Source organism: Patella vulgata, chromosome 1 (genome assembly GCF_932274485.2).
Source record: "Patella vulgata chromosome 1, xgPatVulg1.2, whole genome shotgun sequence".
NCBI lineage: Eukaryota > Metazoa > Mollusca > Gastropoda > Patellidae > Patella > Patella vulgata.
Window position 1 is genome coordinate 78,222,258 of NC_065879.2, and position 144,179 is coordinate 78,366,436.

The 144,179-nt window shown below is 37.8% G+C and overlaps 6 protein-coding genes and 1 long non-coding RNA gene across 9 annotated transcripts; 6 read left to right on the top strand and 1 right to left on the bottom strand.

Moving 5' to 3' along the window:
* Nucleotides 1-6,370: 6,370 nt before the first annotated feature.
* Nucleotides 6,371-14,008, top strand: LOC126810914 (sialin). 2 transcript variants are annotated; one of them, XM_050536323.1, is made up of 11 exons: nucleotides 6,371-6,661; nucleotides 7,490-7,686; nucleotides 8,146-8,376; nucleotides 9,002-9,089; nucleotides 9,214-9,309; nucleotides 10,268-10,389; nucleotides 10,619-10,768; nucleotides 11,099-11,231; nucleotides 12,797-12,952; nucleotides 13,129-13,214; nucleotides 13,524-14,008. In XM_050536323.1, exons 1-11 carry the CDS (start codon nucleotides 6,568-6,570, stop codon nucleotides 13,728-13,730), a joined length of 1,560 nt encoding a protein of 519 aa, XP_050392280.1. In that variant the 5' UTR covers nucleotides 6,371-6,567; the 3' UTR covers nucleotides 13,731-14,008. The 2 variants fall into 2 exon arrangements, with proteins under 2 accessions (XP_050392280.1, XP_050392296.1); XM_050536339.2 differs by lacking the exons at nucleotides 11,099-11,231; nucleotides 13,129-13,214; nucleotides 13,524-14,008 and having other exon boundaries at nucleotides 12,797-12,918.
* Nucleotides 14,009-22,162: 8,154 nt separating this feature from the next.
* On the top strand, nucleotides 22,163-24,794 carry LOC130010827 (sialin-like). Its single transcript, XM_056098909.1, has 7 exons — nucleotides 22,163-22,252; nucleotides 22,649-22,879; nucleotides 23,161-23,248; nucleotides 23,373-23,468; nucleotides 23,842-23,963; nucleotides 24,201-24,350; nucleotides 24,657-24,794. Exons 1-7 carry the CDS (start codon nucleotides 22,163-22,165, stop codon nucleotides 24,792-24,794), a joined length of 915 nt encoding a protein of 304 aa, XP_055954884.1.
* A 252-nt stretch (nucleotides 24,795-25,046) lies between these two features.
* On the top strand, nucleotides 25,047-26,299 carry LOC130012544 (uncharacterized). Its single transcript, XR_008788004.1, has 3 exons — nucleotides 25,047-25,196; nucleotides 25,381-25,466; nucleotides 25,717-26,299. It is a non-coding gene; the product is annotated as an uncharacterized LOC130012544 (long non-coding RNA).
* Nucleotides 26,300-29,649: 3,350 nt separating this feature from the next.
* LOC126811256 (sialin-like) lies at nucleotides 29,650-40,105 on the top strand. Its single transcript, XM_056100712.1, has 11 exons — nucleotides 29,650-29,847; nucleotides 33,137-33,333; nucleotides 33,872-34,102; nucleotides 34,679-34,766; nucleotides 35,216-35,311; nucleotides 36,182-36,303; nucleotides 36,506-36,655; nucleotides 37,106-37,238; nucleotides 38,755-38,910; nucleotides 39,113-39,198; nucleotides 39,868-40,105. Exons 1-11 carry the CDS (start codon nucleotides 29,754-29,756, stop codon nucleotides 40,078-40,080), a joined length of 1,566 nt encoding a protein of 521 aa, XP_055956687.1. The 5' UTR covers nucleotides 29,650-29,753; the 3' UTR covers nucleotides 40,081-40,105.
* A 2,769-nt stretch (nucleotides 40,106-42,874) lies between these two features.
* On the bottom strand, nucleotides 42,875-62,395 carry LOC126810780 (uncharacterized). Its single transcript, XM_050536050.2, has 10 exons — nucleotides 61,528-62,395; nucleotides 54,566-54,770; nucleotides 54,153-54,306; nucleotides 52,885-53,104; nucleotides 51,770-51,832; nucleotides 50,436-50,527; nucleotides 49,119-50,218; nucleotides 47,923-48,140; nucleotides 44,391-44,608; nucleotides 42,875-43,912 (listed from the first exon to the last, which is right to left on the bottom strand). Exons 1-10 carry the CDS (start codon nucleotides 61,729-61,731, stop codon nucleotides 43,900-43,902), a joined length of 2,487 nt encoding a protein of 828 aa, XP_050392007.1. The 5' UTR covers nucleotides 61,732-62,395; the 3' UTR covers nucleotides 42,875-43,899.
* Nucleotides 62,396-96,790: 34,395 nt separating this feature from the next.
* On the top strand, nucleotides 96,791-101,640 carry LOC126811154 (protein RD3). Of its 2 annotated transcripts, none has more exons than XM_050536660.2 (2): nucleotides 96,791-96,880; nucleotides 100,656-101,640. In XM_050536660.2, exon 2 carries the CDS (start codon nucleotides 100,732-100,734, stop codon nucleotides 101,296-101,298), a length of 567 nt encoding a protein of 188 aa, XP_050392617.1. In that variant the 5' UTR covers nucleotides 96,791-96,880; nucleotides 100,656-100,731; the 3' UTR covers nucleotides 101,299-101,640. The 2 variants fall into 2 exon arrangements, with proteins under 2 accessions (XP_050392617.1, XP_050392628.1); XM_050536671.2 differs by having other exon boundaries at nucleotides 96,797-96,952.
* Nucleotides 101,641-135,794: 34,154 nt separating this feature from the next.
* Nucleotides 135,795-139,333, top strand: LOC126811059 (zinc finger protein 226). The gene is made up of 2 exons (XM_050536528.1): nucleotides 135,795-135,963; nucleotides 137,216-139,333. The coding sequence occupies exons 1-2, from the start codon at nucleotides 135,961-135,963 to the stop codon at nucleotides 138,332-138,334; spliced, it is 1,122 nt and encodes a 373-aa protein (XP_050392485.1). The 5' UTR covers nucleotides 135,795-135,960; the 3' UTR covers nucleotides 138,335-139,333.
* Nucleotides 139,334-144,179: the final 4,846 nt, after the last annotated feature.

Below are 144,179 nucleotides of genomic sequence, written 5' to 3' on the forward strand. Positions count from 1 at the left end.
GACAATCCCTTTTCAGAAGATAACCTTGACAGGTAACATCAGCTTAAATGCGAAGTCGCCTGTAGTATCGCCACAGAATTCTCACGGTGAGTTGTACTGCATAATTGTGCTGTTCACAAAATAACTTACATTATTATTATGGTATTATGAACCCTCACGCGACCTCCGACTACAACCGGTCAGATCTTCATGTAGTGGAGGCCATTGAAAGTATGAAAAAAAACCGAAACGAAATACAAATCTGTATTTTAATCCGATTGTATAGTAGGCGATTGTCATTGTGAGTCATTATGGTAGGTGATTGTCATTGTGATTTTAATTCGGGGGTTATTACATTCAGTAATTATGACTGTGAATTAATAGTGCAGATGATTTTACTAGCAAAGCACTAGAGATGTTTTGGGTTCTTTGCTTGCACGAGCCCGTGACAATTCTCTTCCGCAATATGTAGCGATGACTCGGCGAATCTCTCTGGGAAGGTGTATATGATGTGAAAACAAAAGTGTATGACATAGTTGGCATTGACTCGAGGTAAAAAGAGAGAGAGAGAGGGTTTAAGGTCCACACGACACAAAGTAGGTCATTTCAGGACTAACACATGATTCAATTTTATTTTAATAATTCGCTTGCGCGTAGGGGTCTTTAGCAGTCGGGGGAATCCGGAGGACCCGGAGAAAATCCACAATGTTGGGGTTTTACGTTCTACTTGTCTGCCGATGCACCAAAACCGGCATTGTCCCTTTAATCTTGTTACCATACAGTCTGTCATTGAGTAAACTGGCGTGGTTTCGATTCCCCGTTTGTACGTGACAAGGATTAGGGTCGCCTGTCCAACCTCGTGGGTTTTCTCCGGGTCCTCCGGTTTCCTCCCACTGCTAAAGACCCTACGCGCAAGCGAATTATTGAAATAAAAAATTAAACCATATGTTAGTGCCAAAATGACCTAGTTGGTGTCGAGTGGACGTTAAACCCCATCTCTCTCTCTCTCTCTCTCTCTCTCTCTCTCTCTCTTTAAATCTTGAATGGCATTATACAAAAGGACGTGGAGCCTCGGTAGAAGGGGCATCTAGTCCTGTAAATACGAATTGTTTTAACTAACTTTTATATTTTTCAGCTGTTCAGGTGTCTAGTGCAGGCAGCCCTGGTTCAGGAGCCAACGTAAGTCAACTCCATTCCAGCCAGCCCCATTATCCACTGGATGCTATACCCCAATCGACAGTTGGACAAGTCATGGGTAATCCTATGGGTTCTCCAGTAGATTTCCGGCATCGTGATCCGATGAGTGTGGGTCAAATTGAACAGCTACCGCAATCTTACAGTCTTTCTGGAAAGGCAGTATATAGCCAGGCTCCTTTAGGACATGCACCTGGCCCAATTGGCCCACTATTTCCACACCCTAATCCGTATGGTCATTATTCACCAGTAAGCCCAGCTTTGAATCATGGTCAAATAAATCAAATGCCATATAATCATGGTGGTTCATTTGGTCAACCCCTCCACCCCGTTCAACCTATGCAACATAATCCTGGTAGCGTAAATCGAAAAGGGGGTTCATTTGGTCAACCCCATCATCCCGGTCAACCAATGCAGCGTAATTTTGATCTACCCTTTCAATCAATGCAACATAATCCTGATACCGTAGGGCAAACTGGTGGTTCATTTGGTCAACCCCGCCACCCCGTTCAACCAATACAACATAATCCTGGTACCGTGAGACGAAATGGTGGTTCATTTGGTATTCCGCTTCATCCTGTTCAACCAATGCAACATAATCCCGCCAGGACTTCCGTAAGACCCGTGGTTCCTTCATTTGCTCCACAGCTGAAATATGTTTATCCACAGTTGCAAGCTCCCCTCTCAGGGCTCGGACACAACCCTGTATTAGCACCGATTGGTATTGGCGCTCTTCAACCAAATATACCGTTAACGTCTTTTGCACCCATCGATACTATTTGGAGTACTACTGTGGCACCTTATCCAACAACGTCTGCACTGCCAACGTTCAACCCTGATCTACAGTGTTCCATGCAATCAGAATGTGAAGTAGGTTGTTGTTACGATGCAGCTGGTGACATCCTGTGGGACTGGAAAACTATGATCAATCCTATGATAACACAGGGTAAGTCGTGTTTATTTTCTCTAGTGGGGAGTTGGATAACTGAGTGGTCTGGGACCAGCAGGATAAGCTGTGGCTGTTCTTTGTAGATCCTACTACATGGAGAGAATTGGGTGTTGGTTATGGATGGCCAACGAGTCTAACACTTTGAAACATAAAATCTTTTTATCAAGCTATAAACTAGGGCAGTTGGGAGAGACTGGAGATGACGTAGTGGTCTAATGCGTGTGTTTGAGATCATAAGAACTCGAATATGTTGATCATAATGCATGTTATCTATGTAGGTCATGAGTTGGATTCTCTTCAAGGATTAGAATCACGTTTAACTGCTTGAAAGAAAATGACTGTTATCTGTCTGCATTCCGCCGAATTATTTAAGTCCACCTAAACATTGTAGTGGGCCAACTTTGCGGTTACTGATTGAGCATTCCATATCAGAACACTCGGTGCGAATTTGATGAAAAGTAGATCTTGGGCCACTAGGCAGCCGGCTGCATAAGAAAGTATCTCTACCCAATCTCAGTATCCCCATCCTGTTGCGTTGAATTGCGTCATAATTTTACCGTTATCAACAATTATAGAACTATGACAGAACTGAATCCCGTGTCAATTCAGGCATTTCCGTGATCATCGGCAGTGTACGGTCGTCAGTCCGCCCGGAACGTTCATATTGGATATATGGGCTGTGTTTGAGTGCGTCAAGATGCTATTCACACTATATTAATTGTCGGGACTGTCAGAACTGTCAGAATTCATGTCACTGAATTTCAGTTCCGGCAATTCAAACCTAATCAATTATCGGAAGTGACAGAACTGTGACAGGACTGACCAGTGACCCCAGTATCATTGTATTGCAATTCGGACAATTTTGGAGCGTTCCTTAATCAAGGGCCGTGTTCAGTTTCGACACAGATCTCCAATTTCGCTGGGTTTCAGTGTTACGATTCTACTCATAATACTAAGCTTTCGGGAGTTTTGTCGAATTTGTTATATTATCATGATTTTAACACCTCTATTTACAGCGATCCACGGTGGCTAAGTGAGTAAGAAACTGGCTTGCTAGTAAGGGGATCGCGGATTCGTCCCCGGTGTTGACCAAGAAAGTCCACCCGATTTTCTGGCGTGGTTTCCCCATGTCAAAGTTTCTGGATGGAGGGCCTGAAAAGAACAGCTGTCTAGTCGTTCGGGTGAGACGAAATACCGAGAGTCCGTGTACAACTTGGCGTGCACGTAAAAGATCCCTCGACAGTTGGAATTCGGTATTAAAGTAAGCCGAAGCGCCACTGTCGGTAAAATTTCCCTCATTAGCCGAGTCGAAGTAGAACAGTACAGTAGGACGTTGAAACCATTTCTTTTCCTTTCTATTTACAGTAGGCTTCTGTCATGTGAAGGAGGAAACGCCACTGGGTGTTTCGTGTCACAATATAAACTGTCCTTGCACGGGAGGTAAGATCTTTTTTTATTCGGAACTGACACCGATTGCTTGATTGATAAGCCGATATGCCTCTTTTTCAATTAATAGGAGTCACTATGGTCAAGTGAATAATGGCCGATCCAGTAAGAAAAAGGCTGCCTCAATCACAATGGGGTATTCAGGGTTGAATTCTGATATTGGCGGAGAAAACTCTTATGGATTTTTCATGAGGGTTCAAGTTGTCAGTGGTGCAGGAAGTAAGGCCTTGTTCAACTTTTATTTCTGTTGCTTCGTTCTCTTGTATTGTCACCATTTTAAAGGATCGAGGGCCACCCAGGAAATAACGTCTGTTTTAATTAGATGGAACGAAAACCCTTGGCCTCGCGTGTACAGTCTAAACGTTGCACGTACAAGAACCCATGACAGTTAGAATTCGATGGGAAGGCCGCTGTCCAGTCCAAATGTCCTTCATGGCGTATGATCGTCGTCATTATCCTGGTTAGTGCAGAAATGCAGGACGTTAAACCCTATGTAATTTCATTTGCATTTCTACTTTCATTGTAGGAGACCAGGTGTGTGTGAGTATTCCACCACGGAATTTCACAATGCCGTCTGGTTACGACCCAGCAGAACATGGAGTAATGTCATTCGGTAAGTGTCGTACAGCCGGTCAGCCAGTAGTGGGCATCGGACATTTAGAGAAAGCCAAGGCCATGATGGACATGTGTATGCTGGACCCAGCATGTCCACTTCACCAACCCATGAAGAAAAAATAAAAACTTGTTAAAATTCGGTTGTTATGGAAACCTAGTACCATGGGAACACCAATTATTTCGATGCTGAAGTCCTCGTGTTATTTTTCTAATAAATTTGTCGCGATGAATCATTAAAGTAACTGATGGTCATTTGAGGTGGTTTGCTTTTATATTCTTTTAAGTTCAATCTGTCTATTGCAAGAGTCTGCGGGGGGGGGGGGGGGTTATATAATTTATCTTTTTATAATTAAGCATTTATACAACCCTCTAGATAATCGCATGACCGTGATATTAAGACACCCATGCCATTTTATAATTGAATGCTTATATAAAATTTATTATTGTAACAATGTTTCTTTTCAATCGACACTATCTTGTCGAAACTTCAAATACTCATAACTTCGCTGAAAATGAATCTGTTTTCTGAAATGCTCAATATATTCTTTTTCATTTATCTATTGTTGAACAATTATAGAAAGAATTGTCGGCTCTTTATCTACATAATGCATCTTTAAGAATTACAAAATTAAGCTCGAGTATTTTCACGGCAAGATACCAATATCAATATAGATTGAAATGGACCAATATTAAATTCTAATTCGTGTATTGAATTTCGAATATTAGTGAAAATATTGAGTTGTTAACCCAGCGTCACAAGGGGAGAGTCCTGAACCAGAAGACACAGTGCAACGCCACCAGGCCTATTCCAGTTCCTAGCTCGAGCTAGGTTCCTTATGCGCCACATTTCAGCCCCAGGCCAGCTCTAGTATAGCCACCAACCCCAAACGGAGGGCTGTCGATGATAGCACATCGCAGTACACCTAACTCTAACCCTAAGCTCTGTATTCGGAACACGGATGATGTAACTTATTGTGAGTAGAGGGATTAGGTTTAGGTTTATCGAAAGATGTATAGACAGATAAATGTTAATTAATGTGTAATTTTTTATCAACAATAATGAGATTCTTTTATTCTAGCTTCAGTATTTATTAATAACAAAATGTAAATGTGTAATTTTGTAAATATTTGTAGATAATAATATTTATATAAAACATATAAAATATATTCCTGTGTTCTTTACTTTTTGAATATAGGCCGGGGGAGGGGGGGGGGGTAACGCATGTACGTTTCATCATAAGGTTTGACATTGAGTACGTAACAAGGAGTAGGATCGCCTGTCTAACCCCTGGTAAGTGCCGCTGCCCGGGCGAAAGTCCCTTCATATGGCGAATGCCCGTCTTCATTAGTCCAGTCGGTGACAATCCGTGTACTTTATTCTCCCCGGAACAATATTCTATCATTATCACGTGATTTAATTATTCAACGTTATTAATGAATGTACAGGTTATCTAGGTTATTAAGCCTACCGTATGTGTGAGTACAATTGGAAGTTTCGGCAATATATAATATTGGAGCAATTGGATATATTTTAAAGGAGCCAAGTCTTTACCTCAATATCATCAACAGTCTTCGACATTGCAAACTCGACTTATTGGTCAATGTAAATCAACATCGATGTTGTTATCTTATTAAAGAAGATTTTAAAATTGGCACACGAATCGTATGCCAGGATGCTTTCGAGCGCCAGTTGTGCGAAGCGAGTCTATGAACAAGGCTAAACATATCCCATGTAGGAGAATACTACGGGTGCAGAGAGGAATAACCAGACACCAAAGACTGCCATTCACTTCAGACTCTCCACATATTTAACTGAAAATAACTGATTAGAAATTACATTAAAAACAGAAACGATTGAATGTAAATCATTTTACACACATTCATATTACATTATTATATGCGTATTATGTGTCAATTTCTAAGTGTCAAATTAGCGATTTAGCTACTTTAACAAGAAATCTCCGAAAACAATAACTCGATCGCTGAATTATGCCGTGTATCTAAAACATAGTATGTCATTACGTCAACAGCAACATAAAATAGCCATTCATGGTCCAGATAACAATAGAGCAATGAAAAAAAATGTGTACACGATTGCCGCAGTGAGCCGAATGTTTATGTTAATGTGGCCGTTTGACAATTATAATCGTTGATTATCTCCCTTGAATCATCACATGACATCTAAAAATAGTTAAGGGATGTAAACATTGGTGTGTTTTAGTTGCGATAAAAAGCAATTTTAACAATGACTTGATGGTCCAGGGAACAATAAGGCGATAGTTGAGATTTACCAAAGGGTACATGAACGTCACTGGATACTATTAGAGAACGGGAGACATTGTTCCCGACTGTTGGGTCGACTAGAAACGAACTGTGAATAGAAAATGGCGAACCGGGTTCAGCTAGCAGACGATAATCGGTTGGCAAGTTTTCCCGACCCGTCAGAACGCTCACTTCTACTACAGGAGGAAAGTAAAGGTACGTTTAAATGAACATTTTAGCCTGACTATCGGTCGCATTCGGGTACAGATCAACTGGGTAATCTTTCACGATGGACAAAACGTACACGGTATATTTGTTACACTGCTGAGTATACTATATCTACTAATCTAGCCTACTTGTAGTTTGTAAAGCTTAACTCTGTAACATTTTTCGTTCCATCCGAACGACTAGGCACACTTCCCCCATGAGAGCCCAATGGGTGTCAGCTCTGACAAGTGAGACGTGGTCTTCAAAAACCTTTGTTCTTCTCGTACCCCAGACATGTTCCAATCGAGATGTCACTACCTAAACCTTACCTCCGAAGCAGCGTGTCTGCCAACCCACGATCACCACGCCCCCTACAGTGACGAGCATCCCCAGACACAAATGCTATCTGGGTGGTAGTGGCTGTAAATGGGGTGAGGGTGGATACTGGGGGTGGGACACATCTAGCAACAATCGATCATACCCCCCCCCCCCCAGGAAATAAGTATCTGCTTTGCCCATTTGCCCAACAGATATATTTGGCACCCTAGAACATGTTTACTACATGATATAACGACAAGTTTGTTATATTTATCTTGGGTTTAATGGGGTTTTTTTATTATTATTTTATGATGTATTTATTTGAAAATCAAATCAAAACAAGTTGGCAAAAAGAGTGTTGCGCTCAGGAACCGAGACTGGGAGAATGTTTGGTAGAATTGGGTAAATTCATTTCTAAGCAATAGAGGTGTACACATGAATTTTAGATTTGTAATATTATCTTCTTTTTTTAAATGTATGAAATCAATTAAGGTTTTGTGTATATTATTATTATTTTAGAATTCTTCCCATGTTTGTCTACCCGTTTTTTCCTGGCCTTTATGGCGTTTCTTGGTTTTGTAAATGTTTATTGTTTACGAGTCAATCTGAGCGTTGCTATAGTTAAAATGGTAAACACTACTGATTCAGCAGATAATGACACAGTTACTAACGAATGTCCTGGTGATGTCGATAACAGTACAACGCCATCCAGCCAGGTAAAATATAACACAAACTGTACAATTTGCTTATTCATTATGAAGTACATATAGGTTGACTAGGCATGGCACTGGAACACTAGGAGGTCAAGTGTACGATCCCAGTGTTGTTGGCGAAAGTTTTCCGGCCCGGTATCTTCTTGTGACTAGTCGAGGTCGCAGACCCTCCCAAGAAGAGGCATCTAGTCATTCAGATCATACAAAAAACGAGGTCACGTGCACGAAAACCGCGAATTGGAGGCACCAAACTATATATTTTCAAAAGAATTCACATAAATTTTGACAGAAACTACCGTAATGTCTCATAACTCCATTACTACATGGATTGTTACTCTTGATCAGTGTTTATTGTCTTGTAACTGATCCGATTTTACACATAAAAAATAAATTTGCTACTCTGTATGTTTCGTTGCCTTGCAACCTATCCGACAATTAAAATAGTTCATTTATCAATTTCAGGGAGAATTTTACTGGGACGAAACAACTCAAGGGGTTATCTTGGGGTCATTCTTTTACGGCTACATCACAACCCAAATACCAGGTGGCTGGTTGGCCGGGAAAATCGGTGGTCGCCGGCTGTTTGGTTATGGTGTATTGTGTACATCTGCTCTGACACTGTTAACGCCCGTTGTGGCCAGATGGAGTTTACCAGGACTGATTGTGTTGAGAATTGTAGAAGGGATAGGAGAGGTATGAATAAAAATATTAATGTACTTTCTTTTTTGTGCACTGTCATTCATAGGGTCCGATCCGACACTTTACTTCATAGGGTTCGATTCCACGTTTTAGTCCACAAAGCTCAATGCCAAGCACTGTAAATCGCAAAGTTTGTTTTCGTGCTGCAGGGGTTCATTTTATTTTTTGTAGATCCCAGGATATCAAATATTGAAACATATACGTATTAGTCCAGACACAAAAAGCAACAGTGAGCCCCCCCCCCTCCCCGTTAATCCTTGGATAAATTACGTGTTCGATGAGGAGATTACTTTGCTTTTTCTTAGGGTGTGATGTTTCCATCGATGCACGCCATGTTTGGGGCGTGGTTACCAATATTAGAGAGAAGTAAACTCTCAGGGTTCGATTCCACGTTTTTTCCCACAAAGCTCGATGCCCAGCACTGCAAATCGTAAAGTTTGTTTTCACGCTGCAGGGGTTCAGCTTTTTGTTGTAGATCACATGGTACCAAATACTGAAATATATACATATACGTATTAGTCCAGAAAAATAAACAGTGAGTCCCCCCCCCCCCCCCCCGCTTCGTTAATCCTTAGATAAATTATGTGTTCGATGAGGAGATTACTTTGCTTTTTTTCAGGGTGTGACGTTTCCATCGATGCACGCCATGTTTGGGGTGTGGTCACCAATATTAGAGAGAAGTAAACTCACTTCATTAGCTTATTCTGGTAAGTATATATAGTAATAGAAAGCATTTGATTGTTCGGATGGTATTTTTAAATACCTACTAAACATGTACGTGAGCTTGGTTCGTGTTGGACGTGTATCAGATAATCTTTATTGTATTTACAGGAGCCCAGATGGGAACCGTTATCTCCCTTCCTATATCCGGATATCTCTGTGATTCTGATCTAGCTGGTGGATGGCCGTCTGTATTCTATATCTTTGGTAAGTCACTTTATCAAGGGCTGGTTGAGTCTGTCTTCCGTGTCTTTGGTAAGTCACTTTATCAAGCGCGGGGTATGGCGCATGCCTAGACCTTTGCCATTGACCCTACTCATTAACCCCGTCTATTCTTTTCTTTTAAAAAAAATGATACTCTTATTTCATTAAAACTTGTATAATAAAAACATATACTGGATTACATGTTATTAGCATTGTTGTTATTTACAGGTGCTTTTGGAAGTGCGTGTGGTGGGATTTTATCAATTTGTTATTACAGGTGCTCTAGGATGTGTGTAGCTGGATGTTATTCTCAATTTGTTATTTAAAGGTGTTCTAGGGTGGGATGTTATTATCAATTTGTTATTTACCAGTGCTCTAAGGTGTGGTGGGATATTATTTTCGATTTACAGATGCTCTAGAGTGTGGTGGGGTGTTATTATCAATCAGTTATTTACGGGCGATCTGGTATGGCGGGAGTTCATCGCGTGCATTTTGCATACCGATAGTTCATTGGCCAATCACGCTATTTTACCGACATTGCGCCTAATAGTTTGGATGCAGGTATGGCGGGTGTGGCTCCAGGCAGGGTAAGCTTACTCTTTCGGACACCTGTTACCACTGTTTGTCGTGTATTTTGTACACGAGGAGCAGTCCATTTGCTGATTACACTATTTTGCTTGAATACACTATTTTGCCTATAACGTTTTTTAGGACTTCGAATTCTGTCTTAGGGTTTGGATTGTTCGTACTTGGTTTTATTTTATTTATCTTATTATCGGTTGTTATTTACAGGTGCGCTAGTGTGTGGTTAGATTTTATCAGTTTGTTTACAGGTGATCTATGCGTGGTGGAATGTTATTCTCAATCAGTTATATACAGGTGCACTAGGATGTGTGGTGTGATCTTATTATCAATTTAAATTTACAAGTGTTCTAGGGGGTGTGTATGTTATTATTTGCAGGTGCTCTAGGGATTGTATGGGTGATAGCATGGTTGTTATTAATACATGATACACCAGGTCAACATCCACGTATCTCTAAAGCAGAAAGAACCCACATAGAAGAGTCTATTGGTAAAAAAGAGGTAAATATATTTTTTTTTAATTTGTAGAAAAATATCACATTATCATTCTATTTCAGTCTTAAACGCTAGTAAAACAATGAACATATTATATATGAAATATGACCTGTTAGCAACGACATTACTAAAATAACATTGGGCCTTTTTGCGCACGTGTATCGTATCTAATGAGAAATGCCCCATATAACTAATATTTTTTCAACTGTAACTGAGTCCCTGATATTATTTTCAGGATCTGAAGACACCGTGGAAGAGTATATTAACATGTGGTCCCCTATGGGGGATAGCTGCTGCCCATTTCGCCGCTAACTGGGGGATGTATTCTATGTTGACATGTTTACCAACGTACATGAAACAAATTCTAAAATTTAACATAAAAAAGGTCAGTTAAAGTGAGAATTGTTATGTGTTCATTTATGTAATGCATTCCTTTCATGATAAAAATTCCTAGGAACATTCTTAACAGCCAGATGGAACCCGGGGACTTTCTGATTAGTAAACCAAAGTTTCTAGGAATTTTGTAGCTTGGTATCACAGTGCCATTGGCGCAAGATGGAATCCTGCGAAGGAAACTCGTCTAGTCTCTTGGATGGGACGAAAATTCGAGGTCCCATTTAAATTTTCCCTTATTTGTCCTGTTGTGCAGAAAAGTATGACTTTATATACTTTTTCATTTTATTTCATTTCTTTCCATTTCATTTCTCTATTTCAGAACAGTTTATTATCAGCTGTGCCGTATTTAGCTTTATGGATTTTACAAGTTGTTTCGGGATATTTAGCTGATTTAATACGTAAAAATAATTATATGAATACTTTAAATACACGTAGAGTTCTCAATACATCAGGTTAGTTATCTCCCTTGTTTTCAATACACGTAAGAGTTCTCAATACATCAGGTTAGTTAGCTCCCTTGTTTTCAATACACGTAAGAGTTTTCAATACACCAGGTTAGTTAGCTCCCTTGTTTTCAATACACGAACGAGTTATCAATACCCTGGGTTAGTTATCTCTTGTATTTTTAAGTACAGTACCGTTCTCAATAATAATAATACCGCCATTTATAAAGCGCGTCAATCCCAAAGGCGCTGTTGGTTTTTATAACTACTGATTATTTACAGATCAGGGTTTTGAAATAAGAATGTTTTGAGTTGAGATTTAAAATGGCCCACAGAAGGTAATTGTTTCATTGATTGTGGTAGTCTATTCCATAGAAAAGAACCAGCATAAGAAAACGCACGTTTTCCAAGTTAATGGCTGGAGATTTTAGAAGATTTTAGAGATTTCTGCTGGTAGTATAGGGTTCTACAAGACATTTTGTATAAGATGGGGCTTGGCCGTTTAACGCTTTGAAGGTGAAGAGGAGTAAATTGAACTTAGTTTGTTAATCTGATAGTCTGGTAAGTCTAGTAAACCATTGTGGTAATCTAGTTTAGTTGAGATGAATGCGTGAATGAGTTTTACTTTATTTTCATAATTGATATAGCGTTGGAGCTTTCCAATTCGATGTATATAATGATAGAAGGCAGTGGAGCAAATACTTTGTTTGTGATCTTTAAACGATATGTTCGAGTCTAATATAGCACCAATATTTCGAGCTTTATGGGTTCCTGAAATTGTTTCTTTATCAAAATTAACTAGCGTTTAATCAATTTTTGGGAGTTGTTGCTTGGTTCCAATTACTAGAAGTTCTGTTTTATTTGGATTTAATTTCAAGAAGTTCTATTTTTTGTATCGTAGAATGTTGAGAGTCTGTGGCAAATTCAATATTTAGTCCATAGCCTTCAACAATCTTAGTGATAGGCTTTGTGAAGATAATAAAAAGTACAGGTCCGAGTACAGAAACCTTGCGGTACCCCACAAAGTATTGTATTATCGTCGGATGTTGAATCTCTAATTGTGACAGCCTGGGTGCGATTGGTTAGATATGACTTAAAACAGTTAACGCAAGCCAATTTCACACCATTATGCATCAAGGAGATCTTCGGTATCGAGCGTATCAAATTCGGCTTAGAGATCTAAGAGTAGGGCCTACCAAGACAACACATTGACCCGTCTTTATTAGCCCAGTATAGGAGCAAACCAGTAGGACGTTAAACCCCATTTCATTTATCATTTCTGTTGATCTACAGCTCGGTGGATATCGTTGGTGATTTTGAGTAAAGCAGTTTCTGTGCTGTGGTATTGTTTGTAGGCAGATTGTAATGGATTTTCAAGGTTATTGGAATAAATATGATCATTTAATTGATGAAGAACACACTTTTCTACTAGTTTTGAAATATAAGATAGTTTACTGACTGGACGGTAGATCGACAGAATATCTGGGAAAGTGACCAGATGAAAGAAATTGGTTAATAATTTCGGATATGATGGGTACAAATAGATACCAGCAGTATTTATGTTCTATTTATAGGTTTATTAATACCCGCAGTATTTATGGTAGCAGTAGCTTACAGTGGATGTAATCATACCCTGGCTGTTGTATTACTAACATTTGCTGTAGGGACTGGTGGCTTGTCCATGGGTGGCTACCAAGTTAACCATCTAGATATAGCACCCAGATTTGCAGGTAAGGTTGGGATAACGATTTCTCAATATTTGTTTATATACATCTACTTTGTCAGAGTATCATAAGTTTGTCTTGTATTGTCGACGAGGCGTTAAACGACGTCATTCCTTTATTTTCTTTTTATTCTAGAGTAATGCCCTTTTATTCACACAAAATGGCGTCTTATTTATTTTCAGGAACATTGTTTGGTATAACTAACGCCATTGCTACGATTCCTGGTTTTCTAGCACCGTTAGTTGTTGGTATTTTAACAAACCATCAGGTATGGCTCTATAATTATTGACATATTTCCATGCATTATGTAAGATCTAGATCAAGAGCTGGTCGTTCTTGCTACAATAATTCAATATAGGTATTGGAAATTTCAGTCAAATGTCTTTATTCTGAGCAAAGTTATGAATGTTTGAAGTTTTGTTTTTGACAAGAAATAGCGTAAATAGACTAGATTATCAAATATAATGGCTACCATAATAACAAAGTCTCAATTTTCAAATGGACTTTGATGCAGTCTTTAACTGTGGTTGTCTTGAATTTGAGGGCCTTTAGCTTTGGAATATTTGATTTTTTACAGGAAACAAGTGAACAATGGAGGAAGTTTTTCTACACAACATCAGCTATATATGTAGTAGGTGCTGTCATATATCTGGTATTAGCTAAAGGGGAGGAGTTGGATTGGGCAAAGTCACCAGATAAGACAATAATTGTTGAACCAGCTACAGATGCAAACAATATACAGTCCCAAGATTCACCACATGATTCAGACAAAATTCTAATATAAACGTAACATGTAGAGGGATGTATGGCTGGTGTGTGGGTGTGCGTGTGTTTGGGGGTGGGTTGCCTCTGCGTGGCTGGTGTTTGTGTGTCCTTTTGAGGCTCCTGTCCAACCAGTAACGATTATTTGTATCATTTGTATCTAATTTTTTTTGTTAAAAATTGTTTTATAATGTGTACATCTGTATATATTTGTATCTCTGGTATCTCAGGAATAGATGCATAAATAAACGTCAAATATAAAATTGAATTAAGATTAATAAAAATGTTTTTATATCTGGATTGTTGTCACCTTTAAATCAAAACATGTTTCGAACCAAATGAAATTTGTCTGCGATATCACCTTCGTTGGAAGTGGGTATTAAACCCAATGCACAGCAATACAACAGCACGCAAATAAAAATAACTACCTGCAAAACTACCTGAAACAGTTTCGTATTGTGCCTTTAAATGTCAAGTTAACAAGCAAATAAGAAATGAATACCTGATAGATAAAATATTAATCTATAAACAATCCATCTCCAATCCAATTCGTCTCTTATGATAAACAACATGTCTAAAATAGAACTTGCAAACTTATATTTAGTTGGATATTTTAAAAATTAGTGATGTAGTAGTATAACTTCGTATGTATCAAAAGGGAATACAAATACTACGTATACGAGTAATTCGTTACATTTTCGGGAGTCCCCATTAATTAAAGCGGCATTAGGTAAGATTATATAAAGAGCTGACAGTTCTCGCTTAAATATTTAAAAAATAGATAATGAAAAGAGAATATACTAAATTCTTCTGTAAAATTACTTCACTCTCAGCCCAGATATTAGCGATACAATTCAAGTCTAGCCTCGATTGTCATTACCATCGTTGTTGCGATAATAAAGTATCGATTATTCATTTTTACAGTAACCGCATGGACCACAAAACGTATTTAAATCTACTTATATCGCAACCAGAGTTGATTATGGTCTTGGTAAGTTAATTAATGTCTAATTAATAATTTATATAGCATTTCAGGCCTAAAGAAAAACCTACAATAGGCAGATTTAGTTTTAAAAGAAGCAAGTTAAAAATAGATAAATACCAAAGCCGTAAGTATCAGATTTCGAAGCAAAAAATCAAAGCTGAAGCAAAATAAATTCATTATAATATTTAAAATATCATCTGTAAATATCAAGATTTTAATGGAAAAATAAAACCATTTTATCTGAAATATCGAAGCAGTAAATATCAAGCAGTAAAATATATTCATTGTATATAAAATATCAAAGCGGCAAATATTGGGAATAACGTGCTGGATCGTTATTCGGGATTCGCGAATAATGACTAACGAGCCAGCACGCTATACGGGATTCGGGATTCGCCACTAAAACAGACCGATCTACGTACGTTGCATCCGACCATTTCCTCGCTACCCCCGACCGTAGGGGTAAGTGAACGTTGGGTGACCAACTAGCAAGGAGACGACCGTTTTTTGAGCGAATAAGGTGTTGACTGGTTTGTTGGTTATTAAAACAAACACGGGGGCACCTCAGGGATGTGTTCTATCACTGGTTCTTTTCATTATTTACACCAATGATTGCAGAAGTATAAATCCTAACTGTCTCACTGTCAAATTTGCAGACGATGCCGCGATTGTTAGCTCACTAAACGACGCCGAATCTGACACTCATTACAGAGGTGATGTTGCCAATTTTGCAGAATGGTGCCACAGGAACTATCTCCATTTGAATGTCAATAAAACCAAAGAACGTATCATTGACTTTAGGGTTAATAAATCACATATAGTTCCCTTAACAATTGATGATGAAACTGTTGAGATAATTTCAGAATACAAATATCTAGGTACTATTATTGATGACAAACTATCATGGAACCAAAACACAAACGCAGTGTACAAAAAGTGTCAACAACGCCTCTATTACACGCGCAAATTGAGTTCTTTTCACGTTAACCAAGCCATACTTTCAGTGTTTTACACTTCATTTATACAAAACATTCCCTGTTTTTCTATCCAATGCTGGTATCCTTCCCTCACCGTCCAAAACAAAGCTAAGCTAAACAAAATCGTCAACACGGCTAGCAAAATTTCAGGGGTTCAGCACACCCCACTCAATAGACTGCACAATAAATTTGTACTTAATGTGAGCAAAAAAATAGCCTTTGATGAAACACATTTTTATTACAGTGAATACGAATTACTACCCTCGGGACATCGCTATAGAGTACCAAAATTTAAAACAAAAAGATGTCAGTCATCGTTTATCCCGCAAAGCATATGTATACTAAACCAAGCAATATCAGACGAAATGCAATAGGCTGTCATTTGTTAACATATATCCATGTATTATGTATTATTTATATCTATTTATTATTTTGTATCAAATTCTCATCTCTTGTCTATGTCTAAGAATTCCTGTAAGGTAATAAAGAATTATTATTATTATTATTAAACGGAGGGCTGTCGATGATGAAACAAATCGCAGTACACCTAGCCCTTAACCAGGGGCGGATGTAGGAATTTTGAAAGGGGGGGGGGGGCGCCGCAAAATGAGGGCACTGACCGCGGAGACGGGGCACGCCGCTGAGAGGGGTTTTTTGGGGGGCGAGGGTAGCCATTCCAAGAGCTATTTGGCTGATATTTTCGTCTAAGTAAACGTTCGGAAATCGTTGAAAAAACGCCTTAAAATCAAGCAAAAAACCCAGTTGAACATGCGACTTAAAAATTGTCAAGGCGAGCGAGGCATTATGATGGGAAAAAAGACGAATCTATTCCCTAGCCAATTCACTATTTAAGCCTTGTAACTTAAAGGGGAAGACCAACGATTTTCAACAAGGTTTCCATAAACCTTATATATATATATATTGATAAATAATCCCCTCTGTAGCACAAGCAAAAAAGTTTTTGTAAGTGAGAAATTAATTTTTATTAAAACAGGAAGTGACATAGTTGGTTCAACACGCTCAGCGGTCTCTATAGTAAGCATACAGATCTGGCATAAGTTTACAGCTGTATTGTGTTCACGCGTCGTCCTTTGGCCAAAAATCTGATGAAATGGGCTGTTTATTTGGATATTATAAACACGAATTTATGGTTTTTTTAACGTTTAGTACACTAAGCCGCCGCGTAAATTCACTCATACTGAACAGTACGCTGTGCCTAAATTCACGCCACATGGCTTATTGTTTACACCACGTGGTTTGATTGACAACTTGCTAGTGGCATGTATTTTGTCTGTTTCGATGTTTCTGTGCTTGCTGACAGCTTTTTCCAACATAAACAGATCAAAATTATGGGCATGTAAGACATATGATATAGTGCATTTTGGCACATAATGTCGACGTGAACGGCTTTTCCTTTTTTCTTCCATTTCCTCTTGAGAATGGCTGGGGTCGAATGTTTATACGGCATTACTGTAGACCCATAGAACAGATATTTTATATTCCAATACGTTGGTGTTTGACGTTGACATACTTTGGAAATTTATATATTTATTTGAATATATATGTGCCACAAGTTCGTTGAAATAAATAAAAACAATGTCAGCAGACTCAGCACGCGCAAAACCATTCAGGCAGACGAAACATCTCTCACTTGCAAGCTGTCAATCAAACCACGCGATGTAAACAATTAGCCATGTGGCGTGAATTGAGGCACAGCGTACTGTTCAGTATGAGTGAATTTCCGCGACGACTTTGTGTACTAAACGTTAAGAAAACACAATTTCGTGTTTATAATATCCTAATAAACAACCCATTTGATCAGATTTTTGGCCAAAGGACGACGCGTGAACACAATACAGCAGTAAACTTGTGCCAAATCTGTATGCTTACTATAGAGACCAGTGAACGTGTTGAACCAACTATGTCACTTCCGGTTTAATAAAAATTAATTTCTCGCTTACAAAAAACTTTTTTGCTTGTGTTACAGAGGGGATTATTTATCAATATATATTTAAGATTTATGGAAACCTTGTTGAAAATCGTTGGTCTTCCCCTTTAAGTACTGTGTACTGTCCACACATGAAACAATGCTACGTCAAGTTGCACTCATGCGCGTCGGTGATGGCCATGAGTGTATACGCCGCCGATTTCACAAGATGCTATCATTGATGTCTGTCTATAGTCACTCTATAGGATTAGGGCACCGTCAGCTAAATAACAAGAATTCGTTTGAAAGTCGAAGCATTAATTAGACCAGACTGGTGTGTTTGAGTCGATGGTTTGAGTCATTTGGGATCCCTGCAACGGGATGGGAATGGACATATTTGGGTCTGAGAAAAAGGCACTTTCAGCAGTAAAAAAGGGCATTGTCGAAAATTAGGCCCCCCCCCCTTAGATCCGCCTCTGTTAACCCTACGCTTTGTATTCTCAACACGGATGATGTAACTTATTGTGAGTAGAGGGATTAGGTTTAGGTTTATCGAAAGATATATAGACAGATAAATGTTAATTAATGTGTAATTTTTTATCAACAATAAAGAGACTCTTTTATTCTAGCTTCAGTATTTATCAATAACAAAATGTAAATGTGTAATTTTGTAAATAATTGTAGATAATAATATTTATATAAAACATATTCCTGTCTTCTGTATTTTTTGAATATTGGTCCGGGGGGGGGGGGGTAGCTGCAATTTTTAACCGAGATAATTCTTATCTACGGCTGCAATTGATACACTATTCGACTTTTTACGCAAGTAAAATTAGGTTCAGTTGCAGAATTTTCAACACATAAATATATCATCATAGTTTGCAAATAGTGAAGAGTGGAACACAGAAATCTTAATTTTATCATACCGAACAGTTTTTCTGTATTTTCGAGTGATATAATATCACGTGATTTTGGTACGGCGGACATTTTAACTGAACAAAAATTTCGCATAGCAGTTGGGTTAAATCAAATCATATAATGACTACAAAACTTGCGCAAAGGAAGGCCTTAGGACGGTCCACTACTGTGGCTGGAGTTAGACGGAAGACATCAGTAGTTGAACCATTTCTAGGAGGGGGGGGGCGAATGGTTAACGCATGCACGTTGTATCGATTCGTCGCTAGTACGTGACAAGAAGTAAGTCCGCCTGTCCAACCCCTGAATTCGAAAAACAAAAGTACGGTTTAGTGCCGCTGTCCAGTCCAATCGGTGACAGTATGTGCACGTTATCCTCCCCGGTAGGGGAGGATTGGGGCCGGAGCCCGGAAGGAGGGGGTAGGGAAAATTTTGAAAAATGAACCCCAAATATGCGATTTGGTGGCATATCTGATTATAATCTCTGTCAAGTAATATATCTCATAAATCGATTAATTTAGGCCAAAACCCCGACTTGCAAGTAATTTACAACCATCAAGCTGTGAAATTATCATATCGTCAGATTATTAATTAACGTATTATGATTGTATCGTCAAGAGTCAAAAGTCAAGAGAATTTAACTGGTTAAAAAATGGGATTAGTTGAGAAAATTTTGACCATTTGATTAACCAATTCAAGGCCGTATAACAGGTGGCCTTGACGGAGTGGGAGCGGACATGCATAGGCGTACGGGACACAATTCATTTTTGAACTTTTGGAAATGGGAGGCCATTTCCCGCAATTTGAGACCATTCCCGACATCCCAATTCTGTAATTTCATCTCAGAAAATAACGAGTTAATAAAAATGTCAAGGAATGTTTAACACCAGCCTCAGGAAATCGTCTCGCGCTCATATTCAGCCAGCAGACCAGTTATCATCAAATTTTGCAGAGGCCTTAAAACTGAATTTTTTTTGGAGCTACGAACCATCGGCAGACAAGTTGCAGGTGACTTAATAATTAGTAAATTTGCGGGCGACAGTGTCGGGTGAATCCGATGAAATTTTCGGATGAAATTCGGAATCCCCATTGCAGGATTCCGAATTCCGTCCCACACCCAGCACACCCGGCCCAGAAAGTCTATTATATCAGCCCATTCCAGACTCCAGTGATGGCCCAATCCGCCCCTGCTCCCCGCATATTCTGTCATTATATTATCACGTGATTTAATTATTCAGTGTTATTAATGAATGTACAGGTGTCTCAGTTATCTAGGTTAATAACCGTACCATATGTGTCAGTACAGTTGGAAGTTTCAGCAATATAATATTGGAGCAATTGGGACATATTTTAATGGAGTTTTTAACTCAATATCATAGCAATTTAGCTATTTTAACAAGAGAGTTCCGAAAACAATAACTCGATGTTATTACGTCAACAGCAACATAAAATGGCCATTTTTGGTCCAGATAACAATAGGGCAACAACAAAAAAATGTGTATTGCAGTGAGCGGAATTTTAAGTCAATGTGGCCGTTTCAAAATTATATTCGTTGATTATCTCCCTTGAATCATCACACGACATCTAAAAATAGTTAAGAGATGTAAACATTGGTGAGTTTTAGTTGTGATAAAAAGCAATTTTAACAATGACTTAATGGTCCAGGGAACAATAAGGCGATAGTTGAGATTTACCAAAGGGTACATGAACGTCACTGGATACTATTAGAGAACGGGGGACATTGTTCCCGACTGTTTGGTCGACCTGAAACGAACTGAGACTAGAAAATGGCGAACCGGGTTCAGCTAGCAGCCGATAATCCTTTGGCAAGTTTTCCCGACCCGTCAGATCGATCACCTCTACTACAGGAGGAAAATAAAGGTACGTTTAAATGAACATATTAACCACACTATCGGTCGCATTCGGGCACGGATCAACCCGGGTAATCTTTCACGATGGACAAAACGTGTGCATGGTATATTTGTTATACCGTACCGTACTTGTAGATGCACTTGTAGTGCGTAAAAATGAAATGAAATGAAATGGGGTTTAACGTCCTACTGTTTTGCTCCTAAACTGGGCTAATGAAGACGGGCATACGCCATGCAGTGTGCTAGGCGGGAAATTTTGCCCGGGCAGCGGCGCTACGGCCTACTCTTATATCGAATTCCAACTGCCAAGGGATCTTTTACGTGCACGCCAATTTGTACACGGGACCTCGGTTTTTCGTCCCATCCGAACGACTAGATCACTGTCCTTGTCAGGCCCTCCGTCCTGCATCACTGACAAGGGGAACCACGCCGGAAAATCTGGATGAACTTTCTCGGCCAATGCAGGGATCGAACACCCGACCTCCAGGCTAGCGAGCCAGCGTCTTACCCACTTAATCCCCTAGTGCGTAAAGCTTAGCTGTGTAATCTTTTACGTTCAAACCGAACAACTAGGCAAACTTCCCCCATCAGAGCCCCATGGGTATCAACCCGGGCAAGTGGTACGCGGTTTTCCAAAATCCTGGTTCTTATCATACCCTGGACATGTTCCAGTCGCGATGTCACTCCCTTACTGCCAACTCACGGTCACCATGCATGCCCCCTACAGTGACAGCATCCCCTGACACACATGCTACCTGGACGGTAGTGGCTGTAGCTGGGGTATGATTGGGTGAGGGACGGTGCTAGAAACAAACAGGACCTGCACTTAGCAATATTCACGCGAAACGACCAATAAACAGAATAAGGTACGCAATGCAGTTTGTTATGAGCGCTTAATTTGCCCTGGCAGCTGCTCCACGACCTACTCTGTCAAGTGATTTTTAAAAAAGAGCTTGGCCTTCTTTTTTTGTCTACTGAATATCATGTGGTTTTCTGAAGACCTGCCATGGTTATTATGGTTTGAAGACCTGCCATGGTTATTATGGTCAACTGGTTATTATGGTTTGTACCCGACAACTGCAAAATCTTTGTGACCACGCCTCTCCTGATGCTCTCCTGTGTATTCGCCACTGCCAACAACTAAAAGAATGTTTGATACCACGCCAAACTGCCACAACCGGGCTAATGAGGATGGGCATACGCTATGGACATTTAAAGATTTGTACGAACCGGCTGATATTGCAATCCAATGTCTGGAGAAGAGAGAAACCTTATTTTTTGGAGGGGTGGGGATGGGGCACATTTAGCAACAATCGATCACTCCCCTGGAAATAAGTAGCTGCCTTGCCCAAAAGGTACGGTAGTATATATGGCACCTAGAACATGTTTACTGCATGATATAACGATACATGTTGTATTTTTCTTGGGTTTCATGGTTTATCGGGAGGGGGGGGGGGGTGTGATGTATTTTTAGAAAATCAAACCAACCATTGGTAAAAAGAGTGTTGCGCTCTCTGTAGCTTTCAGGAACTGAGACAGGGAGAACGTTTTGTATCAGGTAAATCCATTTCGAAGCTATAGAGGCGTACATTGTATTTTAGATTTGTAATATTCTCTTCTTTTTTTTTAAATTTATAAATCCAATTACGGTTTGTGTATATTATTATTTTAGAATTTTTCCCCTGTGTGTCTACCCGGTTCTTTCTGGCCTTTATGGCGTTTCTGGGTTTTGTAAATGTTTATTGTTTACGGTTGAATCTGAGCGTTGCTATAGTTAAAATGGTAAACACTACTGGTTTAGCAGAGAATGATACTGTTACTAACGAATATCCTGGTGATGTCGATAACAGTACAACGTCATCCAGCCAGGTAAAATATAATACACTGAAACTGTACAATTTGCTTATTTAATATGAAGTACATATAGGTTGACTAGGCATGGCGTTTGTCACAAAAGTTTTCTGGCCCGGTATTTTCTTGTGACTAGTCGAGGTCGCAGGCCCTCCTTGAGAAGAGGCATCTAGTCATTCGGATGATACAAAAAACGAGGTTTGGTGCATGACTGAAACTACCGTATTGTCTCATAAATCATAAAAGTAAAAGATTCACCCATTACTCCATGGATTGTTGTTACTCTTGATCAGTGTTTATTGTCTGGTAACTGATCTGATATTACACATAAAGAATGAATTTGCTACTATGGGGGTATATTTCGTTGCCTGGCAACCTATCTGTCAATTAAACTAGTTCATTTATCAATTTCAGGGAGAATTTCACAGGGAGGAAACAACTCGAGGGGTTATCTTGGGGTCATTCTTTTACGGCTACATCACAACCCAAATACCAGGTGGCTGGTTGGCCGGGAAAATCGGGGGGCGCCGGCTGTTTGGTTATGGTGTATTGTGTACATCTGCTCTGGCACTGTTAACGCCCGTTGTGGCCAGATGGAGCTTACCAGGACTGATTGTGTTGAGAATTGTAGAAGGGATAGGAGAGGTATGAATAAAAATATTAATGGGCTTTCTTGTGCACTGTAGTTTATAGGATCCGATCCGACACTTTAGTTCATAGGTTTCGATTCCATGTTTTAGTCCACAAAGCTCAATGCCAAGCAAGCAGGGGTTCATTTTTGTCTTGTAGATCACAGGATATCAAATATTGAAACATATATGTATTCGTCCAGACAAAAAAAAAACCAGTGACCCTCCCCCCCCCCCCCCCGTTAATCCTTGGATAAATTACGTGTTCGATGAGGAGATTACTTTGCTTTTTCTTAGGGTGTGATGTTTCCATCGATGCACGCCATGTTTGGGGCGTGGTTACCAATATTAGAGAGAAGTAAACTCACTTCATTAGCTTATTCTGGTAAGTATATATAGTTATAGAAAGCGTTTGATTGTTCGGATGGTATGTTTAAATACCTATTAAACATGTACGTGAGATTGGTTCGCTTTGGATATGTATCAGATATTCTTTATTTTATTTACAGGATCTCAGATAGGAACCGTTATCTCCCTTCCTATATCCCGATATCTTTGTGATTCTGATCTAGCTGGTGGATGGCCGCCTGTCTTCTATGTCCTTGGTAAGTCACTTTATCAAAGGCGGGTTGAGTCTGTCTTCTGACAGGACCCTTGCCATTGACACTACTCATTAACCCCGCCTATTCTTTTTGTAAAAAAAATTGATACTCTTATTTCATTAACACCTGTATAACAAAAAAACATATACTGGTTTACATGTTATTACAGGTGCTTTTGGAAGTGTGTGTGGTGGGACTTTATCAATTTGTTATTTACAGATGCTCTAGGATGTGTGTAGCAGAATGCTATTCTCAATTTGTTATTTACAGGTGTTCTAGGATGGGATGTTATTATCAATTTACCAGTGCTCTAAAGTGTGTCTGGTGGGGTGATATTCTCAATGTTTTATTTACAAGTGTATGTTATTATTTGCAGGTACTCTAGGGATTGTATGGGTGATAGCATGGTTGTTATTAATACATGATACACCAGATCAACATCCACGTATTTCTAAAGCAGAAAGAACTCACATAGAAGAGTCTATTGGTAAAAAAGAGGTAAATATATTTTTTTTAATTTGTAGAAAATATTCACATTATCATTCTATATCAGTCTTACACGCCAGTAAAACAATGAACATATTAGATATGAAATATAACGTATTAACTACAACATTACTAAAATTAAAATAACATTGGGCCTTTTTTGCGCACGTTTATCGTATCTAATGAGAAATGCCCCATATAACTAATATTTTTTTTCAATTATAACTGAGTTCCTGATTTTATTTTCAGGATCTGAAGACACCGTGGAAAAGTATATTAACATGTGGTCCCCTATGGGGAATAGCTGCTGCCCATTTCGCCTGTAACTGGGGGATGTATTCTATGTTGACATGTTTACCAACGTACATGATACAAATTCTAAAATTTAATATAAAAAAGGTCCGTTAAAGTGAGAATTGTTATGTGTTCATTTATGTAATGCATTCCTTTCATGAGTAAGACTTACGTTTACTAATCAGAAAGTCCCCAGGGCTGATCCGTGTGTTAAGAAATATCCTAGTCATTTTGTAGCTTTGTATTCTCGTGTCATTGGCGTAAGATGGAAGCCTGTAAAGGAAACTTGTCTCTCGGATAGGACGAAAATTCGAGGTCCCATTTAAACTTTCCCTTATGCAGAAAAGTATGGCGCTATATACTTTTTTTTAATTTTATTTCATTTCTTTCCATTTCATTTCTCTATTTCAGAACATTTTATTATCAGTAGTACCGTATTTAGCTTTATGGATTTTACAAGTTGTATCGGGTTATTTAGCTGATTTTATACGTAGAAATAATCATATGAATACTTTAAATACACGTAGAGTTCTCAATACATCAGGTTAGTTATCTCCCTTGTTTTCAATACACGTAAAGTTCACAATACATCAGGTCAGTTATCTCCCTTGTTTTCAATACACGTAAGAGTTCTCAATACCTCAGGTTAGTTATCTCTCATATCTTTAAATACACATACCGTTCTCAATACCAATAGTATCTATGTTCTTTTTAAAGGTTTATTAATACCATACCAGCAATATTTATGTATTTATGGGTTTATTAATGCCAGCAGTGTTTATGTTTTATTTATAGGTTTATTAATACCCGCAGTATTTATGATATCAGTAGCTTACAGTGGATGTAATCATACCCTTGCTGTTATATTACTAACATTTGCTGTAGGGACTGGTGGCTTGTCCATGGGTGGCTACCAAGTTAACCATCTAGATATAGCACCCAGATTTGCAGGTAAGTTTGGGATAACGATTTCTCAGTATTTGTTTACAACACCAATACAACACCAACTTTGTCTAAGTATCGTATGTTTGTCGTGTACTGTCGACAAGACGCTAAACTTCATTCCCCTGATTTTCCTTTTATGCTAGGGAAATGCCCTTTTATTCACACAAAATGGCATCTTATATATTTTCAGGAACATTGTTTGGTATAACCAACGCCATTGCTACGATTCCTGGTTTTCTAGCACCGTTAATTGTTGGTATTTTAACAAACCACCAGGTATGGCTCCATGCATTATGTAAGATTTACATCAAGAGCTGGCCATTCTTGCTACAATAATCTGTCAAATTTCTTTATTCTGAGCAAAGTTATGAATGTTTAAAGTTTTGGAGTTTTGACAAGAAATAGCGTAGCGTAGAAAAATGGATTATCAAATTTTCAAATGAAATGAGATGCAGTCTAACTGTGGTTGTGTTGTGTTAAATACAATTTGAGGGCCATTAACTGTGGAATATTTGATTCTTTACAGGAAACCAGTGAACAATGGAGGAAGTTTTTCTTCATAACATCAGCTATATATGTAGTAGGTGCTGTCATATATCTGGTATTAGCTAAAGGAGAGGAGTTGGATTGGGCTAAGTCACCAGATAAGACAATAATCGTTGAACCAGCTACAGATGCAAAGAATATACAATTTCCAACAATTGGTTCAGATAAAATTCTAAGTGAAACGTAACATGTAGAGGGATGTATGGCTGGTGTGTAGGTGTGCGTGTGTTTGGGGGTGGGGTGCTACTAGGTGGCTGGTGTTTGCGTGTCCTTGGGGGCTCCTGTCCAACCAGTAACGATTATTTATACCATTTACTGAATCTATTCCTAGACGTATACTGCTCGATAATGTCTAGATTAATATCGCTTCGTTTCGGGCTCATTTTCTGTTCCGAACATTCACTCAACCCATCTTTTCAAAACGATAGTATTCTCAATACAATTTTTTGATGATTTTTTTTTATCAATATGCAGAAGACTGAAAAACAATATATGCAGTCTTATGTTGTACCTTCAACATCACTGCAGGGTACAGGTTGCATTTGATTTGTCTTTTTCTAATAAAATTTTTAGATCGGAAGACCAAAATGGTCAACGTTCTTTTCTTGTTCATATACTACACCACGTTTATTGAATGACATTCTACAGTTATTAAGGATGATTATATTACTACTGCTTTTAAAAGATAATTTTTTAAAATTTTTATACGCCCAGATTTTCATGGTGACTATATTGTCGTCGCCCCAGTCTGTCCATCCACAATTTGTTTGTGGACAATCTACAGGTTCCAATTCTTATTCGATTTTGACATAACTAGAAATATGGGTTTCTCTCAAAACAGATCTCGGTTCCTTTAGAGATTGGCATGTATCGGATCAGATCTTGGCCCCAGATTGTACGAAAAATCACGTTTTTAGCTTGTGGACACCCCAGATGTCACAATTTTCATCTGATTTTAATGAAATGCATGTTTATAACCAAAAGATCTTGGTTCCCTTCAATATTGGCGCGTATCGGATCGTAACTTCCTGAATTATGGCCCATTATTGTACGAAAATAAATCTCGTTTTTAGCTTCTGGTCCTTCTACGGGTCACAATTATTATCCGATTTAAAAAAAAACAACGTTCGAATATATCACCGCTACACCGTAATAGCGGTTGAGTTCGAATGTCGTGAAAGTCGGATCAAAACTGCCCAACAAAATGGCCGCCCCTCGTATCCAAATTGTGTAAAAAAAATAAGGTATGTCAAGGTTGTGGACCATCTAGAGGTCACAATTTTGATCCGAGTTTGATAAAACTTGAAATACATGTTTATAAACCAAAGGTTTCGGTTCTTTACAATATTCGCGCATATCGGATGTAACTTCCTGAATTATGGCCATTGATTCTACGAAAAATCACGTTTTTAGCTTGTGGTCCCTCTAGAGGTCACAATTTTTATTCGATTTAAAAAACCGTTTGAATATATCACCGTTACACCCTAATGATGGTTGAGTTCGAATTACTTAAAAATCGGACAAAACTACCTTACAAAATGGTCACCCCTCGTACGTAAATAGTGTAAAAGTATGCAATACCAAGGTTGTGGACTCTCTAGAAGTCACAATTTGTATCCAATTTTGATGAAACTCAACATATATATAATTTAATATCCCAAATATCTTAGCCCATTTTGATATTCGCGCATTTCAGACGATTAACTTCCTTGATTTTGGCCCCTGATTGGACGAAAAATCGCCTTTTTTTAGCTTGTTCTCTATCCATCACATGCAAAATGTGGGCGTATCTTGCCTGGCATCCGCTGGTTTTATAATATATGTAGATCTGTGTTTTATAATAAATGTAGATCTGTGTTTTATAATATGTAGATCTCCGTTTTACAATGTGTAGATCTGTGTTTTATAATGTGTAGATCTATATTTTTTAAAATTGTTTTATAATGTATAGATCTGTGTTTCATGAATTGTTTATAATGTGTAGATCTGTATATATTCCTATCTCTGGTACCCCAGGAATAGATGTATAATAAGCATCAAATATGAAGTCAAATTAAATTTAATTACAATATTTTTATATCTGGATTGCTGTCGCCTTTAAAACAACGCAACTCCAATCCAATTCGTCTCTTATGATAAACAACATGTCTAAAATAGAACTTGCAAACTTATATTCAGTTGGATATTTTAAAAATTAGAGATGTAGTGTTATATCTTCGTATGTATCGACAGTAAATACAAATACTACGAATACAAACATTTTAGGGAGTCTCCATAAATTAAAGCGGCATAAGGTAAGATTAGATACAGAGTTGACAATTCTCGCTATAATAGTTAAAGATAGGTTCCCAGAAAAGTATTTATCGGGTGGTTATTTCCAATAAAAGTATGGTAATTTTGGTATATATGGAAAGTAGAAATATCCAATCTTACTAGAAAAATACTGGATTCCCTGAAAAACACTCATGGAGCGCATACAGGACAAAAATGTAAGGCTTTCCCTAATCGACAGCCCGATGATTAGGAGTGTCTGCATGCGTGATATCAAAGGTTGCACGCGGAGATTGAGCGCTTGATGTACATGTTGATAAACTTTATCAAGCGTTAGACGTACAACACTTTCTGAGATAAAAATCACGGAAAAAGACGCGGGCAGTGGATAATTCGAGAATTTAATTAGGCTTCGATATTTGTAATAATTAGTCGGTGATAAAAGACAACATCGCCTTGTTTATGCAATGAATTCTCCTCCGAGAGAGAGAGTTAAGTCACGTGACACAAACATGACCTCTTTTGGTCGATTTTTTTATAGCCAGGTTATTCCCTGGCAATTGCAGTGTTTTGAGAAGGATTTGAAGCAAAATTATGATAAATTATGAATATGTTTTAGTCCAAATCACCCAGTTAGTACCTGGGAATGTATCTTTAAAAAAATAAATAATGAAAAGAGGGTATGCTGAAAATTTCTGTCAAATTACTTCACTCTCAGTCTAGATCAGTGATTCTCAACCAGTGTGCCACAAGATTTTGAACGGTACACTACGAAAATGTGAAAAACCATGTGATCCCAACTGAGTATACACTGGTGTCTACTGGTAACTGTATAGCTGTGTTTTTCTTTATTTAGTTTGAGTGACTCTATGTGTATATGACTAGTCCGTGTCTACGGTTGTATGCCGTCTATGACTTGTCATGTTTTTATTTTGCAAAATTCAAATATTTTTCATATATATTTAGCCAGGTGTACCGCTATTTTTCATGTGTTCCGTGTTCCTCTATTAGCATTACTACCGTTGCTACGATAATAAACAAAGTCTCGATTATCCATTTTACAGTAACCGCATCGACAATAAAACGTATTCAAATCTACTTATATCGCAGCCATTCGATGGCATCGAGAGTTGATTATGGTCTTGGTAAATTAATTACTAATTAATAATTTATATAACATTTCAGTCCTAAAGAAAGACCTGCAATAGGCAGATTTAGTTAAAGAAGCAAATTGAAAATATATACCTTATAGATTTATACCAATGACTAAGTATCAGATTTTGGCGCAAAATATCAAAGCCGTAAATAGCAAATTTGGAAGCAAAATAAATTCATAATATGTACAATATTTTAAAGCAAAAATATAACCAATTTATATGAAATATCAAGTATTTAAAAGTAAAATAAATTCATTGTATATAAAATATCAAAGCGGCAAATATCAAGTTTAAAAGTAACATCAATTCATATCGATAAAAGATCAATATTCACAAACTAATAAGTGTGGTCTGCCGCCGAATGGAAATTAAACCTGTTATTATCTCCCTTGAATTATCTGAAAATAGATAAGAGTCGTCAACATCGGTGTGTTTTAGTCGTGATAAAAAGCAATTTTAACAATGACTTGATGGTCCAGAGAACAATAGGGTGATAACCGAGATTTATCAAAGGATACACGAACATCATTGGATACTACTTGCAAACGAGGGACATTATTCCCGATCGGAGACGAGGTGTTAACAGAAAATGGCAAACCGGGATCGGCCAGCAGACAATAGTCTGTTGACAAGTTTTCCCGACCCGTCAGAACGATCACCTCTAATAAAGGAGGAACATAAAGGTGGGTACGAATGAATATATTAACCTGATTATCGCTTATCTACAACTTTATCGGTCGAAGAGTTCCGGTTGTTCTTACCAGTGTTGAGCAAGTTCCTTGTTATATTCCAGCTTGGTTTCCCCTTGTTAGTGGTGGGGTAGGGGGTCAGTCTAATGGTATTCACGTAAAAGAACCATTGAAAGTTGGAAATACAATTGCCCTCATAGCCCACTGTACGGTGAAAACCCGTCTTCACTAGCCCAATGACGTTAAACCGCTTTTTATTTCATTTCGTGTATTGGTCGCTTTCACGACTTTCAGACGTAGATAAACCAGGTGATATCTTTCGATTGACGAAGCGTGTATATTATGGCAACCATGTATACCATGTACGTAGATAAACCAGGTGATATTTTTCATTTGACGAAGCGTGTATATTATAGCAGCCATGTATACTTTAATGTACGTGGATAAACCAGGTGATGTTTGTCGATTGCCGAAGCGTGTATATTATGGCAGCCATGTTACTTGAATGTAATGTTTGAATTCTCGTCAACGCACTACTTCGATCAGTTTGATATTAACATACAGTAATGTCAGTGGTTATGTGTGCCATTGGGATGGGAGAATGTTGCCCTGACAGTGGCGTTGCCTCTTACCATTCTTCAAATTTCAACTGCAACGGTTTATTGAGTTCTTTTACATGCATGCCAGTTTGACATGGGTGTGCTCCTGTTTTTCGTCCATTCCGACCGAATAAGCACAGTTTCCATATAAACCCGACAGGCACCAACTATGACAATTGGCAACAAGGTTTAAAAAATCCCGGTGTTTCTTCATGATCACTGCAGCAGTCAGCAACACATTGGTACACGAACTGCCTGAGTGACGGGAGCGGCAGGTTGTGCTAAAATGAGGCAAAGACCCATATGTCGCAGCTTTTACGCGTCGTCGCAACTTTTACGCTTCTGCGCATCCAAGTTCTTCTGTATATCAAACTTGCAGTTTAAATAGAAGTAGCCTATTGATACACTAGGTTCTAGTTATACATAGTAATTATCTGGTTATCAGTGACTACATTTAAAATATTATATTAAAAGTTAACGAAGCCAGTTCTTCAACATATGTCACATATCAGCCATAAATATTAGTTATTGTCAAAGCTATAGGGAAAATGTATTATCAATATTCGACAATGGCTGATTGGCCTGATAAGAACATATGTTCACAATTAAATTGTTATTGTTTTAAAAAAATGTATTATCAATATTTGCTAATGGTATTGGTCTTATTCCTGATGCGGAAAATGACGTCTAAATTATGTTGATGTTTGTGACAGCCATTTGTCCGTTAAAATAGGATTTTAAATAGCATTTCATTTCATTTGTCTGTTTGTCCGCTCTGGGCTGGAAACCACTATGTTTTACTTAAAAGGCAAATTTTAAAAAAAACCAAGGAAGAGCGGTCTTTTTGTACGACCCCATTCTTCATCAATTATTGTGACTATACGCCCCTCTTCACCCTAACCCTATCGTGTATACGTCACTGCCGAATAGTACACGACAAGTATATTTATTTGTATTTAAATTATTTAGAAAAGGATGTCTCGTCCTTGAACATCAGATATCTCACTGTTATCATAGCCTAGTGGTATTGCGCTAACATCATTGATAATCACACACTTGTCATATCATCATTGATATTGACACATTTATCAGAACATTACTTTACACGTGACTGATGATGTTAATAGATCAAGGTTATACACATGGTCATCATTAATATTCAAATATCGAATAACAGCTCACTATGGTGGCTGATAGGTACAATGTCGTGATGTGGCTAATTCCCGATTAAACCAGTGCCCTGGTTACCACTGTGCACACATCTTGTCAAAACTACAAACAATGATAACTTGGCTGAGAATGAAGTAATTTGAATGAAATTTTCAATATTTTCGTTTTTTATCATCTAGTTTTGAATTATTATAGCAAGAATGACCAACTCGTTATTAAACTCTTAATTAATGTATCTTTAATAAGAATATTGGTACTTTCAATTGGGAGCTAACAAATCGTCCCCAGAACATCACTGGTGCAATTGTTTGGTCAGCCCACGTACAATCGCTGTGAGTAAAGTTTGGCGTAGTAGGTTACTCATGATTTTCGAGTCTGGTTTGTCCTTGGTACAGTCGTTGGCGTAAACGTAAAACAATATATACTGACAGTTGAAATTCGAAATAAGAATAGGCGTGGTTTCGATCCCAAGCTTGTACGTGACAAACAGTCCTGTTGAATGCGCAATTTCGCAATATAAAATTGTATTATATGCAAGTCCAGAAATGACCCTTTTCGAAACATACCATACCATTTCTCAAGTGGGATTCATTTTCTCCATTAAATGGCTCTGTTACTATTCATTGCTAGACTTCTACTTTACCAGGGATTGATATGTGCCCCAACATAATATCGCATTCCAATATTTCCGAGAGAGGGTTGGTGAGAAAGCTTTACCAAAACACTTAGTATCCGAATCAGAAACTGAACGTATTGCGGGGATGTATGCTTCAACCTTTTCGATCGCATGTCAGGAGCCAACCAACATTGCCACAGCAGTAGTATGTAGGGCACTCTTGACAATTTTAATGTATGATGGGACATATTAACATAAATACTGGAAATAACACAGGGAACTCCATACATAGCGTTTGAGTAATAGCCTTGACCATTTTCGAGATTATTCTGTGTATTGTCCTCAGCGATCATGTGTTGACATTGGTGGACGATGATCCACATTCCTTAGCAAACAAATGTCATAGGCTAATGTCTTGCACATTCCTCATGTGACACACACATCCCTATACCTACACACGTTGCCCCTCCCCTCCCGCCAGACAATTTCCCCCCTTTTGATATTTAGTACATATGAATATTTGCTGCAATTGTCTTTGACAAATGCTTTTAAAAAAATCAGTGCAAACACACATCTAATAACTACTTGGAATAATTATTATATAATATTATGTTTTAAATAATTCGCTACAGTGATGCAGAAATGTAGAACGTTAAACTACATTTGACAAGGGATTTCTTAAAAGTGAATAGACTCGAAATATTTTGTGGGGGTTTAGTTGTTGTTTTTAAAGAGATAATGTCTTGCTATTTCTGTAGCTTTTAAGAAATAAGACAGGTGGCGATTGGCCTATTTCATATACAAAAGGTTATTCCCAGATTTAACCAATCAAAATCTATGATTTTCTGTCCAATCTTGGGTGAATCCATTATTATTATTATTATTATTATTATTGTAGAATGTTTTCCTTGTGTGTCAGCGCGGTTCTTTCTGGCCTTTATGGCATTTCTGGGTTTTGTAAATGTTTATTGTTTACGGGTGAATCTGAGCGTTGCTATAGTTAAAATGGTAAACACTACTGGTTTAGCAGATAATGATACGGTTACTAACGAATGTCCTGGTGATGTTGATAACAGTACAACGTCATCCAGTCAGGTAAGATAGAATACACTAACTTGCCAATGCACTTAGAAACATGTAGCAAGTCGTGGTGATTTGGTCGCTAATCTGGAGGTCCCGTTTCGATCCTGTTGTTGGTTGAGAAAGTTTCTCTGGATTTGCCAACCCGGTTTTCTCTTGTCCGTTTTGTAGGGAGGGGAGAGCCTGGTAATGAAAAGTGTCTTATATTCGTTCGGCCTGGACTAAACGTATTGGTCTCGTGTTTACCATTGGCAGCGCATTATAGATAATCTGATAGTTGGCAGTTAAGGGAGGAACATTCTCCCGGCTGCCATCTCAGTGGTGTTTACGGAACATATCGCATAACCTGTTCAAAGTAGCTTTATGAAAGCTTGTGCACACCACAGACTTATCTAATAAGACATTTCTCGGATTTTATCATTGTTGTGTTTCCACAGGGGCGCGGGGTGTTAAGAGTTGTTGTCCTTCTAATACTTTACCTGTGTTTGTATGCATCTTTTTATTTTATTTTTTTTTAAAATGAAAAATATTTTATTGTATACATAATTTTCAGGGCGAATTTCACTGGGACCAAACAACTCAAGGAGTTATCTTGGGATCGTTCTTCTACGGCTACATCACAACTCAAATTCCTGGTGGTTGGTTGGCCGAGAAGATCGGGGGTCGCCGGCTATTCGGTTATGGTATATTGTGTACATCTGTTCTGACACTATTAACACCCGTTGTGGCCAGATGGAGTTTACCAGGACTGATTGTGTTGAGGATAGTAGAAGGGGTAGGGGAGGTATGAAGTAACAAATATTAATATACTTGCTCGCTTTTTCCGGCGGGGGTGGGGGCGACGAATGGTTAACGCATGCGCGTTAAATCATTAGGTCTGCCAATGAGTTATGGGGTGTGGCCTTCCAACCTCGCAGGTTTTTTCGGAGTCCTCCGGTTTCCCCCCACTGCTAAAGAACCAGATGCGCAAGCGAATTATTGAAATAGAAAATTGAACCAAACCTTAATCCCAAAATGACCTAGTTTGAGTCGAGTGGACGTTAAACCCCATTTATCTCCCTCTCCCTAACACGTTGTAAATGAATTGGTCCGATTCCATGTTGCAGTTTGTATTCACCCATGGGCACTCCGGTTACCGTATTTGCTCAATCGAGAGAACAGTTGACAGAACACACGTACCGACGTACCCTTTGTTAAACCTCCATAGATCCTCTCCCCCTATATTCCCTGTTGTTACTGTTGAAACATTTTGTGCACCCCCCCCCCCCCCTCTCCCCTCCCCTTCACGCCAATGGGGAGTTCCGCATCCTGGTAAATAAACATAAATACATCGACGAGGAGATGTCTTTGCATTTTTCAGGGTGTGACGTTTCCGTCGATGCATGCCATGTTTGGGGTGTGGTCACCATTATTAGAGAGAAGTAAACTCGCTTCATTAGCTTATTCTGGTAAGTATATGATTAGCTACAATTTGAATAGCTGTGCATGGGACTAGCTATAATATAATCCGTATATAGCTGAGATAAGACCCCTTTTCTTTTCTGTGTTTACACTTCACCTATAGTAAGGTCTGATAACGTCTTTAAGAATTTGATGAAGAGTAGGTGAAAACGCCGCTACCAAGGCGAAATTCCCCCTTGGGAATCGTGGCGGCAACAACAAAGTATGGCATACAATTTTTTATTTATGAGCAATTTTTTGCTAATTGGAAATTTCCCAGTTGGATGTTTTTTGTTTTCCACGTAAACCTGTCTAACTTAGCCCTTGGTGTATTATTACTCTATGACATTTGGTTGTTGCTTAGAAATAACACAGGAGGTTGTCTATTCATGTATCTACTAAAACATGACCAATGGCATGCGTTCGAGCTGACTGAGTGTTTTGGTTTAACTTACAGGAGCCCAGATGGGAACAGTTATCTCTCTACCCATATCCGGTTTTCTATGTGATTCTGATCTAGCTGGTGGATGGCCGTCTGTCTTCTATGTCTTTGGTAAGTCCCTGTCTCAAGGAAGGAGGGGGGGGGGTATATCCAATTAGTGTGTGGGAAAAACGGCATTTGGGATGTTATGATTTAAGGTGCTAGTTATTATTATTGCTGTTATTTATAAGTGCAATGTTGTGTGTGAGGGTGTGTGTGTGGAGGGGGGGGGGGGGGGTAATGGGATTGTCGATTCATTATTTACCGGGTCTCTAGGGTGTATGTGGTGATGGTGTATTTGAATCATCTATCGTGCATGCGGAGGGGTGTCATATAATTTTTCTTATTTTCAGATGCTCTATGATTACATATTTTATCAATATTGTTATTTTCAGCTGATTATTAACGAGCGTGTGTGGTAGAATGTTATTATCAATTTGTTATTTACCAGTACCCTAGGGGGTGTGGGGTGGGATGATATTCTCAATTTGTTATTTACCAGTGCTCTAGGGTATGTGTGGTGGGATGATATTCTCAACTTGTTATTTACCAGTTTTCTAGGGTGTGTGTGGTGGGATGATATTCTCAACTTGTTATTTACCAGTACTCTAGGGTGTGTGTGGTGGATGATATTCTCAACTTGTTATTTACCAGTGCTCTAGGGTGTGTGTGGTGGGATGATATTCTCAATTTGTTATTTACCAGTACCCTAGGGGGTGTGGTGGGATGATATTCTCAACTTGTTATTTACCAGTGCTCTAGGATGTGTGTGTGGAGGGGGGGGGATATTCTCAATTTGTTATTTACCAGTGCTCTAGGGCTTGTGTGGTGGGATGATATTCTCAATTTCTTACTTACAGGTGCACTAGGATGAATGGTGTGATCTTATTATCAATTTAAATTTACAAGTGCTCTAGGGTGTGTGTATGTTATTATTTGCAGGTACTCTAGGGATTGTATGGGTGATAGCATGGTTGTTATTAATACATGATACACCAGGTCAACATCCACGTATTTCCAAAGCAGAACGAACCCACATAGAGGAGTCTATTGGTAAAAAAGAGGTAATTATATTTTAAAACTTATAACGTAGAACCATATCAGATATAGTAGCCTCTGAGAATGTATAAAATGAATAGCCTTTGTTATTATAAACGCATGGTTTACAAGAATGATTTTTGCAAACTGTAACTAAGTTCCTATTGAGATATGGCCCATATAACTCACATTTTACAAATGTAACTGGGTTCCTGATTTTGTTTTTAGGATCTGAAGACACCGTGGAAGAGTATATTAACATGTGGTCCCCTATGGGGAATAGCTGCTGGCCATTTCGCCAATAACTGGGGAATGTATTCTATGTTGACCTGTTTACCCACGTACATGAAACAAATTCTAAAATTTAATATAAAAAAGGTCAGTTAAATTTAGTTATTCATTTTTTTCTCAGTAGAATTACTTTAATTCATTTAATGCATCCCGTCTTCATTAGCCCCCAACCTCGTTTGTCTTTCCCGGGGCTATATTTCTCACATTATTGAAATAAAACTATTGAACCATATGTTACTAGTCCCGAAATGACTCTTCATTAGCCCGGGTAGTCATGGTTGGCCCAATGAGTATGGCGTTGGCTGGTTTAAATCCGGTTTTGGTCGGGAAAGATCCTTGGGGACTGCCCGTGCTGCATGATAGAAGTCTGGCAATGGGGTCTACTTTTCACCTTGTCACACACTTCAAACTATACTCGGGAATTCGAAGACACATAAGCGGAAACAGGGCTGTCCGGGAAACCAAAACCTGCATTGCTATTATCCCAGTTGGTACAGAAAAGTATTCCATGTCATTTAATTAATTTCTCTATTTCAGAATAGTTTATTATCAGCTGTACCGTATTTAGCTTTATGGATTTTGCAAGTTCTATCGGGTTATTTAGCTGATTTTATACGTAGAAATAATTATATGAATACTTTAAATACACGTAGAGTTTTCAATACATCAGGTTAGTTATCTCCCTTGTTTTTAATACACGTAGAGTTCTCAATACATCAGGTCAGTTAGCTCCCTTGTTTTCAATACACGTAAGAGTTCTCAATACATCAGGTTAGTTAGCTCCCTTGTAGAATTTCCAATGCCCCAGTTTAGATGTATCCAGTGACTTACTAAATGGAGATGAAAGGAGGTTAACCCTTTTGGATATTTTGTTTCAAATTTGGAGTTCAACTCTCCTCTCTCGATCAGAAACGATATTCTCAGAACGCCCTGCAAACAAGTGTTGCATTATCCTTAACCGCAACAGTTGTGCCATGGATGCCACGAAACAACCTGGCAATCCAAAGCTTTATAGAATACTTTCGTAGCCAAATGCTAAATTTATCCCAAGACCCAAAGAGAATATATTTACAAACATACATAATGAAATTGTGGTCTCCAAACATCAGGATTTGCCATAGGAAAACAATTTTCACTTTTCAATAAAACGTACGCGAGTGATTTTGAGATTCCATGCATCCCTCTTCCTTGACAAGCTAAGACGCTGTGGCTCTTGGATTCGTGTCCTCGGATATCTAAGGAAAGAAATGCTCCCAATTATTTACTGGAAACTGGGCTAAATTAAACCGGAAAACTAGGACGGATCGGGGAAAGAAACCAAACTCATATTAACGATACCAACTTACAGCCATGTTCTGAACTAAACTACCCTGAACCACATCCCACAGCCATGTCAATAAACTAAATCTAAACGTACCCAGAGTGTATGACAGATGAATGGAAATTAGCCCCCAAGCCAGACTGAAAATAGTAAAATATCCTTGTTTTAGACAGATAGAAAATATTATGTTATATTTATATAGGTTTTTTTATATTCTGTATTTATATTCTGTTTATAGGTTTATTAATACCAGTAGTATTGATGTTCTATTTATAGGTTTATTAATATCAGCAGTATTTATGTTCTATTTATAGGTTTATTAATACGAATATACCATACCAGCAATATATATGTTCCATTTATAGATTAAATAATACCAGCAGTATTTATATTCTATTTATAGCTTTATTATTACCAGCAGTATTTATATTCTATTTATAGATTTATTAATACCATACCAGTAGTAGTTATGTTCTGTCTCTGGGTTTAATAATACCAGCAGTATTTATGATCTATTTGTAGGTTAATTAATACCATACCATCAGTATTTATGTTCCGTTTATAGGTTTATTAATACCATACCAGCAGTATTTATGTTCTTTTTATAGGTTAATTAATACCCGCAGTATTTATGTTCTATTTATAGGTTAATTAATACCTGCAGTATTTATGTTCTATTTATAGGTTAATTAATACCCGTAGTATTTATGCTCTATTTATAGGTTTATTAATACCCGCAGTATTTATGTTCTATTTATAGGTTTATTTATGTTCTATTTATAGGTTTTTTAATACCCGCAGTATTTATGGTACCTGTTCTATTTATAGGTTAATAATACCCATAGTATTTGTTTTATATTTATAGGTTTATTAATACCCGCAGTATTTATGGTAGCAGTAGCTTACAGTGGATGTAATCATACCCTGGCTGTTGTATTACTAACATTTGCTGTAGGGACTGGTGGCTTTTCCATGGCAGGCTACCAAGTTAACCATCTAGATATAGCACCCAGATTTGCAGGTAAGTTTTGGATAACGAATTCTTGATAAGTGTTTACCCAGATTTACAGGTAAATTTTGGATACCGAATTCTTGATAAGTGTTTATGTACAAACGTCTTTGCGTCGGATTAATGCATTTTTGTCATTACTTTACTTTTTTTATTCTAGAGTAATGCCCCTTTAACAAACATTAAAATATTATGGCGTGATATTTATTTTCAGGAACATTATTTGGTATAACTAACGGCATTGCTACAATTCCTGGTTTTCTAGCACCGTTAGTTGTTGGTATTTTAACAAACCATCAGGTATTTAACACATCTTGTACTTATGTATAGCCAGTTAACTTTGGGTTTCGTTGTTGATTGGCCTTTTTAGCCCTTGTTTTGGGGGTTAATTTTAGAGACAATATTTAAATATAAGGTAACCGTTAGTTTCTTGGAAGCTGTTCCGTTTGAATACAAACCCTTTGCAATATATTGATTCAGTTAAGTACTAATTCCAGGGTGCTACTGTATTCTATTTCAGATAAGTTCTTTACAATCTGGCGGACAATGTGGATTTCCTGTTGCCAAATGGAATGTGATTCAGTTCATTAACTGTGGTTTTCTTGTTTCAAATATAATTTGAATGTGAGTGGGTCTTTAACTGTAAGGAGTAGGGTCGCCTGTCCAACCTCGTGGGTTTTCTCCGGGTCCTCTGGTTTTCTTCCACTGCTAAAGACCCATTATTGAAATAAAAAAAATTAAACCATATGTTAGTCCCGAAATGACCTAGTTTTGTCAGTAGACTTACCCCCCCCCCTCTCTCTCTCTCTCTCTCTCTCTCTGTGGTTGTCTTGTTTCAAATATAATTTGAGAGACATTAACTGTGGTTGTCTTGTTTCAAATATTATTTGAGCGGGCCTTTAACTGTGGTTGTCTTGTGTTAAATATAATTTGAGGGCCTTTAACTGTGGAATATTTGATTTTTTACAGGAAACAAGTGAACAATGGAGGAAGTTTTTCTACATAACATCAGCTATATATGTAGTAGGTGCTGTCATATATCTGGCATTAACTAAAGGGGAGGAGTTGGATTGGGCCAAGTCACCAGATAAGACAATAATTGTTGAACCAGCTACAGATACAAAGAATATACAGTCCCAAGTTTTACCATATGATTCAGACAAAATTCCAATATTAACATAACATTACAGAGAGTGTGTGGCTTGTATATGGGTGTGTGTGTGTGGGGGGGGGGGGGGTGCGTGTGGGTGTGCGTGTGTGTGTGACGAAGATGATAATTTTGGAATTATTTCTAGGGTTGGGAGGGGGTATAACAATTTTTAAATAATGTCCTGTGCCATTGATGCTGTGTTATGTAGAGAGATCGGATTGCGGTTACCTTTCTAGGTTTTCTCTGATAGTTTCTAGAGGTATAAGGAATGAGGTGGGAAGTCTTTTCGGTCAGTAAAATTCAGAGTTGAGATTTCGAGACTTTCCCCCGATTAGAATTCTGGTCATAAGTTGAGAAGAATTTAGAAAATGACAAAATACCTAAACGTGACAAAATACTGTAAAAATTTTCGAAGACAATCTATTTTTTTTTTCCAAAATATTAGACATTTTAATTCCATATCATCTGCTGAATATATTCTTAGACGTATACGGCACGACATTCCAGTTTTCTTTCGTATCAGATTTTTTTTCTGTTCCGAAATTCAGTCTAACATAACTCTTCCCAATCACAGTATTATCATTATAATTTTCTGTTCCAAAATTTCAGTCTAACATAACTCTTCCCAACGACAGTATTATCATTATGTTCTGTTCCGAAATTTCAGTAATAACATAACTCTTCCCAACGACAGTATTTACTATATTTTATGTAAACTTTCAATTTCATATCATTCTTCAGAAGCGTGGATATCAGATTCCACTCGATTTATCTTTTCCCAACCGATCTTTGGTTTCTCAAGAATACACGGACGGGTGAACTTCACATTTTGGTCAGTGTCTAATTTTATGATGCAATCAATTCATTTGTGTTACTCACAATCAAATTAAAATAATCGTATATTTATTTCAGTTCGTTGATTCTGAGATTTATCGTATATTTATAATGACCGTCGTTCAAAAGTCTGTGTTATGCACGAAACTGCAGATGAGGTATTGGTGTGATATGAAGAGTTGCGGTGTGATTGGCGGTTCACATAGTGGGGTCGACATGGGGAAACGCACGATTCTGACCATACTAAACTTAGGCTGTATGTCTACGGTTAGCTCCCCTTGAGAACAGACTATAAGCTAGTTGAATGATATTTTAGGTCCTAAATCGACGATTTTAGTCGAAAAGTATACTGTGAAAATTTTGAGAAGTATTTATTCTGCTGTTTTCATTTAATGAAATTGAATAGATGGAGTTAGTTTTTGTGTGTATACCAGATGTGAAACAGTTGGATATGGTGGCCATTCAGGGCAGAGATTTATTCTCGAGGTATGAAGTAGATGGATCGATGTGTGCAGACTGGACTGTGACGAGTTTATGAATAAGTCTTGGCGTGATAGGAAGAGTTGTGTTATTGACTGGCTGTTCATATTGTGAGGTCTACTCAACACTGATAAAAGCAGTCAGATGTTGAGTAAAATATAAAACAAGGAATACGAAACGGAAGAATGCCACAGGCATGCAGAAAAAACATCTGAATTTACTTGTTAAAAGTACCAATCTGATCAAAACACAGATCCTATTTCGTTTCGTTTTTTATAGTTAAAAATTTCGTTTTATTTGTCTGTACTCCACTAGGATCTGGAAGAGTTGTAAAACAACAGGCGTTCTTGATGGGGTGAGGGATTAGCCAATGAAACCATCTTGGCGTGCATAAACCACTAGAAACGTCAACGCTGATTGGTTGATCAATGTCTGAAGTCATGGGGTCAAAAGCCGCTCGTACGACCACTGACACGACCTTCCAGTACAATCGGTCAGATCTCCGTGTAGTGTAGCCATCGAAAGTATTAAAAAAAACGAAAAGCCGGGTCAAAAGCCGCTCGTACGACCCCTGACGCGACCTTCCAGTACAACCGGTCAGACCTTCATGTAGTGTTTTCATCGAAAGGATTAAAAAAAAAAAAAACGAAATATAGATCCGTATTTTAATCAGACTGGAAATATACAGAGATTCATAAACAGTTGTCTTAGAAGTATCTTAGTATAAGATGGTCAGATCGCGTCGCAACTGCGGGAAAGAATAAACCCAAAAAATATTCGTGGCTCCACCAAAAGGAAATGTGTAAAGATTCATGCATTTTCTCATATCACACGTTGATTGTTCGGCGTCATACAAGAATGAAACATACTGATATTGAGAATGCTTCTGGTGGGTGTAGTATATTCGTCACCTGGTAATGGAGAGTTAAGCAACTTGTGTAAACCAATTAAAATACGGATTAAATTGTTTTATTAGTTGGGAGGTCAGGAGCTCGATCCCGGTGTTGGCTCGTAAGTCTGTAATTGGGTCAAGGGGCGTGGTTTCGAATCCCAAGCTTGTGGCGTGACAAACAATAGGGTCAGTTGAATTTTCTCCGCAGTCCTCCGAGCGAGTGTATTATTGAAATACTATTGTACCGAATGCTATAGCTGAAGTGACCTAGTTTGTATTGGATCTCTCTCTCTCTCTCTCTCTCTCTCTCTCTTTCCTGGTTGTACGTGACAAGGAGTAGGGTCGCCAGTCCAACCTCGTGAAGTTTCTCCGGGACCACCGGTTTCCCCCACTGCTAACGACCCTACGCGAAAGCGAATAATTGATATAAAATTGAACCATATATGTTGGTTCCGGAATGACCTGGTTTGTGTCGAGTGGACGTTAAACCCCATCTCTCTCTCTCTCTCTCTCTCTCTCTCTCTCTCTCTCTCACTCTCCCCCCTCTCTCTCTCTCTCGTGCTCGCTGGTGACCGTTCGCCAATGTCGATTGTACAGATAAGACAGACATTAAACCCATTTCAATGCTTTAATACTAAATATACATCATATATAGCACGTACAGTTAGAAAGTTGGAACAATTATCATTATGTATAGAAAATATATTTACTGTAAATATGACGAGTATAAACGAATACGAAACCTAAGACATTTAGGTCCTCACAAAAACCTTTAGTTTAAAATGAGGTTTTTTTAATTTGTTGGTCGTTTCCTCGAAACTAAGACGACAATTTTAATATGTTGTCCCGAAAAAAACAAAATTCAAATTAATCTGAGCATATTGTCAAATATTAAAACATTACAATCGACATATTAAATTATACTATAATAATTGTATTTAAAGGAACGTGAGACAGATTCATGAAGTTGTAATAAAATTTTCAGAGGTTGTCTGTCTTGTTCACGGACATGCGTGGGTATAGCTACGTTAACAGTGGGTATAGTTTGAAACCCACGGACATGACAAGAGCGGGTTCAGGAATTATTGCTATTAAGGGAATGGGTACAGTGTTGTAAAAAAGAAGTGAACATATTTTTGACTTTATGCCAAGGTTGGAGGGACTTTCCCAAAATACAATACGTGGGCAATATATCAAGACATAGGCTCGATGATAAAGAATGAGAATACAAATCACTAAATAGGTCCTTCTTTTTTTTACGTGGAATTCCTGACTTATTGCGAAGTCTTTGTGATGCTCAATTTATTGTGTCCCGTATTACGTTAATTAAAGATTTTTTTTTGGTGGATATCGATTTAGGATCATAACTTATATATTTTATTTATCCGCGGTATTACCGACATCCTAAAACTGAATGTCCACTAAATCGTAAACATATAACCTCATGTGCGAACTCCAACAACAGAAGACCACCTCGTGGACTTTATCATGCCTCTGTATACAAGAATACGCTGTCTCGTGGACGTCTCCTATCACACCCTCTTTAGGAAAACAACAGTAATAAAGTTTGTAGATGGAATTATATTTGTTGAGTTATGTTAAAGTAGTCTGTATCCAGTCTCTGTATTTCCATACTTCAAGTTTATTATGATAGAACACTGTAAAATAGATGAACATGTCAAAGAAGCTAAAATGAAATCAAATGGCGTATAACGTCCTACTTTTTTCCGTGAACCGAACATTTATTCGGGCACCTAGACTACGTCCTACTCTTATTTTAAATTACAACATTGTTGCCCAGGATTCTTTAACATACTCGAACCTTGGGTTTTCGTGCTATCCGAAGGACTAGACAAGGTTCCCTGCCAAGCCCGTCGTCCTGTAGTTCAAGGAACTAAAATCTACTTGGTTTACTATTGAATTGAGTTGATCTGGTGTGCTACAAGCTCTGCACGATAACGTTTTTGTAGCGAACAATTACACTCAAGTTGACTTTTTTTCATTTTGTGGCTAGTGTCTGGAAATAGGAAAACACAATCTATTTATCGACGGGCGCCAAAGAAAATTAGTTGTTTTAATGCAAGATGCAAGAGTAATGAACCCTGAATTAAACTCTGAAATGTTAATTTTACTTACCATCCTGCACGGCCACCAGGTGGATCCCATTCCGCTAGAATTCTTATTAAAAATTCACCTTCGTGTGAGTCAGCCAAACAATATGGCACTAGTATATAACCCCCGGGGTCAAGGTCAAATCTAGCATTGACCTCTCTAACCTCTGCTTGACCATCCAACTGACCAACCATCTGCAATTTAGACAGGTGACGTTTATCATCTCTGTCTATATTCTTAGCCTGAAAGACAAGAATCTATACTTACTCAACTGGCAACGAAATCAAATCAAATGAGGTTTGACGTATTACTTTTCTAAAAGAAATTTGACTATAACAATATGAATTGCGTTTAACGTCCACACAAGCTATGTCAATTAGGAACTAACATATGATATAACTTCGATACTCCGCCAATGAACAGGTGTTTGAAGAAATCCTATGACATTCTGGACTAATATATAGTGCATGTATATCGTCAATAATTCACGTCTCCTTAAAGGACAACATTGGTGTCAGCCATTATCATGTGATAGAACTGGTTAAACACATTCCAAATAATTTAATTTTAACACAGAGATCATTGCTACGACAGATGCGTGACGAAGATTTCAAGAAACGGAAGTGACGAAGCAGAAGGAATTCACGAGGAACCAGCGATTTCTGCTCACTGGTAATTCCTTCGAAGACCAAATGTTATATGAGACCGTGAAAGGATATCTGACAATTCAAAAAGATAACTGAATGTCACTAGGTAAGAGAAAACGAGAAAAATAGAAATAGTCCGTACAATCCACTGTTTTTATTCATTCTATACTTAATAAAAACAAGATAATGCATGGACTGATTCTAGGTTTCCGTTTTCACTTATCTAGTGACAGTAAATTCCTAGTATTTTATCCTACTTTCATCTGTCAATGACAGTTCTATCTTTATCAACGAGGGTGATATCGCACACAAATATTTCCTAAGAAATGTGTTAAAAGAGGCGATCGTGTTTGCGAGACTAGCACAACATAGGGTAGGATGAGAGGGTGATAAAATAAACTCACAGTCGACATACTGTAGCTAACACAACCCAATTTAGTAGACTTAAATGCTCTTGGATTTGAACTTTCCCATAATAGTCAAGGCGCTGAATTGACATTCAGGTAGTTTAAGATGACCTCTTTCGAATAAGAGTGGGACACACGCGATTTGACCTTATTTTTAGCAGCCATTTTGAATTCATTGTGAGATTTTGGCTATTTGAGATACACGATGTGATAGAATAATGACCCAAGAGTCGAAATCAATGTTTAGCACCCATTGAATTCATCAGGAGTACTTGTACAAGTTGAAACTTGTTGGATATAATATATACCAGTCTAAAATTCAATGAACGGAGCATTTCAGCGAAATTCTTCTAGTTTTTATATCATGTCGTGAAGCTGGAATAGGCAAAATCCCACATTTCAGAAGCGGCCATTTTGCATCCAGAACCTAATTAACATTTTAGTTTAATCAGATTGAGATATGTGCCAGTCATTAATAGATGAGTTATTTCCTACAAGTCGTAAACCAGTTAAAGGATATGGTCAACATGACTGGGTTGGCAATGTCGGGATGAACCAGCAATGGGCCAGGGTGGGGATAGATATGGTGGAGGGGTGGGAAGAAGAGAACTGACCACTTCAAACAATTGAATTTGCAAAGGAGTGCTACTACTCATGTTGCAGTGGTTAATAGTGAGTGTTCGTTAGTTAGTGGGATCCATCGTCCAGTTCAACCTTAGACAGAATTCTGCTTTTGTTTCAATATTTCGCTCGTTCGTTTGTGGTACTGTCTACAGTAGAATCTGCATTAAGCAGCCACCCAAGGGAATTTTCACAACTGACCGCTTAACAGGGGTGGCCTCTTAATAAAATCTCGTTGCTTTTTGTACGGACATAAATTAAATATTACGCTTGGATGCATTGGAAGCGGTAAATTTGGCCGTCGCTGAATCTTGCGCCGAACGAAAATTCTTTACTCAAATCTCGGACATAACTTAACGGGAGTGGCCTCTTAATAAAATCTTGCTGCTTTTTGTGCTGACAAATTAAATATTACGCTTGAATGCATTGGAAGCGGTAAATTTGACCGTCGCTGAATCTTGCACCGAACGAAAATTCTTTACTCAAATCTCGGACATAACTTCTGTAAACTTGTCATTTTGTACCAACCTTCGATACTACTGTCTACCATTGTGATGCATTCGATAATATTTATCCATTTTTGTGAAGAAAATCGATGAATTAATTTTATTTTATCAAAAAAGCACATGAACAAAAAAACATCGCTAATTTTATCACCTATTTACAGGGGGTGTGACTCTGTATGTAATATTATAGGAGGCGCTAAGAGAGATACTAGATGATCGTGACAAAACTCGGTACTTTTATTTTATTCAATCAGTATCAAATAATGTGTCGTTACGCGTGAAAACAATGATCAGGTTAGTCGTTTAATAAAACAAAAGATTAATTAACAGATAATCCCGGGTTGTTATTTTTACATTTCTTTTTACCTGATCAGTGGGGGTCCAGTTAATTAACTACTACTCACGGGATTAGCGGGGGATGTTTTGTTGAATTTATTAGTAAAATAGTGACCGCTGGCCGCGTTAGAGGAGTGACCGTTGAATAAAGAGATGAAACAACAGAATTTCTACGGGGGGAATTTATCGTGACCGCTTACAAGGAGATGTCGCTGAATAGGAGTGGCTGCTCATACAGATTCTACCCTTTCATCGAGGGTGATACCCAGCCAAGACAGAAGTGTGTTCGTTCGCGGGCCTTAACGTCGGCTTACATCGAGGGTGAATCAAGACAAGCCAAAAGTGTGTTAGTTCGTTCTTGGTTCTTAACGGCTGCTTCCACTACAGGGTAATATTGCAAACAAGAGAAAGGTGTGTTCGTTCGTTCTTATGGGATTAACACCCGATTCCAGCGAGTGTTATATCCAGCCAATACACAGGAGTGTTCTTCTTCTATTAGTGTTTAACGTCCGCTGCCACCGATGGTGATATCGCATCGCAGACAAGTTGTCTTATTTTATTATGCTTAGCGCATGCGCGCGCAGGTGCTTTCCTGAGTATCCAGAGTACCCGGAGTAAACCTATGCGATTCAGAAGGTGTCCTATCTCCAAACCACATACACTCACACCAGGGATCGAAACCACGAGGTGACCGGCCCGCTAGACTCTAGATCACTAGTCCATCCCAACACGGGGGGTTGGATGGCTGAATGGTTAGCGTGCGCGCGCTGTATCATAAAGTCTGTCATTGAGTCGACTGGCGTGGTTTCGAATCCCCGGTTGTACGTGACAAGGAGTAGGGTCGCCTGTCCAACCTCGTGGGTTTTCTCCGGGTCCTCCGGTTTCCTCCCACTGCTAAAGACCTCTATGCGCAAGCGAATTATTGAAATAAAATTAAACCATATGTTAGTCCCGAAATGACCTAGTTTGTGTCGAGTGGACGTTAAACCCCATTTCTCTCTCTCTCTCTCTCTCCATCCCAACACCCGCTAAATATTACCTTATATAGACAAAAACCTATTGGAAGTAGCAGACTGTTGGCTGTTGATGGTCCGTGACGATAGTCCTGCAGTAACGATATAACCACGTGACGTTTACCATTCATCCTCGGAGTTAAATTAGGATCGACAATGTCATTAGTTCTTGTGATAGAGAAGAGTATTCTGGGACTTCTAGAGTGGGCATCCATATCTGCTCTTGATACTCCCTGTCTATCTCCTATAAATTAAACAAAGAAAACTCGTGTTAGATAAATACCTTGAATACGATCTAGAGTACATATCAATACGTGTTTTATGGTAGCGCCTCTGTCAAGCTAAAGTGACTACACTGTCTGGCGTATGCCCGTCTTCATTATTCCGGTTGGTGCAAATAATTAGGACGTTAAACCTAACTGATATACAGTAAAGCAAGAAAATGATGCGTGTAAGAGATTTAGCGTGTAGGATATTTAGCGTGTAAGATATTTAGCATATAAGATATCTAGCATGTAAGATATTTAGAGTGTAAGATATTTATGCATATAATATATTTAGCGTGTATTATATTTAGCATATAAGATATTTAGCATGTAGGGTATTTAGCATGTAAGATATTTAGCGTGTAAGAGATTTAGCGTGTATGATATTTAGCGTGTAAGATATTTAGCATGTATGAGATTTAGCGTGTAAGATATTTAGCATGTAAGATATTTAGCGTGTAAGATATTGAGCATGTAAGATATTTAGCGTGTAAGATATTTAGCGTGTAAGATATTTAGCATGTAAGATATTTAGCGTGTATGATATTTAGCGTGTAAGATATTTAGCATGTGAGATATTTAGAGTGTAAGATATTTAGCGTGTAAGATATTTAGCGTGTACGATATTTAGTGTGTTAGAGATTAAGCGTGTACGTAAAAGAAACCTTGGCAGTTGACAATTCTATGACGAGTAGGGGGAAACGCCTCGGTCTGGTCATTTTCCTTAGCGTGCATGGTAAATACAAACTATTCTATGATCCACGCATTCCATTCAATTCGTTTGCAAATATATCTCTTGTGCCGATCTACGCTGAATTCCACTTGACTATAGCCCACATTATGACTGTTAAAGTATATTCGGATAATCATGGCGTTATATAATAACCGAAAACATTTGCGTTTTTAAACTTTAAATTTCTTGGTGAGCCGAATAGTATACGGTTCACTCTACTTACTTGTCCAACAATCTTTATGTTCAAACAAAATCCTCCATCTTCCCTGACATTTAAAAAAGTCGGTTTTTGTGGCAAGAAAATGGCTTTGGGTCAGAGATCCTATTGAACCCTCCGAATTATTCCTTGGTGCTCCCGGGGCTGGGGCACTGCGGGGTCGCTGAGCGTCATCACCGGTTTGTCCTGATTGAAAATGGAGGGAAATTTCCGAAGCGCTAAAAACACTGTCTTGGTCTTGCACCATATTTGTCATACGTCCTTTAACACGCACTTGTCCGTCTTTACACTGCATGGCACCGTTCTTTGTTACCGTGGCAACACAACTTGAAATGGGCAACGTTTCATCACGACTCTTTAAATCCTTCATATTACTGTTCACATCCTCGTTCCTGGGCAGCGTTTCGTTAGTGTTCGAATCTTTACGAACGGCCTTCTTAGACATACTGTTGCTGCTTTTTGAATGTCGGAAATTCATTTTAAATTTGGAATGGTGAGATCGAGTGTTTTCACTGTTCAAAGGGTCGGTTTTAATAGATTCGTCAATTTCCGTCTTACTTGAAATTTCTAAACGGTGGTAATCGTTATTTAGCGACGAACCGTGCTTTGTCACACTGTGCAGACCCTTTGAAGCATTGTCTTTAAGATTCAAAGATTCTCTGTGATCGACAGCTAGCTCATTCTTAGAATTGTCCACCTTGCGCGAATGTCTAGCTTCTCGCACAGCTAAATGACTTATATTTGTAAAGTTCTTGCTTTTGTTTCTGTAACCGAAACACGTGGACGGCGCAACTTTCAGATTTGGTTGTGCTTGTTGTTTCGTATCAATTGTATAGCGCTCCCGGGTCATTCCAGACTTGCTAGAATCATTTGGATCGGGTACCGATTCGTTCGGGCGAACACAGAATCCGTTTTCTTGACGATACTTCCGTTCAAGTCTCAGACCATCCGTCGTGAATGGTTCAGTACTACTAATTACAAATACACCCCCAAAATTACACCGGAAGTCCTCCATTGTTAACCAATATTCATCGTCTTCCTTTCTGGACAATGGGCGGAAATTCTCTTTGAAATCGGAATTGATCGTGTTCCAAGATTTAGAATCTCTGAAAAAAAAAGATGGCCCAAATTAAATAACATATGATATTTATACATATTTATTTTTCCTTAAAACGCATCAAACACTCAGCGTATTGCTTTGATCTAACAGACATTTTAGTCCTAAGCCAATCAAAATAGAGTATCCTTAAAAAAGTTTAGTTATACTTCTTGTACAAAGTAAAACTACCATAACAGTAAATAAATTATAAAAATCTAACTTACAGTTCTGAGAACCGACCGATCCATTTTGGTTCTTTAGGAAAAGGACATTTTATTCTCACCATGTCTATACTTCTTCGATCTGTCATCGGGAACTACAACAAAATATTCATAAATAATAATAATAGTAATAATATTGGTATAGCGCCAAATCCACAAAAATGAAATGAAATGAACTGGGGTTTAACGTCCTGCTGTTTTGCTCCGAACAGCGGCCCTACGGCGTACCCTTATATCGAATTCCAACTGTCAAGGGATCTTTTACGTGCACACCAGGGATCTAACACCCGACCTCCAGGCTAGCGAGCCAGCGTCTTACCAACTTAGCCACCGTGACCCCCCGCCCCCAAATCCACAAAAGGTACTCATACCTTTAATGAATGTATAAGTTCTATGTAATTTTGTATTTTTAAAATGTGAAAAAAAGTGGGTTTAAGCGTCCTACTTTTCTGCACATATAAAGAAGGGCACCAAGCCACGGCGACCCCCTCCGTGTTTTCATTGGCGATTTAAGACCCATTGAAAAAACATCCAGATGGTAAGCAAAACTGGTTCCGGTAATATACAAAATATAAAACCAATTAAAAAAAAAATGAAATGAAATAGGGTTTAACATCCTATTCTTCCCCATCGATTGGGATAATGAAGTGGGGGTATGCCTGCAGTGTGTTATGGGGAACATTTCGCTGAGACAGCGGCGCTACAGCCTACTCTTATATCGAATTCCAACTGTCAAGGGCGCTTTTACGTGCATGCCAACGTGTACACAGGACCTCGGTCTTTGGCACATCCGAACGACTAGACACTGTCTTTGCCAGGGCCTCCGTCCTGCACTATTGACAACGGGAAACCTCGTTGGAAAATCCCAGGGAATTTTCCATACCAACAACGGGATCGAACTCATACTAAACTTAGGTTGCATGTCTACAGTTAGCTCCACTTGAGCACAAGCACTAAGCTAGTTGGCCGACATTTTAAGTCCTAAATCGACGATTTTAGTCGAAAAAACTAAGTATACTTCGAGAATTTTGAGAAATATTTATTCTGCTTCCATTTAATGGAATCGAATAGGTTTATTTAGTCTTCGTGTGTATGACAGATGTGAAACGGAGTAGAACCGCATTACAAAACAATATACGAAGTTTTGGATATGGCGGCCATTCAGGACAGAGATTTATTCTCGAAGTATGAAGTAGATGCATCTCTGTATGCAGAATGGATCGAACTGTGACCAAGCGCCGTACGAATTGACAAACCCTAGCGGAACATGTAATTTGTAGTAAAATAATAGAAATGTCTTGTATATATGAACAGATATGTTTTAAAAGTGGGCCCACCTTTGTAACGGCTGTGATTAGATGTAAATATCGTTTAGAATCATCACAAACATCAAACGATTCCTGTAACAACAAATACAAGTATTATATAAAATTAACGGATCGCCAACGCCAATCAAACTGGCGTACGGACATGACATCAACCAATCACAGTATGTCTTCGTTGTCAGATAATAAGTGACTCCATTTTCTCCGATAATCAGAATATAACTTTAGAATCTGCAACAAACACATTTAAAGAGGAAGTATGTAAGATGTATAGTTACGAATTTAAGACCCAGTCAGCTACTGACGGTAACAAACACATTTAAAGAGGAAGTATGTAAGAGCTAAATATGTCTATATTGCAGACCTATTTTAGGGTTTAGGGTATAAATTATTATTTAAACATTTATTTTCAAGACAAGCCCATAATCAACTCTCTAGGTTATCGAATAGCCGAGATATTAAATGGATTAAAACATCCGAGCCATTTAATAATTTAACGTTAAAATGGATAATCGAGACTTGTGTATTGTCGTAGCAACGATACTTGACAATTCGCTCGGAATAAAGCAATTTAATTGAAATTTTCAATATATTCATTTTTTCATTAAAGATACATTATGGGAGATTCGGTAACGAGTTGGCAGTTCTCACTATAATAGTTAAAAACTAGATAATGTAAAGGCAATTTGGTGAAAATTTCATTCAAATTGATCCACTATGAACCGAGAACTAAGCGACTGAAATTCCCATAAGCCTCGGTCATCATTACTAAAGTCAGTACGATAAACAGCATAGTCTCGATTATCCATTTAATCGTTTAATAGAGAAGGAAAGTTATGCAGTAAATCGGCTTACAATCCACTAAAGATCGCATGCTAGCGCTGCCATCTAGAGTTGATTATGGCCTGGATAGGTTAATTAATGTCTAATTAATAATTGAGATAACATTTCAGGCCTAAAGAAAGACCTGTAATAGGCAGATTTAGCTCTTGCATAATGTATGTTTAACATTCTCTTATATAATACATCTTTAACACCATAACATAAATAACATTTAGATTATCTCGTACAAACGAATAAAAGACTTAGTTCGATAAAAGCCGTACAAAGTTATAAATCATACTTACTCTTTGAAATTCATCAAAATCAAAAGCCGATGCTGTTAACCTTTTATTGTTTCTCCAACAAATCATCATAGAGCGGTTTATATTAGATTTATAGAGTACGTGAAAGAGGTTCTCGGGTGGGTTAACATCCGGTGTATAGAACTCACAAACGGCACCAGTTAGGTCAGTTAAAGCATCCAGTATATTACCATATTCAACAGCTTGAAAAGTCTTTTTACATCTACAAAATCAAAATGACGTTTTTATACAGTAAGAAATCAAAATGGCGTTTTATACAGTAAGAAATCAAAATGGCGTTTTTATACCGTAAGCAGGGGATCACGTGGCTAAGTGGGCAAGACGCTGGCTCGCTAACCTGGAGAGCGGGTGTTCGATCCCTGCATTGGCCGAGAAAGTTCATACAGATTTTCCGGCGTGGTTTCCCCTTGTCAGTGATGCAGGACAGAGGCCTGACAAGGACAGCTGTCTAGTCGTTCTGATGGGACGAAAAACTTAAGTTCCGTGTACATATTGGCGTGCACGTAAAAGAACTCTTGGCAGTTGGAATTCGGTATAAGAGTAGTCCGTAGCGCCGCTGCCCGGGCAAAATTTCCCTCATAGCACACTGTATGGCATATGCCCGTCTTCATTAGCCCAGTTTAGGAGCAGAACAGTAGGACGTTAAACCCCATTTCATTTCATTTATCCCGTCAGCAATCAAAATGACTTTTTTATATAGTAAGCAATCCAAATGGCTTTTTTATATAGTAAGCAACTGGTAGTTGTTAACAGTAAGCAATCAACATGGCATTGGATTACAGTAAACCACCAAAATGGTAGTTGTTTACAGTAAGCAATTAACATGGCATTGGATTACAATAAGCAACCAAAAATGCCATTGGATTACACTAAGCAACCAAAATGGTAGTTGTTTACAGTAAGCAATTTATAATGGTAGTTGTTTACAGTAAGCAACCAAAATAGCGTTTGTTTACAGTAAGCAACACAAATGGTGTTTAATTATAGTAATCAACCATACTAGTAGTTGTTTATAGTAAGCAACCAGAATTGTGTGATTTTCTTTATGGTAAGCAACCAAAGTAAAGATAAATGTCGTTTCTTTACACTAAGCAATAAATATTAGTTCCTCTTATATTACGATTGCTTGAAGCTTCTATTGATTGTAAATCACTTTTTTTAAAATCTTTATAAAAAAGTATTAATACTAATAATTTTTCACACACAAACTCCCACAAAAAATTATGGATGCGCATGGCGGCATTACTTACTTGGCATAAGCTTTTTCTACCAGTGGAGCCCAGAATTCTGGTGGTGAACCAAAAGCCGAACAGAAGAAATAAGTATCGTTAAGTATGGGTAAAAAGTCGTCAGTTATAACCTCCACCCAGTCGCCAAATCTCCACAGATTGAAATGAAAAGCACCTGCAATGAATTTGACATTTTACTTACCAAACATCAAAACAAACATCTCATTTAATTCAAGTATATATAGGGGGCTGCGCTTGCTTAGTGAGTGGGGCGCTGTATGACGGAGGGTTTGGCAAGTACAGCGTCTAGTCGTTCAGATAAGACGACACGCCAACCGAGGTCACTTCTATGGTTTATCCATAAAATTGTGTCAATCAATGGTTTATCCATAAAATTGTGTCAATCAAAGAAGAAAGTAATTTATTAAACCTACCTATATATTTACTATCAAAGTTCTGTTCAAAATTCCTGTAACCTGGGATTATCCTCTCCATTAATTTTAATCCCAGACTAACGACATTTACAGCACCGTGGAACCAGCCCCGCTGTTTCCAAGTCTTCCAGGGAAAATCCTCATTACAGACGCCGCCCACTCCAACTAAAACGGGACTTGTTCCGTCGCCAGTTTTTACTATCTCCTGAAGAAAAAACAGATTTGATTTTACACGCGTATAATTGACCAAACTGGCCAGCAGTAAATATTTGCTAGACCGCTTCCATCACTGAAAGGGGAAACACCGGGGTGGGTTAAATAGCTCCGAATATTAACTTATTTCTTCTGCAAATTAAATTATAAATCAATGTTATAAATTATTAAAAAAAGAAATAAAGTTGCTTGAAGTATATTTGGATAAAAAAAATCCCATTTAGTGTAAATGAGTACATTAAATAGTCCGCGGAGGCGGTAAAAGGCACGAATTCTGCACGGGTCAGTTTGTATTACTATGTCCCTGTAAAAAATGTGCGTGTTATCAAAGCCGTATGATGTGACGCCACCCGTAGACCTATACAGCACGTGATCTTAGGTAATTTATCTTGTTCAGAGTTAAAAGAAGGCTATCGCATTACCACTGTGAAACAGATTTATAACGGACAGGGTCACAAAATTAGCATTTAAAGTCGCGAATTGGCATTTGCATTTATTTCAGGAATAATATCTAATATCTAGGGGATCACGTGGCTAAGTGGGTAAGGCGCTGGCTCGCTAGCCTGGAGGTCGGGTGTTCGATCCCTGCATTGGCCGAGAAAGTTCATCTCGATTTTCCGGCGTGGTTTCCCCTTGTCAGTGATGCCCTCCGACAAGGACAGCTGCCTAGTCGTTCGGATGGGACGAAAAACCGAGGTCCCGTGTACACATTGGCGTGCACGTAAAAGATCCCTTGGCAGTTGGAATTCGATATAAGAGTAGGCCGTAGCGCCGCTGCCCGGGCAAAATTTCCCTCATAGCACACTGTATGGCGTATGCCCGTCTTCAATTAGCCCAGGTTAGGTGCAGAAGAGTAGGACGTTAAACCCCCATTTCATTTCATTTCATTTCTAATATCTAATTGCTCATAGATGTATTATTTAAGAGATAAATCTGCCTGTTGCGTGTTTTTACTTTGGCTTCAAATGTTATAACATTTATTCACATGACAAGTCTAATCAACTCTTTATACCGCTTTTATAGGGAATACGTCGGATGTGAGGTTTGTATGAGCCTAATTGGTTTATAACACTTCAAAGTCTTGGGGAATAGATTCTAACAACCTGTCTTTCTACCTGAATAACGAGCTATTTCTTATTCGCGAATAACAAACCACGAACTCTGGCCTCTCATTTTTTATTGTGACTTGACGTAATTCATTAAAGAGTAGCTGCATGTTTAATGATATTTATTTTTTATAAAACAAAAGTAACAATGCCGCTTAAAATATACATATACATAAAAATACAATAACATCCTGCCACAATCTGCTAACCGTAACTATATAAACACACTAGTTACCATGGTGATAATAAGCGCTGTAGGACGAACTGCGACAATCACTCGCATTTGCAAACATATATATAAATATATTTAAAGCGACATATCGTCAAGCCAAAATTATGTGTCCCCTTAAAATTGTGTACTTCTTTGTCAGATTGCGGGACAGATATGCGATGCATTTTCATATAGACTACACCTGGCACGACTTCCGGTATGGGGCGTTCACATTTTTGGACGAATATCTGTGATAAGAGGGAATAAAATTTGGCTTAAAGTCTGCTATCTGCACCAAGCGGGATAATATAGACGGACATACGCCAGACAATGTGCTGTCGGGGAAATCTCGTTCAGGCCATGGCTTACTTTTATTTGGGAATCAAACTGGCATGAGTTACTTCACGTTAGCTGTTTGTAACATCCGAACGACTAGACGAGGTTCCTTGTCAGATCATCTAGATATGTGAGTCGGCGCCTTACTCACTGAGCCACCGTGGCTCCTCGACAAATCTATGTCAGTCCTTTATAGAAGTGAGGCACATACACATGGTTGCCTTGAAAATTTTTTTATAAATCTAAGCACTGAATTATTCAGTCCCGCTATTTTATTTCACTTGATATTTCAAATGGAATGGGTGTAATCAATAATCTGTCCCGTGGGTCTCATCGACTGGTATCACGTGACTAACACTCACCATATACCTTACAGTGAACATTGATGCATTATTTGTGGGGGGGCCACGTTGGCTCAGCCAGTACAACGTGGCGGACTTCAATTCCGTGTCTTTCGATTGGTCAGACGACTGGGTGTCCACTAATGCAAGTGACAGTAATTCGGTTCATCTCGTTCTTTTCCACTGTATTTCCCCCACATCTGACACGCCTTGTTGAAATGAAATGGGGTTTAACGTCCTACTTTTCTATCTGGGCCCGGTTCCTAGAAAATTCTTAAAGTAAGCAAAAAGTCATGCTTTACTTTTTTTTACGTAAGAAACTTATAAAAATACCGTCCCTAGAAAATTCTCAAGACCATTCTTACGTAAGCACAAGTCAAGTATAAGTCTAAGCACATTGTGACTGGTAAACTGAGACTACGATGCTCTTTAACGTCATAATAACAACTTTGGTATGCGAATTACGTCATAAATATGTCGTCTGCTTCATTGGCGTCATATATATGGTTGATTTAGATGCATTTGACATGTCCCCTATACACGTATATAATGTACCACAAGATAAAAAAGGAGACACATACAAACTAACTGAATAATTGTGAGAGCGCCTGATCTTAAAGTAGCCTGTGTGTTTGTAGCCTATTGTTTACTAATTGGCAAATAAATAAAATGGTTTCAGGGTAGAAGCGAAATTTTCTATAGGCCCCCTAGCATTCTTAATTTCTCCTGGAGAAGGATTTTCTCTGTCTTGTAATAGTCTCTTTGGTATCAAAAGGTGTCGGAAATGCCGTCGAATAACTCTACGGTCAGCCATCTTTTTCAAGCAGAAACAGACTTAAGGTTGGTAAGCAAGCCGTATACCTTGCTTGGGACTTGTGCTTAGATTGACTTTGTTTAAGAACGAAGTTGTGCTTACGTTTTTTCTTGGAACGCATAATAACGTTCTTGTGCTTACAATGAAGTCTACTTAAAATCTAAGCACAAGAACGTTCTTAAGAATTTTCTGGGAACACAAAATAAGGCAAGTTTACTTAAATGCAAATTCTACTTAAAATCTAAGCACAAGAACGTGCTTAAGAATTTTCTAGGAATCGGGCCCAGGTGTTGCTTTCATACACTTACTACTACACCAATATTATCTTAGTCCCGAAATCAGTTAGCTCCTGTTTTCATTCTCTCACACGCCAAACCATTCGAGACTTTTATGTTTTTTCCTCTGGTTTTCCGGTTTCCTCCCACTTCTAACGGGCTACCCCTGAGTGAATGAATAACTTATGTTAGCTAAATTGGACGTTAAACTCCTGTTTTCACTCTTTGACACGCCAATCTACTTTTCCCTTGGGGTTTTCCGATTTCCTTCCACATCTAACGAGCTCCCCTCGAGTGAATCAATAACATCACTAACATCAATAACATAAAGAAATCACTTTGTTAATAGCGACGCTTACCACCCTATACCCAGTGTTTCTCTCTATACATATACGATTATTTCGGTGATATGTCTATTTAATTAATTATTGAGCGTATTAATTAAAATTAGTCGTCAATCGAGAGTTCAACGATTTGTCGTCTAATATAATATATGGATTAAGAGAGAGAGAGAGAGAGAGAGAGAGAGAGAGAAATGGGGTTTAACGTCCACTGGACACAAACTAGGTCATTTTGAGTAGGGGTCTTTAGCAGTGGGAGGAAACCGGAGGACCCGGAGAAAACCCACGAGGTTGGACAGGCGACCCTACTCCTTGTCACGTACAACCGAGGATTTGAAACCACGCCAGTCGACTCAATGACAGACTTTATGATAAAGCGCGCGCACGCTAACCATTCAGCCACCCAACTCCCCCGAGAGAGAGAGAGAGAGAGAGAGAGAGAGATATGTGGTTTAACGTCCACTCGACACAAACTAGGTCATTTCGGGATTAACATGTGGTTCAATTTTATTTCAATAATTCGCTTTCGGCGCAGGGGTCTTTAGCAGTGGGAGGAAATCGGAGGACCCGGAGAAAACCCACGATGTTGGATAGGCGACCCAACTCCTTGTCACGTACAACCGGGTAATCGAACCCACGCCAATGACAGACCTGATGATACAGCGCGCACACGCTAACCATTCGTCCTTCCAACCCCCTATATGGATTAAGACTAGTAATTATCTCTCCGTTGAAGTTTGTCTAGTATTATTTATAATATTCCAATTCTCTTAAAGGCAAAATACCACCCTTGTTGTAACTGAATAATATGTCCCAATCTTTATTCTGGTCAACAAATTGTACTATTTTACAATATTCCAATTAATTGATGATACAAATTTCATCTTAACACACCTAATTTAAAAAAAATTGGAAAAATTCAACTAAATGATTTGAAAAGCCTTACGTAAAGCTTTTCAAATGTGACTTGGATTTAAAAATATTTTTGAACCCTTTGGACAAGTAAAATAGGATTTAATGGATAATTTACACAACAGGTGGGACACTAACACATCTAGTACTTAGAATAAGGCTATTTTTTATTTTCTGGAGCTGTCAAGCCAGCAAGAGTGTTATTGTCCCTTTAATACGTACAACCATAATATAATATATGGATTAAGTCCAGTAATTCTCTGTCCGTTGTATGCGGTGTTAATTCCATGAAGTTTCATGGCCTATTACTTATATTTTAATATTCTAATGCTCCTTATCTGTTTAACCAGAAAAAAATGAAATGAAATGAAATAGGGGTTTAACGTACTACTGCTCGTATACTGGGCTAATGAAGACGGGCATACGCCATACAGTGTGCTTTTCGGGAAATTTGGCCCGGGCAGTGGTAATATGGCCTATATCGAATTCCAGCTGCCAAGGGATCTTTTACGTCCTGCATCACTGACAAGGGGAAACCACGTTGGAAATACCGATGAACTTTCTCGACCAGCGCAGGGATTGAACACGCGACCTCCAGGCTAGCAAGTCAGCGTCTTACCCACTTAGCCATCGTGGCTGCCCTAACCAGAAATAACCAAACAGGTCTCAATCATCTAATAAAAATATCAAACGGGACTCTATCTACACACGGTTTAAGGAATCTGGCGCGCGCCCAAGTCTTCCAGGGAAAATCCCCGTTATAGACTCCGCCGACTGCATCCAAAACGGGACTCGTTACGTCGCCAGTTTTTACCATCTCCCGAAGAAAAGCCAAATTTGATTTTCCAAGCATATAATTGACCAAACTGGCCAGCAGTAAATATTTGGTTGATTGTGTCTATAACTGAAAGGGGAAACACCGGCCGGGTTAAATAGCTCCGAGTTTTAAATTATTTTTTCTGCAAATTAAATTCTAAATCAATGTTATAAATTATTAGAAAAAGAAATAAAGGTGCTTGAAGTATATCTGAATAAAAAATATTTCCATTTAGCCTATATGGGTACATGAAATAGTGTGCAGAGGAGTTAAATGATTAAAAGACGCCAATTCTGTCCGGACCAGTTTGTATAACTACGTTCATGTAAACAATACTGGGCGTGGCATTAAAGGTCAGTCATCTTGTTCAGAGTTAAAAGAAGGCTTTCGCATCATTACCATTACTGAGAAATTGATAGGGTCACAAAATTTATATTCAAAGTCGCGATTTGGCATTTGCATAATTTATTTCAAGAAAATATTTAATCTTTAATTGCTTAAAGATGCATTATCCAAAAACTGAATCTGTCTGTTGCATGTCTTTGATTTGGCTTCAAATGTTATATAACTTAGTATTTAGATATTTATTCACATGACAAGTCTAATCAAATCTTCATAACGCCTTTATAGGGAATACGTCGGATGTGAGGTTTGTATGAGCCTAATTGGTTTATAACACTTCAAAGTCTTGGGAAATAAATTCTAACAACCTGTCTTTCTACCTGAATAACGAGCTATTTTTATTCGCGAATAACAAACCACGTACTCTGGCCTCTCATTTTTTATTGTGACTTGACGTAATTCATTAAAGATTATCTGCATGTTTAATGATATTTATTTTTTATAAAACAAAAGTAACAGCGCCGCTTAAAATATACATATACATAAAAATACAATAACATCCTGCCACAATCTGCTAACCGTAACAACTATATAAACACACTAGTTACCATGGTGATAATAAGCGCTGTAGGCCAAACTGTGACAATCACTCGCATTTGCAAACATAATTATATAAGCGACATTCCATCAAGCCTAAATTGTGTGTCCCCTTAAAATTATGCACTTTTCGTCATTCTGGACATTCAGGGACAGGTATGCGATGCATTATTATATACACCTGGCACGACTTCCAGTATGGGGCCTTCACATTTTTTGACTAATATATGTGATGAGAGGGAATGAAATTTGGTTTGTAGTCTGCTATCTGCACCAAGCGGGATAATATAGACGGACATAAACCAGACAATGTGCTGTGGGGGAAATCTCGTTCAGGCTACAGCTTACTTTTATTTGGAAATCAAACTGGCATGAGTTATTTCAAGTGCACGCTAACGTGTACGTTAGCTGTTTGTACCATCCGAAGTACTAGGCGAGGTTCCTTGTCAGATCCTCTAGATATGTGAGTCGATGCCTTACTCAATGCTCTTAATCTTTTTAACCAGAAAGAACCCAACCTGCCTCAATCAGCCAATAAAAATATCAAACAGGATTGACTGTTTCTAGTTTCTATATTCTACGCATGGTCCCCCCCCCCCCACACACACACACACACCCGGGGTTTTATCTAAATTAAAGCTAGGAAATAAAACTTACCATGGGTCTTTTGAAGACAGTTTTCTCATATTTATCATCCCCACTGTAGACATAGGTTAGTGACGACCAATCAGGGGGGAAGGAGGGGTCTGTAAATAGATCCGACGGCGATAGGTATCCCCGACTTCTTCTCTTCTTATAAATACTCTCGGCTATTTTACTGAAATCCTGGTAGGGGATTTCCCCTGTTCTTCTGTTAGACATTGTGAAATGCTCTTATGACGTCATAGTTTAAAATGGGGTTTTCCAATTTTTTTTTTTGACACGCTGCGATCACTTGTAAGTTTTGTGATGTCACAAATTACTCCAAAGAGATGTCGCATAGGTTTAAACTGAATGACATTTGTCACAAAGTTTTAAAGAATGTCCGAGAATAAAGTTATTCTGTTGTATCCGGATTTATTAATAATATCCTTTTTGTTTCTGGAAAACTATCTTTGTTTCTTGTTTTTTTGAGACATCCATATATAATAACATACCTCTGTTTGCTATCAAGACTATCGGATTCTCAAGTCTGAAAAAGAATCCTAACTAAAACAGACACAGAACATTGGCGTACATCTAATGGAGACTTCGGATTACTATCTCCTTGTTGTCTTGTTTTATTTTTAGACTTTCACATAATAGGCTATAATAAAATGTACCATAGTCTGAATGGGATTCTACTTAACAACGTCACAGAACATCGATATGGTGCACATGATGGTTATGAAGACGTAATTATTACGGCAACAAATAGTCACTACAACGTCAAAGATTATTAATCGACTAACGGGTCATATTGATTCTAGAAAAATCCACAGAACGAATCAGTCAAACTGTCAAACTCCATGACGTGTTTCCAACAAATCGCAGTCCATTGTGCACACCCTAAACTGCGATATTAACACTGATTAATGCAGCATTTAATCCAGTAATAGTTTCGATTTCTACCATTTGGTCTGTGTGTCCCCCATCTCAACAAAATTACATGCGGGAGTGATAATAGACGAATCTGAGCACCTGTTACCCAGTCGTTAATACGCGGTAATTATTATCATTTACAATTGTATACCTCAATATCGATTTGTTGCGTAATACGTATTCTATTTTGTCGTTCACACCCCTCGTGACGTCACAACACTATCAATACAACCATTATCTATCTCCACATGCTTATAACAAGTATTGATTTTTTTTTTTTACAAACTTTCCTTTTTACATTTTGTCCCTGAAAATAGAAAATAAATTTATCATCAATATTGCTTTGTTAGAGTCCAGTGGCGTGGGGATCGTTGTTGATTTTTCATGAAGAACAAAATAATTAAACATTCCAGTATATTCTGGCATTGAGTTACTGGATATGTTTGATGTCACCAGTTTACACATTGCTGTGTACATACATGTATATACTTTGTTTTTAGTTATATTTTCATATTTTATCTTGGCCGAGAAAGTTCATCCAGATTTTCCAGTGTGGTTTCCGCTTGTCAGTGATACAGGACGGAGGGCCTGACAAGGACAGCTGTCTAGTCGTTCAGATGGACGAAAAATCGAGGTCCCGTGTACACATTGGCGTGCACGTAAAAGATCCCTTGGCAGTTGGAATTCGATATAAGAGTAGGCCGTAGTGTCGCTGCCCGGGCAAAAGTTCCCTCATAGCACACTGTATGGCGCATGCCCGTCTTCATTAGCCCAGTTTAGGAGCAGAACAGTAGGACGTTAAACCCCATTTCATTTCATTTCATATTTTATCATTGCTTGATAATGACTAGAGAAGCCCAGTCGAAACGTCGCTCAGTAATAAACAGTAAGTGAATTCCATAGAATTGTGGCCTGTATTTCAGTTCAAATTCTAAATGCCATTGAAACAATTTACTCATTGACGTGCACGCAAGCAAATTCAAAGACGGGAACGCCGCTACCTGGGCAAAGGACACTCGGCAAACCTCGGCAGATTCCGTTACTTTACCCTAGATGTAGGGTACTGAAATCTGCTGAGGTTTGCCGAGTGGGGCAAAGGAGTGACGTGCCCACCCCTTGTCGCCAACACTGAAACACGTCCCTCTCCTCGTTAATAAGTCGATAATACGAATGCGCGAGAGTTGTATAAATTTTGGCTGGACAAATTATTAGTTTGTGAATTCCTTATTCCAAAGCTTCTGTATATTGAACTACCATGTATAAACAGTGCAGTTTACGACTAAACACAACGATCAGAGAGAGAGAGAGAGAGAGAGAGAGGCAGGGGGCAGGGGGGAGGGAGGGAGGGAGAGAGGCGGGGGCATGAATTCCTGGAGAAAGCAAGTATGCTACCATCAATAACCAACGTAATAACAAAGATATAACACCTCATTTCATTATATCCCGGCCAATCTTGACCAGAACAATCCCGAGGAGATTCGGACGGAAAGAGATGATTGTAAATCACTACACGACAGGTACATAAAGTAATAAGTCTAATGAAGTGAAACCGAATTGTCTATAATTATAATTATAGTAATGTAAAACAAATCTCCCTTATAGATACCTTGAAATGCCATTAATACCATCTGATGTGCCTGATTGATGTCACCCGAGAAAATAAAGATGGAGAATTAAGATAAATGACTGGCGGCTATGTGACATCAACCTGCTACATGATTATTACTAATACCTATACTTTGTTAATTAGTTCTAACAAACAATGTTCCTGGTTACCCCAAAATGACTAGTCTTCGGATGGGACAAAAATCCAAGGTCCAGTAATTAAACAAATCTTCATGACTCCAATCTACTACATAATTATTACAAATACTTACATTGGTAATTGAAATGGTGTTTTACGTCCCACTTTTCTCCACGAACAAACATAATGGAGACGGGTATGGGCATATACCTTGCAGTGTTCCAGGAGCGAAATTTTGCCCGCTCTGTGGCGTTTTCGTCTACTGTTCTTCGAATTACAATTGACAAGGGTTCTTTTCCTTGCACTGTATTTGGTATTTCGTCCCATCCGAACGATTAGACGCAGTTTCTTGCCAGGCTTTCTTTCCTACATGGGTGGGGGTGGAAGAGGGGGGGGGGAATGATTAAAACGTGCGAGTTGCAGAATAGGGTCTGTCATTGACTCAAGTGGCGTGGTTTCGATACCCCGATTGTACGTGCCAAGGAGTAGGGTCGCGTGTACATCCTCGTGGGTTTTCTCCGGGTCCTCCTGTTCCGCCCACTGTTAAAGACCTCTACGCGCAAGCGCATTGAAATAAATATTGAACCATTATGCTAGTCCTGAAATGACCTATTCTGTGTCGAGTGGACGTTAAACCACATCTCTCTCTCTCTCTTTCTCTCTCTCTCTCTCTCCGATATCACTGAGCTAATCCCGAGCAACTTTCACGAGCAACACTTGGTAAACCAAGAACCTACTGGTTACCATGTCACCCTATAGCAGTATTTTTTAACAACTTTGTAAAATATGAAACAGGAAGTACTACATAATGGAGAGTTGACCTTGGTGTGATTATGATTGTTTGAGACGTAGTAATAAGATCCCGGTTATTATTAATAATTATAACATACCACGCCTGTCGTAGTGAATTATGTCTATATGCGACCGATCCTGTTACTTCGTGTTAGCTATTAATCTTATATGGGACCTTTTTATTTTCTATAAGTTAAACTCGGCCCAATTACCACATAGTCCACAACAAGAACAACATATAAGAGACGCGCACTCTCGATAATTGGTAATTCAAACCTCTCATTCTTTTTTTAAAGAAGCATGATTAACTATTCATAATTAACTATAACAAGACAAATTACCAGGTATATAGAATAACTATTTCTCTGTTTATTTAATAACGACGTTTCGTAATACATACAGGTAACATTTTGAAGAAAAACTTTATTTGGTAAGGATACCTGTATATGTGTTTTCCGGTATTCAGTATAACATGGTGTTTTCCGGTAGTTTTCCGGTACTTTTCCGGTGTTTTTCGGTTGTTTTCCGGTGTTTTCGGGTATATAGTATTGTCGCGTTTCTAAGAGTATTCTCTCAGCGTTTTCAAGCTAACTTTGAAAACGTTGAGAAAATTGAAAACGTTGAGAGAATTGAAAACGTTGAGAGAATACTCATCGAAACGTCGCCGAAATAAATCAGTAGCTGTTTTCCATAAGTATGTTTATAGTTTATTTAATATTGATGTTGTTATCTTGCCGTAACAATATGAGATAGGGTATAACGACCTACTGTTCTGCACCGACTGGTCTGTTGAACACGGGCACACGCAATACATTGGGCTAAGGACAATTTGACGGGTACACCAACGTGTACAGGGGACCTCGATATTTCGTCCCATCCGAAGGATTATACGCTGTCATTGTCATTAGTCCAGTCGGTTCAGAAAATTAGGACATTAAACCACATTTAATTTCTTTTCCCCGCAGCAACACGTCTATAAAATCCAAAGACATGTTACAACTTATCCAAAAGACAGACTCGACAGATGCGCTATATATGGATGATAAATCTACATTGATTGACAGGGTGGAGTTAATTGGTGATTAATAACAGGAGTATCATTAATTATGTGATATGTAATGACAGGGAAATTAGCATGGACTAAAGGAGATATATACGTCGTGTATTATTTCTACCCCCTCCACCCCCCCCCACCCCCCACACATAAAACACGCCTGACTTCTCTGGCAAGTTACTTAGTAACTGCGATATCACCTTCGGAGGAAGTGGGCGTGTTAAGCTCCACGAACGGTCAAGAAATGAAATGAAACTGGTTTAACGTCCTACTTTCCTGTACCAGATGAGATAAAAAAAAAACAGGATATATACCGTACAAAGTGGTATGAGTGAAATCTCGCCCAGGCAGCGGCGTTTCGGCCTACTGTTCATCGAATTCCAATTTCAAAGATAAGATAGTTGACCATGGATAAATTAGTAGTCCACGTGTAAATAAGATAGTTGACCATGGATAAATTAGTAGTCCACGTGTAAATAAGGTAGTTGACCACGGATAAAAAGATAATGGTTCACCGGTCGTGGACCACGGATAAATAAGAAAGTGGTTCACCGGTAAATAAGATAGTGGTCCATCTTTAAATAAGATAGTGGCCCACCGGTATATAAGATAGTGGACCATGGGTAAATAAGATAGTGAACTACCAGTAAATAAGATAGTGGTCCATCTTTAAATAAGATAGTGGACCACAGGTAAACAAGATAGTGGTCCATCTTTAATAAGAAAGTGGTTCACCGGTAAATAAGATAGTGGTCCATCTTTAAATAAGATAGTGGCCCACCGGTAAATAAGATAGTGGACCATGGGTAAATAAGATAGTGAACTACCAGTAAATAAGATAGTGGTCCATCTTTAAATAAGATAGTGGACCACCGGTAAATAAGATAGTGGTCCATCTTTAATAAGTAAGTGGTTCACCGGTAAATAAGATAGTGGTCCATCTTTAATAAGAAAGTGGTTCACCGGTAAATAAGATAGTGGTCCATCTTTAATAAGAAAGTGGTTCACCGGTAAATAAGATAGTGGTCCATCTTTAATTTAAAAAAGGTGGTTCACCGGTAAATAAGATAGTGGTCCATCGGTAAATAAGGTAGTAGTCCATCGGTAAATAACATAGTGGACCACGGGTAAATAGGATAGTGGATCACAGGTAAATAACATAGTGGACCACGGGTAAATAGGATAGTGGTCCATTGGTAAATAAGATAGTGGACCACGGCTAAATAAGAAAGTGGTTCGCCGGTAAATAAGATAATAGTCCACAGGTAAATAAGATAGTATAACTTTTGGGTGAGAAAAAAAAACACACTTTCAGTTTTGGTATGGATTTAAAATATACCAAATTATGACCAGCTACATATCCATTGCATCTTAGAAATAGCCACATTTCTCAAATACAAAGTTTGAAAACTGTAGTTCTTAAAAATAACGTTTCTGCATAGTAAGTATAGTGGCCTTATAGAGATATAATCAATGGTATCCTATTACATGAACCTGAGCTTAGGCTGATAGAATCTCTAATTTAATATACGTAGTCAACCATTAGTACATGTGTGATGATTACAAGCTGATTAATGGTGACATATTATTCCGACTTAGACGGACTAATTCAATTTTCAAAAAAATAGTTTACGTCATAGATAAAGCCATTGTTATTTGTCAGGGGTTACGAACGATCAGATGCTGTTCCTATACAGGACCTTCGTCTTGCACGATTGACGAGGCGAAACCACTCTGGAAAATTCCGAGCAACTTTCTTGGCTAACACCGGGAATGAACCCGAGTCTAGTGGTTAGCGCACCAGTGCAATTATTCACTCAGTCACCGTGACTCCCACCAGTCGAGCCCAGTTCGGAGCAGAACAGTGGGACGTCAAACCCCATTTCATTTCATTTCCTACCAGTTCATTTAAATATAATTAATGCGGTAGATTTATATATGATTAAACTCCAGGTGTAAACACAGCACGACAACATGAACTCACCTTATTAGATATACGTAAATCCCAACCTGATTAAAATACAGATCTATATTTCGTTTCGTTTTTTTATACTTTCGATGGCCTACACTACATGAAGATCTGACAAGTTATAGCGATAGGTCACGTCAGGGGCCAAAAGACCGGCTTACGACCCTATGATGTCAGACATTTGATTAACCAATCAGCATTGATGTTACTAGTGGATTACTCACAGTTCCGTGCAAAGCACGCCTAAAGCTCACCGTAACAGACCGTTTCATTGGCTTATTCCTGACACCATTCAGAACACGAGTTAAATAACAACTCTTCCAGATCCAAGTGTAGTAAAGACAAGTAAAACGAAATTTTGAACTATAAAATCGAAACGAAATAGGATCTGTGTTTTAACCAGATTGTGTAAATCCCACACAAAAAACCCAAAACAATTCAACAAATCTGGAATCGTATTAGACTACCTCATCACAACAAGAACATGGGTGAACAGGTGTCTAATTCTTGCACCGTGACTATTTGAATCTAAATATTTTGAAACATGATTAAAGGATACTATTATCGGTGTGTCTGTTTGTCAGTCGGTGCTCGAACACGCTACCGATCTACTTTATACACGTACTGGATGGGAAACACCCTGGGCACAACAAATGAGAACTAACATGTACTGGAACTGGATCGAAAACACCCCGGGCACGATAAAAGGGAACTAACATGTACTGGAACTGGATGGAAAACACCCCGGGCACAATAAAAGAGAACTAACATGTACTAGAATTGGATGGGAAACACCCCGGGTACAATAAAAGGGAACTAACATGTCTGGAACAACTATCACCTCGGGTACAATATAGGGGAACCAGCCTTTACTGGGTAGAATAAACCACAAGCCCAACAATGAGAATACGATTTCAACAATATATTTGTTAGAACAAGATGTCTAGCGAACTTGCGCAGAATATTAAAGATAGGTTGCCAGGCAACGAAACATACGCCCACAGAAACTAAATCGTCCGGGCAGTCAACAAGGGCTGTCACATATTTTTACTTTTTTCGGTAATGAAACATTTATAAACTGATTAAGAGCAACAACTCACGAAGTAATTATTAGAAAACTATTAGAATTTATTTGGTTTTTATAAAGTTCTGCCCCATGCTAACGTTTTGTATGCAAAGCTTTTAATATCATGGATTTAACTGTTCAAGTCATAAAAATTCATTGAAAATCAATATACTTGTTCGTCTCAAGATCTTAAACTCTGTGTATCAATCTGAAGTCAATCGGATAATAACTTTAGCCTTTAGAGCGTCCACAAGATTTTTCAAAGTGATCAAGGGACATACTCGCTGAAAATCAATAGGCTTCTTCGTCTCATGACCTTAAACACTGTGTATAAATTTAAAGTCAATCGGATATTAATTTTGGCCTTTAGAGCATCCACAAGATTTTTTGAAGTGATCAAGGGCCATAACTCTGGCAGTAATTATCGGAAATCGCTGAAAATCAATAGGCTTCTTCGTCTCGTGACCTTAATGTGGGCGTATAAAAAAACCGGAATCATTTGTCAGAACGTATTAGAATATAATCCAACTCACCTAAGATTTGGAAGCTATGTGTTGGCCTATAGTGGACCGGGTTATAGAACAAGCTGGTACCAGTATATCGGTTTGTCACTATGTATTTGAACAGGGTCTAAAGCCCGTCAAACACAACACGGAGAACAAGATTGGAACAGAATTTGTTTTTGTTGACTCGTACCAACACCTCGCACCTTCAACACAAAAAGAACAAACTGTGGTCTGTACTGGAACAAAGTCTAAATCACATACTGAATCGGTATTTTTCAGCCCGTATTGGACCCAATCCGAATCATCTCTAAGAACAGTATATTAATTTGTCCGTCTGTATTGGAACCCGATCGGAAGCATCTATTGACAACAATAAACGCGGAACAATATTATATCTATTTATCAGCCAGTATTGGAACAAAATCTGAATTATCTATTGAATGATTAAATCTATTTGTCCAGCTGTATGAGAACAGATTGTAGATAAATATGATAAGAATCGTGAATCTGTATTCCTATGCATCTGTCTATAATGGAATACGATGTCTCGCTAATTGTATGTGATATGTTGACATGGCTATTATCAGCTAACTACTAAACGTCGACGGTTCATCTCAGTCAGTCACTCTGGTGTATATATATATATATATCAGTCTATGTCGCATAGTGAAGCCGTCTATCAGAAAAATCGATATTAACTCGTAATCTCCATTATATCACACAAAATCCACAAATTCTAGAGAAAATGCACGGAATACATATTTTGTTTTTAGTCTAGTTTTTTGCTCAAGAAAGTCATGGTGGCTCGACGAGTATGGCGCTGGCTAGCTAACCAGGCGGACTTTGTTTGGTCTAGGGGGTAGGGGGTATCTGCACCAACCGGGATAATATAGATGCGGGGGTTCGGGGGGGGGGGGGGGGGGGGTAGGTAGTTTGGGGATTAGATATAGTATATTTTTATTTTAATTATTTGCGTGCGTAAAATCGACCCCATGTGAGTATTACAAAATAAATTATTAATTAAATGAACATGCATTGATAAATCATGTCTCGTGCAAGACAGGAAACAACACATTGGAAAATGTATTATATAGTAGGGGTGGTTATGGGGTAAATAGGAGAGTGCTGTCTAGCCGCTTGGAAGGGGCGAAAACTAAGGTCAAGCATACACATTGGGAGTAAAAATTAAAAGATCCCTTCGAAGAAGAATATAGACGGAATCACCACTGTCGGGTAAATGGTCCGGTTTGAAATTTGCGCGTAACCATGGAAATACAAAATAAAGTATGTTAGTCACAAAATGAAATTAATGCAATGGGGTTTAACGTCCTACTTTTCTGCACCTACCGATCAAGACGGACATACGCCATACATTGTGCTTGAGGAAATTTTGCCCGAATAGCTGCACTATGGTCTACTCTTATTTCGAATTCCAACTGTCAAGGGTTATTTTACGTGCATGCCAATGTGTACACGTCACCTCGTTTTTCGTTCCATCCGAACATCTAGACACTGTCCTTTCCAGTACTGTGCCACAGACAAGGCAGGGGAACCACACCTGGAAAATCCCGAAAAACTTTCTAGGTCAACACCGGAAGTTTAACGTCCACTCGACACAAACTAGGTCATTTCGGGACTAACACATGATAAAATTTTATTTCAATAGTGGGGATCTTTAGCAGTGGGAGGAAACCGAAGAACCCGAAGAAAACCTACGAGGTTGGACAGGCGCCCCTAATCCTTGTCACGTACACCGGGGAATCGAAACCACGCCAGTTGACTCAATGACAGACCTTATGATATAGCGTGCACGTGCTAACCATTCGGCCATCCAACCCCCGATTTTCTTAATGAAAAAGATAACATAGATTTCAAACAGATCAGAGACAAATGATGGTATCTATATGATAATGGTAACATTTTAACAGCCAGAAAATAACAGGAAATAAAGAAATGTCTTGAATTCCTCCCAGGCTTGATAATAATCTAGTTTGGTATTTCAACAACGGGTTTATTTAAAAACAATTCATTTATCAGCAAATCTAACAATTAAAAAAACTATAAAACTCCGGTTAGATACCATCTCCGCTTTAAAGTTCGTGGATACAAAATGACTTATCCTTAAGGCATCAACTGATCTTTGTTGAATTTCAAGGTCAAATTTTCATTTTACGTGCATGTCAACGAGCACAATCCGTACGACTAGACGCCGTTTCTTGTAAGGACCTCAATCCGGCAACACTGACAAGGGACACCATGCTTGAAAATCGCGTAGAATTTTCTCGGCCAATACCCTAATCGTTCTAGGGTTCTCCGATTTAGTAACCCAGTGCTATTCTCACTAATCCTTGGTGAATGTGTTGTATAACGCAGTATGAAATTTTCCATCAAATCAGTTATTGAAAATGGTATCGCCTTTTCAAGTTCGTGTACATTCTTGACGCCCTATAAAATACGTATCACGGTGAACAAAAGACCTGATCAATAAAGCGTATGAATGTGTTAGGTTGTCCAGTATAGAAACCTCGACGTTCTAATTATTATTTTAGTTGCCATAGTAACCAATTATATAAAATATATCATAGTAAAAATTCTTGTTTTAATTACTATTACCCGGCAACAGCTATGTGGTTTACTGTATAATTCCTGTGATCAATACAATACAGCTAGTCTAATTAAAAAGGCGGTTGAATGACCAAATGGTTAGCACGTGCGCGCTGTATCATAAGGTCTGTCATTGAGTCAACTGGCGTGGTTTCGATTCTCCGGTTGTACATGACAATGAGTAGGGTCGACTGTCCAACCTCGTGGGTTTTCTCCGGGTCCTCCGGTTTCCTCACACTGCTAGAGACCCCTACGCGCAAGCGAATTATTGAAATAAAATTGAACGATGTGTTAGTCCCGAAATGACCTAGATTGTGTCGAGTGGATGTTAAACCCCATTTCCCTCTCTCGTCTAATTAGTGCAGGTAGTGGAATGTTAACCCGCATTTCTTGAATGGTTAGCGCGTGCGCGGTGTATAATAAGCTCTGTCATTGAGTCAACTGGCGTGGTTTCGATTCCCCGATGTACGTGACAAGGAATAGGGGCGCCTGTCGAACCTCGTAGGTTTTCTTCGGGTTCTTCGGTATCCTCCGCTGCTAAAGACTCCCACGCGCAAGCGAACTATTGAAATAAAATTTTACCATGATTAGTCCCGAAATGACCTAGTTTGTGTTGAGTGGACGTTAAACCCCATGTCTCTCCTTATCTACCTCGTTTACAGTAGTCACAATAAATAGTAAAATCTAAGCCGTCTGGAGCGAAACGACTGTGACCTATTATAAAATTGTTTTATTGTATTTTTATGGTCGTGTAGAATAATTATTTAAAGAGAGAATGAACTAGATTAGGTAGCTGGTTATGTACAAGGAGAATTGGAATGGGGTTTAAGGTCTCGGCAACCTTGGGTCATTTTGAGACTAACTGTTTATTTTTATTTCTAGGGTTACGAGGGCATCGCGAGTTGGAGAATGAACTCATTTTGATCAATCATAACTTCAGTTATAACCATTTGAAGTTTACATCAGTTGATACTGATTTCAAGCCACCATAATAGCACGCCAACTGACTAAAAGCAACGACAGGTGGCTTACACGGGATAAAACTCAGAGTATCCCTCTTCTGAGAACCCAATGTTCTATTTTCTATCCAACACTTAGTCAATTCAAAGTTACTCGAATGAATGAATGATGTTTAACGTCCTACTTTTCTACAGCAGCCGGAATAATGAAGACGGCAAATCTAACTTGTAATTTATTATTATGTGCCATGGACATGGTATATTGATTTGACGCTTTATGAATAGGAATATTATTACTGATTATGCGACTGAGATCCATAGAGTAGTAAAAATCTAGCTAGTACTTCCTTGTCGTACAAACCAGTCCATGTAATTAAACATACATTATGCAAGAGCTAAATCTGTCTATTGCAGGTCTTACTTTAGGCCTGAAATTTTATCTAAATTAGACATTAATTAACCTATCCAGGCAATAATCAACTCTAGATGGCAGCGCTAGCCTGCGATCTTTAGTGGATTGTGAGCCGATTTACTGCAAAACTTTCTTCTCGATTTAACGATTAATTGGATAATCGAGACCATTCTGTTTATTGTACTGACTTTAGTAATGATGACCGAGGCTAGGGGGAAATTTCAGTCGCTTAGTTCTCGGTTCATAGTGGATCAATTTGAATGAAGTTTTCAGCAAATTACCTTTACATTATCTAGTTTTAACTATTATAGTGAGAACTGCCAACTCGTTACAGAATCTCCCATAATGTATCTTTAACTATAAAGGACGCAATGGCAGCTTCCTAAAATAAGCGCTAGGCGTAACGTAAATAGAATTGCTTCATTCTGAACCAATATATTAGCGATTGCATCGGGAGTTGATTATAGTCTGGAAAAGTGAATTAATGTCTAATTAATAATTCAGATAACATTTCAGGCCTAAAGAAAGACCTGCAATAGGCAGATTTAGCTTTTACATAATGTATGTTTAATTAAGAAAACAAAATCAAAATGCCAAAGCTAGATAATCACCCGACTTGGATTTAATCGGATTTAAAATAGGCCAATCAATAATTATTCGCGGAGTACAAATTGGCGCCGGGCTTATTACATAGCGAGCAGCACAGATTGGTGGAATTTCAATTCAATATATCTTTGTAAATGTGGACATTGCTTATGTGCAATTGGTTCCTTTTGCGCTAAATGAGACTTTAATCATTACTGGGAGCAAGTGAAACCATGCCCCTTCGCTCTACACAATGTTAATGTGAATTCAAGGGAATGAGAATTTTTAGGTTTGACCGAGTTGAATAATCCATGCACCACTATTCACATTACCAAGACTGGGCATATTGTGCACATTCTGTGTATGAAACTCGGAGCCGCGGTAGCTCAGTCAGTAAGGCCTTGGTTCACTAACCAGGGGGTGCTGGGTTCGATCCCGGTGGTGGGCGAGAAAGTTTCTCGGGATTTTCCAGCGTGGTTTCCAGCTGCAGGACGGAGGGCATGGTAAGGACAGTCTCTAGTAGTTCGGATTGTACGGAAAACCGAGGTCCCGTGTACATGTTGGCGTGCAAGTATAAGAACACTTGACAGTTGGAATTCGATATACGGTGCAGAAAAGTAGGACGTTAAACCCCGTTTCTTTTCATTTCATTGGATAACACACCAGACGGTTCTCTAATATTTCCTTTATACAACATAGACGTTAAAGGGACAATACACCAGCTATCTCTCAAGAGGAACCGCGCCAGAAAATCTGGATGAACTTTCTCGGCCAATGCAGAGGTGGAACACCCGACCTCCAGTCTAGCGAGCCAGCGTCTTACCCCGGTGTGTTATCCATTTAACGCCTGCGTTATATAATGTTGTATAACGTCTTGTCCCTTTAACGTCTATTTTGTATAATTGAGATATTTATGACATGAATAAACATAGTGTAATTTGTTAAAACACACTGGTCGCCATATGGTGTAATATTTATATAAAGGACAACTGTCATAAAAATGTACTTGATCTCTATTTCTCAACGTCAAGCTATGTTACTAATACGAGAGAGAGAGAGAGAGAGAGAGAGAGAGAGAAAGAGAGAGAGAGAGAGAGAGAGAGAGAGAGGGGTTTAACGTCCACTCGACACAAACTAGGTCATTTCGGGACTAACATATGGTTTAATTTTATTTCATTAATTCGCTTGCGCGTAGGGGTCTTTAGCAGTGGGAGGTAACCGGAGGACCCGGAGAAAACCCACGAGGTTGGACAGACGACCCTACTCCTTGTCACGTACAACCGGGCGTTCTAAACCACACCAGTTGACTCTATGACACGCCGTATGATACAGCACGCACGTGCTAACCATTCGGCCACCCAACCTCCCGACTAATACCCGACCCGGTAATGTAGTGGGGCCAACCCCTTCACCTAGCTGACATTAAAACCCAACATAAAGAAGATAATGAGCAAGTCGTTCTTGCTATAATAGTTCAAAAATAGATAATGAAAAATGTATATATTGAACATTTCATTTAAATTACTTTATTCTGGGCGAAGTTATGACTGTTTGAACATGTAGCGTAGATGGTTTATTATCATAGCCACGGTACTTGACAACCGATGCTAACTCTTGACTAACAATTTTATCGTTACATTTTTAAATCCCACGGGTTGTCAAATCTTGGCAATCCGATTACGGGCTTGTCATGTGAAAAAATGTCGAAATAATAATTTAAATAACATTTGAAGTTACAAGGCAGACCTGCAATAGACATATTTAACTCTAATATAATGCATCTTTATCGTTCATCATGGACAAAAACTATGCCGTTAAGGGACTAACATATTATTCAGTTCTATTTAAATAATTGCGTGTAGGATTATTTAGAAACAACGGGAGGGAAACAGGAGGACCTGGTAAAAATCCGCGAGGTTGGACAAGTAATCCTACCCCTTGCCATGTACATGCAGGGAATTTTATGTCAATAATTGCGCGGAGGTGTCTTTAGCAGCAATGGGAGAAAACCGGAGGACGTAGAGAAAATCCACGAGTTTGAACAGGTAACCCTACTGCTTGCCACGCAGAAATGTGGGATTGAAACTACGCTATTTGACTAAATGATAGACCTTATGATCTAAAGCGTAACTGTAAGACCACTCGACAACCTTATCCTTCACATATATTCGCTATTTGACTAAATGATAGACCTTATGATCTAAAGCGTAAGTGTAAGACCACTCGACAACCTTATCCTTCACATATATTCGGGCGTAATAATATACTTACAATAATTAGGACTGTTAATTCCGCTGGTAAACTTCCCTCCGACCAGATTTGATTTCTATAAACCAAACCGGTGTTCGTTGTACTGACGCGTGTCGTGCAGAAGACTGAGTATGATCCTTCTCTCTTATGGGGTCACAGGTGACCCTCCTCTCTTACTTAATAGATTTGCAGGTGACAATACTCTCTTATTTAACAGATTCACGGATGACAATGCTCTCTTATTTAACAGATTTACCGGCGACAATGCTCTCTTATTTAACAGATTCACGGATGACACTGCTTTCTTAGATTCACAGGCGACACTCCTTTCTCATTTTATGGGTTCCCGTTCGCTCCTCGGGATAAAACTGTCTTACTTTAAAACGGGCGACACTGCTCTTTTTCAGAGGTGATACAGCTCTCTTATATATAGATTTCAGAGGTGGCACTGCTCTGTTATTTATAGGTTCAGAGTTGATACTTCCCTCTTATTTAATAGGTTCACATGTGACACTGCTCTCTTATATAATATATAGATTCAGAGGTGACACTGCTCTGTTATTTATTGGTTCAGAGTTGATATTTCCCTCTTATTTAATAGGTTCACAGGTGACACTGCTCTCTTATTTAATATATTCATAGGTTTCACACAGTTTGATGTAGGCTATTTCAAATTTATATCCTATGGCCCAGTTTAAGACATGCTACATCCGTTTTGATAATTGATTTTGAGAGACCAAACTTTAATGAAGAAATACATCTCTCGTATGTAACAGGTTCACTGAGTTTGATGTAGGACTACTCAACAATACCAGTTCGTTCCTCAGGATAAAACTGTTTTATTTTCACATCAGATATCCTACGATCCCGTTTAAGACATGTCATGTTACATATTTTATTGATTTTGATAACTTTCGAGAGACCAAATCCTAATAAAGCACACTGACCAAAGGTTCCCAGGGGATAGTCGTTTATCCACAGTAACCTTGACGACTTGTCAGTAGGACTGTGATTAATAAAACACAGATATCAGATATATATTGATGCAGCTTGCATTAATGGCGCGTACTCGTCACAGTGTTAACCCAGTCCTAGGTACATACATACTGACATTAAATTCATTTATTAAACTAGATATATAAAGAGAGAGAGAGGGAGAGAGAGAGAGAGAGGGGAGAGAGAGAGAGAGAGAGAGTTGACTCAATGGCAGACCTTATTATACAGTGTGCACGCGCTAACCATTCGGGAAATGTGGGTTAACATTCCATTACCTGCACCTGGGATTTAACGTCCACTAGACACAAACCAGGTCATTTCGGGACTAACACATGGTTCAATTTTATTTCAAAAATTCGCTTGTGCGTATGGGTCTTTAGCAGTGGGCGGAAACATGAAGACCCGGCGAAAACCCACGAGGTTGGACTAGAGACCCTACTCCTTGTCATGTACAACCGGGGAATAGAAACCACGCCATTTGACTCAATGACAGACCTTATGATACAGCGCGCATGTGCTAACCATTTGGCCATCCACCCCACCCTATTTTTCAGCATAGGGAGATTAACAGTAGGAAATACATATGAAATGTGTTTTAACTTAATCACTATTCCGCATCAGCTATGAGTAATGAATACAGACATATGTCACACGATTTACAATAACTGAGTAAATGTTGCCGTGACAGCGGTGTTTGCTAGAAGTACAACGAACACACGGGTGGCTATAGGTTTATCTCGCCATCCGAATAATTACACAGCTTCTGCCATCCCAGAACATTGATAAGCGGAAATTAAGTTGGGAAACGTTTCCGACAATGTTGCCGCGACAGCGGTGTTTGCTAGAAGTACAACGAACACACGGGTGGCTATAGGTTTATCTCGCCATCCGAATAATTCGACAGCTTCTGCCATCCCAGAACATTGATAAGCGGAAATTAAGTTGGGAAACGTTTCCGACAATAACCGGGAACGAAACCGGGACCACCTAGTTAGCGATTCGGCACCTTTATTGACTGATTAACCAAATATCCCCAAAAAAGTAGGACGTTAAACCTCATTTCATAACGGGAACTCCGATGGCTAAAAAGGTAAGACGCTGGCTCGCTAGTCAGGAGGTCGCGGGTTCGAGAAAGTTCATCGGGATTTCCCCTTGTTGGTGGTGAAGGAAGGGCGGCCTGACAAGGATAGCTGTCTAGTCGTTTGGATGGGACCAACACCGAGGTCTCGTGTACACATTGGCGGACACCTAAAAATATCCTTTGTCAGTTTGAATTCGATATAAGAGAAGGCCGTAGTGCCGCTGTCCGAGCAAAATTTCTCTCATAGCACACTGTATGCCCGTCTTCATTAGCTCATTCGGAGCAGAACAGTAGGACGTTAAACCCCATTTCATTTTATTTCATACATGTTTCACATGGACGTTAAATCCACGTTCATCGCCCGTTTAACCACGTAGTTGTTCTCTGCCTTTCTCTCCCACCGAAATAAAATTATACAATATAAAATATTTACCACGTGTTAATCCCGAAATGATAAAACTGTTGGGCACTGACATTAATTCCACGTCGGTCTCCCGGTTAACCACGTGGTTCTTTTCTCACCTCCTCTCCCATAGAAATAAAATTATACAATATAAAATAATTACCACATGTTAATCCCGAAATGATAAAACTGTTGGTCACCGACATTAAATCCAATTCCGAACAGACTCTATTTTGGGTATTTCTGATACGTAATGCAATGATTAAACAAACTACCCACCACGACCAGTTCTATATTTATATTTAATATAGTGTTCAAAGCCGATGACATTTATATCTATTTTAAGCTTCTCTACTTCATTTAGTCTTATCTTGCTTCTAATCTTACAATCTGCTCAAGGTAAACTTACACATTTCGATTTCCATTTACAATTTGGTCACGGTACGCTTATAGAATTAGATAGGCATTTACAATATTGACAATGTGTGCGTTTAAACAATTTAGATGGTTATTTACAATCTAGTTAAGTTTCGCTTATAAAAGGTAACCAATGCAATGTCGACTTTGTAAGCCAGAAATTAAACTAAAATGAACGTCCATCTAATCTTTCGAAATATAATTGTTTGACCTAAATCCTTTAAGATGATATAATTGTTCATACATGGAAGGGCACATTTTGCATCTAGTAATATCGTGTCCATGACACAGCTCTTTTAATTAATCTGTGACACCGACCATTTAAAGATACATTATGGGAGATTAGATAAAGAGCTGACAGTTCTCGCTATAATAGTTAAAAACTAGATAATGTAAAGGTAATTTGTTGAAAATTTCAGTCAAATTGGTCCACTATGAACCGAGATATCAGCTTTGTAAATATCCGCCTAGCCTCGTTCATCATTACTAAAGTTAGTACGTTAAAAAGCATAGTCTCGATTATCCACTGTTTTGATTTAATTATCAATGAGCGTTTGCAGCATATAGGATTCTAATCCAGTCGATATCGAAGGCTAGTCTTGACATCGAGAGTTGATTATGGTCTGGATAAGTTAATTAATGTCTAATTAATAATTTAGATAAGATTTCAGGCCTAACGAAAGACCTGCGATAGGCAGATTTAGCTCTTGCGTAATGCATGTTTAACCTAGCATCTAGTTAAATGGGACGATGAATCCCATTGAAATGAAATGCGGGTTAACAGCCCACTACCTGCACCATCTTGGTTTAATTAGATGAGAGAGAGAGAGAGAGAGAGAGAGAGTTCCTTTAATGTTTAGAGAGGTTTATTGTTTGTCTATTATAGAGGATGTTTTTATCTTAGAATAAACTGGTGTCAAGTGGGCTGTAAAAGATAAGATTATCCTTTATAATATTACAGTAAACTACAACATTACTCTACTGCATTACACAAGTTCCTGTGATTATTCGGCATTGTTTCCGATTGTCAATGGTGCAAGGGTGTAGGGCCTGGCAGTGAGAGGGGAAAATGGGGCGTAACGTCCACTCGGCAAAAATTAGGTCATTTCGGGACTAACATATGGTTCAATTTTAACTCAATAATTCGCTTGCGCTTAGTGGTCTTTAGCAGGGTTTGTCATGCGACCATACTATTTGTCACGGAAAAGCGACCTGGCAAGGAACAGTATCTAGTCATTCGGATGGGACAAAAACACGAGGTCCCGTATACACGAACCCTTGACATTTGGAATTCGAATTGCTGTCCGGGCAAAAGTTTCCTCATAGAATATGGCGTACACCCGTCTGAATTAGCCGAGATGGTGCAGAAAATTAGGTCGTTTTAAAACCCAATTTCATTTACTTTACAATACTGTATTACACAACGGCCCAGAAAGTTTTTTCGTGGCTTTCCGGTGTGGTTTACCCTTGGCACTGGTACAGGACGGGTGGCCTAGCAAGGAACCGTCTCTAGAGAAACCAAGACCCCAATTTATTTAATTTCGTTTACATTAAACAGCAGTTCAAGTAATTTCTACAGTATAACACCGGTAGCGTAATATGGGGTTTATAACCAAGTGAAATGAAATAGGGTTTAATGTCCTACTTTTCTGCTAGGCCGGAATACACAAATAAGCTATGAAGTGTACTATGAAGGAAATTTTGCCCTGAAAGCGTTGCTACGGTTTGCTCTTATTTCGAATTCCAATTGCCGTGGATCTTTCATGAGCTGCCAATGGCTTACACGGAACCTCGGATTTAAGTCCTTTGTCATAACCTTAACTCACTTATCACTTCTTAAACTCGGTTATTTTGTTGGTGACGTCAATTGTTATGGAAACCAATTTACCGCATTGACGGTGATCTTTTGACCTCTGTGCACTCTTAACATCACGTTTGATTACTACTGGTGTAAATGTCCTCAGCTAGATTTACATTAAGTGACTATTACCACTAATGGAAGTCGACCAAAGCCTGCAATCACTATTCATTTATTCAACTAAACTGGAGCGTTAGTCAACTTGATTGTAGCATCCAGTTCATTAGCATCTCTGATCAAGGCATCGACAGGATACAATCTGTTTTCAAGGCGGCGGGAGACGGGGGGGGGGGGGTTGAGGGTGAGATCATGTCAGTCGGGGAGGAGATCAGGCCAGTTGGCAGGGGGGGGGGGGGTCGATCGGTTTAACGTGGGTGAGGTGGGCGATCAGCGTGGTTATATAAGCAGGGGTGGGGGGGGATCCGTCTGATTGGGGCGAGAAAATCAGATTCGGTGTTGGACGGGGGGAGCGTTCAGGTTGGGGCTAGGTCTGTGGGTATTGGGGAGAGAGTTAGTTCTGTTTACATAAAAACGGCTAACCCTCGTTGGCGAGCTAGCTTACCTAGACAACCCCCACTCACCACTTTTCTATTTAAATATACTTTGATTTTTAATTTCTTTATTTCGCCAAAGTAGTTTATTTTTCTTTTAGTGACATGTTGTATATTATGTATTTCAATTATTTTAATATAAATTTCAATAATTCGGAACGTAGGGGTGTTTAGCTGATGGGGGGGTTCAGAGAAAACGCACGAGTTGGATCAAACTGTCACATTGTAATACATTGCCTGTATGAAGACGGATGAATCATTTTCTCTAAAGATGTCATTTTTTTCAGTTATTAGCAGTTAATACACTTTAGGCTATTAGTGGTAGAGTGGACAATCATAGACCAAATTACAGCCTGACACGGTAAATATCCTGCCGCGGGTTACACTATACAGGATTGTGTAAGTAGGAGACGTGGACTCAATCTAAGAGTTTATTATAGATTATTGGTAAAAATACGACATTAGTAGACCTATGAATAGTTTTATCTTAGAGGAGGATTTGGCACCATTGGCTAAACGTAAGATTAAATGGAATTTAAAGGAGCAGTACCATAAATATTTTAGGCAGTCTTTTGCATCATCAGTGAAACAGTTTGAATTAAATTAAAACGAAGTGAAGTTTAACGTCCTACTTTTCTGCACCAACCGGGATAATAAAGACCGTCATACTCCATGCAGCGTGTTATACAGGGAAAAGTTGTTCGGAATTGGGTTCAAGATCATCTTGCTTTTCTAAAACAACCGGGAGAGTGAAACGGGTCATGCGTCACCCACAGTGCTATGGAAACACCATGCTCCTACAACGACGATTCTGCCTACATTTCGTCCAATTACAACTGGCAAGTGTTCTTTTACGTTGGCCCGGTCCCGCGGTTAGTCAAGTGGGAGTCGCGGTGAGTCAGTGGGTAAGAAGCTGGCTCAGTGAGGTCTTGGGTTCGCTCCCGCTGTTGGCCATTAAGTTCTTAAGAATTTTCCGGCGCTTCCCTCAGTGGTGCAGGACGGAGGGACTGGTAACGACAGTGTCTAGTCGTTCAGATGCCACAAAAACACCGAGGTCCCGTGTTCACATTGGCGTGCTCATAAAAAAACCACTTGACAGTTGGAATTCGAAATAAGAGCAGGTCTTAACCCATCTTCATTAGCCCAGTCAATGCAGACAAGTGGGACGTTAAACCCCACTTTATTTCATTTCGGTTAGTACACCTTGTAATAATAAAGTAACTTAGGTGAACCACTATTAATATATATCTCCAGATACATTTATAATTATACCACAATATTCATATATACAACAAGCCTTGACATAGTTGTGACCATTTATATGATTAAAATAAATACTGTCGACAACGAACAACGTATCTCTGGTCTTTAATCACTCGGAAAATCGCCATTTCCGCGTAGTGAACAGTCGCAGAAGTAAGTTCAACTCTTAATAGTGCACATTTTTACTACGCGTGGCGCCCTAAGATTAATAACAACCTGTTGATGTGTTACAGGTGTAGCTTAAAGATACATTATGTGAGATTAGATAAAGACCTGGCAGTTCTCACTATAATAGTTAAAAACTAGATAATGTAAAGGGAATTTGATTAAAATTTCAGTCAAATTGATCCACTCTGAAGTCGATCATCATTACTAAAGTCGGTACGATAAAAAACATAGTCTCGATTATCCATTTCATTATTAAATCATGAGTGAAAGTTGACCAGCAAATCGAATCATAATCCAATAAATATCGCAGGCTAGCGTTGACATCGAGAGTTGATTATGGTCTGGATAAGTTAATTAATGTCTAATTAATAATTTAGATAACATTTCAGGCCTAAAGAAAGACCTACAATAGGCAGATTTAGCTCTTGCATAATGTATGTTTAATGTAGCTGAACCTATTAAAGATACATTAGTTAAGAGTTTTATAGAGAGTTGGCCATTCTTGCTATAATAATTCAAAAATAGATGATAAAAAAAGAGAAAATGTTGAAAATTTCATTCAAATTACTTTGTTCTGAACGGAATTGTCACTGTTGGAAGTTTGGACTAGAAATAGGCACCAATTGTGTCTGCACCGTCTATGAGAAATGGCGATCGTTTGATTGACAGACGATAACTTCACCAACATATTCTCAATTATCAAGTAACATGCTCAATGGCTATTGTAATCTCGCTTGGCTGGTCTTTCCTCGCCAGTTTCCGGTAGTGACATCAGCGACTAACGGCAAACGTTAGCTTGTTCCGCTATTTATTGATTTAATTTTAAATAAACCACTGTTTAAATCCATACTGTATCCAAGCCATCCGTGGGTCTAAAGAGTTGATTTTGAGCTTGTCGTGTAAATAAAGGTCGAATTAATCATTTCTATAACAACTGAAGTCTAAATAAAGCATTGCAATAGGCAGATTTAGCTCTTGCATAATGTATATGTTTAACAATATATTCAAACTAGCATTGAGAAACAATTTGCCTTGTGTGATATGAGGGTGGGGCGAGGCGTGGTATTACCGTACACTCTGCCCAGAACCCGAAGGCCAGTGCTGGTTCAGAATTGCTCCGCCCACCACTTAATTAACCTATCACCGACGTCAATCTGCGTGAGGCATTCACGCGGCTAATAAACACCCTTACGAGATGAACAGCTGTTAATTAGGCATCAGCTGTAATCCTGGGGACATTATCTGTTTTTTACAGATTACTAGTTACAAACACAGAAATACAAAGAAATGTATTTTAAAGTCATACGTTTCTGCATCGACTTAGCTAATAGTCTCAGTTAGCCAGAACCTCGCAGTCTTCAACGTACAGAGGGTCTGGGACCGTTGTCCATTGCCCATGCGGTTGATTATCCAACTCAAGTCAAGTAAGAGTTGCACCCCTTTCCGAAATAAATCCCATAATTCATGCATGAATCGTGACGGCGAATTATGGTTATTTAAAAAAAAACATAGATATGGCCCATGAAGAGAGATTTTACGATAAAAAAAACTAAGAGTGTTGAATATTGAACTGGCAATGTAAATGTATTTTCTGAAATGGCAATTCTTAAATTCATTTCATTTTTGGATGATAGAGACTACTTAGCTAATGAAAAAACGGCATGGAGACAGAAATAAAGTGAAATGGGGGTTAACTTCCTGTGTTTATCTGCAACCAGCAGGCTAATGAAAAAGAGGATACGCCATGCTTTGTGCCATGACACAAACTGTACCTGCAGACAGCGGGGCCACGACCTGCTCTTAAGTCGAATTGCCACTCGAGGGATCTTTAACGTGCACTCCAACGTGCACACAAGGCCTCGGTTTTCCGTCTCGTCCGGACGACTAGACAAGGAGAAACCGCAAAGGAATATCCAGAGGATATCCTTGCCTACGTCACACTGGAATATCCATCACGAATGGTTCTTTTGACAAGTTTGACAGGAAACATTTTGTCTGCAATTTTGTACAGGTAAACGCGGACATTCACCTTCACTAATTAAGCGAGCTATCCCACAGAGATGAAAGAGATACGGATTAACTGCATAGGCAGCAATTTGATTTTCTGTTTTTCGGGGTCTTAATAAATAAACAGCCACTAGAAACACGTGAAAGACGTTTTGTTTCCAATTTCAAACTTAAAAATTTGGAACTAAAAGCTTTTGAGCTGCACAACCAAGTACTTTTTGTTTAAATTAAGTCCCTTTCCCATAGAAATAATTAAGTTTTTACATTTATTCCCGAAGAACAGCAAATCAAATTGGTGTGGCCTAATTTACATATGATATTATATAATATCCATTACATCGGTCATCTTGTTCAAGGGTGATAATACACCTCTAGTTATCACGTGTTCATTGGTCCCGTTAATCAAGTCTATTAATGCCGTCTAATTGGCTTAATTACCTATCGACTGTTCACCTGGTATCATGTCACCTGTTATCACAGATTAATTATTATATTTCATCAGTCGCATAAAGATCATTTAATCCCTGTAATAGCTCATATCTAAGCATATAGGACCTATGGCTTGTCTGATGAACGTGACTTAATCTGCTCTGGATATTCTAACAAGCGTAAGTTACTTGAGTTTTCATCTAGATTAGGGCAGTTAGGCTAATTCCTTCCCCTTATTTCGATACACACCAATCTAGTTCGTTTATTAATAACAATTCTTTGTTTTCCCTCTCTTGTGCATTTTTATTTGACTTTTTGGTCTCTAATCGAAGAGTAGTGTTTGAATTTACATATTCTGCCAGGGTTTGATGAATATTCATATTTTTGAGGCGGAAGGGTTAGAAGGAAGTAAAGGGGCATGAATTAGGGAATCACCTACGGAAATGACGTCACTATTTATTATTGACCCGGCGCATTCAACCTTGCGGCATCTTCAGGACTATAACAAAAACAATTAATATAGACCAATTATAATCCATGAAATAATATGGGGTTTAACGTTTTACTTTTTTGTATCTACCAGGATAATGAATACGGGCATTCGCCTGCAATGTGTTATAAAAGAAATTTTGCCCGTAGGGTGGCGCTGCGACCTACTCTTATATCGAATTCCAACTACCAACGGTTCTTTTACATGCACGGCAACGTTTTTTGTCTCACCCGAACGACTAGACATTGTTCATTGACAGGTCCTACTGTAAAATTTAATACAGATCTGGCAGACCATCGCTATGACGCCGTAGATAAATTGTTTTAATGGCATTTAGTAATTAGAACTGAGCAGCGGGGAGGTCAAAAGTGGATATAACGTCAAGTCTGAACGGGAGGAACTACCCGTGAATTTGATAAAATCGGAAGCTCTGAGACAATATTCTGCTCATTTAGGTGTATTCATGTATAGGGTTACAGTGGAGTGTGATAAAACGGTGTTATTTCCATGAATGTAGAAGGGCTTGGCAAGGGACAATGTATAGTTGTTCGGGTGGGACGAAAAACCGGAAGTCCCGTGTACATATTGGCGTGCACGTAAAAGATCCCTTAACAGTTGGAATTCGGTAAAGTCTTCAATAGCTATAGCCCAATCGGTGCAGAACAGTAGGACGTTAAATCCCATTTCATTTCGTTATTACTATATCATTTACTTGATTAAGACCGGAGATCCTAGTGGAAACGTCACTCAGTGATGAACAGTAATTGTTTTCCCAATCTGATTTTATAGTTCAAAATTTCGTTTTACTTGTCTTTACTACTCTAGGATCTGGAAGAGTTGTTATCATTGACTTGTTCTGGATGGTGTTAGGGATTAGCCAATGAAACGGTCTGTTACGGCGAGCATTAGGCGTGTTTTGCACGGAACTGTGGGTAGTCCATTAGAAACATCAATGCTGATTGGTTAATCAAATATGTCTGACGTCATAGGGTAGTATGACCTCAGACACGACCTATCGCTACAACTTGTCAGATCTTCATGTAGTGTAGGCCATCGAAAGTATAAAAAAAAACGAAACGAAATATAGATCTGTATTTTAATCAGATTGTTGTTTTCCATACAATTGTGTGATTACAAGTCGCTGGCTGCATGAATGCATTGCTCTGTGTTTGGGTTTTTAAAAATTAGGGGAAATGAAATGGGGTTTAACGCCCTATTGGAACCGGGCATACGCCATATAGGCCTAGTGTGCTATAAGGGCTATAGTGCGTATCCGCCTATTTTTCATCGAATTCAAACAGTCGTGTGTTCTTTTACACATGGGGTCTAGGTTTTCCGTGCCATTCGAACGCCTAGTTCCTTACCAGTTCAGCCACCGCCCTACGCGGTTTCGACTCCCCGCTTGTACGTGACAACACAAATTGGTACATCTCTTTGGATGAATCTCGAGTTTTTCTGAATATGATATTATATAAAATGAATTACATCGATTTTCTTGTTGAAAGCCATAAATGCTCTTTAAGACAAGATTGTCTAATAAACAATGAGCTAGCAACTTAGACACAACGTCTACTCGACAATAAGTGTCATTTAACAGAAAATGAAAATCGGTCATTTCCTCCTCAAACTAACCATCTAATTCCCTGATGATTGTTTACAAGGGCGTGTAATTCTATTGGTCCACACTTCAGGCTCTGATTATTCTCTGATTGGTTATATAAAACAACAATTTCTATTGGCTGACTTGTAAATATCATTAATCAATTTCACTCTCTAACGTAAATTGCAAATGGCGTCATTTTTTCAATCATCTTGTCGTCATAGCGACATAGACGTTATTTGTGATGTTAGTTACCGGTATTATGAGAAATGAAATAAATAATAACATCGTAGCCCGAAGATAAATCTTCTCTTATTACAAATTGAATCCGATATTATTTTACCATGGAGAATATATTAATTTATAGAAACATATTTATCTGAAAGAGCCATTATTATAAATGAGATGGGGTTTAACGTACTACTACTTTTCTGCGCCACTGCGGACGGGCATATGCCTTGCCTTCTGCAATGATGAGAATTTGGTCTGGATAATTTCAATTTTCATGGGTTCTTTTTTACAGGCACATCAACCTGTAGCCTACACGTGATCGCAGTTTTTCCCCCGTCCGAACGACTGGATAAACTTTCGTAATATTGTAGTTTGCAAGGGATTAAAGATGCATTTTGTAAGAGCTAAACATGCGATATCTCTGGTTGGTCAGCATTAACTGGGTATTGTTGTGTACATGTATATTTTCCTGTTATATTTTCATATTTTATCATTGCTTGATAATGACTAGAGAATAAGCAGTAATAATTGTATTCCATAAAATTGTGACCTGTATAGGCCTATGCCTACTGTAGGTCTTTTTTCCGGGCTTCAAATGTATTATACAATTTTATTTAGAAATAAATGTACCGTAGTCAAATTGGATCATCCACAGGCTGCGATATTAAGTGGTTGAGTTATTAAGTGGATTAGAACATATTTGCGATATCTTCGTTAAACGTTATATACGGTCCATGGTTAAACGTTAAAATGGAAAATAGAGCCTACGACGTTTATTAAAAATGGTACTAGACAATCGAGACTATTTACGCTTTTTCTAGTCAAAACTTAATGTAATTTGACTGAAATTTAGGAGAGAGGTAATATAGGCCTAGCCTGTTCCTCAATCCTTTTCTGAGAATAAAATATTGTTTATTAAAAAAAAAATTGGAAAAAGAAAATGTATGATTTCCACTTAGTTCGTTTTGTGCCCTCGAAAATGTATATTTCCCATTATTTTGTTAGTGGGCCCTCGAAATGTATAATTCCCATTATTTTGTTATTGGGCCCTCGAAATGTATGATTCCCATTATTATATTACTGTGCACTCGAGAATGTGTAATTTCCGTTGAAGTCGTATACAGTCTAATACCTCAAATGATATATAGAGACTTTAATTAGGTTCATCGATCTATTCCATGAGTAGATGTTAGAAATAAAGGCCTTTTCATCGCCGTTAACGGGATGATTAATCATCATACAGAAAGTTATTCAATATTAATTTTTATTATTGTCATTAATCAGACATAAAGAGATGGGGATAACCCGCTACGCATACTGGGCGTCCTCCAGTCTCAATCGAATACTAGATGTCCCCCTATCCCAATCGCATACTGAGTGTCCTCCAGCCTCAAACGTATGCTGGGTTCCTTCTAGCGCATGCAAGGTGTCCCCCAATTACCAAACGCAAGTCTCCTAAACAAGCATTTTTTCTCTGCAGTTGTTTGTACCTGGGATCTATGCTATTACTACTACTACCAGTACCACCACTACTTTTGGAGTGGTGGGGGCTGAATGGTTTAAAGACCGATTTATACTCCGCGAAGCGAAGAATTGTCTTCTTCGCATATCATCGCGTGCTTCAAAGCCCAGCTTTACGGCGAAGTTTTAGCATTGCGACGTGTTCGCAGATCATATTTTTAGAGCGAAGCAAAGGAGTTAAACTTGGTTCAACTTCTTCGCTTCGCTCAAAATATCGCAGCCAAACAGCCAATCAGCAACACGGCGTCTGATGTTGCGATGACGTGATCCATCTAACAACAACAGAAGACCTGCTTCGCTTAGCTTTGCTCAATACAATCGGCCGCTTTTGATTTTTTCGCTTCGCCTAGCTTAGCTTACCTTTGCTTCGCAAGTCAAGCTTCGCTTAGCGGAGTGTAAATTGTTTTGGAAGTTTTGTTCTTATCATAATAGTCTTTGTAATGTAATTGTACACCATTTCTTTCACTTGTATAAATATTCGAAAATGATTGTCTTTAGCTTAGCTCTACGCGACATTATGCAGAATAAGATTCAACGCTTCAAAACAGATTTATTTTCTGACTTGCTACGCTCGGCAATACGTCTTATATCCTAACACGGTTTTGTCGTAAACATTTGATTCTCGAAGCACAGTGTTTCAGTATGTAGGTGTTGGTCCACTAACCTGGAGGTCCCGTGTTCGATAAAGTTGTTCACAGAGAACGTTCCTCTGGATTTTCTGGTTTTCCCTTATCAACGTACACGAAACAAACAAAAAATTAAATACAATGGGGTTTAACTACCTCATTCGTGAAGGATGAAGGGACTTCCAAAAAAATGAGTCTAGTTGTTCGGATGGGAACATGAACCCGGGACCCGTGTATACGTTAAAGATCCTTTGATATTTGGTATGTCAATAAGAGAGAGAGAGATAGAGAGAGAGAGAAATGGGGTTTAACGTCCACTCGACACAAACTAGATCATTTCGGGACTAACATATGGTTTAATTTTATTTCAATAATTCGCTTGCGCGTAGGGGTCTTTAGCAGTGGGAGGAAACCGGAGGACCCGGAGAAAACCCACGAGGTTGGACAGGCGACCCTACTCCTTGTCACGTACAACCGGGGATTCGAAACCACGCCAGTCGACTCAATGACTTTATGATACAGCGCGCGCACGCTAACCATTCAGCCATCCAACCCCCCTATGTCAATAAGAGTAGGGCAGCAAACTATAGAGGTGGATCTACTTTTTCATTACTGGTTTCATTTATTGCCATTCCCTACACGAACAATGACGTTAAATCCCATTACTACCACTATTTTTGGATTGGCAGGGGGGGTGGGGCAAATGGTTTAAGGCGTGTGGTTTAGATCGTAGGTTTTCTCTAGGTCCTCCGATTTCCCGCCACTAAGACTCCTACACACATGCGAATTGTTGAAATAGAATTGAACCGTGAATAAGAACGTTAAATCCCATTTCATCTACTTATATTCTTGGAGTGAGTGACACTGTCTCTTTAATCTATTGAGTGACACTGTCTCTTTAATCTATTGAAAACTGATTTCTCAATTCATACTCATCATTTATTTATTTTTATGACTGTCCCGAACACTTCACGGTAAAATGATAATAATTCTCTGTGTTTGTACAGCTTAACAACCGCAGGCTAAATAAACACGGTGTTCGTATACTGGTTAAAGTTACATTCCCATAGGATATAAAGAAATAATTGGAGTTTAACGTCCGCTCATCACAAACTTGATATTTCGGGACTAACATGTGGTACATTCTATTTCAATAATTCGCTTGCACGTAGTCTTTAGCAGTGGGGAGAAACTAGGGTGGGGGCACAGAAATCTCACGAGGTTAGGTAGTGGGGCCTACTCCTTGTCACATCCCACTTGACTCAATGACAGACCTTATGATCTAAGCCCCCATCCGAATTCCCAAAAGGCCGTATACTATATGGGTCCTTTGGCTTTCTCCCACTGCTAAGAACACCTAATACCAATTCTCATTTTCCCGAGAGGGTCGAACAGCTGATAAATGCTGATCGTACTGCTTTTTTATGCAGCTTTAACATATCGAGACAATTTGTGTAATTTGTCAGCGATTTCTGATACCATTCCACCCCAGGCTCGGTTACTAAATACACACAATAATATATTATTATTTACCAAAGGTAATGGAATATTCGTAAAAACTTCCATCCATGGTAAGGGCGAATGGTTTAACGTGTGCGTGTTAGATCATAAGGTCTGTCGTTGAGTATAATCGCCTGTCCAACCTCGCGCTAAATACCCCTACGCGCAAAGGTAATGGAATATTCGTAAAAACTTCCATCCATGGTAAGGGCGAATGGTTTAACGTGTGCGTGTTAGATCATAAGGTCTGTCGTTGAGTATAATCGCCTGTCCAACCTCGCGCTAGAGACCCCTACGCGCAAGCGATTTATTGGAATAAAATAGAATCATACGTTAGTCCCGAAATGACCTATTTAGTGTCGAGTGCACGTAAACGATCCCTTAGCAATCTGTATGGCGTATGCCCGTCTTCATTTGCCCAGGTTAGGAGCAGAACAGTAGGATGTTAAACCCCATTTTATTTCATTGCATTTCTTTGTATTTAAATGTTACAGATATACTGGCGGTTTACCCGGAAGTAATGTAACTCCGAAACCGGAAGTAATAGTGCAGCGTCGCCAAGTCTATGACACTACCCGGCTCAAAATGCCCTTACAACCCAAATTCCAGTCACGGGACAGTGTCCTAGTTTAGCCGCTAACCCCGAACAGACAGACAAACGACAGCATCAAATATTGCAGAGATAATTTCGTATGCTCGCTCCCCCTAGCTTAAGTCGACTGGGCGAAGACGGGGTGTTAACAATATAATTTGTTTGAATCAAATAATATGTCTAGCTTTAGTATCTTGAAAGGGCTGGGATCGGTCGCCACGTGAGCCGTCAAAATGTTCAGTTATCGATAGATAAATATTAATAAAACAAGTTCGATTTCGTCCAGAGCAAATCCCGGTTGCGGTCATAAACGGTTGGTTCCGGTTACAAACTTGCTGTCCAGCTGTCCACACGCGAGCAGCAACTCGACTCCGCATGGTGCTATCGCACGGGGCAAGCAAAAAAAAACTATTAGTTTATTTAGTTTTATAGTTTTTAGACTGTAAAAGATGATGTCAATAAAGCTATTGATTTTTTATATAAATAAGTAAATGTTATATAAATGACTCTCAATTACACGACGTGGTGTGTTACCATGACAACCACCGCGTGCTGTGATGTGACATTCATTTTATAGGAATATTGTGATGAATGATAGCATGGAAGATTCTTGACAGTCAAGGCTATCATGTCAGTGTAATAGACGCGTGTGTCAAGAAGGCGTCTGGTAGAAACATCACCAGTTGGGGTCAGACCAACCAACAATATGACATGGGGTTTAACGTCCTACTTCTCTGCACCAAACGGCCTAATGAACACAATGGTGAGAAAAAATAGGGGCTTCCATTTCACATTGGTGATTTCAAAGAGTGAAATTAAAATTATTTTCTTTTTATCATTGTTTACTTCGCTTTACAGGCTGTCCTATTTAAATTGAATATTACTTTTTTTTAAATTTCATCTTGGTTGCTTTGTTTTATCATAATGTCTTCCTTTGTCGTATATCTCAATACTAGGCCTTATAGTTGGGTATGGGGCATGTACAATCAAGGGGTTGACCCCGGTCATCTCCAAACCTTTACACGCCACTGATAGTGTTGTTCTGGTTTTGAAGAAAGTCCAAAAGACAGACAATATTTGGGGCTTATATTAACATTATATGATAAGGTTTGCCATTAAAAGTTCATCCATCAACAATGGAAGTCTGACCACGTTTGACTTTTGAGGATATAACCATTTCGACGTGTGCTTTTAAATGCTTCGAATTATGATCGGCTCTCGTTATCAAGGGAGATAAAGCTGGTCTCAGACTAGCAATTATTTGCCCATTGACTTCAATGTTAAATGGCTGTAACATCACAGGCTGTAGCTTTTTTCTCAACATTCCGTTGGTTCCAATCTTTATAGGCACAATGGGGACAACATTTGGCAATCTCCTCATCATAATTTTGTAGGGGGTTGACCATTTAGATTTTTTGCTACACGGATTTGAAGTTGACTGGGGTGAAAATCTCACTTCCGACACAATGACTGCTCTGCAGAAAGACACTTTACACCCCCTATCCCTCCGCTGTAATATCATCAGTATTACCCAAAACTGCTACGAAATTGCAAATTTGATCCCTTTTCTCCAATTCTAGACCAAAAAGTCAACCCAAAAATGCAGGAAGAGGGGAGAAAAAAATTAAGGGAAAAATTGTCTATTTATAACTCGCACTACATTCGTGACAATACGACTTACGGTTCTTGGTAACATTAAAATTTCAAATTTTGCTCTGAAACGAATACCTAATTCGGGAATCTTCGGTTTTTTAACGTACATACAAATAACGATTGAATTTGACGTTTGTACGCATGCGCCCTAAAAGGATTAGAATTCGAGTGCCGTGACCAGTACCATAAGTTTTCTTTAAAAATACATTATGTAAGATTTAGATAAAGAACTAGCCATTCTTGCTATAATAGTTCGAAAGTAGATGATGTAAAATGAATAATTTGAAAATTGCATTCAAATTACTCTATTGCAAGCGAAGATATTAGCCTTTAGGTTTGACAGACGTGTGCAATAATTTCAACCACCGTACTGATTGATCGAAGCTAAGTCTCGGTCCTCCATATTTGATTAAATCAAAGTATCGCTGAACCATTCTAACCTATTTAATATCGGAGAAATCTGATGCCATCGAGAGTTGACTAAGGCGTGGATCAGTTAATTAATGTCTAATTAATACTTTAGAAAACATTTCAGGCCTAAAGAAAGACCTGCAATAGGCGGATTTAGCTCTTGCAAAATACATGTTGTTCAGTTAATTCCAGTCTCGTTTTTTTGTGCGTATTTAGAGCTAGCAACACCCTAACTTCTAAACTCACTAAGGCGGCAACTAACCACATGGTTTTACGGTTAAATAAAAGGAATTGGCATAGTCTTACGGTGTCGGTAAGTTGCCGCGAGAGTGAGTTTAAAAGATAGAAAAAGGGCGAAGCTACATGAATTGACTCTGAACCGAGAACCGTTACAATAATACGTCATTGGGTACAATCAACTAAATAAGAAATAAAATCGCCGAGTTCAAGCCAAAGTTTTAACCATGTTCGTAACCACGTATTTTTAAAAGTCCAACGTGTAAAGATATTTTTTCATGGTTTCATTGATAAATAAGTGAATGAACAGGGCCTAAAATAACGTGCCTTGGAGCACGAACGTGCTTCGAAATGAAAAATCCGTGCTTCGAAAATAAGAAAACCGTGCTCTGAAAGAAATGGCGTAAGGCTCTGAAAAAGTGTAAGGTAGCAATGCCTACTGACCCCTACTGAGTGTTTCCTCTTGTGGTGGTCACTTGCGAAGGTCAGATCAGATTAGTTGGCGCCCGATCGACTCCCTCGGATGAGTCGAGTAAGCGCCAGCCGCACCCACCTTTAGTCAGGTGTTCAGTAGGTTTGGTATCTGATCCGCTGCGTCCTTGACCGTCATTTCACTTTCACTTTATTTTTAACGTAATTTTCACTAATTTTCGGTATTACCTGTGATCTTTCTATTTAGCGCAGACATGCGGAGCTTCTGACTACACTTATTCGCAGTGCCGGAGAATTGCACCACGCGTAAACAAAGAAAAGCCATGACACAAACCGGCGGACAAGACACATAACATACAGGCATTTCAAATAATAAACAAAAGAAGTATCAAATCATGTGAATGAACCCGGGGGCCGACAAAAGTCCACCGTGCTCTAGCCTACCGCCCCCTGCCCCAGGGTGATTCGGGCTCCACTCAAAATGAAAACAAACTCACAACGACGGAGACAATCTGCAATGGCAATACATGAAAAGGGGGGCAGCATAGGTCACTTGGAGACTAACAATCTGAATAAAATACAGGGCCCTGTTTCACGAAATTTTAACTAAAGATAAAATCCAAATTTTAGTAGATACTTCAATTTTGATTGGCTAAGCACTAAAATCAATCTAATATAATCCAATCAAATTACTAAAATTTGGATTGTATCTTAGTTACAATTTCGTGAAACAGGCCCCAGATCTATATTTCGTTTCGGTTTTTTTTTATATATATATATACACTTTCGATGGCGACATGAAGATCTGACCGGTTGTAGTGGAAGGTCGCGTCAGGGATCATACGAGCCGTTTTGACCCTATGACGGCTGACATTTGATTAACCAATCAGCCTTGGTGTTTCGCCAAGAACTCGCTGTAACAGACCGTTTCAGTGGCTAATCCCTCACATCAACCAAAAAGCGGGCTATATAACAACACTTCCAGATTTCTAAATCTATGTGTTAAGGCCAGTTCAAATTTTGTCAAGGTCGCTGAGATGTAAGCATTGGGGCTAGGTCCAGGGTTAGGTTTAAGAAAATGGGGGAGAGGTTAAGTCTCCACATAAGTACTGACCTAGGATGATGAACATTTGGTTCGTGATATTTCCTAGTTTTATTAAAAATACATGCAATACATTAGATTGATATAAAAAAAGACTTGGAATCTGACCCAAATAATTATAGAGATATATATCATTATTAGATTGCACTGGGAAAGTCTACTCGTCTGTAAAAGAGTGGTCTGCAATGGACGAACAGTATTCGGGAGCCCAGGCGGATTATCGAACCGGTTATTCAACAGTAGATCATGTATTCACATTTCACGGATTGGCACAAGAATATTTAAGTAAACGAAAAAGCCGATATTATTGTTTATATGTTGACTTCTCAGAGGCCTTTTACTCATAGGCGTACGGGGAAATATTTGACTGGGGGGCGGTGGTGGTTGGTGCCCAAAAAATGTAGTTCGGTTCTTATGTTACATAATAAATTCGCTGTTAAATTGGACACATTCAAGAACTCAATATATTATATTTTTTATACAACTTTTACAAAGTACAATTGTGTGCCCAAATTTTCCCAGCGGTCTGACCTTTTAAAGGTCAGTCATCTTGGACAGAGATAAAAGACGGATGTCGCATTAGGTCTGTAAAACAGATTGCTATTGACAATAGCTTGAGTTAACGTAACAAACATAATAGTCAAGCCCATTGCTTTAGTCAGTAATCCAAACAAACCAACGCGCTAAAGATTTCATTTTCCAAATTGGTGTTTATATTACGCAGTGCTTGAGAATAACTGTATTTCGTAACTTGACGCGCAACCAGAAAACTCTAATGCGTACATGTATGAGTTACTCGGGTCGATTCGATCCGTGTCCATTAGTCTCGATATTTCCTGTTATTGCATCGACGATCATGGCTGCCATTTTGTGAAAGAATGTAACGTGTGGTTGGAATTTTAAGCTTTTTTGTGCCGTTGTTGGGAACTTTACCCCGTGTGGTATGTTAATTTGTATTGTCAATGGTCCTGTGAGAAACAGTGGCATTAATTAAACTCGCTATTTTTCTAAATGTAAGTTTATTTTCAATGTAGGTTATTACTATCGAATCAGACGAATGTCAACAAACAACATTCAGTCAGTGGCAGAAGATCTAAATGTCATATGCTAATTAGGCACAGATATCGCATCTATTATGCATTAAGCAATAAGACAGTCATTTAAAGATTGCTGACTCCAGGCTGTTCTCTCTAATTGTTCACGTCTTATAATTTTTTTTTTTTTTTTAAATAAAAATCTGATTTCTTTTCTGGTATGGATCACAGATTCTTATTTCTTTAAAATATCAAATTGTTCTAATTAAACATGTACATGCAACACATGTTCCAGTGGTATGTACTCGGTCGTCTCAAGGACATTAGATTAAATTATTACTTATGCCAGTCACTACATCATTGATTTCTGCAACCATGCAAAGTGCTTATAAATAATTATTTAAAGAGATTTTCGGGGAATTTTTGTTTTTGTTAATATTTAAATACATTGTTTGTTTTTATTTATTATAAATATTTAAATATATTATTTGGTTAAAATTTATGTATATAAAAATATTTAAAGGAGCTAAATCGCTAATATTTGGGACCTAAAAATTGACAAAAATGGGTCGCAATGCATATAATAATGTAATATGAACATATAAACTGATTTACATTCAATCGTTTCTGTTTTTACTGTAATTTCTAATCAGTTATGTTCGGCGAAATATGCCAGAAGTCTCATGTGAATCGCAATCTTTAGCAGCTGGTTTATCCAGTCTACACCAATGGTATTTATTGCGCATGCTCTCCAGATAAGAATATAGTGTCACCATTTGACATGACTTGTGGAATATGTCTAGCCCTGTTCTTTGAGTCCCTTGTTCCAAATGGCGCTGAAACACATTATGGTATACGATTCGTGTACCAATGGTAAAATGTTTATTTTGTCTTGAATATTGGATATCAGAAGCCAATCTTTTCCCTGTAAGATCACAAGACCAATGTTGATTTGAATTGACAAATCATTTGTGTTTTCAATGTCGAAGATTTTTGATGATATTGAGTTAGAGACTTAGCTACTTTAAATAGGCCTACATTATACAGAGCATGTTACATGTGGACTGAGACATAATGACTGATGATAAAATTTGTAGATTATCAAAAGGCTTCAAATTTCAAAAAATATTATTAGGGAACAGGAAATAGGTTTAAACTTAAACAATATATTGGATTATTGTGACATCTTTAATGATCAGTGCGATATATTTATTTATTGAAATTATTATCCAACCATAGTTAAACACAAAACTTATGCATTAATAAAACAGTGTTGAATGTAGATTTATCAAGTAAGGTAAGCTATGAATGTATGACCAATCTGATTTACACTATGTTTCAATAAAAGTCAATGATCTTTCAGAGAATATTATTGAAAAAAAGGCGATAGTCTAGGCCCTAGGGTCCAATGATATATTGTTTTATTGCGTTTTCTTAAAGTTCAAAGCTTTAATGTCAATAAAAAATTACATATTGCTTTGTTGTGGTATTTTTAATGTTCCAAACTTTATTGTCATTAAATTTAAGTATTGCGATATATTGATTTATTGAAATTATTAACTAGCCCTAACAGAAGGAAATATAATATCCATTTTGTGTTTTCATACACATTCCTTGAAATATAGTCGTATAATTATCTTCACCCCTATATGTATTTGTCCATCTATCATCCACAAATGCTTGTGGATACTCTATAGGCTAACATTTTCATCCGATTGACTTGAACTTTATGCTTAGTGTCAGGGCTGGGGTAATGATAATGGTAATGGAATGTAATCATTACATTTGTTAAGTAATGGTCATGTAATGAGTAATGGAAGATTTCAAAAGTAATGAGTAATGGAAATATAATTAATTACATTCCAAAAATCATGTAATGGTCAATTACATTTCAATTATTTTTCAATTACATTTTATGGCATATATAAATATTTTCAATATGATAAGCCTCAAATTTTATAGCACCAAAGAAGTAATTAAGTGTATCAGACACAATCCAATTCATTACAAAAAAAAAAGATATAAAGGCTAAATACCACTCTTGTTGTAACTGAATAATATGTCCCAATCTTTATTCTGGTCAACAAATTGTACTATTTTACAATATTCCAATTAATTGATGATACAAATTTCATCTTAACACACCTAATTTAAAAAAATGGAAAAATTCAACTAAATGATATGAAAAGCCTGACGTAAAGCTTTTCAAATGTGACTTGGATTTAAAAATATTTTTGAACCCTCTGGACAAGTAAAATAGGATTTAATGGATAATTTACACAACAGATAGGACACTAAGTTACTAACACATCTATTACTTAGCATAGAATAAGGCTATTTTTTATTTTTTGGAGCTGTCAAGCCAGCAAGAGTATTATTGTCCCTTTAAATCAGTTTTAAAAAATAAGAAGGCATTAAACATTTTCTATTATTACTTTTTATGTAGGAACCTTTTTTAGACATGTAACCTAAGAAGTGGATTTCTGATAAGATGTATATTATAATGTAATCAAAGATTAGTACTAATTTGCAGCCAATCACTCAGTCAATCAATCAATCAACCAGTCAGTTAGATTAAAAGACAATAAATAGTCATACTGCACTTTAATCTTAATTTCAAGGTAACAAGTGACAAATCAAACAATGACCTTCAAGTATCTCATCATTTTATGGTTACTTAAAACTAATATATTTTGTTTTAGAGTCATGCTGAATAATTTACCAGTTATTATACAATATATTATAGAAAAACTATTTGGACTGATTAAATTTTTTTTAAAATTACTTAAAAGAAAATACAGTTAATTAACTATAGTTTTGATTCATTTTTCAAGTCATACAGTGAAAATGTCAGTTTTTGTCACCACTGCCCGTCACTATAAAATTTGCCTTGATGTTATAATTGCTAGAAATAATAATTCATAAACAAATATCTATTAAGTGAATCAAGGATTATTTATGTTCAAGATACAAAGAAGCCAATTGAATTTCAACAATTTCCAATAATTATGATAATCAATCTAGTTAGTATTAGCAGCCCATTGATTTAAAGGCTCAATACCACTCTTGTTGTAACTGAATAATATGTCCCAATCTTTATTCTAGTCAACAAATTGTACTATTTTACAATATTCCAATTAATTGATGACACAAATTTCATCTTAACACAACTAATTTAAAAAATTGGGAAAATTCAACTAAATAATTTTAAAAGCCTAACGTAAACCTTTTCAAATATGACTTGGATTTAAAAATATTTTCGAACCCTCTGGACAAGTAAAATAGGATGTAATGGATAATTTACACAACAGGTAGGACACATAAACATCTAAAACTTAGAATACGCCTGTTATTTATTTTCTGGAGCTGTTAAGCCAGCAAGAGTGTTATTGTCCCTTTAAATTTATTTATAATGTTTCTAATCATGATTAGTTTTTAGTGGCTTGTACAGTGTACCTGGAAATAGACACCTGTCACTGTTCGGCACTAAGTTGAAAATGTCAGGTATTGTTTCATTAGTGCCTGACATTTTGTCAGGTACATGTAAAACCGTTATTTCCAGGCCTGGGCTTGTTAATGCTCCCATTACATGTAACTACGAAATTGTAATAGCCTTTATGGACTGACTTAACTGCTGTGGGCATTTGTTGAATGGTCTGGCAACCTATCTTTTACATTTCAGATTGAGGTCAATTTTGAAAAGCCCAGAGGAATGTGGTAAACATGATGTTGAAGTAAATATACTGAGTATTCAGAAAATGGCTTTAAAATCCATCTGGAAAAGGTATTGGACTTCTCCAGACACATATCGAGCTCCAGAGAAAGATGAGCATATGATCGTCTCAGAAACATTAATGTCAGAGCTTGATCATCACATCAAGGAAATGGAGCGGTTGTATCGTGAACAGGATCATGAAGAGGAGAAACGAAGAACAGGGGTCGATTATAGTTGGCTCGTCAGTGAACAGCCAAAAGGCTATGAAATTCCACAACTCGAAAGACTTGAGCTCGAAGAACTCTGTTACAAAGTGAGCTCAACTGAGTGTGGGAAAATAGTAGCATTGTTTCGAGATGCATTGCTACGTGAACCCGGCGTTAGAGACTTGACTCGAATCATGCGTGCTTGTATTGCGCAGGTCGTGGAACAAAGACCCAAGGAGGAAAGTTTAACAGAATGGTTAACAAGAAGGAGTCTGACAAGTTTAAAACTACGGCAAGTGACAAAGGTAGCTCCAAGTGCAGAGATGGAAGATATAGAAATGCAGAATCCACCTCGACGTGAAAATCGGGCCATGAGTATGCCAAATTTTTCTGTTAGCCTTTAGATTTGCCAAAAAAAGATTCCAGAATCCACAACCTCTTCAGAAAAAAAAGATTTATCATTAATCCAACGTGTTGACTGTTGGGTATTCATCATTGATACAACAGTGTTGAGTGTAGGTAATTCAAACCAAACACTGTGAGGAATATAACAGTGCTTGTATAAATATTTGAATATTCCCAATGAAATAGTTTATCAAGGTTATCTGAACAGATTTTAGGGTATTTGGTATTCCATGTCAATTCAAACTAATGGAATTTGATTTGTTTTTCTTTTTGTCCCTAATATAAACTATTGCATGAAATTAATTCAGTGAAGTCAGTCAATATTCAATAAATATTCAAATAATGACTTGAAATATACAACAGTATTAAAAATAATGACTTGAACTATTCAAAAACATTTAAAATAATGACTTAAAATGTTTAAATGCATTGAAATAATGACTTGAAATGTTTAAAAGCATTGAAATAATGACTTGAAATATACAAATAAATCATTCAAATAATGACTTGAAATATTCAAATCATTCAAATAATGACTTGAAATATTCAAATTGTAAATTGAACATTCAATGTGACAACTAGTATTTACATGTGCCAATACATGTACCGGTATAATATATGTAACTAAAATATATATTAAAGACACTTATATGGGTATACTACTTCTGAATTTATTAACATGCTACGTTTTGATTCCATTTCTTGAATGTGCTGTAAATCTCCCCCTTTTCATTTTGTAGTTATGGTTTCATATGGTTAATTAGCTTCTAATCTCTTACTATTATTAGTTTTATCTGCTAAATTCATTTTACATTCTTTCATCTTGTTAATTCTTTGTAAGTGTTATCAATATATGACTTCTTTGATCTTGTTAATTCTTTGTAACTAATGATTAATCTGTAAAATTGTTTCCAGTTATTATCTATATATTGCACCACATTTGTATTAATATCATTATTTGCTTGATAACGATATCTGTACGCGTATTCAAACGTAGCATGTTAATAAATTCAGAAGTAGTATATCCATATAAGTGTCTTTATTTTGTGAAATCTACTTCTATATGTCTTATAAGGATTATAATTTATATGTGTTTGTGTTGATTAGACTTTTAGAAGTGGTATCAGATGCTCTCATACACCACTTCTGACAGTCTAGTTTACATTAAAGGAGCCGTCTCAGATATATTGGTTTATTGCCTTTGAAAGAGACCTTATTCATGAAGCCAAAATATTTTAAGATGTATCTTTTTGAGTGGGTTAAAATCTTGGTGCAAATTTTAGCTCTTAGACCAATGAAAAGGCTGCATTCTTCAATATTTGTATTTAAGTTTTTGTTGAATAAGGTTCCTGTATCCTAATCTTGTGCAACTATCTGAAGCTCAAGAACAACAAACTTTCGATGTCCATGTAATGTTGATAACACATGTCACAATTATATGGAATACAAGTTACTTAAAAGATTTATTTCAGCGATGTTTCATCGTTAAGTAACTTGTATTCCATATAATTGTGACCTGTGTTATTCTCATTCAGTTACTAAATGCCACTTAAAGTGAGAATTTCATATTTTCTAAGAAAGTCAAAACATAATTATTTCTATGTCTTTTGCTCAATAGGTTGTCAACTCACTATTATATGATCATAGGTACCATTCTCACACTTAAAAATCATTCACCCCAGAAATAAAGTAATTGAACTGGAATTAAACAGGGTCACAATTTTATGGAATACAATTACTGTTACTACTGATAAAGACTGGATAATACTAGACCAAACATCTGTTAGTAATAAACAAGAATTATATATTCCATAGAATTGTATTTTGTGTAATTCTTAACTGATTCTAGTGTCTGATTAAAAAAAAAATAGAAACTAGAGTTGTTTCCCTTGCAATATCTGTTTTGGGGATATTTTCCCAGGTCTGGGGTCTTATTCTTGGAAATTTAATCTAAAATATTTTAATGAAATAAAATGGGGGTTTAACATCCTACTGTTTTGCTCCGACTTGCCTAATGAAGACGCTATACAGTGTGCTAAAAGGGAAATTTCACCAAGGGATCTTTTACGTGCACGGCAATGTGTGCACAGACCTTGTGTTTTGCCCTGCATCCCTGACAAGAGTGAACAACGCCAGAAAAACCCAATGAACTTTCTCAGCCAATGCAGGATCGAACACGGGACCTTCAGGTTAGCAAACGGAATAATGCATCCTTTTAATTGGTTGAAGTTTAAAATCATAGCACAAATTTTAGCTCTTAGCCAGTGATAAGGCTGAACTCTTATAGTACTTTAGTTTTTATGAATAAGGCTCAAGGTCGTATCAATTTGAATTTTTGTTCAAAAACATATTACATCAAATCAACCCAATTTGAAATCTTACCTTGATCTAAATCAAAAGGTATCGCTTTCTCTGTATGAAGGGGACTTAAATTTTCTAATTGTCATTTTTGTCATTTGAGGGATTTTTAATCCCTTGCTGCCATGTACACATTGGCGTGCACGTAAACGATCCCTTTGCAGTGGAAATTCGATATAAGAGTGGACTGTAGTGCCGCTGTCTGGGCAAAATATCCTTCATAGCACACTGTATGGCATATGCCCGTCTTCATTAGCCCAGTCGGAGCAGAAAAGTAGGACGTTAAACCCCATTTCATTTCATTGTTAATCCCTTGCAAACTACTATATTGTAAAAGTTGAATCTCTAAATGAAATATCAGTCCAAAATGATTTAATTACATTAGTCACCATAAGCCAGTGTTGTTGCATTCTGCATACAGAGATCCATCTACTTCATTCCTCGAGAATAGATCTCTGCCCTAAATGACTGCCATATCCAAAAGTCAAAGTAGACTAAATATACTTTTTCAATTTAATTAGATGGAAGGAGAATAAATACTCAACAAAATTCTTAAAATATACTTAGTGTTTTCGACTAAAATCGTCGATTTAGGACTTAAAATGTCTGTCAACTAGGTTAGTGTATGTTCTCAAGTGGAGCTAACTGTAGATAGACAGTCTATGTTTAGTATGATGATTTTGTTGAAAACATTTGATAGGTCTCTTTTATAATCCAACTAAATGTAAGCATTCAAGAAAAATTAGATTTTGTCTGGCACTGACCCCCCCCCCCCCCCATAAGCTCACAAAGCATTCTCAGACTTAAAATAAGAATTTACTCAAAATTATTCACCTTATGTTAACTAAAATATAGCCCTTTATAAAACTTTGTGCAAAGTTTTGTGTTTCTCGATGAAAGATATTTCTCATAAACAGTGATTGAAAGTTAAGCAAATTCTGAACTTAAGTCTGAGATTGTTTTGTGAACTCGGGGCCAGAAAAGGGCAAATGAAGAACAGCAACTTTAATTTTAGATACCTGTATATACCGGTATATGTCAAGAGAAAAATTCTTCTCTCAAACTGTGTAAATTATATAAATAAATCTTTTCTACGTATATTTGTAGATTCTTCATCATTTAATATCTTCTATTACATTACAAGGCGACCATTTTCGTATTTTTGCTCAATTGGGATTTTTTTACAAACTAATAGTAACTTACTAATACTTATGTTTATGCCTTTTACTCTGTTGTTATGTCAAAAAAGCCTTTTTATATAAAACTGAGGCCAATTTCTCAAAATGGCAGAAATAACTATAATTCATCCTTCAATTAATCCCACTTATTATTAAAGACAGTTGAGATTATTAATAATTATAGTCTTTTTACAGTCGGCCGAATTGTTAGCACGTGCGCACTGTATCATAAAGCCTGTCATTGAGTCAACTGGCGTGGTTTCGAATCCCCGGTTGTACGTGACAAGGAGTAGGGTCGCCTGTCCAACCTCGTGGGTTTTCTCCGGGTCCTCTGGTTTCCTCCCACTGCTAAAGACCCCTACGCGCAAGCGATTTATTGGAATAAAGAATTTTAAAAAACATAGGTTAGTCCCGAAATGACCTAGTTTGTGTCAAGTGGATGTTAAACCCCATTTCTCTCTCTCTCTCTCTCTCTCTCTCTCTTATTACAGTCAATATTTTAGAATTTCTAGTTGGATTTACCATATCTTGATGTCTGATTTGACATATTTGTGGGAGGATTTTAGCCAACAGAGCGGACGTGTCGGGCATATAAGTTCAAAAACAGAATCATTGGTTGGAATCCATTATTGTGAATTTAAGAAAACAGAATTTCTTCATTTTTTAAGAAATGGGCCTCAGTATTTCTATGTTTTTGGGTTTTTTTTTTTATTTTAAAAAAAAATATCTAGTGCCTCTTCAGCAGTTGCCAAAATAATTATATTTAGTTTAGATTTCCTATTAGTTTAGTTTGGTTGGGTAGCCAATCATAAGATCTGTCATAGAGTCAAGTGTTAGAGTTTCGATCTCAAGCTTTAAGTGACAAAGGGTAGGGTTGTCTGCCTACCCTTGTGGGTTTTCTCCGGATCCTCCATTTTTCTCCCACTGCTAAAGACCCCTGCGGACAATCTTTATTTTTAATAAAGATGTTGTGTGGATGTTAAACCCCATTTTGCTCTATATTAGTTTTGTATGAGAGACACTTTGCTTTTTCCTGACTTGTAGATATTTTATTATTTCTATGTATTTGTTAAACTGTGAAATGTATCTAGAATTTGTAATACTTGTTGTTAGCATTAATTAAGTATGGTTTAATGGTCAACATCGAGACATTAAGTAATATATTGATACTGCATGAGACGTTAGCCGAGTGTCGTTTCAATATATTACACAATGTCTTTAGCTTGAGACCATTAAACAACTTAAAATACAGGCACATGCTTTTCAATGAAATACGTCACACAAGTCCAATATATACTGAGCGCCATGGAAAACGCATCACTTAGGTTTTCGTATAACAAAATGATCCTGTAAACATATCTTATTTATTTTACTTCTTATTGTGAACAATATTCAAATGGGAACACATCAATAACAACACATTTGTACACTTATGGATGTTTAATCTGTAATCAAGGGAACAAAGTCAGAGGGGTCAAAACCAAAAGTATGACACAGATGTCAGTAGCGTGTGTGTCCTCCACGGGCCATCATCACGGTAGGCTACAGCATTAACTCGACCCCTGCAAATGTGTAGGGCGGTCCGGTGATGAAATTTGAAGCCCCCCCCCCCCACACCATTACATTTCCCCCACCCCATCATCGATTCCTTTCGAAGACACAGCAGTCTGCAAGACGTCTCCACACACGTTGACGGCCATCAGCGTGATAAAGATGAAAGCGACTGTCATCACTGAAGAGCACACTTTGCCAGTCTACTCTTCTCCATGTCTGGTGTCCTTGAGCCCATATCAAACGCCGCTGACGATGATGATCCCTGAGGAGAGCTCCAACATAAGTTCGTCGTGCATGGAGTCCTACTTCTCTTAGACGACGTCTTACGGTGTTGGCACTTACTGGTCCTTGTCTTCCGACGACTGCTGCAATTGTTCGAGTCGCTGGGCGGAATCTGTCACGCAGATGAGTGACCCGGATGTAGCTGTCTTGAGCCTGGGTTGTAACGCGTTGTGGACCAGGACGTTGACGGTCACGTGTAGACATGCAGGCCCTGGACATTCACATGGCTTCATTCCGTTGATTTTCAGTAAGTCTCGGCCTCTCTAGCTCGATTCCTTCACACGTCCAACAACAAATTACGACAGATTGACGTTTCACAGTACATGTATCGCACATTAAGTTGAAAACATGCTTTTAAAGGGCTCACACACAATGCTGCACGTGAATATTTGGTTTTTCATGTGCATCTCGTGCAATTTTTTTTGTGCACACGGGCCGATATTTTTTGCGTTTGGGAGCATTGTGTGAAACAATAGTTCATAGTATTGCATAATATTATATATACAAAACCACCTAGTAATAAAATATTTTGGAAAAAAAAGTGATGCGTTTTCCATGGCGTTCAGTATATCATCCAGTATAGATAATGTACGATTGTCAAGTTGTCCGTACATTATTGGAAATAATGGTACGCCAACATCAAAGGATGATGTGACATCTGTTTTAACATTATATAATTGTCCAATGAGTTTTATGGACCATATAAATTGTATAGATAGATACAACTTTATTAGAATAAAGGCTAAATATAGAGTTTAAAGCCCCAACATGACATCCTAAGGGTTACAAACAAGACATAAAAAAGGTTACAAAAATGACATCATCATAAAGGTTACAAAAATGATATCTTCATAAAGGTTACAAACATTACATCATCATAAAAGTTAAAAAGATGACATCATCATAAAGGTTATAAACGTGACTTGATAAAGATTAAAAATGGACACAATCAAAAGTACTTTAATGAAAAAATATTTTGGTCAGTTCGTTCTTAATAATTTTATTATTCTGCTATATTTTTATGTACAAATTATTCTATTCTTTATAAAGTGGTTTTATTTTATTTTTAAACTCGTATGTATTTTATTACACAGGCCAAACCAATTTTATTTTCAGTTCTTCTAGTCTTGATAATTATAAATAGCCACTTAAATAACGCGAAAGATGTTTTGTTTGAAGTTTAAGAACTTAAAAATTTGGATCTAAAAGCTTTTGAGCAGCACAACCAAGTACTGTTGGTTTTTGAATTAGTCTTTTTCCTCGAAGATATATGAAGAAAATTTTTAGCAGGTACTCCCGAAGAACAGAAAATCAACTTGGTGTGGCCTTACATTAAAATAGTTTACATTTTTTACTTTTGAAATATATGTGAATAAGCTCGCTTGTATCTTTAATGACAGTGATGATTAAACTAACTAGATAATTAAATGATGATGGCTGCAGGTTAGAGCGCCAGATGTGTCATAACAAATTATAATTTAGGCCCAGCTCTTAAAATTTTGCCCTAATAATTTTTATATCATTTACATATAACTTAAAGGAGTATATTGTCATCCGCTGTGTCCATCTGTTTATCTTTCCATTTACAAGTTTTGTAAATACTCAACAGATCAGGCCCGAGTTCACAAAGCATTCTCAGACTTAAGCTTAGAATTTACTCAACTTTCAATCATAGTTTATGAAAAATATCTTTGATCCAGAAACACAAAACATGGTTTCTTATTGGTTTAAACAGTATTTATTTAACATATAATGACATATTAACAATACATAATAAACTATATGGATTCGGAAACAAGCTATGAGGCTTATATTAATCCGTCTCCAAGATAATAAAACAAAACATGGCATGTCTAAATTGCATGGAAATTATAATACATTGCGCGAAGATAAGTACATGTATAATATTGTGTCATTTTTGTCACCGTGGTATTAGAATGTACATAGTGTGTCCTCATCCTCGGGGCGGGCGGGGGCGAGGCGTGGGTTAGGGGGCTGGGGGAGTTTCTTATTGATGTATTTGATACATTAAAACAACAAAAGTTTTATAAAGTGTTATATTTTAATTAAAATAGGGCGAACAATATCCCTTTAACTTAAGTCTGAGAATGCTTTTTGAACTCAGGTGGTGATTTTTATCATACAGGATCTAATTGCTGCCAGTGATCTTGTCTTTTCTTCTTTGTGTCTTCTTGTGTGACAGTTTTTTTATCACCGCAATACGACAAAGCTCACTAGAAACTACAGAATTATTCTCAAACTTTTCTATCCAAAACTTGCTTGGATTGTTCTGCTAGTCCCAAGGATGAACACTATCGAAATTTAGAGTTTCACAACGACTTACTCCCCCTGTAACCAAAACCTTGTAAATACAGAGCCACACAGCAATTGTTCACAAACTTCTTTCCCCATATGGTGAAAACCGGAAACCCTCATCCTTCAAAAAGTTGCTTGTTTGGGTATGTTTGTTGCCTGGCAACACTGTATTTTTATATAGTTCTGTTGTTCTTATTTTATTATTATTCAGTAGTGGTGCAAGCTATGTTAAATAGTCTATGGAGTGCTAGTCAAAATGATGCATTTATAATTTTAACATTTAAAATGTTTACAAGTTATCCATGTTCTTGAAATTATCCATGTTCCTGGTCATTAGTAGACAAATGAAAAATTGTGGACTATAATTGCTGATTAAAATACAGATCTATGTTTCGTTTCATTTTTTTTATACTTTCGATGGCCTACACTACATAAATGCTAAGGCTAGCTCACGAAATTTAAACAGAGCTAGCACTAATCCTAATCCTAACCCTGTTACCCAAACCCTAACCTACAATCTCGCCGGCAACCACGTGCCCTAACTTTATTTACATGTCTGCGACCTTGACAAAAATTGAGATGGTTTTAACAAATAGATTTAGCCCTAACCGGTTATCGTAGAAGGTCGCGTCACAGGTTGTATGAGTGGCTTTTGAATCTATGACGGCAGGCATTGATTAATCAATCAGCAATGACGTTTCTAGTGCTTTATCCACAGTTCCGTGCATCGCTGCCAAGAAGTCGCCGTAACAGATGGTTTCATTGGCTAATCCCTTATGCTATCCAGAACGCATTTTATATAACAACTCTTCCAGATCCTAGTGTAGTAAAGACAAGTAAAACAAAATTTTGAACTATAAAAAACGAAACGAAATAGGATCTGTGTTTTAATAAGATTGCTATATATGCCAATGGTTGATAAATTAGTAATGATGCAGTTATAAGTATTAATGTGTAGCAGTTATCCATGTTCCTGAAGTTACCTATGTCCATGACTACAATTGCAATTTTTAGCAATGGTTGATAAACTTTTAATGCTTGTAGCCATTGCTTTGGGAACATGGAAGTTGTAATAAATGTAAACCAATGTAATATGTAGTATTGTAATGTTCTATCTTATCTAGATCTAAGAATCATGTAATTGTTGAGTTTATCTTGTTAAATATGTTTAGAGAGCAGGAGACATTCTTATTTATAAAAAATTAAACCAAAATATTTTAACAATACTGATTGAGCACAACTTTTAGCTCCTAGCCAAAGAAAAAGCTGCATTCTTAAGATATTTCAGTTTAAGTTAAAATGATCTTGCCTCTTGATACATTATAGTATTATCAATAAATGTTCAATGACTAGACATTTTGATGATTTTCTAGGATACTGTCAATACAAGTTGATGTTTTAAAGATTTTTTAGGATGCTGTCAATATAATTTGATTAATTTGATGTTTTAGCGATTTTCTAGGGTACTTTCAACACAAGTTGATTAAATTGATATTTTGGGGGTACTACATGTTGATTAATTTAGTATTTTAGAAATTGTGTATGGTACTATCAACACATGCTGATTAAATTAATATTTTAGAGATTTTCTATGGTACTATCAACACATGTTGATTAAATTGTTATTTTAGAGATTTTCTAGGGTACTATCAACACATGTTGATTAAATTAATATTTTAGAGATTTTTTAGGGTACTATCAACACATGTTGATTAAATTGATATTTTAGAGATTTTCTAGGGTACTATACTATAAGTAAAAGTTGATTAAATTGATATTTTAGAGATGTTCTAGGATACTATCAACACATGTTGATTAAATTGATATTTTAGAGATTTTCTAGGGTACTATAAGTACAAGTTGATTAAAGTGATATTTTAGAGATTTTCTAGAGTCAAATGAGAAACTTATTCCAGTATGTGTTATATGTATTAATGTTATCAGTTACTCTGTATTGTTTATTTTTAAAATAATTAAACTTTATATTATTCCATGTTGTGTATTGTTTATTTTTAAAATAATTAAACTTTATATTATTCCATGTTGTCAATTTGAAAATTCTAAATTTATCAATTTATTGTATTTTTTGTAAATTTGTTAAATTTGAAGATTTGTTGGTAAAGTAAAATGAGAAATTATGTTTCTGTCTTGTTTTTTCTATGGGTTTACCATCTAAAAGATTAGGCACACTTTCCTTATTACAATATCCAAATGACATATCACTCTTTCCTAACGACTAGACAGTTCAACCAAATAACTACTTACATTTCCTTATCAAGCTGTCCGAATGAAAAGGCACACTTTTCTTATCAGGCACACCATAGAATGAATAAACAGAGTTTTCTTATCAGATAATCCAAATGTCTGCGGACATTTTCGTTTTGAGTCCATCTGAATGACTAGACACACTTTCCTTATCAAGCCATTCTAACAACTAGGCTGTAAGCACATTTTCCTTATCAGTCCATGCTAATGACTATGCACACTTTCTTTGTAAGTCCATTTGAACTATGCACATTTTCCTTGTAAGTCCATCCAAACAACTAGGCACATTTTCCTTGCAAGTCCATTTAAACTGGACACACTTTCCATGTATAGGAGCTAAATCTCTATTCTTTAGCACCTACAAATGGACACAGAAATGAAATGAAATGGGGTTTAACCTTCTGCTGTTCTGCTCCGACTTGGCTAATAAAGACGGGCATAGGCCGTGCATTGTGCTATGAGGAAATTTTTTTCAGACAGCGGCACTACAGCCTACTCTTATATGGAATTCGAACTTCCTAGGTATCTTTTATATGCACGCCATGCATTGCACGCCAATGTGTACACTGGACCTCAATTTTTCATGCCATCCAAGTGACTAGACCGCTGTCCTTGTTAGACCCCCTGTCCTGCATCACTGACAAGGGTAAACCATACCGGAAAATCCTGATGAAATTTCTCGGCCAACACCAGGAGAAAGTCAGCGCCTTACTCACTTAGCCACCATGACACAAAAAAAAAGGGACACAATGCATATAATAATGTATTATCAATGTATATAAACTGATTTACATGTAATTTCTGATCAGTTATGTTTGGCGAAATATGCAAAGAGTCCCAATTGAATGGCAGCCTTTGGTGTCTGGTTATTCCAGTCTACACCGGTAGTATAAGAAACCTTTGGTGTCTGGTTATTCCAGTCTATACCGGTAGTATCGGAAACCGACACCTTAATTAGAGCTCAAAATGGAAATAATAGTAGGTTGTAGCCCTGCTGTTAGTGCAATATTTAATTTACAGAAAACAGCTTACAGATTTTGATACTGTTACAGGATTTTGAGCCTTGATAACAAATTAAAATTGGTTGGCTTTGGATAATTTTAATTAATCTATTGTCTGTGATTTTTACATGGTACAATAATTAACACTTTTATGTTTGTTATAACTTGAAAATAGATACACACACACACACAAAAGTATAAAAGTTTATGAAAAAAAAACTACAAATAAGGGGATACTTGTCGAAACCTCGTGCTTTTAGAATAAAACTAGTGATTGTATCACATAAAAACTGTTCTGTTAATGTGTTTCTGATCGCTAAATGCCACTTAAAGATTATACAAATAATGTAGTTCTTTTTCAAAACTTTTCTATTTTTGTGTATTTATATTATATTAATGCCAGGCCTGTTGGAACCTGGGCAATCAATAATTTGCAAATAATATGTGCTGTTTGGTTTTATTCAAAACCAATCAAAAGTATTGGGCCAAAGTTATCCATATTAGTCAACTAAAATTATGCCTCGAACAAAATATAATATTAATAATTCATCTATAATTTTCGCACAACCCATCTCATTAATTGTTTTTTTTTTGTACTGTGATGTGTATTATTTTGCATTTAGTAACAACAGTCTGCACATTAAAGTAGTGCATGCTTCAGGAAAACCATATTGGATTATTCTACCTCGCTATTCTGGCATCCCCCGTCACAATATGAATTTCGTTTCGGCCAGTCTGAATAAAATATCTGGCCAGTCTGAATAAAATATCTGTATGTTCGGGTCCAGATATAAGGGACACATCACTCTAATTCCAAATATCCTACTCCCTCCACCGGATGTGCATATCTAAAATGAAATGAAATGAAATGGGATTTGACGTCCTACTGTTCTGCTCCGAACTGGGCTAATGAAGACGGGCATATGCCATACAGTATGCTATGAGGGAAATTTTGACCAGACGGCGATACTACACCCTACTCTTATATCGAATTCCAACTGTCAAGGGATGTTTTACGTGCATGCCAATGTGTACACGGGACCTTGGTTTTTCGTCCCATCCGAAAGACTAAACAGCTGTCAGACTCTCCGTCCTGCATCACTGACAAGGGGAACCACGCCGGAATATCTAGATGAACTTTGTCGGCCAATGCAGGGATTGAACACCCGACCTCAGGTCTAGTCAGCCAGCGTTTTACCCACTTAGCCACCGTCACCCCTGGTCGTGCATACGTTTAGTAGATGTTCACATATAGTAAAATAACAAACCGATATATCAACCAATTTTATATTATATTTTAGTAGATTTCACGTATATTAAAACATTAAATCGATATGTTAAGCAGTTGTTATTGTTATTCATTAAATGTTATCATTGATCGCTGTGTTGAAGAGCGACAGGTGGTGTTTCTATAATATGTATATGGCGCACATGTATATATATTGTAATAGCACGAATTTGTCTCGATGAGTAAAACTAGCACACTATCCAACAGGAGCAAAATACAGGTGCGTGCCCAGAGGGAGTGCGGGTGGCAGTGGGGTCCCCCCCCCCCCCGCGCACACACACACACGGTTCCTGCCCCTATAAATACAAAAACAGACGAAATCGGAAATGGTTAATAACATTAACACTCGAATCCGGTGAAACTTCCTTTCGAAGTAAGGGTGTGTGTGGCTAATGTACCACCTCTTCGGAAAAAGTCCCCAATTTCATTTCATATATCAATAATTGTAGACGATAAACAAATCAATTCTATACCAAATATTCTCGAACAATGTTAAGTGAAAAAGTATGGGAAAAAATCCCTGCTAACAGTGTGTGGAATAGCTTTATTTAACGCCCGCTTCCACAGAAGGGACATCGCCGAACATTACGTTTTATTACAAAGAAAATATAACAACAAGAGTTTATTAAAGGAAGCCGACAGATTTTACGAATTTGAACTTACAATTACGCTGAAATGTACGGTGTTCTATTTCGGCCCCTTCCCGCAAATTTTTTGCCGCGCGTCGTTTTTTTCAATGTTAAGCTATGGAGAAAAAAAAGGGACGTCGATTTTCGAATACAACGTCGCCCTTTATAAAGCGATGCGTCACCCTTTGCATCGCGCGTCAGTTTTCAGAATTATTTATAGATTGACTTCCCTTTGGGAGATTTCGGTATTTTACATTTTGAAATGTAAATACAATAATTCTTTAAAAAAAATGCACCTGTATTTTTTTAAGATTTGGAGTTTTGTTTTCATTATAAATTATTTTTTGAAACTTATATCCTATTATAATGTTTTATCTCAGAAACTTTGTACTAGTAGCCAGACCACTCACATCTGATTTCTTCGGGGTTGCTATTATATTCGTCGTAGGATATAAAAAAATATATATTCTGGTATTAATTCTGTCTGTAAAAATGTCAAGGAATACAACACTTGAGAAACTAAACAACTTATGTAATGAACAGATCACAATGTTATCAGTACCCTGACATCGTTTGTTTTTTACTATACTATTCAAAAAAAGTAGGGGATATTTGATTTTGGGGGCATAATACTAAAATATGCAAATGACTACGAAAAAAGTCACTATAGAACCTAACAGAAGAAACATTTCCAGTTACATGTGACGCCCAAACGCACCAATAGCTACCGCATGGAATGCAGGTGATGCTTGGGATCATCATGGGGGTCCAACCCAAGATTTGCACGACTCTGACTTTGAATGTTACAGTCATTGTGGCATTGAATTCCAGGGTGGAAACATCAGTTTAATTGTTTTAGTGACCAGAAAACAAATTTTGATAAGCGTCGGCTTACCCAAAATGAAAGGTTACGTGCCCTTGGCATGCTACAGATCGTCACAACACAGGCGGTTGTGGCGCGGACGATGAATGTTTCTCAGTCTGTCATAAGCAGGCTATGGTCCAGATACCGTGATACACAATCTGTACAGGACAGACCACGCTCAGGTCGACCAAGGGCGACAACTCAAGCCCAGGATCGATTTATCCGTACCTTAACCTTGAGAAATCGTGTCATCACAGCAAATCAGATCAGCGCTCGTCTTCAAACAGACACTGGTGTGAGAATGAGTGGCCAGACGATTCGGAATCGACTGCATAGGGGTCACCTTCGCGCCCGACGTCCTAGCGTGATCCCTTGTTTGAGAGATCATCACATTCAGGCAAGACGTCGTTGATGTAGGGATCGTCAACACTGGGATAATCGACGCTGGAGCAATGTGATGTTTTCAGATGAGTCAAGGTTTACTGTTGATTTTTTGGACAGACGTAGGAGGGTGTGGCGTCGTCGAAACGAGCGCTTCCAAGGCGTTAACGTCATCAGACATGATCGATTTGGGGGTGGTTCTGTTATGGTGTGGGGAGGCATCACTGTTGATGGAAGAACGGCTTTACATGTTGTTGCAGGGCGTGTTACAGGCCAGTACTACCGGGACAACATCTTGGCAGTCCATGTTGTGCCGTTCGCACGACGTCATGGCCGCCGTTTCATCTTCCAGGATGACAACGCAAGATGTCACAGGGCCAGGATCGTTACAGGTTACCTCCAACAACAGAACATCACCACATTACCTTGGCCAGCACTGAGTCCCGACCTCTCCCCCATCGAGCATGTCTGGGACATGCTTGGACAGAGGTTACGTCAACGTCAACAACGTCCTGCCAATGTCCAAAAACTTGCTGCTGCGTTGCAACAGGAATGGGACAATCTGGACCAAAATGACCTTAGACGTCTCATTAGGAGTATGCCACGTCGGATCAATGCTTGTTTGGCAAACAGAGGAGGATTTACCTGTTACTGACTTGGTTGTGATGCTGTGGTAACTTTGCTGTTTGACCCCGGGTATCATTTTACCCTTATAATGGTCAGTCTGTGCCTTACTTAGTCTAACGATCATTTGGAATAAATCGATGAATGTGAACTTCATTTCATTTTGTCATTTGTTTCTTCGTCAGTTTCATTAGGTGACTTTTAATAACACTTAAAAATCAAATATCCCCTACTTTTTTTGAATAGTATATATAGTGTATGCATGTATCGGCAGAAATCGGCAGAGAGCACGAATCGAAGTCACTCTTTCACACTAGAGTTTAAAATTTTAAGTTTAGAGATTTAAAATATAACAAACATGCAATCTGGGTTTTATAGAAATGTCTTGTTATATAAATTTTTAATATTATTGCCAGTTCCTTGTGTCGAATATAAATTACTTTTTTTGAAGATAAAAGACCAAGCGGTAAATAAACCACAAATGAATTCTCCTAGTGCATGCGCATTTCATTACCAAAACTATAAAAAAAATATATATCCACTTAGAAAAAGTGACGCGTGACGCTTTGCTTTTTGAAGGGCGACGTCGTGTAACTATGTCGACCTCGCTTTTTTTCTCTATAGCCTAACATTGAAAAATGCGACGCTCGTACACAAATAATATGTAGTATTTTTATATTATGTACATATTAAACATCAATAATTTGTTGCTAAAACTACATGCCTGCGTCAGTCTACACTCGTTGGTTTATATTGTTACACGCCGGCTGTCTTTGTACTATTGTTAAAGTAGACGCCGGCTGGTCTTTTATACCCTTAACTATTGGAGCAGTCAAAAGAAGTGAGTTGTATATGATATGCGAATGAAATTAAGGATGGGATCCCGTTTGTTTCTGTGTTTTATCGTAATCCAGGGACTACTCTTGATTACTTATACAAGTTTGTTCGTAAACTTGACATTGAAAGATATTTTCAATAAAATGTCTGCTATAGATACAAAGGTGAGATTCTCATTTTTATTAGTTTTGGTAAAAAGTCTGCACTCTCTACAGACTAGAGAGAGGGGGGGGGGGGGTGTTAACGCCCACTCGGGAATAAAACATAAGGTTCAATTTTATTTCAATAATTCGCTTGTGCGTAGGGGTCTTTAGCAGTGGGAGGAAACCGGAGGACCCGGAGAAAACCCACGAGGTTGGGCAGTCGAAACCACGCCAGTCGACTCATTGAGTGTAATTTCGGGAGTAACATACGGTGCCATTTTATTCCCATGACTCGCTTGCGCATCTTTGAATAATTATTCAGTTTGTCATTGTTTAATATACGCTAAAATGTATTCAAATTGTTTATTGAACATTTAATTTTTTTTTTAAAAAAAGTACAGATCATCTCCGGACTAGGAATCAATCTATTTATAGGTGGCGCTGGGTATTTTAGACCGCATCACCTACTTTTAGCAAAAGATGCCAAATGTAGATGGAAGATGCTAATTGTAGGCTGGTTGGGGAGAGGGGGTGTGGGTGGGTGGTAGAAGACTGAACTTGGATTAAATTGACCTTTTACCCCTCTTAAAAGGGTTTAAGTTAGGACTAGTATTCCCCAAAATACTCATTTACATAAAGGGGCCATTGTGGACTCCTGAAGTTTCCCAACCGGCCTACTTTACTGGAGAAACATCTTCAATCTTTGTAAATACTGAATCGAATCGGGATATTCCTGATAGGGATTCAACTTTTATCATGTTAGACAATAGTTCAAGTATTACTAGTGAAACATCTGGTACAGTTAGATATAGTGGAAATCAATAATTCAACACTGAAAATTTACTGATATAAATATGAGAAGGAACATAAAATCAAGTAACATATATATATTATTAGATATGATTTTATTCATCTAGGAATAATTTAGACATGAATTCATTTATTGTGAGTGAAGTTTCTAGTAATTAGGCCTAGTATAGGATGGTAAGCCCGACACCGTTGATAAATCAATATTTTTAAATTCAAATGAAAATGAAATGGGTTTATTGTCGTATTTTCTGCATTAGCTGGGCTTATGAAGTCGGTCTCATGCCATTTAGTGTGCTATGAATTCCACCGGTCAAGATTTTGTTTTACGTACACACCAACCTACACACTGATCAGCAATGAATTTTCGCTAGGCCGCTACAATCACTGATAAGGATGACATCGATGCGACTTAATGAGTCCCAAATGTTAACGTTTTTCTTCCTTCAAATTAAATTCTAAAACATTTTTTTTATTTATTAGAAAAATAAATAAAGACGTTTGAATTGTTTGTAGGTAAAATCATTTCCTATTTAGTGTAAATGGGTATTAAAATAAGTAAAATTCACAATTTAGCCCGAATCAGTAACGTCTTATGTAAACAATGCACGTGCTATTGAGCCAATGATTGACGCCGCGTGATGTGACGTCACGTGTCGAAACAGTCATCTGTTACAGAGATATTAGAAGATCTCTGTGAAACAGATTGACCAACCTAGGGTTGAGCTGGGCGTTATCCCTTAAAACCAGTGGCGGCGCCAGGGGGGGGGGGGGCATTTGCCCCCCCCCATTAATCTGGTCTGCCCTCTGTTTCCCCCCCCCCCCCAATAATTTTAGAAAATAAAAAAAAGTATTTGTGATACGTTTCGATAATCAATACCTTCTACGGTGAATAAATCTCACATCCCCACTCAGTCATAAACTTGCATGTTGTAGAGCATTTCCGACAGTCTATTTTTCAAAATTTTCTTGGCGAGGTCCCCAATGGACTCGCTTCTTTGGCGCTCGCAAGGGGAATTCGTTGAGGTTCGCAAGTCCGTTCGTTTGACATTTTGTTCTCTAGTCAGATAAACGGACGGTATCTGGTCAGACCTATTTATCTAGACGATCGGTGCCTGACAGAATACTGTAAGACAGCATTTCCGGCAGTCTATTTTTCAAAATTTTCTCTGGGAGGACTCCCTACTTTGACGCTCTTGAGTGGGCTTCGTCGTGATTCGGAAGTCCTTTCGTTTGACACTTTACCTTATGGATCAGCGCCTGAAATACTGCCAGGCTGCATTTCCGGCAACCTGTTTTTCAAAATTTTCTGAAGAAAGGCCCCTACCCCTAGTTGAAGCTTATGCCTTTGCCCCCTTAACCTTGGACTTTGCCCCAGCTTTGCCCCTCCAATCACCGACGGCTGGCGCCGCCACTGCTTAAAACATATATCACTATATCGCGATATTTTATAAAATGTCAATAATTTCAGTTTATCACATTTTAAATGTAAAAACATGCATAAAAAGTTGGATATGCCCCCAGAGTATTCAATTAACACTCTAGTCAATTTTATTAATTGTGTTCATCATAAATAGGCTACAGTACGGTAGGGGCCTACCGAATTTGCAAACAAAATTTAATGAGCTGGTTCAAACACAGATGTATCTATTGCTAAAAATATTGGTCTATGTTGTTTATTACAATTTTAATTTCCAGTATATTAATTATATTTTATTTAAATTAAGAATATTTACATGAAGGAGGCACAAAAAACATTTTAAAAAGCTTGTTCTTTCGGCCGTGCATGTGTTTTTACAATACGGGTAGCCTACGATTGGATGCTATTCAATTTTATTTACCCTAGCAAACTCGTTTTTATACGCCCACATTTTCATGTGGACGTATATTGTCGTCGCCCCCGTCTGTCCGTCCGTCCATCCACAATTGTTTGTGAACAGTCTACAGGTCACAATTTTTATCCGATTTCAATGAAACTTGAAATATAGGTTTATCACCCTAAGATCTTGGTTCTTTTCGATATTGGCATGTATCGGACTGTAGCTTCATGAATTATGGCCCGTGATTGTACGAAAAATCACGTTTTTAGCTTGTGAACACTGCAGAGGTCACAATTTTTATCCGATTTGGTTTAAACTTGAAATGTATGCTTATAACCCAAAGATCTCGGTTCCTTTCGATATTCGCGCATATCTGAACGTAACTTCCTGAATTATGGCCCCTGATTGTATGAAAAATCGCGTTTTTAGCTTTAGCTTGTGGACCCTATATAGGTCATAATTTTTATCCGATTTAAAAACCCGTAATATTACATTACCGTTAAACCCTAAGGACGGCTGAGTTCGAATTTTGTGAAAATCGGCCAAAAACTGACAGACAAAATGGCCGCCGTTTCATTCTCAAATAGCGTAAAAATATGGTATATCAAGGTTTTGGACCCTATAGAGGTCACAATTTTTATCCGATTTTGTTGAAACTTGAAATGTAAGTTTATAACCCAATGATCTCGGTTCCTTTCGATATTCGCGCATATCAGACTGTGACTTCCTGAATTATGGCCCCTGATTGTACGAAAAATTGTGTTTTTAGCTTGTGGACCCTATAGAGGTCATAACTTTTATCCGATTTAAAAAAAAACGTATTATTATATCACCGTTACACCCTAAGGACGGCTGAGTTCGAATTTCGTGAAAATCGGCCCAAAACTGACGGACAAAATGTCCGCCCCTCGTTCTCAAATAGCGTAAAAATATGGTATATCAAGGTTGTGGACCCTATAGAGGTCACAATTTTTATCCGATTTTGTTGAAACTTGAAATGTAAATTTATAACCTAAAGATCTCGGTTCCTTTCGATATTTGCGCATATCGAAATGTAATTCCTGAATTATGGCCCTTGATTGTAGGAAAAATCACTTTCTTTTTAGCTTGTTCTCTATCCATCTCTCGGAAATGTGGGCGTATCCTGCATGGCAGCCGCTGGTTTCTCATTCTATAGTGCACACTTTCTTGAAAATGCATTATGCAATGCAAAAATACTAAATTATACTATAAAACATTATAAGGCTTATGTCAAAAAGTGTCCATTGTTTTATTGAAATATTAACTTTTCCCGATCACGGACCGCCATGACAATTGGCACGTCCGACGCTGCAATGATAACCAGTCTACCGGAACTCTCAATATAGTTGACATCATTTATATTTCTGCTTTAGCAAAATTTATTTCAATCTGAAAATCAATGATTCCTTTGGAAAATCAAAGTATCTGTATAAACAATTCGTCAAGAAATTGAATAGAAGCAGTGATAATTCTGACGGCATTATCGGCATTTGCTAATTATAACTTCGTGGAGTGAACACTCAGGAGTTTATAACAGTATCTGTTGCTATTTATTCACCATTAAGCATTAAAATATCGGAAATAACATAAAAAAGCAAGACCTTTTTTTCAATATTTATGTTAGATATCCTCCAGACAAATCAAAACCGCGATGTATTGATGTTCGGTTTTTCGATATTTTTCTGAAGACGGTATTTTTGACGGTTTTTATTTCTGTGACGGTTTTTATTTCTGTTTTTATTTCTGTGACGGTTTTATATGGAAAAAACGAAATATTGCTCAGTTCTAACCTAGGGAGATGGGGCTTACATAGGTTAAGCCTGTTCCTCAATCCAGACAATCCAACGTCGGGGGGGGGGGGGACCTCCCACACTAACGACTGAAAGTTCTGCTAGACACTTGCAACTTGGTCCAGCATCAATGAAAAGGGGGAATAACACGGCAAAATCCGGAGAAAGTTTCTCGGTCATCACCGGGGTTGAACAATATGGGTCTCCTGAATAGTGAGTGAGCGCCTTATTCAGCAAGCCAGCAGCGTTTTCACAGTGTGTAAATCAGTATACTTTACATTTAAATGAAATCTGGTTTAAATCAATATAGTATAAGCTACGGTCCACATATGAATCTGGGAGCCACGGTGGCTAGGTGGGTAAGGCGCTGGCTCGCTAGCCTGGAGGTCGGGTGTTCGATCCTTGCATTCGCCGAGAAAGTTCATCCCGATTTTCCGACGTGGTTTCCCCTTGTCAGTGATGCAGGACGGAGTGCATGACAAGGACAGCTGTCTAGTCCTTCGGATGAGACGAAAAACCGAGGTCCCGTGTAAACATTGGAATGCACGTAAAAGATCCCTTGGCAGTTGGAATTCGATATAAGAGTAGGCTATAGTGCCGCTGCCCGGGCAAAATTTCCCTCATAGCACACTGTATGGCGTATGCCCGTCTTCATTAGCCCAGTATAGGAGCAGAACAGTAGGACGTTAAACCCCATTTCATTTCCACATATAAATCTGCTACTTGTTGCATGTATATAACTGATATATATTAAAATATATATTAGTTGTATACATGCAACTAGATAACAAACCTCATCTCTCAACCCTCCGTGTTTCGAGATAAGAGATTGTGCTATATAGTTCCTCGTAGCAATGTCCAACGCAAATCACATCGTGCCTCAGTAAGCCCAATTGACGATATTTTTCATCAAATCGACGATTGACTATTGTTATTTATAACATTTCTGCCACATCCAACTAATCGTAGCTAATATTTCTCCGGGTCCTCCGGTTTCCTCCCACTGCTAAAGACCCCTATGCAAGCAAATTATTGAAATAAAATTAAACAATATGTTAGTCCCGAAATGACCTAGTTTGTGTCGAGTGGACGTTAAACCCCATCTCTCTCTCTCTCTCTCTCTCTCTCTCTCTCTCTCTCTCGTAGCTAATAAGAAACACATCAGTATATCTCAACGTTTTTAGCTACAAGAATTTTTAGCTACGAGAACAAGTTGCACTACAGATCAAGTGGCGGTCTCCTCAAACATTGGAGCTGCTGTGGCTCAGCGAGTAAGACATTGGCTCGCTAACCTTGGGGTTCCGTGTACAATCCCGGTGTCGGCCTAGAATTTTCCGGCGTGGTCCCCCTTGTCAGTGATGCAGGGTATGGGACAAAAAGCGAGGTCCCTTGTACAAATTATTGACATGCACATAAAAGATTCCTTGGCTATTGGAATTCGATATAAGAATAGGTCCTGGCAAAATTGCCCTCACAATACACTGCATGGTGTATGCCCGTCTCCATCAGACCAGACAGAGTAGAACAGTAGGGCGTTAAACCCCATTTCATTTCATTTCTTAAAATGTCGAACTGCGAGACTATCGACATATGGAACATGATTATTCTCGTGCCTTCTTGTCACTTTCGATCAATATAAACAGGTGTTGCACCTTATCTACTTATAAATCAGTTCGTAGAACTCACTTATGTCTAGAAGCTTTTGTGTATTTACACAGGTGCGATTATTTTTGTACAATAATACACGTCCATTATAGTTTTAATCAAATGACACTATTTCATTTTGTAGGACTTTATACTATTGCAATCTGCGCTATATAATAATTCTAAATAAGAAGATTGGTCTAATATTTAACATCAGTTAAACTAAAATACTAAAATATTAGCGTTAGAATTAATCCAATTCATAGTCGTAGAAAATCATTTGTGTTTAGGAGGCCGTCATCCGTGTTGGGCCGTCTTCCGTGTTGGACCGCCTTAGCAGCATTAAAGGCCCCTGCCTACAGAATAAAAATGTAAATGGTCGATAAAATTGAACATACACTTACTCCCAACAAAATCCGTGTTTAAGCAATAAATCATAAAATAGATGTCTATAGATTTAGCATGGGACCCTTGGGCTAGTTGTGCCCCCGGGAAACTTCCCAGCGTGCCCATCCCGTAAGACATCCCTGATCTGTATACCTTTTTGTTATGATCTGTTTATGAGGGGTTGGGTGACCGAATGGTTAGCGCGTGAGCGTTGTATCATATGGTCTGTCATTGAGTCAACTAGCATGGTTTCGATTTCCCTGTTGTACGTCAAAAGGAGTAGGGTCGCCTGTACTCCCACAGCTAAAGATCCTACGCGCAAGGGAATTATTGAAATAAAATTGAACCTTATGTTAGTGCCAGAATGACCTAGTTAGTATCGAGTGGAGGTTAACCCTCCCTCTCTCTCTCTCTCTCTCTCTCTCTCTCTCTCTCTCTGGTGTGGTTTTTATTCCCAGCTTGTACGTGACAAGGAATAGGGTCTCCTATCTATCCGTGTGGGTTTTCTCCAGGATCCAATAGTTTCCACCCACTGATTAAAAAATCCTATGCGCAAAAGGAAACTTGAAATAACATTGTGTCATATATTAGTCCCGAAACGACATAGTAGTTTGTATGGAATGGCCGTTAAACTTGTTTTAACTACTATTAACAAATTTAAATATATGGTTTAGTCAAGCAGGTGCAGGTAGTGAGATATTTAAACCGCATTTCATCTCAATGGATGGGTGGAAATGAAATCAAATGGGGTTTAGCATCCTACTGTTCTGCTCTGAATGGGCTCATGAAGACAGGCATACGTCATACAGTGTAATGTGCGCGTGTGTGTGTAGGGGGGGGGGGGTATTGCCCGGACACTTGCGCTACGGGCCACTCTTATATCGAATTCCACTTTTCAAGAGTTCTTTTACTTGAGTTGGTTTTTCGTCTTGTCCGAACGACTAATGGTTAGGTGGACGAGTGACAAGGAGTAAGGTCGCCTCCATAACATCGACAGTTTTCTCCGGGTTTATTAGTACCTGAAGTGTAGAGTTGCTGGTCCCAGGCGTTTATGTGAATATAATTATTTTTGCATCTCTCTCTCTCTCTCTCTCTCTCTCTCTCTCTCTCTGTTATTAGAAAATAACACAAGTTGCTTGGTGTCAATATATTAGAAAATTACACAAGTTTGTGTATAGTACTTTTCACTCACTTCCTTGTGTTGTTAAAGTTCAACACAAGATATTTTTCAGTGTTCAACAGACCTACAGATTTGTCCTCGGTTATCCCGTCTTATACTGATCTACTTAATTTGACCTGTCCCGAACTAGAAGAACTATTCACAAGGTACAATATCTTTCTTTTTCATTTCTCTCCGAACGACTAGGCACACTGTCATGGCAAGGCCAGGGGTACCTCCTCGGACAAGTGATGGCCGGCTTGAAAAATCCAGAAAATTTCTTCTCAGTTCTCAACTCAACACATGCTGGGAATCAAAAAATGAAATGAAATGGAGTTTAACATCCCATCTTTCTGCCCCGACAGACATACGCCATGCAGTGTGCTATGTACGTAAAAGATCCTTTGACAGTTGTAATTCGATATATAAGAGTAGGCCGCAGAGCCGGGTTCGGGCAAATTTTCCCCCATAGCACATTGTATGACAATGTCCGTCTTCTTTAACCCAGTCGTTGCAGAACAGTAGGACATTAAACCCCCAACTGATAGTTACTTTAGAAACGGATTCTTATCGGATAGAGAGCAGAACCGATAAGAATCCGTTACTGAAGTAACTACCGACTGATAAGACAGTACAGGGTAGATTTTGAACATACCGGTGAAGGCGGATACGGCGCTCTACGGTCAATATTTCCCGCGTAGTACAATGCATGGTATATCCCAATCTGTTTCACAGGGTCATTGTGAAAGTATTCTTATACCTCTATATTAGATGACTGAACTTTATAAGTTCAAGTATGCCTTCTACGAGTGACGCCACATCACGAGGCATCATTCAATGGATCTATGGCGTTTGCATTGTTTACATAAGACGTTGTTGCATTAACTGGTCCGGACAGAATGGTGCCTTTTAAATCATTTTATATACCCATTTATACTTAATAAGAAATATATATCTTTTATCAAGATATACTTCAAACGCCATTAGCGGGGTTGGATGGCCGAATGGTTAACACGTGCGAGCTGTATTATAAGGTCTGTCATTGAGTCAACTGGCGTGGTTTCGATTCCCGGGTTGTACGTGGCAAGGCGTAGGGTCGCTTTTCCAACCTTGTGGGATTTCTCCGGGTCCTCCGGTTTCCTCCGACTGCTAAAAGACCCCTATGCGCAAGCGAATTGTTGAAATAAAATTGAACCATGTGTTGTTAGTCCCAAAATGACCTAATTTGTGTCGAGTGGACATTAAACCCCATTTCTCTCTCTCTCTCTCTCTCTCTCTCTTTCAAACGCCATTATTTATTTTTCTAATACATCACAAAAATGTTCTAGAATTTAATTTGCACAAGAAAAAAAGTCAACATTGCGAGCTCAATTAACCCGCACCGATGTCATCGCAATCAGTGATTGTAGCGGCCTAGCGAATATTCACCCCCGATCAGTGTGGGTGTATGTCGGTTGTTCTCTTATATTGAAATTAAATGAGGTTTATAAACAGCTTAAAATTCCTGATTTTCTGCACCGATTGGGCTATTGAAAAAGGGTATATGCCAGACATGTGGTGTTTTGAGAGGAATTTTGCCGTTCTCTTGTAACCAATATCATAATACAGTACATATTATATATTTGTGTTTATTCAGCTATCTGCAGTCGACGCAATATGATTGTAAGAAAATTGTTCGTTATGGAAATACTGGTGACGGCGGCTGGGATATTTGTGAAGATCCATATTACATACCCTCAAAAAATAGTATTGTGTACTCTTTCGGGTAAGTTCAAGCGGCTGTTGTTATTATAATTGTATAAATCTTTTGTACTGTTGTATTTTTTATGGATTGTGTAATTGTTATTTTAATAGTGTTATTGTGTTACTGTTCAATTACTCAAGGACACTTAAAGAAGTTTTTACTCTTCTTCGGTAATTTCCAGTCTAGTTTCCCCTTGTTAGTGGTGAATAAAATTTAACGAACTATTATGAAAAATACTGATTTTAGTTAAAGGGCGTATGGCTCTAATCTTTTGAACCTTAAAATAGATGTAAAGCACATATTAATGTAATTATATGAATGTAAATAAAGTCATTTATATTCATTTTTAGACGCCCACATTTTCACGTGGACGTATTATGTCGTCGCCCCTGTCCGAGCGGCCGTCCACAATTTGTTTGTGGACACTCTACCGGTCTCAATTTGTATCCGATTTTAATGAAACTTGAAATACAGATCTCCAAATGATCTCGGTTCCTTTCGATATTGTCATGTGTCGGACCATAACGTCATGGATTATGGCCCCTGAGTGTACGAAAAATCACGTTTTCAGCTTGTTGACGCATTAGAGGTCACAATTTTCATCTTATTTTGATGAAACTGATATGCATGTTTATAACCTAAAGATCTTAGTTCCTTTCGATATTTGCGCATATTGGATCGTAACTTCCTGAATTATGTTATTTAGCTTGTGGATTCTCTAGAGGTCACAATTTTTATTTGATTTTCAAAACTGTTTAAATATATCACCATTTCACCTTAATGAAAGTTGAATTTGGATTTCGGGAAAATCGAAACGAAATTGTCCGACAAAATGGCCGCTCTTAATTGTACGCAAATTGTGTGAAAGTATGTAATACGAAGGTTGGGGACCCTCTAGAAGACTCAATTTGTATCCGATTTTGATGAAACTCGAAATATATCTTTATATCCCAAAGATCTTAGTCCTTTAAATTGTTCTCTATCCATCTTTTGCAAAATGTGGGTGTATCTTGCTTGGCAACCGCTGGTTTAAAAAAAACATTGTAAAGAGAGAGAGAAATGGGGTTTAACGTCCACTCAACACAAACTAGGTCATTTCGGGACTAACGTATGGTTTTAATTTTATTTCAATAATTCGCTTGCGCGTAGGGGTCTTAAGCAGTGGGAGGAAACCGGATACAAAAATAAAAAAATAAAAAAAAAAATTGTAATTTCTAATCAATTATGTTCAGTAAAATATGCGAACAGTCAAAATTAAACGGCCACCTTTTACGTATATAAAGTCCATTGTACACGTTTGTTAGTTATTATTTTGTCGTTTGTTAATCAGCCATTAATATCTGGTAGGATATGCTTGTCTTTGTTCATTACAATTGGCGCCCGAAACCATAGGGTACACGACACGGTACTGATTTTAAAATGTTCATTGTGTCTTAAATATTGGATATTAGGATCCCATATTATCACGGCAAGATAACAATATTGATTGAAATGGACCAATATTCAATTCTATTTCGTGTTTTTAATTTCAAATATTATTGACAACATCGAATTAGTGTTTTTCCTTCTTTAATTAGTTGAGTTTATTATTTGGTAACTAACTAAAGGTACTGTGCCTACCCAGGACCGTTTTAAAAGTATAATAAGCCCACAATCACTCACAGGAATACAAATGTAAATGGCCGATGAAATTAAACATATAAATAATTGTATCAGTGTTCAAACACAATCTGATTAAAACACAGATCCTATCTGAGTATTTCGTTTCGTTTTTATAGTTCAAAATTTCGTTTTACGTGTCTTTACTACACTAGGCTCTGGAAGAGTTGTTATCATTGACTTGTTCTGAATGATGTGAGGGAATAACCAATGAAACGGTCTGTTACGCCGAGCTTTAGGCGTGTTTTGCACGGAACTGTTGGTAATCCACTAGTAAAATCAATGCTGATTGGTTAATCAAATGTCTGATGTCATAGGACCAAAAGCCGCTCGTATGACCTCTGACGCAACCTATCGCTACAGCCGGTCAGATTTTCATCTAGTGTAGGCCATCGAAAGTATAAAAAAAACGAAACGAAATATAGATCTGTATTTTAATCAGATTGGTTTAAACATTAAAGAAAACCATGCTGTACAGATTACCATGAACCCCTATGCCCATGATTCTCCCGGGTAGCCGGCCAGCATGCCCATGCATTAAGACGGCGCTCCTTGTACCGATTCCAGTCGCGATACCGCTGAGTTTCTATGCAGGTAAATGAACATTTAACCTGCAACATCCGAGGTGTGATTACCTTTTGATAGGCCTACCTATGTTACAGACAGCGAGAAGGATACAGCTGCTACTGGATGTATGGATTTTGGTCCGCACGTTTGATGTTGCCTAATTCTTTATATTTGTCACTGTAACTGATTCCTCAATATAATGTTCCATTCCAGAATTTTTAACGACTTCAGTTTTGATGACGATATCTCCACACGTAGACATGTCAGAGTGCATTCATTTGATCCAACGTAAGTATGGTAGCCCAGTGCAACAAAATTATTAATGGGTTAAAATGTAAATTGTAGGATCGTTTACGGGTTCTTAGGATGAATACTATCCCCAGTAATCAAGAAACACATTGAACCGTTCCAGATCATATTAGAACGATATTGACCGTTAAAGCAGCCATTTGCGACCCCCATTTTTGAAGTATTGTAGCACTGTGCAACAAAAGTAGAACAGTGATCTGTTAAAATGTATCCGACGCGAAACAACGGAAAATTTTGTAAATTGGATGGCCTCATTCATTTTCCAGCCCAGAAAATCGTTCTTTAGCAAACTCTGAACAGGGAACGTAGTGACAAGACAGGGGCCATTGGCCAAGTTTTTTTTATAAAAAGCAACTCTCACAACACCCCTACAAAATTGTATGTAACTCAAAACAGTATCACCATATAGTTCACCATAGGCTTAACCGGGTGTGCTACCCACCAAACAATTTAAGAAAGGTGCCATGTCCTCAAATCAATACCCTGCATGATGATTCCTGACAGCTGTCTATTACAAACAGTAGGTACTTTAGAACAATGTGGGTAACTGTATTTTCGGGGAAGAGGGGTGCCCCCTGCTGGATTAGAGCTGGAAATTTTTTACATAGGAAACATGATACATATCGTGTATAATCAGTTTATTAATTATTACCAGAACCATAATGTATATATAGAATGTATATTGTCATGCAGGTTACTAGCTACCAAGCAAGAACAGGAAGTTTGCTCCTTAACAAACATTCTAGGTGTTGTGCTATTCTTCTCTGCTATCGGGACCATTCACTTGATTTAAGATTTGTTGTTTATTTCGTGAAATGTCTACGTAGTTTGTCTTGTCCGCGGGTTTGTCTTGTTGGTTTTGCTTTTGGGTTGCAGTGCGGTCGCCCGTTACTTACTATTAAGGGCCTTTGGGTCTTATATACAGCTGTATACCATTTATCATTGTAGGAATAATATGTCGGATCACCAAAGAAGTGATTTAATCACATTCCATGCTCTTGGTATTGCTCATTATACTGGTTATTCACCTGAAGGCTGGAAGATGGCAACCTTGAAAGACATAAAAACAAAGCTCGGACACAATCAAGTATGTTTTAAAATCACATCTAGTCAAACATATTAGACCAGAGTACAGCACTTTCAAAATAAATACATTTGTGAAATATTTAATCAAAGATCAATATATTATTTGTGTTATATCCATTTAAAGATAACTGAATTTGTGTTATATCCATATGAAGATAAAGGAATTTGTGTTTTATCCGTTTAAAGATAACTGCATTTGTGCTTTATCCATATGAAGATAAATGCATTGTGTTTTATCCATATAAAGATAAATGAATTTATGTTATAACCATTCAAAGATAAATACATTTGTCAAAAACCCATTTAAAGGTAAACATATTAAAAATGTATTTTGTAAGAATTAGAGATAAAGAACTGGTCGTTCTTGTTATAATAGTTCAAAAATTGACAATGAAAAATTAATATAATACATTTTGAAAATTTTAGTAAAATTATCCTATTCTGTGCAAAGTTTTAAGTGTTATAAATGTATAGCATAGATTGTTTATTATCGTAGCAACGGTTCTTGACAGTCAAGACTAATCGATTTTATATTTTATCGTTAACTCTTAATTGGCTGTGGTGTTCGGAACCATCAGATGGTCCAGGGAGTTGATTATGGGGTTTGCATCATGTGAATAAATCTTTCAATAATAATTTATATCACATTTGGTGCCAGTAAAAAGACATGCAACAGGCAGATTTAGCTCTTGTATAATGCATTTTTTTAAAAAAGAAAAATCATAGCGTTTTAAAGCCAGAAGTTACATAAGAGATTAGAAGGTATTTCCCGCCATAATTGTATTTTAATTGTTTACAGGAAAAGGTTGAAATTGTGAAGATAGACATAGATGAAGCAGAGTGGCAAATGTTTCCAGAAATCATATTTTCTGAATCACTGAAAGACACAAAACAACTTCTAATGGAATGGCACATTTATGCAGACGAAAAACGGAAAAAGGCTATAATTTTGCATGCGTTACAAATATTACGCCATCTTTTTCGAGTAGGATTTAGAATATTTAAATTACATTACAACGTATTCTGTAATGAAACCGCTTTGGATTATAGATATTGCCCAGAAATATATTTTGTAAATATACATAAAAAGACGTAACTTTCTCAGAAACAAAACACTTATGTATAATGAAATCTCACTGTATCAAAAGCCTTAATGAACGTTTTAAATTGTGTATTGCTTAAAGTGTCGACCTTTTCACGGGTCGAATGCCTAAATATATATAATCCCTAAATAGCATTAAGCGATTGAGCAAAAAAGCGACTGAGCAAAAACCCAATTTATATGGAAAATAATCACTGGTTTAAGCACTATTGCATAAGTACTAACAAGTGATTGTTTTCAATATAAATATGCGTATATGAATGGTATAGTGCTTAAAGTAGTGTCTTTACTACTCACCTTAACGTATGTATTGTATTCTATAGTGTCATACTAAACTTATGCTGTCTGTCTTCATTTAGCTTGAGAACAGACACTTAGCTAGTTGACAGACATTTTAAGTCCTAAATCAACGAGTATACTTCGAGTATTTATTCTCCTTCCATTTCATAAAATTGAATGACAGATGTGAAACTGAGTAGAAACGCATTACAAATCAGTATACTAATTTTTGAATATAGAGGCCGTTTAGGGCAGAGATCCATTAACGAGGAATGAAGTAGATGAATTTCTGTGTGCAGAATACTATAGTGTCTCGGGTGTCGGATTTGCTACAAGTTTTGAATTGTATAACGAACGCCTCACTTCTAACGAATAAAATACCTAAATGTATACTTTGAATAATATAGTGCTTATAGGTGTCAACCTTACTATTCACGAATGGTAATCTAAATGTAGGTTTTGAAATGTACAGTGCTTAACCAATACGTCATGTTCGACGTCAGCACATATCAATATAGAGGGCGAATTTAAGTCAATTCGTATAATAGACGATTATTTTATTTACTGATAAACCACATATCTATTATCGATTAGTTAGCTTTAAACTTATTTCTTATTGTATATGTTTATTCTGCGTAGTATGTGTGATAATGATTTTTTTATGTTTTGTGATTGCATGTAAACTATGTGTCGACTCCCACCCACCTTCTCACTATTTATTATTTTTTATATTTGTACTTCTATAGGTAAATATTGATATGGTGTTTTTCTATGCTTGATTAAAGATACATTATGGGAGATTAGATAAAGAGCTGGCAGTTCTCACTATAATAGTTAAAAACTAGATAATGTAAAGGCAATTTGCTGAAAATTTCAGTCAAATTGATCCACTCTGAACCGAGATTTTAGCTATTGAATTTTCGGCCTAGCCTCGGTCATTATTACTGAAGTCGGTACGATAAAAAAAAACACAGTCTCGATTATCCATTTCATGATTAAATCATGATTATCTCAGTGGGACTTGATCTTACTCGGGTATGCCCCTTGTATTGAATCTATATGTGTATATTATATTATGTAATTCATAAACGCATATCTCCAATATTTATTGTTTAAAGGAGCTAAATCGCTAACATTTGGGACCTAGAAATTCACAAAAGTGGGTCGCAACGCATATGATACCGTAAAATGAATGTATATAAACTGATTTACATTTAATGGTTTCCGTTTTTACTCCAATTTCAAATCAGTTACGTTCGGCGAAATACGTCAGCAATCTCAATCGAGTTCAAATTTCTAGCGTCTAGTTATTCTAGTCTACATAACTCCATTTGATTTGGTGCAATGTGTCTAGCCTCGTCCCTCGAGTCTCTCAATACAACTGGGGCTGAAGCGCATTATGGTACACGATTCGTGTACCAATTTAAAAAAATTATTTTATCTTAAATATCGGATATCAGAAGCTCATCTTTTCCCGGTAAGTTTACATCATCAATGTTGATTTAAATTGACCAATAATTCGTGTTTTCGATGTCGAAGATTTTGGAGGATTTTGAGTTACGGACTTAGGTCCTTTAAAGATGTTCTTCCATCAGTTAAATAGTAACTAACGACTTGCGATATTGTTGTTTTTTTATTAATGCAATAGGAATCACATCATATATACAGACCCAAACGATTCAGTCAGGAGGAAAATTTGCACAAACCAGCATTTCAATCTAATTACAATATAGTTCTATATTTCGTTCCGTTTTTTTATACTTTCGATGGCCTACACTACATGTGTAGTAAAGACAAGTAAAATCGAAATTTTGAACTATAAAAACGAAACGAAATTGGATCTGTGTTTTAATCAGATTGCCAGCATTTGAAATAAAATGGGGTTTAACGTCCTACTGTTATGCTACGATTGGGCTAATGTAGACGGGCACACGGCCAGTGCGTTATGAGGGGAATTTTTCCCGGACAGTGGCGCCGTCCTCTTATATCGAATTCCAACTACCAAGGGTTATTTTACGAGCACGCCAATGTGTTCACAGGACCTTGGTTTTTCGTCCTGCACCATTTACAAGGGGGAACCACGCCTGCAAATCCCAATGTACTATCTAGGCCAACACCGGACTCGAACATGGGACCTCAAGGTTAGCGACCGGCATTTAATCACCTGTAGATCATAATTCTACTTGTGTTTGGATTGTTGGAGAAAAACTTTAGTGTGAGTTTCCAATATGTCCATATTGGAGCTTACGGACAATTAAGCATTTTTACCAAGATTATTAACTCATTCTTACTTTAAACTTCGTTTCATTTCATTCACACCTGATTTCTAATTGTTTTGCTTTGTTGTAAGTTAGTTATTTAAAAATATATAGAAAACCAACAAGAGTTATCTTTTCATTGGTTGTTTTTTGTATAGCATCAAACAATTGGGGTGCTTAAATCATCTGGTCGTCATTCACCCGTACCATATAAACAAACCAGTGCTACTTGGGGGCGATAAAAAGTTTCCTACTCGCTCGTTCATTTTCAATCTATGTTAAACTAGCCTCTTGTTTACGGCTGGCTTTTCCTGCATGTCTCATAGGAGGCATTTGTCTGTGATTTCACCCTCGGCGATAGTGGATGTAAAGTCCCAGAAAAGGAGAAATATTTGGTAAAATCTTTTGATGGGCCTGTTTTTAATCCGGTTATTTTGGTGATTCAACCTTCCCTTGGCCATGTGAACATCATCGTTGACCATGACAAATCGTCCAAACCCTTAAGCACAGGGAACTGCTTATGGTCATTTGGAGTTGAGTACGGCCAAAACATTGTGGCGCAAAAATACACCTCGATTCCAGCACAAAAATCATCCTTATCTTTGGTTTGCATTTGACATGTATGTCCCCTTTAGGGGCAAAAATTGAAATTGGAAAGGAGAATTAAAAATGAAAGACATTAAAATTTTACCAATAGCAAATACAATATGATACGAACAAATTTTCCAGACACCCCCCCCCCACCTCCCGCCAACACACACAATAAAAAACTGATTGGATTTGAAATAAAAGTGATATTAATTTTTTTTTTTTTTTGAGAATGAAGATTTTTTTTAATTATTTTTGCGTTACTTTTGTCCAATCAGTTATTGAATGTCCCTGAATTGAAATTACGCAACATCAGATGGACGTCTCCAAAGGTGTACAGCGCATCTAAAGGGGGATTATCAGGCTTTTTTATTATATCAGAGAGAAACCGCCCATTTACCGTTGTTGTCCGTGTTGTTGACTAATTACACGAAATGAATTGAATTGAAATGGGGTTTAACGTCCTACTGTTTTACTCAGAACCGGGCTCATGAAGACGGGCATACGCCATACAGTGTGCTATGAGGCAAATTTTGCCCAGACAGCGTCACTACGGCCTACTCTTATATCGAATTCCAACTCTCAAGGGATCTTTTACGTGCACACTAATGTGTACACGGGGCCTTGGTTTTTCGTCCCATCCGAAGGACTAGACAGCTGTCCTTGTCAGGCCCTCAGTCCTGCATCACTGACAAGGGGGGGGGGGGGGGGCACGCTTGACTAATACGATAATGACTAACTTTTGCCACCCCCTAACCTATATACGCATGCATAAACTGTAACCCAAATGTGGCTTTGTTTTTTAGCGGCACCGATTGGGCCAAGGTCTGGGGGGGGGGGGGGGTTACGTGCACGCCAATGTGTAGGCTACACGGGACTTCGTTTTTTCTTCACATCCGCACACTTATAGCCTATACCTTGTCCCTTGCCAGGATGTCCGTCCTGCACCACCGTCAAGGGGGAACCACGCCGGAAAATACCGATGAAGATATGGTCATAACTATGGTGACTGATGAATTGACTGGTAAGTTCAGTAAAACGCAAAATAACCACTGTTCATTCACAAAAAAAATACATAGCTGACTAGAATGTTGACTATGAAACAACTAAATTTACGCTCATAGATTGTATTATAGGCCTACTGTTGCAAACGATTTTTTTAGTCCGGGTAGGAGGTGAACATTTTACAACATGTAATATTATTAGGTTGCTCTCATTGTAGAGACTTAAAATTTGCAAGGTATGCGTAGCCCTAATAAACTGTATAAACTGTTATAGTCAAAAGTATGTTTTTTTTATATAGTTACTAATAAAATTGTGCGTTACTCGGGTGAAATCGGAAATCTAATGTGAACCTAGAATGCCCACTTCCGGACGCGAAACAGTAACAGATCCTTTTCAATTTGTTAAAAAGTGAAGTGTTCAATATGTATTATTTGATTATATGTACTCAATCAAAAGTTATCGTCAAAAGTAATATGTTTAATAAAATTGAGAAAATTGTGCGTTACTCGGGTGCTATCGGAAATGTCATCTGAACCTAGAATACTCACTTCCGGACGCGACAAACAAACTTTTCCAATTTGTTAGAAAGCGAAGTGTTCACAACATGCTGTGATTATAGAATAAAAAAATAAGGTCAAGCTTTACTCCTACATCCAAACTGATTGCCCAGTATCCTTAACAATAGGCCTAGTCGAGCTGAGCAATACAAAGGAGAATGGTGAGTTGAACAAACGGCAGAATGATTTATACACTACTTTATATTTTATTACTACTTGTTCCGGTACTATTTCAGTAACGTACGTCTACCAGTTCCCATGATCGTAGAGACTTGAAATTTCCAGGGGGTATTCATGGGGCCTGGCCATGACCTCACACCAAATTTCAGCCGAATCTGTTAATAACTTTTAATAAATTTCAAGAAATTGACCCATTTACAGTTCTCTACAATAACCGGTCTCGGAACTGTGCCAGGCACGCCAAATGTGGAACTCTTCACAGAAAAGTTAATTTCAGTCCCTAAGCAACTTACCTAGATGAAAACAATTGTGGCAGTGCATTTAGTTTGGGCATCCATTTTGACAGAACTGTCCAATTTTGTGGGAAAAAGGGTCAAGGTTCATTTGGCGCCTGCGCAATAATGCATACTGAGAACCGTTCTCAGACCGGATAGCATTTACACTATGAAAATTTAACTGTGCCATGCCTGGCATGCTTATGTTTAACCCGTCTACACTACAAAAAAATGAACCATGCCGTACCTGGCACGCTTAAAATGTGTTGAAACTTTTACAATTGAAGCAGTTTTTACTTGCACAAAGCCTCGTAGCCATAAAGTGTACCAATTGTCGCGTTTGTCAAGACAAGTACCACCGCTACAAATGTTTTGGAATCCATACCTTCTATTTTTCACCCCGGTAGTATGTGACAAGGAATAGGGTCGCCTGTCCAACCTCGTTGGTTTTCTGCGTGTCCTCCGGTTTCCTCCCACTGATAAAGACCCCTATGCGCAAGCGAATTATTGAAATAAAATTAAAAACAATATGTTAGTCCCGAAATGACCTAGTTTGTGTCAAGTGGACGTTAAACCCCATTTCTCTCTCTCTCTATTTTTCACTGTTAACCGGTTGGTTGGATTGCCGAATCGTTAGCATGTGCGCATTGCATCATGAGGTCTGTCATTTTGACAACTGGCGTGGTTTCAATTCCTCGGTTGTACATGACAAGGATAGGGTGGCTTATCCAACTTCTTGGGTTGAAATAAAATTGAACCAAAAATGACCTGGTTTGTGTCGAGAGGACGTTAAACCCCATTTCTCTATCCCTTTCTATTTACTACATGTATTTAGACTCAATTCTCAAGATACTAAGATGGATTTGATATGTTACAGAAAACTATTGATGATATCACTTTACTTTAATATATTATAGGAAACTAATGATGATATAACTGTTATATACATGTATTACAGGCAACTTATGATGTAAAAACTTTCCATCAGTGTGTTGTATGTAATGAGATATTTGAACAAAATGATGATTTAGAAAAGCACAATAAAATACATGTTAAAGAAGAGAGAACAGTTGACATGACTATCAAATGTGCTATACCTTTTGCCGGAATAAAAACTGAGAATGTTGAAACTGTTTATCAGTGTAGATTGTGTCATCAAGAATTTGAATCGGACACAGATTTAGAGGAACATTGTCGAATACATGTTAATGAAGAGAAATTAATAGCAAATATTTCGCAACAAAATACAGATTGTGAAAAGAGTGAATGTAATCAAGAATCTAAATCTTACACTGATTTAGAGGAAGATTGTCAAATATATGTTAAAGAAGAGAAAGTAATAAAATATTTTTCACAAAAAAGTACAGATATGGCGTATAAGATACCAGAACCAACATGTTTTAAGTGTGATGTTTGTGGTAAATCATTTAATAAGCGCTTATATTTATACACACACAAGGGAATTCATACAGGACAAAACCCCTTTAAATGTGATGTTTGTAATAAATCATTTCATAAAAGGCATTATCTACAGTCACACAGCAGAGTCCATACTGGAGAGACACCTTTTAAATGTGATGTGTGTAACGATTCATTTCGTTATTTCATTAGTCTCCAAAGACACACAAAGACTCATACTCGATTGACACCATTTAAATGTGATGTTTGTAGCGATTCATTTCGTTATTCCATTAGTCTCCAAAGACACACAAGAACTCATGTGGGAGGAAAACCTTACAAATGTGATGTTTGTAATGAATCATTTCGTTATTCCATTAGTCTCCAAAGACACACAAGAACTCATGCTGGAGAAACAACTTTCAAATGTGATGTTTGTGGTAAATCATTTAGTCAGTTTGCTCTTCACAAGAAGCATGTAAGAAGTCATTCTTGTGTAAGACTGTTTAGATGTGATATTTGTGGTAAATATTTTATCCAGAATAGTCATCTACAGACACATATTAGAATTCATACTGGAGTGAAACCTTTTAAATGTGATGTTTGTGATCAATTATTCAATGAAAAAATTAATTTACAGAATCACATTAAGAGCCATCTAGGAGACAGAATCTATTAAAGGAACAATAACACTCTTGCTGGCTTGACAGCTCCAGACAATAAAAAATAGCCTTATTCTAAGTACTAGATGTGTTAGTGTCTTACCTGTTGTGTAAATTATCCATTAAATCCAATTTTACTTGTCGAGAGGGTTCAAAAATATTTTTAAATCCAAGTCACATTTGAAAAGCTTTACGTGGGGCTTTTCAAATCATTTAGTTGAATTTTTCCAATTTTTTTAAATTAGGTGTGTTAAGATGAAATTTGTATCATCAATTAATTGGAATATTGTAAAATAGTACAATTTGTTGACCAGAATAAAGATTGGGACATATTATTCAGTTACGACAAGAGTGGTATTGAGCCTTTAAGGATGTAAACGGTTAACCAGTCACAGTTCGGTTGCACCTTCAAACCCAGGAATGATAGCCACAACATTGTTTTCTTTCACTAAGCCCTCATAAATATTTCAAATAGCACTTGTCATTTGTAATAAGTCTCGGGAAGTTGACGTCTTTAAATTCCCGCTCAAAGTTTTGACATGTGTATGTTATTTATAGCACTCACTGCCAAGCATTAAATAATCTCAACTGATTGACAAATTAATTGTTTTACAGTATTAACCTCATTACTCCACAAGGTCTCAAAATGAAACAAGTATGATGTGATGAAATAATATTGAAATAGAGAGGATATCATAGTAAAATTGTTTATATTATCACTCGAGTGTGCGATGCTGTGTTGTCAAAGTTGACATACTGGTCACTGGTACCATGGGATACAGCATGGCTTGTGATAGAAAAACATGTAGTAAATTCTTTTTTTTTTAAAAAAATCAACATGATTTCAATTCAACTGGTCTATAGCTCATTACGTGACCGGTCAGCACGCAAGATGGAGAAATGAAACATCAAGAATGAATGAATGAATGGAATTTGTACTGACTGTTAACTTAAAAGTTGTAATACTAAAAATTTAAAAATATATTATTAAGTCTTATTTTGGTGCAACAAATATTTTGATAGAAAATTTTTATGGGTTAACCGGTTACAGTTGGGTTTTTAACGAACAGTTAACCGGTTCAAGAATTTTTGAACCATTATATCCTTAGAATCTATAGTCGCATATGAGAACACATTCCAGAGAAAATACATTTAGATGTGATGCTGGTCCTGTCCTAAAGCACCTGAGAACCATCAGTATAAACAAAACATATAGCCTACATGTAAAGATGAAACATTCAATATATACTATTCAAAAAAAGTTGGATATTTGATTTTTAAGTGTTATTAAAGTCACCTAATGAAACTGACGAAGAAACAAATGACAAAATGAAATGAAGTTCACATTCATCGATTTATTCCAAATGATCGTTAGACTAAGTAAGGCACAGACTGACCATTATAAGGGTAAAATGATACCCGGGGTCAAACAGCAAAGTTACCACAGCATCACAACCAAGTCAGTAACGGGTAAATCCTCCTCTGTTTGCCAAACAAGCATTGATCCGACGTGGCATACTCCTAATGAGACGTCTAAGGTCATTTTGGTCCAGATTGTCCCATTCCTGTTGCAACGCAGCAGCAAGTTCTTAGACATTGGCAGGACGTTGTTGACGTTGACGTAACCTCTGTCCAAGCATGTCCCAGACATGCTCGATGGGGGAGAGGTCGGGACTCAGTGCTGGCCAAGGTAATGTGGTGATGTTCTGTTGTTGGAGGTAACCTGTAACGATCCTGGCCCTGTGACATCTTGCGTTGTCATCCTGGAAGATGAAACGGCGGCCATGAGGTCGTGCGAACGGCACAACATGGACTGCCAAGATGTTGTCCCGGTAGTACTGGCCTGCAACAACATGTAAAGCCGTTCTTCCAGCAACAGTGATGCCTCCCCACACCATAACAGAACCACCCCCAAATCGATCATGTCTGATGACGTTAACGTCTTGGAAGCGCTCGTTTCGACGACGCCACACCCTCCTATGTCTGTCCAAAAAATCAACAGTGAACCTTGACTCATCTGAAAACATCACATTGCTCCAGCGTCGATTATCCCAGTGTTGACGATCCCTACACCAGCGACGTCTTGCCTTAATGTGATGATCTCTCAAACAAGGGATCACGCGAGGACGTCGGGCGCGAAGGTGACCCCTATGCAGTCGATTCCGAATCGTCTGGCCACTCACTCTCACACCAGTGTCTGTTTGAAGACGAGCGCTGATCTGATTTGCTGTGATGACACGATTTCTCAAGGCCAAGGTACGGATAAATCGATCCTGGGCTTGAGTTGTCGCCCTTGGTCGACCTGAGCGTGGTCTGTCCTGTACAGATTGTGTATCACGGTATCTGGACCATAGCCTGCTTATGACAGACTGAGAAACATTCATCGTCCGCGCCACAACCGCCTGTGTTGTGCCGATCTGTAGCATGCCAAGGGCACGTAACCTTTCATTTTGGGTAAGCCGACGCATATCAAAATTTGTTTTCTGGTCACTAAAACAATTAAACTGATGTTTCCACCCTGGAATTCAATCCCACAATGACTGTAACATTCAAAGTCAGAGTCGTGCAAATCTTGGGTTGGACCCCCATGATGATCCCAAGCATCACCTGCATTCCATGCGGTAGCTATTGGTGCGTTTGGGCGTCACATGTAACTGGAAATGTTTCTTCTGTTAGGTTCTATAGTGACTTTTTTCGTAGTCATTTGCATATTTTAGTATTATGCCCCCAAAATCAAATATCCCCTACTTTTTTTGAATAGTATATTTGTCAGACACATAAAGAAATCTAAGACATTAGAAGCCATCTTGCAGACAGTATCTATAGTCGCATATGAGAACACATTCCAGAGAAAATGCATTTAGATGTGATGTTAGACCTGTCATACATGTAAAGCACCTGAAAACCGTCAGTAGAAACAAAATGTATACATGTAAAGGTGAAACATTTAATAAATTTGTCAGATACATAAAGAACTCTAAGGCTGGAGATAAGCCTTATGTTTTGATGTCTGTAGAATGTACAGTGTACATAATGATTCAATACAAAAATTACTCCTCAGGATCACATCAAAAGTCATACTTGAGAAAAACCTTATAAATGTGATATTTTTAGTAATTCATTTAAAGCTAAAAGCTATGTTACAGTACACATGAGAATTCATACTGGATAAAAAACCTTATAAATGTGATATTTTTAGTAATTCATTTAAAGCTAAAAGCTATGATAATTTACAAGGAAAGATATTTAGATATCTCATACTACATATGTAATATTTTTTATCTTTTAAAAGGAAAACTTTTCAAATGCGATGTTTGTTGTAAATTATTTTGAAAATCCAATTCGGAAGCAATTCAAAATGGCATCCAAAATGGCGGATTTGAAGTTAATCATCATTTTGTCCCGTTGGATATGACTTTTAACATGTCATTTATATGGTTTTCGGAGTTGCTGGGTTCAATTCTGATCTCAAATAAAATTCGAGAATCCAGAATGGCAGATATGCAAAATGGCAACCACAATGAAATCCCAAACGGCGGAATTTTAATTAATCATTAAAATTTGTACTTCCGTTAAATATGACGCGTAATATGTATAAGGGTTTTGAGTCTGAGCGGTTGCGGAGTTGAATTTCTATCCAAAAAAACTAATTATGAATAACCCTGATGGGGTAAATTTAAAACGACAATGAAAATAGAATCCAATATGGCGAATTTTGTTCCTGTGGATATCGCTTGAAAAAGAAAGTTTTCAGAGTTACTGAGTTCAATTTGGTGTTCAAAATTTAATTTCCGATAAGATTGTCAGACATAGAATTAGTGCATAAGCTGAAAACATCACGACATACGGTACCATAGAAACATCATTGACAGTCAGTTTTTCAAGAGAAATCCCTGCATTGGCCGAGAAAGTTCATCAAGATTTCCCGACGTGGTTTCATCTTGTCAGTGGTGCAGGACAGTTGTCTAGTTGTTCGGTTGGGACAAAAAAACCTGAGGTCCCGTGTGGACATTGGCGTGCACGTAAAAGATCCCTTGCCAGTTGGAATTCGAATCCGGAGGGGTTCCCTCAAACGTGCGGCAGTCTTAACAATTCATCAAAAACAACGTAAATTCTGGGCCCGATTCCTAGAAAATTCTTAAGCACGTTCTTGTGCTTATATTTAAGTAGACTTTGCATTTAAGTAAACTTACCTTATTTTGTGTTCCCGGAAAATTCTTAAGAACGTTCTTGTGCTTAGATTTTAAGTAGACTTAATAAACGATAAGTTAATTAATGTCTAATTAATAACTTAGATAACATAATCAACTCTCGATGTCATCGCTAGCCTGCGATATTTACTGGATTAGTAACCGATTTGTTGCTCAACTTTTTATCGTACCAACTTTAGTAGTGATGATCCAGCTTAGCCGAAAATTCAATCGTTAAATTCTCGGTTCAAAGTGGATCAATTTGACTGAAATTTTCCACAAATTTCCTTTACAGTATCTAGTTTTTAACTATTATATTAAAAACTGCCAGCTCTTTATCTAATCTTCTTTCATGTATCTTTAACAAGTGGAAATATCGAACCCACTTTTACGCCTGTGAAGATAGTGTAAAGACATGCCAAATGAAGAATATTTGCACTAAAAAAACAAAACAAATGCTAAACAGATGTTTAGATTCGTTAAATTTATTTTTGAACCCAAAATAGAGTTCAGTAACTCTGAAAACCTTATTAGATATATTTTAAAACCAATATCCACATGTAAGAATCCCCCATTATGCATTCTATTTTGATTGCCGTTTTAAATCTGAATAAAAATATTGTTTATAAAAAAAATCTGGCTGTTTTTTGGTGTCGGAATTGAACTCAGTAACCTAAAAAAAAAGTTTGTTTAAGACATTTTTCAAGCCATATCCAATGGAAGAAAATGACGATTAATTATAAATCCGCCATATTGGACCTGAAAACCAAATGACATCGAAAACCAAGTGAAAGACATTCAAGTCATGATTAATTTAAAATCAGATATTTTGGAATCCAATTTGGCTGCCCTTTTGGAGTTCTGCTATGGTGGCTTTTTAAAATCCATTTTTAAATTCAGAGACACCAAAAAACATATAAACGACATATATGGGGACAATGCCATTCTATTACCAAATTTGGCATTCTTTTTGATAAAAGGTGACTGGCACCATGTGCAAAATAGTTTTTTGGGTTTTTTTATTCGTTTTGCCAAATTTGTTATTTTTGGAACATATCACCTCTTAAACCCACTTTGTTTTGTAAGATTTTAACAAAAATCCATTTATTGTCCCTAGGACCCATGGTCTAAGTGAGTAAGACGCTGACTCGCTAGGCTGAAGGTCGCGGGTTCGCTCCCGGTGTTGGCCCAGAAAGTTCATCGGGGTTTTTCCGGCGTAGATTCACCCTTGTCAGTGGTACACGACAGAGTCCTGACGTTTGGATGACGCAAAAAAACGGGTCCCGTATACAAATTGGCGTGCACGTAAAAGACCCCGTGGCAGTTGGAATTCCATGTAAGAGTAGGCCGTAGCGCCGTTGTCCAGGCAAAACTTCCCTCATTGCACACTGTATGTCGTATGCCCCTCTTCATTAGCCCATTCGGAGCAAAACAGTAGGACGTTAAACCCTATTTCATTTTTTATTGTCCCGCCACTGAAACGCACTGGTTACGAGATATCGCTCTCGGAAACTTCCTGGGGACCAACATATTGAATTACGTTATTTACGTAATTCAGGTCGAATTTGAGTATGATGTTTTCTAATATAAGTATGATTGAACCCAACTGCATTGGCTTCTTTTGCAATTTGTTTGGGGTTACTCCACGTTTGAGATTAACATGACCTGCCTA

What these genes read in the sequence shown, in the direction of transcription:
- LOC126810914 (XM_050536323.1), top strand. Translation starts at nt 6,568, where the DNA reads ATGGCGAACCGGGTTCAGCTAGCAGACGATAATCGGTTGGCAAGTTTT. An exon ending in TAGAGTTCTCAATACATCAG is followed by an intron (nt 11,232 to 12,796) that starts GTTAGTTATCTC and finishes TTCTATTTATAG; the next exon opens with GTTTATTAATACCCGCAGTA. An exon ending in TATAGCACCCAGATTTGCAG is followed by an intron (nt 12,953 to 13,128) that starts GTAAGGTTGGGA and finishes ATTTATTTTCAG; the next exon opens with GAACATTGTTTGGTATAACT.
- LOC130010827 (XM_056098909.1), top strand. Translation starts at nt 22,163, where the DNA reads ATGGTAAACACTACTGGTTTAGCAGAGAATGATACTGTTACTAACGAA. An exon ending in GCCTGTCTTCTATGTCCTTG is followed by an intron (nt 23,469 to 23,841) that starts GTAAGTCACTTT and finishes TATTATTTGCAG; the next exon opens with GTACTCTAGGGATTGTATGG. An exon ending in AGTCTATTGGTAAAAAAGAG is followed by an intron (nt 23,964 to 24,200) that starts GTAAATATATTT and finishes TTTTATTTTCAG; the next exon opens with GATCTGAAGACACCGTGGAA.
- LOC126811256 (XM_056100712.1), top strand. Translation starts at nt 29,754, where the DNA reads ATGGCAAACCGGGATCGGCCAGCAGACAATAGTCTGTTGACAAGTTTT. An exon ending in GTACAACGTCATCCAGTCAG is followed by an intron (nt 33,334 to 33,871) that starts GTAAGATAGAAT and finishes CATAATTTTCAG; the next exon opens with GGCGAATTTCACTGGGACCA. An exon ending in GTATTTTAACAAACCATCAG is followed by an intron (nt 39,199 to 39,867) that starts GTATTTAACACA and finishes GATTTTTTACAG; the next exon opens with GAAACAAGTGAACAATGGAG.
- LOC126810780 (XM_050536050.2), bottom strand. Translation starts at nt 61,731, where the DNA reads ATGTCTAACAGAAGAACAGGGGAAATCCCCTACCAGGATTTCAGTAAA. An exon ending in CTGTCTTCAAAAGACCCATG is followed by an intron (nt 54,771 to 61,527) that starts GTAAGTTTTATT and finishes TTTTTTCTTCAG; the next exon opens with GAGATAGTAAAAACTGGCGA. An exon ending in ACATAAAGATTGTTGGACAA is followed by an intron (nt 48,141 to 49,118) that starts GTAAGTAGAGTG and finishes TTTAATTTATAG; the next exon opens with GAGATAGACAGGGAGTATCA.
- LOC126811154 (XM_050536660.2), top strand. Translation starts at nt 100,732, where the DNA reads ATGGCTTTAAAATCCATCTGGAAAAGGTATTGGACTTCTCCAGACACA.